The 132,213-nt window shown below is 35.7% G+C and overlaps 1 protein-coding gene across 3 annotated transcripts; it reads left to right on the top strand.

Annotated features, from left to right (window-relative positions):
* Nucleotides 1-17,087: 17,087 nt before the first annotated feature.
* On the top strand, nt 17,088-102,366 carry pbx1a (pre-B-cell leukemia homeobox 1a). 3 transcript variants are annotated; one of them, XM_051094206.1, is made up of 9 exons: nt 17,088-17,707; nt 18,924-18,997; nt 86,013-86,257; nt 87,942-88,132; nt 89,533-89,659; nt 89,823-89,982; nt 93,918-94,027; nt 96,602-96,691; nt 99,252-102,366. In XM_051094206.1, the coding sequence occupies exons 1-9, from the start codon at nt 17,520-17,522 to the stop codon at nt 99,342-99,344; spliced, it is 1,278 nt and encodes a 425-aa protein (XP_050950163.1). In that variant the 5' UTR covers nt 17,088-17,519; the 3' UTR covers nt 99,345-102,366. The 3 variants fall into 3 exon arrangements, with proteins under 3 accessions (XP_050950163.1, XP_050950170.1, XP_050950177.1); XM_051094220.1 differs by having other exon boundaries at nt 17,508-17,707; nt 89,524-89,659; nt 99,252-102,365; XM_051094213.1 differs by lacking the exon at nt 93,918-94,027 and having other exon boundaries at nt 17,090-17,707; nt 89,524-89,659; nt 99,252-102,365.
* The last annotated feature ends 29,847 nt before the right edge of the window (nt 102,367-132,213 follow it).

The following is a 132,213-nucleotide window of genomic DNA, read 5'->3' as shown; positions in this document are numbered from 1 at the left end:
TTCAATCATTCATTTATTTATTTATATGTTTGTTTGTTTCTTTGTTTGTTTAGTGAAAATAGTTATTTATTGTTTTTCAACTCTGTTACAGACAGATTAGGCAATGTGCAGAAATAACAGTAAATCTTAACAGGAAAAATCCTTCCTTGTTTTTTTTTTTTAGACACAGAGTCATTTCATTTCAACACTTGAAACAATATATTTTTTGAAATAGATTATTTGAGACAATATTTCACCAGTGCATATCTTTAAAAAGCAAACAAACAAACAAACAAACAAAAAACAATGTCTTCATTATAGATAATATCCAGTAAAATAAAAAAAGAAATAAAATAAACATTTTTAAATATTTTATTATAAACACATTATAAGAATACATCAATCATGTTTCAGATTTTAAACAATTTTATTTATTTATTTATTTTTGTGAAAATAGTTCATAAACAGAGTTGACCCTTTTAGTAACAGAATTGTAAAGAAACAGAATTGACAGAAGTGTCCATTGGACTGTCAATTCTGTTACAGCATTGTCAGCATTGTTACTTTACCTTGGTAACAGAGTTTGACGGTAAAAGAACTGACAATTTTACTTTTACAATTTTTTTCTTGCTAGCATAAATGCTAAGAGCACATGACACTAATGAAATCATGATTAAAAGACTTTTAAATAACACAGTGTGTGATCAATAATAAATTCCTTTTGACATTGTGGTAACAGTTTTGTCACATTATAAAATATCTCTTGGTGTAAAAATTTTCAATTCAAATATTTTCTCAGTGAGCATACATACTTTTCAGTGCTTCACTTTTTTCCCGTCACTTTTTCAGTGCCCTGTATCTTGCTTAGCTGTGGGAGATAATTCCACTAATATAAAGGCAAAGTGTGGTACATTAACAGAGTTGACACAAGATTTGGAGACGCACATTTTTATAAGAAAAAAAATATATATATTTTGCTAAAATAATGCTGTAGAATTATGTAAATGACTATTTATGGATTTTATAAATAAAATGAATGAAATATTAACAAAAGAAAAGTACAATAAAATATTTTTGATTACACAATGATACATGATGGAAAAAAATAGACTGACTAATTCGGGCAACAACAAAAACGTGATTTTCAGCTATTTAAGACACTTTTTACAGAAATTATTATATTGTTATGGACTGTTACATCTTGTAATTCAGAGTAACACATTATTAAATGACACCAAATGTACCTGCAATTATAGAATCACCCTCTGACTCAAAATGATCCAAAATACCGACGTATATAAAATACCAGTGTATATATTATGATGCTGGTTTTTGCCAACAGTGCTCCAGTTATTTCAACAGTACCCTGAACTGAGGTAACAGTTCGGACACAAACTGAGGACAGACGAGTCTCAGATAAGTGCATGCGTGAACCAAGCGCTTTAATGAAGATGCAAAAAAGTTTTTATTATTTCTCATGGTTTATGTAAAAGGTTGATTAAGGCTAGTTCAATAATTTTATATGCTTAAGATATGTAAAACATCACATTTCTCATCATTATTAGGTGCTTTAATAATAAAGCTGAGTATGTGTTATGTTATTGCGTTATTACATAACATTAGTGAATCCGTTTTTTTAACCAATTTATTAAACTGTCTAAAAGAATCAGATATTCCCGTTTACCTGAGGCTATGTATTATGTTATAATGTTGTAAATAATGTTTAGCTTTTGCACAGGCCGATTGTTTCACTTCATAAGACCTCAATATATAATCAGAAACCACAAGTATTCATTTTGTATTCCCAGATATGCTTTTACTTTCACTTTATGAATCACCAAGGACCATGGTTTCAGCTAAAAATCTTCTTTGCTGTTTTCCTGAAGAAATAAAGTCTTGGGTGGCTTTCAGCAGCAAAATTTGCTTTTTTGGGTGAACTATCCTTTTAAGTAGTTTGAGAGAGATACTGACTCTTACGTTATTGGCATTCTGTAAAAAAAAAAAGTTGATGTGCTTAAAAAAAAAATAAAAAAACAAAAACAATTTCGTTACAGAGAAAATGAGAGGGATGTTTTTACTACTACAATATGACCCGTACACTCTAAAGACTAAAAAAAAGAGGGAAACAGCATGAATCTTTATTCCTCTCATATTACGCTGCCCACACAATACATGATTTTAGTCAGGATTTTCTTCTCCCCGACAGTTAATGGACATCGCAAACAAAACCCCAAATCAGAGGCAGTGTGTTCTTCCCAACAATCTTCATGCTGATTGTACTGCACATTCGCCGCCTTTTTAAATGATGCTTTTTGTTTTCATCTGACGTTTCTTCAGTATTTGATGGCCCATTCATCTCTAACTTCCCCTCCCCCATTATGTCTGTTTTGCCCAGCACCTAGATGTTCTCCAGCTCTCACCTGAGGGTAAGACATTTTGTGGTCTACCTTGCATCACATAGTCCATTATAGCAAGCATCCTGTCCTCGTAAGCCTCTCTCCCCAATCTAAACCAAAAATGGTTGTGGGTGATGGCCACAGCTGCCAGACCCCATCTGGATCAAAACTCTCTTCATTCCATGTACCTGGGAACAAACAGTGAAGATCTTGTGGCTATATGACAGTTCCTTACCTTATGTTATTCCAAACCAGTATGAATAAGATTATTGGAGAATGTTTTAGGAGAAAATACTATTTCAGTCTTTATACTTTGAAAGTATTACTTGCTCTTTGTTTGTAATTATTTGACAGGAATTTCTGAGTGAAAATTGTTTCACTTAGTAAATACAACACTGGTATAGAAACAATTTTCACTCAGATATTGCTAGTAAATTTTACAATGAACTACAAGTAAATAGCACTAAACTGAATTAAACACACAATTTTATTGTATAAGATTTATTTTCTTGTAAAACGTACTGGCCCAGTTTCACAGACAGGGCTTAGACTAAAGGTCCAAAATTTCCGTCTGAAATTTTCGCACGTTAAAAATCAATCAATCATGTTTACACACTGCCTCTGAAACTTTTGTCGGTCATAAAAAAGTTCATCTTTCTGCGGATCAGATTCTACTTTCTGCATTTTGGAAGAATGATGAATGCGAAAAAAAGGAATAAAATGCATACGAAAATTTCAGACTCAGTGTGCAATGACTTTAAGTCAAGTTTAGACCATAGTTCAATTAGTACATTTAAGTAAAGTACGTAGAAAAAAAAAAACATTACTGGTGTGCATCTTGAAACAAAACAAAGGCACTGATATATTTTACGACTACTCAGTGCAGGTTTCTTGTTTAAACAGCTCAAGACTTGCATTTTAGTCTAGGACTAGGCCTAAGCCTTGTCTGTGAAATCAGGGGGATTGTGTTTTATTTACAACTTTCGTAAAACATTTTTTACAGTGTATGCCATTTTTTTCAGTGTATTTCAAAGAATGTTTTTTTTTTATGTCCATTAAATAAAAGCCAATGGGGTCAAATGGTGTATTGGACACCACTGATGTATAGTGTAGACACAAACATTCTTCATAATATCTGCTATGAGTAAATGTTAGCAGAAATGTAATTTTTGAATGAAAAATCCCTTTAATAGCTTATACTTTTGCATATTTAACATAACAACACATTAAACTGCAATAAATTAGTACATTACAATAATTAAGGGATAATGCATAATCAGCCAGTCATAACCATAAGCTCTGACAGGGCGATCAGTTAATAAAGAAGTGAACATTTAAATATTAATTTTATTATGTGAAAAGAGAGCGACTGAAAATAGCATACACTAAATGTTACAGTATGATTGACCAACAGAATCAAGTATTCCAAAGAATCGTGTAATAAAAAATGTATATGTGTATATTCACTATTGTATCTATGGCAGATGTTGGTAAAACTGTACTTGAATTTTATGGATTGCAATTGCAAATATCTAATCTTTCTCTGCATTGCCTGAACCCTCTGAGGCTCCAGTCGGCATGACATTGAATGGTGTCATGACATTTATACTTGGCCGAGGGCTTTTTTATATGGCCGTTTTTGCTATTTGATTCGGCAGTATATTGTCTTCATATTCAGCTGTACCTTTGAAAATCCTCTGAGGGTGAACACACAGAATAAGTGCCCTGCTTAAAGGCATATAATTTTATTCTCTCATGCATATTCATTTGCTAAGCCTTTGAGCATAAAGATTTGTCACATTTAGATGCAGATTCCCTTTCCATCACCAGCTATATACTCTTTGCCCTGTAGGCATGGATGTGTTTTCGCTGTTCTTTCTTTCTTTCTTTCTTTCTTTCTTTCTTTCTTTCTTTCTTTCTTTCTTTTTATTCATTCTGCTTCCTTCCCTCATTTCTCTCAGCATTTTCTCTTTTATCCTCCGCTCTTTTCAGCCCCAGCCAGTTCTATTACAGGACCCATTGTTCCTCCGAGTCTTTATTCCTCTTTTCTGAGGCTGGCCAGGTGAGGTGTCCATGTGTGTGTCGCCGGGGACCGTGTGTGTGCATCCATGCCTGGACACGTGGCTTTGTCTTGTCCTGGCAGCCCTCTGCACACACCAGATGTTCACATACATTATCCTGCTCCTTGTGGGCCACAGATTCCATGGGATGCTTTCCCTATTGTTCCAGCACCATTTACACCTATTTAACAATACGACTGCTTGGTTTCCCTCATTTTAAAGAGATTTTGTTTTCCTGTCTAAAAGGTCATTAGTTACGGCGATTAAAGCAGCTGCTCTCTGCATAAATCAATTCGGTTTGTGGAAAATCATTGAGACAGATATTAAGACTTCTGTTTGTTTTTATGCGATGTTATTATGCTATTAATTAACTGTGTTGGACACTCATTCAAAATCTGTGAAATTCCCCTTTCTATATTTTTTCACAGTATTCCATAATATGTGTCCTAATTAATGTGAAGATGATTCAAATATGTCCAAGTCACATTTCACCTCAAAATCAGAAGAAAATGTATTTTTTATGTGCAATTTTAACTATTTTCAGTGGACATTCATTTCTTATTACTGTTATACAGTATTTTTACTCATTCCAGTATTGTGAATTGACTATTTTAACAATGTCTTTACATTTGTTGGCATTGAACGTGTCAGTTTAATTCGTCAGAAGGCTCTCGGATTTCGACAAAAGTATCTTAATTTGTGCTCAGAAGATGAATGAAAGTCTTATGGGTTTATAACAACATGAGAGTGAGTAATTAATGACAATTTTTTTTTGGGTGAACTATCCCTTTAATGGTTTTAGGGTCCTTTAACAATATTTGTTTAATCTCAGTGTTTTTTTTTTTCCCTCTCCCTAGACTATTACACTGTAAAAAAATCTGTAAAATTTGTGGTAAAAAAACAGCAGCTGTGGTTGCCAGAATTGTATCGTAAAACATATGGTAGCAACGTTTTATGTTTTACAGTTTTCACTTAAATTTACAGGTAAATGCTGTAATTTCATTACCTGATATAATGTTAATGTACCAACCTATTGAAGTACTGAAATCTGTTTTGTACCTTTGTAATACACTGTAAACCACCAAAAGCAGTAGGTGATGAGAAAGTCACATGATGAACCAAAGCCCATCACAGGCAGCTTTTAAATATTAACATATATAGAAGGTGCACAGTGTCATTCACACAAATACTAAATACCATCATGGTAACACACATGAAACGAAATAATAATGCTATAAACATTAATTTAACATTAGATGTAACATACAACCCTAATGTACAAAACTGCTAAGAAGAAAGAGTTATTTCAACAAAAATAAACATCAAATTAAAAAAATAATGTAACACAGGGAATAGGGAATGTCAGGTTTTTACAGGTGTTTACTATAGCATTTTACAGTTTTTTTGAGTTAAATTCACATCATTTTTTTACAGTGTAGGAAATCCAGAAATCACACTGCAGCTGGTCCAGGCCTTGACACTTGACTCTCACTGCTGGATGTTGTGAACAACCAGAGCAGAGCTTCTTCTTCCTTCTTTTTCTCAGAGAAACACAAACACAGGCAGACTGGCATCTGATGGTAAGGTGGAATTACGGTTAGCTGTCTTCACTGTCCACCTCGGTCACTCACCGCACACTCTCACTGGGAATGGAAACATACGGCAGAGCTCCTTATGATGAGAGGGGAAATATTTTATTCAGATTTATTAATTCAAAACTGAAGCATGCCTGTCGACGGAGGGACAGTTCTTCTCAATCTGTCATCGTTGAAGTCACGCGCGCCTGACACCGCGATTCATTTGTCTTGTCGTCACTGACAGTTGGATTTTCCCACAGCACTCCCGCGAGGAGTCGCACAGGGATTTTAGAGACGGCATAAAGAAAGGGAGGGGGAATAAAAGACAACATACTGTGACAAGGAACAGCCATTTCATTAATGCAAATAAGCCTGAAAAATGCTATGAACAGCACTGAAAATCCTGCATTAGTTATGAATTTTCCATTCCTAACACTTTTTAAAAAGGAAAGAAGAAAAAGAAGTCTTGAGTGTCGTAGTCTAAAAAAATCATGTTAACCAGACATATTTAAGGATGGAAATCGTAAAGTATTGAAGAGTTTTGGTTTTGACACCTATTGACAATTCTGGTTCCTTGGCAGTTTCATTTAGGTCTGTCACTAACGAATAATTCGGTAATCAAGTAATCTGTCGATTATTCTGATGATTAATTGAGTGAATGAATAATTGAGTAATTGGATAATTATAATAAATTTGTTGTAGTAATAAAAATAGACCTAAGTGAACAATAGCCTTTGTGACTTAAAATACATATATTATAGCAGCATAATTAGTTCAAGTAAAGTATCAAAAGCAAGTATCATATTGAGTTTTATTGAACAAAACTGTTAAAATACATAATGTATTATAAACAATAGAGCTAATGTACATAATGAATAATGTACATGTACATAATATACATTAACATAGACTAAACAACATTTAATTCAAAATTCCACTTAAATCTTTAATATTTGGCCATTTTTTTGCTACAGTAACTGTATTTTCTTGCATGCATGGATGTCAAAACATATAAACTTTTATTTTGAAATTGTGATGAACAGTTAGCGTATTGAGAAAGATAATGATGTATTCTCATGTGTTTGCGGAATGCACCACTTATGGTATTTTGTTGATTACTCGACACAGCAAAATGTAATTGAGTTTTTAAAATCTAATACTTGCTGTACGTTTCAAACACACATTCAATACATGACCGTGGGGTGTTTTTATTACACTGTAAAAAACAAAAAACACAATTTGTTGAATCAGCTTAAAATAATTTGTTACCCTGCTGCCTTAAAATTTTAAGTTCAGTCAACTCAAATAAGTTTAATCAACTTGAAATGTTAAGTTGTACTAAGTAACAACTTAGATGTTTGTGTTTGTTAATCTTAAAAGCTGGTTAAGTAACCCAGCTGCCTTAAAATTATAAGTTGAATCAACTCAAATGTCTAAGTTGTCACTTAGCATAACTCAACATGTCGAGTTAAATAAACTCTTTTGGAGTTGACTGAACTTAAAATTTTAAGGCAGCCAGGTAACAAATTATTTTAAGTTGACTCAACAAATTGTTTTTTACAGTGTATGGGCACATATTGCTGCATTTTTATTATGCTGCTTGAAGTATGTATTGCGGCTGTTCAGAATTCAAATATCTGGGTACTGTCGCAAAAGGTTAATGCTCTATCGTGTTGGAAATATCCCCTACACCAAACCCAACCCTAAACCTAACTAATAGTGTTAACACATGCAAAAGTGCTATAAAAACGCATTTGTGGATGCAGCTGTGCTTCCTTAGGTGGATTTGAGATGTTTTCTCAAACCATAGTTCCACGGAGTTCGTACCGAGCAAACTTACTGAACTGAAAAACTCATGCATATGAAGCTGTATATGTGACAAAAACGTTCAAAAGTATCAGTTTTCAAATCACACAGGATGTTAAAATAGTTTTGAAGCCATAATATAATATTTTGCAAGTAATTGTGTGAAAATTAGGCTTTATTAATTAAAACTCTGTGTGTAGACATACTTTGTGTGAAAAGGAATAAAATGTCAGAGTTTTACTGCCTCTAGTGTTCATTTCAACTGGAAACTGCAGTGATTCGTACAAATAAGTATGATTTTTTTTTGTTTTACATAAATGTATGTAGAGACATGTATTTCCAATGAGCCTATGTTGCAACATAGACATGTATTTAAAAATAGTTTTGCAGCTAAACCGTAAGCGACTGCCAAACCGATGTGATGTATTCTAATTAAAACGATGAGGGTCATGTTATAATCAACAATATTTTTGCACTACAACTTTATTTCTACTTCTTTAAAATGGACGGTTTTAACATGATCAAAGTTGACTTGTACGTTTTGTGCGACTGCAACTAGGGGGCGATCAATACAGCATTTATACATAACAATCACATATGATTGTCGCATTTAGTCCCCTATGTAATGTACGAATTGGTTGAGAAGCAATCGTGTATAACCCTCTGCTTATACACCATGATAAAATTAACAATTTGAATGAGCGTCTGAAATAGTGTTTAACATTTTAGTACTAAATACACACTGTAAAAAAAAATAGTTTCAACTTAAAATAATTTGTTACCCCGCTGATTTCAACTTTTTTGTTTAGTCAACTAAAATATCCCAGTTGTCACTTAAATTAATATTAAGTAACTTAAAATACCAAGTTGACTAAAATAAAATTATATTAAGTTATTAAAATATTAATTTTCTTTTTTACAGTCAGTGCAGGTAATTCTCAACTTACATACTGTGCATTACATCTGGTCAGGCAGTCGCGTACGGTCTAGCTGCACAAGTTCAAATATTCCACTGCATCTGAAGCTTAAATTGGATCTGAAATATCCGCATATTGTCTGAACTTAATGCAGCTCCTGTATTAAAAAGGAATGACCTCTGTGCTGTAACTTGTTGTTTGTTAAGATGGAAAAACAGCTTAATTCATTTATTTTGTAGTTGGACAGCATCATTTGTTTTCTGAAGTTTAGATTTACTTAAGAGTACCGCCTCATGAGAGTTATTTGTTCAGAAATTGTTTGTTCAGACTTCAATGATTGCAATGTAGATTTAGCAGCGGTGTAGCACATTAAATATGCAGTGCTGGAAACTGCAAAAGATTACGTGTGCGCAATGACCATAAACATAAACAATCTTCATTTGTCTCTGCTATTTTATTTATCTCTTTTGATGAAAATTGAGTTTTTATTCAGGTACTCGGTTCCCAATCCTACATTTACTGTAAGCTAAGGTGGATGATGTATTGTCGGTACTAAACATGTAGGTCGCTGTTAGTCCTGTTTATTTATTTATTTATTTATTTATTTCAATTTCTCTCTCCTTCAATGTCTCTCTCATTTCCCAACCTCCCCTGGCCCAGCCCGCCCAGCCCCTGCTATTTGTAAGTTTGATTTGGAGCGCTGGGTCAGCACATAAACTCAGCCTGCTATCTGCCCACTGCTCTAAGTGGCCTTTTCGCATGGGAGGCTGGGAGGTGCTGAGTGGCCTTCCAGTAGCATCTCTTGACATTTACAGTAGTGTTCTCTCTCTCTTGCTCTCTCCCTCTCTCTCTCTCTCTCTCTCTCTCTCTCTGTTCCTCCAGGCGTCCACCCTGCAGCCGTAAATGAGAATGCTTTATGACAGGTCCCGCTCCCTTTTTCCTGTGGTCAGGAGCTGCTGCGTGGTGTGTGTCCTCACAATGGCCTAGCAAACTGACAGGTTTGTGGAGGGATGCTCTGGAGAAACACTCAGAAAGGGACATTTAGATGAGTTAAACATACCAGTAACCAACGTTTCAGCATTTTACTATGTAAAACAGCCTTTTGCATATTAAGTAGCAGGGAAACATTGTTCCCGCTTTTGATGGGTTCTGAAATCACTCGGATTTGAGTGTTTGCTGTATTTATAACATGACTGTGGAAGGTAATGACAGAAAAAACCCACTTGTTCCTCAGAGATGCGATGTTAAATAAACAGGTAGATTTCTTCTTATCCCCAAAGCTTCAGGAAAGCGCAAAATGCTGAATCAACCGCTGACCTGTAACCCATTTAAAGCTCAATGAAAGTTTAATTCCTCTAGCCCCGTCTTAAGTCTGCGAGATGGAGAGGTTTTCAGCTTTGCACTTGATGCAGACTCAAGCTGTGTCCAGGTCTCTCTATTTCACACTGCCTTTTATACATGCTTGGGGGATACGGTGCCCCAAACAACTGAATATTTCATCACAGCCTCCCCCTGAGAGATGTACTTGAAGCTTGCAGCACTGCAATGTCTTCTCAACCTGGTCCGCACTCACCGTGCAACAGTGATCAATAGACGTGTCATGAAGTGCTTTACTCAGCCTCTGTTACACTGTGGCATGACAGAGGTGATGAGAATCTAATGTCTTACTTAAGAATAATAAATGATTGATGCAGATTGAATCCCAAAGGGGTTTTAACATGAAACACAAAGCTTCTGGAAATCCTTCACAAACACTTTCATGTTTTGCGACATGCTAATTGTGATAGTTTCCTTGTCATGGCAAAATGACATTGTAACCTTCAATCTCTCCCTTTTATCATTTTGTCTGTCTTCTGGCATCGAAGATTGCCAGTGGTGAAAATGAAAAGGCAAACAAAATGACTAATATTTAATTCTCTGTGAGCTTACGGGTCAGTGACGTGGCACTAATTTTTTCATCTATTAGTTTATTAAAAAACACATTAAAGGTGCAATTCATATAAACAAAGACTTAAAACACACATCTGGTAAGCTTATTTTTAACTTTTAATTTGACTTTCTTTTAATTTTTTAGGCATAAAGTAAAAGTATGTCAGGAACAACTGTCCTGAAATCAAAATGAAGAAGAAAAACTCATTAATTATTTTAATAATGATTTGGCACTTGAAGTAAGCAAATAATTAAATTAATTACTTAATTTAACCCTAAATTCAAAGCCAAAGTAGTTATGGTTGTAAAATGTCATGTGGTGCAACTCCACACACAAAAAAATAAAAAATAAATAAAATAAAATAAAATAAGAAAAATATATACATCTGCATTTCTGTATCATGAATACTCTTATTTTTCATTGACCCAACTATACAGCCTTGCACTGGACAACCATTTACAACTATTTAAATGTTTCCATAGCGTTCGAAAAAGATGAATGTGCTTGATATAAGTGAGAGTATGCAGATCACACGTTATTAGAGAGGACAATTTAGATGAGCTGGCATAAATATGAATGAAACGAGTGAGCTAGAAAAGTGTTCAGCAGCAGCACAATGTGCTCCTCTCACCGCTGGGAATAGAGAACTGCTGATCGGTAGGGAAAAGCGAACTACTCTAAATTCAAACCACAAGAGTTCAAGCGTCTACAAGAGAATGTCAAATATCTGTAAGTGTGTTATTTGCTGCGTGAAGCTCATTGTAAATTCAGACTGGGCATCAGTTTTTTTAATGTGCGGCAATTTCTGACACTGCTAGAATGACCGGAAAATGTTCAAATATGGCAAACTCTATCAAAAGGCTAATATTCAAACCTGATGTTGCATTTTTCTTCATTAATAAGAGATGCTCATACTGTTTATGCAGCAGTTTCATTTTTGCAATGTTTCTGCTAAAATTTCTGGACAAGTATACAAGCAGCCAACTGTTTGTGAGTCAATACGTCGTGCAAAAACACTCTATTCTTTCCTGTTTCGTTCAGACGATGTTTGACATTGAGCTGTGTGGCTACGGTATGTGATGCTGTAGAGTCTGTTCTGGCTGTAGGCTATATCTGTGAAGAGGTCAGACAATCATTGAGGTCTGGTTCCACAGAGGAAGGTCACTTAGCCTATACATCTGTTCCAGCCCAGCAGTCTTCAGATACTATCACAGCAGCAGGGCCAATTCCTTTTATCATTAACTAGTTCCTCCTCTTCTTCAACTAATGAGAAATCTGATGGATCGATTTAACTTCTACCCTGGTGTAAAAAATGTCTTTTACCAAGAGTAGAGATCACATTTTGCCATCATTCACAAAGGAACATCAATTTCCAATACATTTCTCATCATGGCAATTCGTAGCTGTTTTACGTTTTGGCAAATTTCTGGCAAATTCGTAGGAATTTGTATAATGTCATTCATACGTTTTCATATGACCTGCTTATGCCCTACTGACGCTTAAGTTTAGAGGTGAACTTTCTAAAACTTCCTAAAAAAAAAACATATATTTACAAATTCATACTAAATCGCTACCTTGTAAAATAGTCATGTTTTCTTATAAATTTGTGTTGGTTGTTACTAATAACTGTTGTTACTAAAAAGATGAAACTAGTAAGTTAAATAATAAATTGAGTGTTTCTGGTATTTAGTATTTTCTTAATTAACTATTGGCAGCTAATTCATATGATTTGTACAGTGTAAATTTTTTGTATGTCTGCTTACACCCCACTGATGTTATCTTACGTTTTATACATGAATTTGTACAAATTCATATGAAAACACCACCCTGTAAAATAATGTTTTCGCAGGATATCGAGTTGGTTGTTCCCAGGGCCAATATTGAGGGGGGATGTGGGGGGATGGCATCCACCTTCTTGAAAAAAATGACAAAAAGCATCCCCTCTATAAAACCACCATCCCCCTTACCATCCCCTGTAGATTAATAATGCTGTGTATTATGTAAACCTCACTGTGAAAATTAAATATTAATATTCTCTATGTATAATAATTTGTAAACTAAATAATGGCGATTGGCCAATCCGAATGCAGTATTAACGAGATGCATGCAAGCTCACACATGTATTCGTAATTTTTTGCGGAAAAGTTTCAAGTGCATCTTGACATTTTTAAAAAAGAAGACAACATAATAAAGTATGATATTTTCTTGATTAGAGTTTAAAGACATTCCCCTGAAATAACATTTTTGTGCTGCAGGGAACAACAGGGCTAAAGGCGCCTTTGATATTATTTTTCTCTAAACCATTATATGGCGGAAAAATTGGCGTAGCACTCTCCAAAACATCCGCTTTTCAAGATACACATGCAAATTTGTCTGATCCAGCTCAAAGTCATTCTGTGGGGATCATTCTGGGATTTCCTTCAATGCTTTCAGAATCTTTACATTTTCAAATTATTTTGTTTCTGTATTTTAAAATACACTATATTGCCAAAAGTATTCGCTCACCTGCCTTGACTCGCATATGAACTGAAGTGACATCCCATTCCTAATCCATAGGGTTCAATATGACGTCGGTCCACCCTTTGCAGCTATAACAGCTTCAACTCTTCTGGGAAGGCTGTCCACAAGGTTTAGGAGTGTGTTTATGGGAATTTTTGACCATTCTTCCAGAAGCGCATTTGTGAGGTCACACACTGATGTTGGACAAGAAGGCCTGGCTCTCAGTCTCCGCTCTAATTCATCCCAAAGGTGTTCTATCGGGTTAAGGTCAGGACTCTGTGCAGGCCAGTCAAGTTCATCCACACCAGACTCTGTCATCCATGTCTTTATGGACCTTGCTTTGTGCACTGGTGCACAGTCATGTTGGAAGAGGAAGGGGCCAGCTCCCAACTGTTCCCACAAAGTTGGGAGCATGGAATTGTCCAAAATGTCTTGGTATGCTGAAGCATTCAGAGTTCCTTTCACTGGAACTAAGGGGCCAAGCCCAGCTCCTGAAATACAACCCCACACCATAACCCCCCTCCACCAAACTTTACACTTGGCACAATGCAGTCAGACAAGTACCGTTCTCCTGGCAACCACCAAACCCAGACTCGTCCATCAGATTGCCAGATGGAGAAGCGCGATTCGTCACTCCAGAGAATGCGTCTCCACTGTTCTAGAGTCCAGTGGCGGTGTGCTTTACACCACTGCATCCGACGCTTTGCATTGCACTTGGTGATGTATGGCTTGGATGCAGCTGCTCGGCCATGGAAACCCATTCCATGAAGCTCTCTGAAAACTAATCAGCTAATCTGAAGGCCACATGAAGTTTGGAGGTCTGTAGCGATTGACTCTGCAGAAAGTTGGCGACCTCTTCGCACTATGCGCCTCAGCATCCGCTGACCCCGCTCCGTCAGTTTACATGGCCTACCACTTCGTGGCTGAGTTGCTGTCATTCCCAAACGCTTCCACATTCTTATAATACAGTTGACTGTGGAATATTTAGGTGCAAGGAAATTTCACGACTGGACTTGTTGCACAGGTGGCATCCTATCACGGTTCCACACTGGAATTCACAGGGCTCCTGAGAGCGACCCATTCTTTCACAAATGTTTGTAAAAACAGGCTGCATGCCTAGGTGCTTGATTTTATACACCTGTGGCCATGGAAGTGATTGGAACACCTGATTCCGATTATTTGAATGGGTGAGCGAATACTTTTGGCAACATAGTGTATATGTTTTATATTAACATATTTTAATGACAATATATTTTTTTAACAAAATTAATTCTTTTATTTATCAAAAAAAAAAAAAAAAAGCTTAAAATAGTACAAACTTTGTTAAAGGGGTCATTGGAAGCTAAGTTCACTTTTTCATGTTGTTTGAACATTAATGTGTGTTGGCAGTGTATGTACAAATCTACCCTATAATGATAAAAATCCATGCAGTGGTTTTTAATTAATCTGTAAAATAATAATCCCTTTTTCAAATCGAGCCATTCTCAGATGCCTGTCATTGTGGCATCACACCAACAGAGGCTGCTCCCATGATAGTTGATTGACATGAGTGTCTTACCTCAGATTAGTTGTAACAGTCCAACCTCCATGTTTTGATGCCGAAGCAGGGATGTAAGTTAGACAAGAATTGAGTGATTGAGGTGTTGTGTTGCTGGATGTAATAATGAACGTAGTGGTCATCATTTACTCCTGACATCTGAGCTGCTGAAGATGCAGTGGATTACGTTTGTTTGTGAAGGGAATGCACCTCCCGATCTACATATATCCATCTATGTTCGCACAAATCATTTGTGGGCCAGCTTCACTTACAGCAGAAGTGAGTATAAGGGTTTTTTTATGAATCTTTTTGCGATCACCTTTTTAGTTTAGCGGCTAAATGCGGTTAAAGTAAACAGGCTCGTCTCTCCACAGAGAGAAGAGAAGGTTGGGGCGAGCAGAGCTCATTTAAAGCAGCCTCGACCAGAATGGGATGAATTTTGCAGAGCTGATTTTGGCAAGGTAAAAAGTGTGTTGTTTTACACTACCATTGAGAATTTTAACCAAAGTATATTATCGACTTTTCATTAAGACCCTAAAGAATGATATCGACTTGGAAAATGGGCATCCAATGACCCCTTTAAAGTGATTGTTTTGAACAAGTATTAACTTAGAAATTATATATATATATAAAAACAAACAAACAAACAACCCCCCCCCCCCAGTATTTTAACTAAAGTATTTGTATCAATACTGTTTGCCTTTTACCCCCTTGCCACCTCATACATTTATAAGATTTTTAAACAAAATAAACAACTTGTATGATTTATTTTCACACAAAGTCTGTTGCGCCATAGACGTTCAGTGTGTTTCTTTCCTGGATGAATCTGTTTTTGAACAAATCCAGTGAGCCACATATTAGTTTATTGAGGCAAAGTTGTAGTTAATAACTAGTTAATAGCGAGAATTGGTCCCCAAACTAAAGCATGACCATTTGTGTGCTGTCTTTTTATTTATTTATTTACATTTTGCACTTGTTATCTAACTTTGTTGGTAAGTTTTTTTTTCTTTCATTTATCTTTGAAATCCAAAAAAGAAAGAGAAAGAAAAAAAAAAACAAAAAACTGAGTGTAATACATAAATTTAGTACTTGAGCTCTGAATATAGTCATAATGCATTGAATGATTTCTGTATTATCCTTCAATATCTTTTTTGCTGTCTGAAATTGATGATATTGTATCCAATAAAAAGTTGCGATATTACCTATACGACCAGTATATGTCAGCAGTCGCCTCATAAGTAGGACAGGTTAAAGTGGTGTCGTTTTTCATGAGGAACATAATGGAAGGTGACACACCTCATATGTTGAACAGGGGGATGAGACATCGCATGAATAGTTGGAGTGGTGCTTCTGGAATATTTGCTCCAGTGATGGGTACTCAGGCATCAGAAACGGCCTCTTTAACACTCTCTTTATTGGTCCTTTTCCCAGCACCTGCAGCCAGAGCGTGACATTTCTGCCACATTCAGAGCTCCATGTCAATAGCCAGTGAATTTAATACCGTTAAATAGACCACATGGCTGAGCAAACTGCCTGTCTGATCATTTTTCCAAGACACACTGAGTGGTCATGGTGGAGGAGGAATGAATATATATACACCCTGCACATGCTAAACTTGTATCTAGATGTGATGCAATTTAAAAATAAATGAACATGGTTTTTAAGGGGGGCATCTTCTCTCACTACGTGTTTACATGTATTATGATCATGATTTATATGACAGAGCAATCTGCATGATACATTAATAGACCCTGTAAATATTACATGTATCAAATATGGCAGTTGTATCTGTGTTATGACATGTTTTATGAGGTTTTGACACAGACATAATCTTTCAGATGGGTAAACTGGAATTAAACAGCTCTCGTCATGTGACTGTTTACACCCGCCAAACGTACGAACGTTCACGTTTGACAGTTTGACTTGAATTTAAAATCGACAACTTTGTGTAGAATACATGGCCAGATCTGCTCGGAGCCTACAGACAAAAAATAAATACATAAATAAATAAATTTTAGTCATAAATGTCACTGGTAAAATCAAATTAAAACAGACCATTAATGAGCAAATTCATTTACACAATGAGATAACATGGAGGTCCCGTCCTGGTTGATAGTGGGAAAGAGCGGACACAGAGGCTTTACGCCAAGCACCATTATTTATTTTCATGTTCAACCCCTATCCATCACCGTGTTACCACCCTGTCCAGTCCCGGCGCTAACGCCACATCTTAAAGCTTATTACGGCGACCCACCTTCCTCGGGAATATGATTGACGTATCGTGGAAGAAGCGAGGCGGGGCCAACAGCGCGCTCTAGTCCAATCACGGCCGATGGGCGGCGCCCCATCGCTGTGTGCCAGTGTTGGTGGGCGGAGCCTCCCGTAATGTGTCAGTGTTGCCAGCAGACCTGTGCGAAACAAAAGCACTTCTCTCCCCACGTTTAACGCCTTCAAAGCACGTCTTAAAGCTGTTTCAGTCGTAAAGCTGTCAAAGGAAACAAGGAGTTACGCGGCAGAGTCGCAGATTACACAGGATTACAGCAGCCCTTAGACAAAGTTGGGCTCTGTTGTCTTGGCTTTGGTGGCAAGAGCAGGAGTGGCTTGATCCTAAAGCAGCTCTCCAGATCAGATTTCACCCAAACCAGCTGTGAGAAGGAGCTTTGCCTTTTCTCCCCTCTCTCCCTCTCTCCATGTTGTAAGCGCGCTCTTGACATCCAGAAAGAAAAAGGGGGAGTGACGGAGAGAGTTCCTGAAGGAATTTTCCTTCTCCTAGGCAAGAATTGAAAAAGTCACCAGAGTCTAGAGAACAGCGGCGAGGATGGATGATCAGCCCCGGTTGATGCACTCCTCTCACGGGGTGGGCATGGCCGGACACCCCGGCCTGGCGCAGCATATGCAGGATGGCACGGGAGGAGCGGACGGCGAGGGAAGAAAACAGGACATTGGAGACATATTACAACAAATCATGACCATAACCGACCAAAGTCTGGACGAGGCACAAGCCAGGTATATATCTAAGAATGTATGCATGCTGTCTCTGTATTATTAACTTCATAGTAGCCACTGAAACACGTCGACAGTGTTTAACAAGTCAGCTGCTTCATATTTTTACGCGCCACCCGAAGCGCACCGACTTTCTTTTCGCGTCTTCTTTCAAACTTTTATCCTGGCGTAAATTTTTATTTTGCATTACAAATATCTTACAGCCACTTCCCAGTGCTTCTGTGCACAATCTCAGCTGTCTTCTTCTTCTTCCCAGATGCATCGTTTCGATTTCCAATTGCTCTGGATCTCGCAGGTTACAAATGAGAAAGCGCATTGATTCAGTGCCATATAGACTTACTACATGTTGCGGGTGGATTCAGTCCCAGTTTATTTATTTATTGGACTGCAAGCACCCAAGAACTGTGCAAAGAAATAGACGTTACCGAGTATGCATAGTTAAACATTTTTTTTTTACCTACGTATTTTTGTATTTATCATAAAATCTATAAACTGTACAAAAAGTGGCTACAGTGTTTCTGTCGTCTACTTTTTTTGTGTATTGAAGGACCGTTGGTAAATCTGTTACTTTCCATATAAATATCAAAATATACATTGCAATAAAACACATTTACTAATAGTAATCAATAAGGCAACTAGTTAAAGACTAATTTATGTGACCGAAGTGTTGACAAAAATTAATTCACTTGACCCTATTAGCTTTAGCAACTGTCAACACAGGTGTTTCTAAAACACTTTGAAATAAATGCACACATTTTACTCTTGGAATACTATTTAAACCACTTGAAATTGACTTTAAAACACATTTAATAATTACCATGCATCTTAAAATACACTTTACTGATATTTACATTTGTGGTTTAAGATTTATTAATGACATTTTTCTTGTGCTATTTTCTGGAATATAACTAGTCGGCTTATGTGAAAATTTGATAGTAATTTCACTTTGCAGTCTACTTTAAGCTGCTATCTTTGATGCATGTGGAATATTTGGACAGTTGTTTGCTCATTTAACACATGCATCACTTCCAAAAAGTGCTGCACAATTTAGAGCCATTTGTCAGCTGTCTTCTATCAAATACCTTTTGTAAAATACTCAAAAACACATTTCCATCAGACATAGCAGACATTCCTTCTAAGCCTAATGTCTGTGTTTTGACAGTTTTGACAGGTCATGCATAGTGAGGGCTTGATATTTATTTTTTGTTTGTGTTTTTAGGAAACATGCACTGAATTGTCACAGAATGAAGCCGGCTCTATTCAACGTCCTGTGTGAAATAAAAGAAAAAACAGGTGGGTTTTCCTGTCTTACACAGAGAACAGAAAGCAAAAACTTGTAAGTGCTATCCTTTGTTTAAACCTAGTTATCACATTAAGCTGAATATTGAAATATTGATTTTTTTTTGCTACAGAGCTCTTTAATACAGTGATGTATTGCGTGCCTTGTGAGAATGTGCGTTATTAGATATTTAGATAGAGGAGAATTTGCAGTTAGAGTCAAGACTGCACCATGTCAAAGTTCTGATATTACAATAATAACACAAAAATTCATGCTATTCAAATATTGTGTGATTCATACAACATCCAGGTTCCTCAAATAGATAGCTATTATTATTATTTTGTGGGCTAGGATTATAATTTTTTTTGCAGCTGAGCTGAAGTGTGTTACTTAATACAGCATTTTACATTGTATTGTATCATTGGTTATGTTATGCTGCATTGAGCGCTACTGATGAGGTTATTTTACTTTTATAGCCTACAGTATATGAGAATGCCTTTAGTTTGAAAATAGTATTTTAGGATGTTATTTTACTCATTAAATTGCGTTTTGACTTTAAGATACTTTAAGATACTTTGCCTCCTGGTTTTGATAATGCCCATCTGAGTTTTATAAACTCGACTTATTGCGACAACATTTTTTTCCTGCGCTGTCTGGCTAAATGCAGATTCTAAATTGTTAATGGATATATTTTGAAGTTTTTGTGTGCGTAAAATGAAGCTGGTTGAGTAAGGCACTTTAAGAGCAGTTTAAGAAGTCCACCAGAAGCTCTATTCATTAGTGAAATGAACATGCTGTTTTGATTATGCGATCGTCCCTGAGTGAAGGTTTTTCCAGGCAGATTGCTACAATGAGAAACAACAACAAATGTCAAAAAAACACCTCACACACAGCCGTATCTTCCTACTAATTAGCCCCAAAGTGTAATTTACAAAGATTTCATTACATGGAAGCTGAATTTGGCTCTCTGCCACACTGTCTAAAAAGCACTGCAGTGGAGAGGTTCCCCCCTCCTCAGTGAAATTCTGACCGACTGAAGAGGGCTTTGGAGGGCCACCGTGTCAGCGATCACAGGGGCCTCATGGCACTAGGTTCGCTTTTTTCCTCCTCTTGTTTAGCAAGGTTCTCCGAGGAGGGAAAGAGTTATGCCTGGCTCTTTTGAACTGCCTGGCGTCACCCGGGGTTCACTCAAAGTTCGTTTCCAAGATGAAGAACAAAGTGACTTGGACCTCTTCCTGGCTTTTTGCTCCTGCTTCTCTTCCCACAGCTCCTGGCAACCAGGAAACTGCAGGGCTTTTGAATGGAGAGATGAGCCCGGTTAAGACTCCAAACGCGGTGTAAAAAATGTTTATGAATATTATGAAGATGGAGCTTTCTTGGTCGAATTAGAGTTGTGATGTCAACAGTGTCTGAATTAGTTGTTTGTTTCATCTGTTTTCTTTATATCTCAGAGCACAATGTGAGATGCCCCCCCACACACACCTCATGTTGAGCTTTTGTTTGTGTTTGAACGCAACCCTGGTGTTGTTTTTGTCAAGGGGGGTTCATCTCAGCTTCCTCGGTTGTGCCGCGGTTGCTTTTCTCTCTCAGGACTTCATTAGGAGCGTCGAATCATCAAAATCAATCCTGCTTGCATTTGATCAGTGTTTGTATAAAAATATTAACATTAGCTGATTTCTGTTATTTTGTTTGTTTTGTTTTGAAAAAAAAAAAAAAAACAAACTAAAAAACTGTTGGGCTTTCCAGTTGTTGAAGGAAGTGGGAGGAAGGAAATTGTCAAGTGGAATAGGAGGGCAACTATATAAATATATATATGAATATGAAATAGAAATATATTTGTTATATTTACACCATCAAACATTCAGGCACAAAGATTTGGAAACTATTTCTGTAGTTTTTTTGAGCCATGGCCTGGGAATTGAGAGAGAAAAAAGGATTTTTGATGTTTTTAAAGTGGATTCTATTGATAGTAGCCTGGTTGTGACTTAAGAAAACACTCCGAAAATAGTAAGATTCAATGTATTTAGATGTCAGTTTCTTATACTGTTGAAAATGCTGTCGGGAACATGGTTTAGCAAACACTGAAAATAAATGAACTCAAGCCCCGATGGTTGATTTGAAAGGTCCTTGTACATTAAACCCCCCCCGTGCTCTCTCCTACAGAATTAGCCGTGAGCTGTACCTCGGTTCACTTCTGTCTCTTTTTAATGTGAGGGTGTAATTTCACACTGCACAGACAGACACCACTAAAAATCCACCGCCGCCACGGAGAAAATGGCTCAAACCTCCGCCCGTGACATTTACTGCAAATGTGCTGAGTGCAGAGCACCCAAACGAGAGCAGCCACCATTTTTGTCGGGCCCTTTTTAATTTTTTTTTTTTAATAAAGAGTCAGCCTCGTTCATGGTTTTACATTGTTGCAGCCGTAGAGTCCCAGGTGGATTCCAGAAAAGCGAGGTTATTAAATCCGTAGCAGGTCTGTTTTGTTGAAATGGCGTAGCGCGCTGTGGAACAGTGGTGTCTTAGCTTTCATAACAGACTGTGGAGGTCACGGAGCCGACCGAGAGCTTGTCTCAATGAAACAGTGGCTCTGTGTTTTAAAAAATGAACTTTCTGTCCTCACAATAACCTTGATTTACAAGAACTTTGAATGTTTGGATCAACAGCGTCGTCACCTCAGGCACCTCAGCCTGCTGCTTTAAGCGCAACTCGTAATTCCTATTCAGACACGACACAGTTTCTTCGACAGGAACAATAAATTTTCACTCCGCTAATATATTTCATCTGCAGACGTGTTGAGAGAGCACGAAATGACACGGCTCCTGTAATTCTTCCTAACCTACGGCCGTCTTGCCGAGATTGACATGGCTGCGAGTTGCCCGGCGCGCACCACGTGTTGCGCGGCGGCGTGTTAGTGGCGTCGTCGTGTTGACAGCCGTGCGGGAGGACGCCGTGGTGATGAGCCCTCCTCTGGCAAGCAGCTGACAAGCGGGGCAGTACGGTGTGCCAGCAGCAGACAGAGCCGGCCTGAACTCCTGACCTTGCCGTGTATTTTTACACAGGGCCTGACCGAGCTAACACGGCACAGCCCGGTGTGCGAGTATAAACAAGTATTGCGGCTCACGGAACAGGATGTGATGCGGGGTGGGGGCTTTTGAACAAGACTAGCGGCGCAAGTGTTTCAGATTATTTAAAGCGTTCGTGTATTTGTGTGCACTGCGTGCTCTTGGAAGTGCAAGGCCACTGTGTGTGTATTTGAATTCGGTGATTGGCACATATAGATGGTCGTGTATGGAAATGTTGACATTAACTTGGATGTTTGTTGGTATCGGGTTTCAGCTCCTTTTACCCTTGGGGCTTTCATTAGGCCTGTTTCACATTGACATACATTTGTCCGATCATGAACGAAGCTTCGAAAAATAAACTTAAACTTAGCCTGAACTCGCTAACCGTAGAGGGTCGGTGACAAAAAAAAAAAAAAAAAGTAAACCAAAAAGAAAGGAAAAAATCTTTTGAAATCATGTTAGGGCTAGGCTTAGTTCATGTTGGTTTCATACAATTTCGAAAAACTTTTGTTTATTTTTTTTTTTCTTCTAAAAATGTATTGTGTAAATTATAATTACCAAGTAAAACATACAACATTTTTCAGTTACTAATATGAATTAACTGCATGTACTTACTAAGGGTTTGGCTTAGGTTAACTTTTATGTAATTATGCATTTTTAATTGTGAACACCTTAAAATAAATGGTTAATTTTCTGAAAATTTCAGTCCATGTAAATACCCAGTTTTATTGTAATAATAATAATAATAATAATAATAATAATGATAATAACAATATATATATATATATATATATATATATATATATAAATAATTATTTATGTGTATGTTTTTTTAAGATAAAAAGTTTTTACCAAATGTTGTGTATTAATAAATAAATAAATACATACATACATACATACATACATGTTTTTTATGTAAAAATTTAATATATATATTTTTGAAGCTAAATATTTTTTTTCCCAATATTGTTTATTTATTATTTATTTATCATTACATTTTTGAGGATTCAGTTTTACCATGTGACATTTTACAGCCTGAACTAACCTTGTCTTGTCATAAAAATTATCAGATATTTTAAGTAATGTATTGGCCTAGACACACAGTCATGAGGGTCTGCAGGGGTTTTATGCCCTAAAATATTAATAATTAATTTGAATTGGGAAATTAACAACATTCTCCTTGTAGTATGCATCTATTCAAGTCACTGTATCTATTAATTTGTAACACATTTTTATAATAGACAGACAAAAATGAGTGTCATGTCAGTGACCCTGATTCATTGGCGAGTATTAAATGTGGCAACTTTGTGTCAGTTATGGTGTAAAAAGTGCCAATGTAACAGAAGTAACACCAGGTAGTTTCTTACATATTGTGATGAACATCTGACTGAAACAGATTACGTACATTTGAACTGTATCATAGCCTATTAATCTATTTGGCGGGACATAAGCTAGCATACGTTCGTCCCATGTCTCATAAAGCATTAAAAATGTCAGTATCTGGGAGTAAGACAAGAAGAGCAAACATATGGATAAATTTGACAACGCAAAACAAAAAAAAAGGTCTGTTTTTTTGAGTGCAGACACTGAAGCAGCGCTTCTCAAACAGCGCATGAATTCTCTTTCACATCCCGTGGATAGAGAAATACACACGAAATGATGTTGAATTGTTTGTTTTGATGATTCACGTAAACACACTCGGTTACGTCTTAGGTGAACGTAAACAGTTGGGAGAATATCAGACATGTATCAGTACATTGTATCCATGCATTCGGTTTTAAAGGGACAGCAGCCTAATTTAGTCGCTATTGTCTGTGGCATTGATATTAATCAAGCAAAAGAAAGACAGAAAATCACTCACTGCTCTTGACTGAATCACTTTAGTAGCCCTAATACAGATTACATAAATACATATGTCTGCTTGAAAGAATGATGACTGTGGTAAACAAGTTGTTATAAAGAATGCATAATTAGCCTATAGAACTATTTGTATTTCATTGAAAAGAAGACTATGTTCCTGTTTCTTTGTGAGTTTCAAGTGGTTTCATTTAATTTTCATATAAAGGCATGTTGCGTGTTAAATCTGTGTCTATCATGATAAAACTTTAATATCAAACCTATACAGTGAGTTTGGTAATTTTAGAGAAGTGCTCAATAAATGCATTACACTGTAACTACACCTATTCAGTTTTAGCCAACTACATCTACTGTAGATTTAGTCAACTAAAATCTTATGATATTTAGTCAACTAAAACTAGACTAAAACTAAAAACAATTAGGATGACTAAAATATGACTAAAACTAAATGGCATTTTAGTCAGAAGATTGTGACTAAGCCTAAATCCAAATTTGTTGTCAAAATTAACACTGGTTTAAGCAAACTGAATGATTAGAGAAGTTTGGCATATGTCGCCAGAGAGGAATCTTCTGTTCCACCAGAAGATTTATGACATTTTGATTTAAAAAAAAGAGAAAAAGCATGGATGAATTGTTTACAATAAGATCAAAAACAGTCAAAATTTTCCAAATCAAATTATAACATTCTTGCAGACTTTAAGCAAAAGTTCACTTAAGGTGGTATTCAACAAATTATTTTTTTTGGCATGTGCATGATGCTAAAATCTAACCTGACACGTACACACACTAACAAGCATGTCCTTACTTGTATCTCATGTCAAATGAGTGATAGAACCTTATGTATCTCACACTTGTCTTGGAGTAGTGATTAATTTACCTTTAACACTAGATTCAGCTGTGAAATTCCTACAAAACAACTTTCAACTTCAAATCAATGTCTTTCTTTCTTATATTAATATAGCCATTGTGAGATGAGATGAGAAAACAGTACATGTAATGAACAAGTAAACAGAGTACGTTTTGTAAGGGTTGTATTTTGATGTATTACTCTTGTAATATTCACATATTTATTCACAGTGTTCTTTTACCTTTATTGAGCGGTAGTAGGGCTTGCAACACCACGCTTAATAAAGTTTGGGCTTCGTTCCTTAACTCATTTGTTCTCTTTGTGCGCCACGTAATTTTAGAGCTGGCGAGATATCTAACGACCGTCGTGGTGAATTGTGGAGAAATATTGTGTTTGCTACAGCTACATGAGGGGAGTCTCTCCTCCTCCTGTTTTTTTGGAACGTGATTGCTAATCATACTTAGGGCCGTTGGAACGGACATGCCTCAGTAGCAGCATAATGTTTCCTGTGTGTTTCTGTTATTACCCAGCTTCAAGTCTAAACTCACTCGCAATTAGAGCTCCTTATAAATTATGCAAATGATGACTGGCGTAATTGAGACATGTTAATCATGTTTTAAGAGCCTAATTACAGAAATGTATAACGGAGGTGGGAGTCTCTAATTAGCTCTGATAACAGGTTGCCCGTGTGAATAGTGAAGAAGTGCTTTTTGTGTGGGAGGTGTTTTCCTCCTGCGGATGGTCAATAAAGGAACCTAAACCCTCATTTTATGGAATAATTATTGACATGGCTTAAGGTTACAGTGGGACGGTTTGAAACTGTTGCATTTCGTACCTGCGTTCTTGGCTGACGACATGGAGTTAATGTTGTTTCATGTTGCTTTAGGATCAGAACCTTTATTTAAACCCACCCCTCCTGCTTTCCTGTATAAAAGGCATCACAACACATGAAATTAATCATCAGCACTCTAATTTGTAGCAAACTAAGCCTTATTCAAGCCTTATTCTTGGGATTTGCACTGACGTAGGGCTGCACGATTTGCGGGAAAAAATCGAATCGTATGATAGAAATTGTGCGTTTTTTTAAACTTCATATTTTCTGTGCTTTGTTATAGGGCTGTGCAGTCTTGTGTTTATATAGCATTTATTATTATTTTTATATTAAATAAAATACAGAACTAAACAAGAAATAATACTATTTTTAATATTTCACTGTAAAATAAAAAAAAAATTGAGCATTTAAAAATAAATTAATAATATTAAATAACTAGGGCTGTCAGTTTAATGCGTTAACTTAATTAATTAGTTATAAAAAAAATAAATAAAAAAATTGAATGCAGTTAACATGCTGGCCCCGCCCCCAGACATGTACATCATCTTATATTTCATATAGTTGACTGTTGACAAATATGATGCAGGGAAACAACTCTACAAAATAAGTTCTGCCCTAAAATTCTAAATATTAGTGCAAAAAATGCTGAGTGCTGATTTTGTCCCAATCTATCACAAGCTTAAATGTGATTTTATACAACAGTTCAGTAAATAAGCTGATATTGTTTTATATTTTTAAACACAACATTTTGCAGAGAGCATATTACCTTTCAAGCCATAGCAGAATTGTTGCACGTCTCAGAGCAACACAGCGGTGTTTAGTTTTTGAATGAGTCCGCGTTTTGAATGAATCGTGTGAATAAATGATTCAAAAGCCCATTCATAAAGAGATTCCTGAATGAACCAACCTTTAAAACGAATCGAATGAATAAATTAATGACTCCTAAAGACATTCACCGTCACCTGCTGGCAGATTTAGTTTCTTATTTAGAGTATCATTTTATAAAAATAAATAAATAAATACATAAATAAATTAATTCTGTCATCATTTACTCACACTCATGTCGTTTCAAACATTTCTTTTGTGGAACATGAAAAAAGGTATTTTGAAGACTATTTTGGTTACTAATAACTTTCATTGTATGAACGAGAAATACTGAGATGTTTCTCAAATTATCTTCTTCTATGTTCCATAGTTTACATTAGGCTGTTGCAGCCTAAATGTTTATGTGTAGTAAATTCTATGTTGATTCAAATAAAATATTTCTTTCTAAAGCTACAATTTGTAATGTCTACTTGATACTTTCTCATTTAACACAAAAATAGCTTTAAATAACCTTTTGTGGGTATTTTCACAGTCGAATTTATTTTGCGATTAATTAGATTAATAGATAGAAACACCATGTAATAAATTGGATTAAAAATTTTAATCGACTGACAGCCCTAGTAATAACATTTTTAATTTTCAACTGTAAAATTACAATCCCAATTATTTATGGCTGTCTTAATATCCTCATTTTGAAAGGTTAAACCCTCAAGCTTTTATTTAGGTGGGAAATTGCAGGGGCCCTTGTTGACTAAAGCTGGTTTCCAAGCACTTCTCATTACAAGTTTGGGAAGATGGTTGGCATATGTTGCATTCCCAACATTTTAAGAAACCTAAACCTAGGAGCAGATGCAGAGATGGAGTTTGCGTGAAGCAACATTTACTGCATTAAATCCGCTTCGAGACACTGAAAACACGAGCTGCTGAAATAAAAAGAACACAGTGCCACGCTTGACTCTGGAACCTGCAGCACATCACAATTTCAGTTTTATTTTGATTAATATGACAGCCCTACACTGTTTCTCATTTTTGCGTGAACAGTGCAAACTGTTAGTCATTGTTTGTTTTAGTGTAAGGCACAATAATCGTAATGGTCATTTAATATTTCCTTTCAAAAGATTTGAATGCATCTAAAGTGCATAAAAGCATCACAGCGCTGGCCGGTTTGGATATCTCCAGCATCAATGCCAGCCATTCTGCAAACTGAGCTTTGTTCATACTTGTCTGACAGATATCATATTCAAAGCCATTACTGCGAAAACATCTACTCACTTATTGGATTAAAAATTGCTTTAGAGAGGAAATTTGCTTGCAGATGCGACGGAGCTCTTTTTTTTCTGTCTGATATTAGTCTGTGGTGCAGTTTGTAGCCTGATGTAAAAAAGCGAATTACAGTAAAAGGCTCTGCAGATGCTATTATTGTCTCTGTGGAGTCAGACTCAGCCCCTCAGCGGTGCAGTCAATGGCCATGATCCATATAACAGCATTAGGGCTCTCTCTGCCACAAAATCCTCATCGTTACAAACACATTTCAATTCATTCATTTCCTTACGTGCCTTAAGTGTAAAAGGCGGTGCCGTTTCCAGCTACGGTTGCCATACCAACACCCCAGGAGTTCATTTAGTTTAATTCAAAGGCCGGCGATTGCCGTTCTCCCGCATCCCGCTGCTTGATTTTGACGACGGCAGCGGCAGCCGTAGCGGCGCAATACATAAAAGACCCCCCTATATTCCCCCCAGCCATCAGCTCCCCCCACTCCTTTCTCCCGCTGCTGTGAGCAGTCAAACACGGACTGGCGAGCGCCCCTTCCTGTCTCGACTTAGTAAAAATGACACAAATTAATATATGCTACTTAAACCAGACCAAGATTAATGGCTGCCTTTCGCCGCAGCTTAGGAACACTGTCAGTCGACACGCGCTCATTGGACGGAATCAACACTGATCAACATTTATTCGCTGTCGTATCCTGTGTTCAGGGAAACGTGGAGGGATTGAAGACCTGCACACACACACGCACACAGTAGCTGTGTGACCTAAAACATCCTGTAGACTCTATTCTCAGCCCAAAAATGACTTTTACACACGTTTTCATTTCATAGATAGTGTGTATTAGAGTAATAAAATGACAGCGATATCGTCTACCTTTGTTAGATTTCACCATGCAATTATAGTGTTGCCTCAGCCACGTCTTAGTATTTTACTTGAGGGAATGTCTCAACAGGAAAGTGTATTTTCATATTCATTCCATATACTTTAAGCTAATGATATGATATACAGAGTGTGCTGGGGAAGAGGCATGTTGCCTGAGTGGTTTAGCATGTAATGAATGTTTCTAATGTAGATTAATGTAATGCTATTGGCGTGGTGTGGCTGTGCTAAAGATCCCCTCCACTCTCTTTAATCAGCAGGGGGGTTAGATGTTACAGCGGGCGAGGAGATAGAGTCGAGGGGTGCGGGAGGACGTGTGTCGTTATGTGAAGGTAACGCATAGCTATGAGTCGCTCTCTTGCCGTGAAATATTCTAATTTATGCTAATGAAGCTGGCACTGCCGTGAGAAACAAAAGGGCTGGCTATGAGCCTGCGTAACCCCCTCCGTGAACACATACATGAGTGTACATATTTTCTCCCAGCGAGAGTGAAGGAGAGAAATGATGAATTAAGCCACCGTCCTCGGTGGTGTTCCTATCTGATTGGCAACACTTTAAAGCAGAAAAACATAGTTTTGGGTCTGGTTACAGATTTAAATAGAATTTTGTGGGTGAATGATGAACTATGACGAATCAACACTTTTTCATGAAAAACTTATTCATGTGGATTTTCACGAGGTGTACTTTCATAAATGACATGTCATGAAAACGTACATAATGTCTCTTTTTGGCAAACACTGATAAGTATATTATATTAATGCATTTTATTATATATTTCTAATTTAAAATGTAACAGAAATTTCATACCGTTTCATATTTTTTTGTTTTTATACATTTTTTATTCTGACTAAAAGCTGATGTAGTGTTTATATACACTTTAAGAAATTCAATAATGTTACAAAATATGTATATTTTTAATAACCGCTGTTCCTTTGAGTTTTCTGTACATCAAAGAATCCTGGAAAAAAAAGCAGAATCACAGTTTTGGGGATGTATTATGATTTATATTAAGCAGCACAATATTATCAATATTAATAATAATAATAATAAATGTTTTTTGAGCGCCAAATTACCTGATTTCTGAAGGATCATGTGCCACTGAACACTGAAAATTCCGTTTTGCCATAGATATAAATGTAATTTGAATATATTAAAATATAAATTATTTTATTTATGAAAATGTACATTATAATGAATAAAATATACTAAAAGTGTCTGTATATATTCCTGTACTTTTATGTATAGTTTTGTACATATTTTTATTCTAAAAATGATGATGAATTCAAATAAATAATTTTTGAAGATGACTTTAAGTTAAAGTTGTACAATTAAAAATGCTTATCTAGGTTCATTGGAAATACGTGCTTCTATATACATTTTTGCAAAACAAAAAAAAAATAAAATAAAATGTATGAATATGTACGAATTCTATAATTTATTTCCAGTTCAAATAAACACTAGAGGCAGTAATACTCTGACAAATTTTATACCTTTTCACACAAAGTATGATTTACAGGTACAGAGTGTTGATTAATAAAGCCTAATTTTGACCACACAATTGACCCTTCGCAAACGGCTTGATTGACAGGCAATATGTCCAGTCATAATGCAGAATCCGCTATTTTGTCCGACAAAAAACACATCAGACAGGAGAGTAAATTAATTTCAGTGGACATAAACTTGAAAAATTGTGTATTGATGTCTTTCTGCAATTGAAATAAAATACGTTCTGATGTTCATTCATGTTTTTTTCATGAAAATGTCAATATTTTAAAGCTGAGAGCTTGTTTCATACCAGAAGTAACCTGCTCTGTCATGTCTGTCAGCGTGTTGTCAGTTTACTCTTTGCTCCGCAATGTATTTTTCACTGCGTGAGAACATTATGTGTATTGTGAGAGCGGCATTGTTTGTTGGACATAGCAACAGTAATTAAGGAGGGCAGGTTTTTGCGAAGGGTCAATTACTTGCAGAATATTATGTTATGAATTCAAAGCAATTGTAACATGCTGCGCGATTTGAAAACTGATGCTTTTGAGTTTTCTAATTCAGTAGGTTTGCTCAGTAGCTCATGTGATACGACTCCAGTATAAACCCCCTGAAACAACAGTTCGGCAAAGAAGCCCAAGGAAATTAAAATAGCATAGCTGCATCAACAAATGCGTTTTTATATCACTTTTTTTATATTCATTTTTTAACACTATCGGTTATGGTTGGGTGTGGTGTAGGGTATATTTCCAAAACAATAGAGCATTAACCTTAGCGACACTCCCCGGATATCCGAGTTCTGAACAGCTGCAATACATACCTCAAGCAGGGTAATAAAAATGCAGCAATACATGCCTGTACCAACATACTAAAAACGTGCCATGGTCAAGTATTGAACAATAATGTTTTACCGTCACTCTCTGGGCATTTTGCTTTGAAACATGCAGTAAGGTATGCAATTACGGTGTTGGAGAAGTGTATATGGAGGCACGTATTTTCATGAGCCTGGGTTGTAAAAATGTCAACGTTCTAGAGCTTAAATTAAATTAAAATTTCTATTACTCTAGCATTAGCAAACAAAATGGCAAAAACAATGACTGTTTTCAAACAGATTTCCCAAACATTCCCCCATCTGTCATTGGTCAGTCAAACAGATAACCTTGCCCTAAACTCACACTAATTGTTGTTCCACTTTTTCCATATCAGGCTGGTCTAGATACTTAAAACAAAATTTTAATAGCACCAGAATGTTTACACTTTTGGAGAAATTGATCAGTGATTGGCTTACATATAGTTCTCCATACATTGGGCCTCATAAAACAGACCTTCCCGAAAACTCTCCTCCGTGTTCACAGTTTGTAAACATCAGATTTGATAGGTGAACATGTGTATGTTAATGAATTCCAATAATTCGTAAATAGGGTGCACCTGCACGCTCATTCACAATTAGCATAATCCCCACCTATGAAATACAACTACGTAAGTTACATGTCCAGGAACACAGTGGAATATTCTGGACTCCCTTTTCAGGTTTGGCTCCAGTATATTGCATAAATGCAAAAAAGACTAATAGGCCATAAGCCTAACAATACAATTAACATGTGTCCACCGAAGCATTTTTAGCCATCTTAAAAAATGCCAGGCGCTCTTCTGAAAACAGCTGAGACGCTTTGGTTGCTATGATCCATGACAGTAGCATTTTACTAGTATTTCCTTTTAAAGAATATTACTGAATATAAAAGTTAAGTTATCAGCACTATTAACTTCTCTGTTGTTGTTCAGTCATTGTACAAGTAGGATGGTTCGTCGGTGTAGTATTTTTCCCGCCCATCCTTCATTGATTGGAATGCTGGGTAAAAAGTGACAGTGATGAACGCTACGACAAAAAACAAACAAAAAGACAGGGCAAACAAACTTTTGAAATGTTATTATGGTTTTGCATAAATTCAGAGTCATCAGTTTGCCAAAAGAACACAGAATGTTTTATGTGTATTTACATTTAGGGAGCAGGTGTACGTATCTTTCATACCAACTAACATTTTAAAAATGCTAATATTTTCATGAATTCAAAAGTTTATGTCTGAACAGCTTTATGAACGATTTACACAGAAAAATCATTTTGCTCGTGTTTCATGAATGAAAGTTGTGGTAGGAGAAAGTGTTTTAACACACTTCAGTTGACGGCACAGCAGATGCGACCGAATGTAGGCCCGGCTGCGGAGGAGCAGAGCATACAGGGGGAGCACGAGGAGGTGGATTTGGATCACTTCCCAACATGGTGGCCAGTGAGCGCGTAGGTAGCTTTTAGCACAGCGGGGTGAGGAGCGGGAGCTTTAGCAGGGGTCAGCGCTCACCACGGCCGCCTGGCAACACCACACACACACACCGAGGAACCGTGACACACTCTGCCCTGAACACTCAGGCAGGCTTAATCGAGGGGAAACAAAGAGCCCCTCATGTGGCAAGGAATTCAAGGTCTTGCAATAGCTCAGTGGGCTTCCCCTCGAAAATGCGCTAGATGAAGAATGAAATGATTCGCAGGCAATACGGTGCGCTTGTGAATTGCAACACAGTCACCTTCTGTAATTATGTGGGTGGTAATTATTTCCTGTACGCTAAACACAAAATATTCAATAGCGGCTGACCTTGAGGACTCGGTCTCGCATCTTTCGGCTAATTGCGTGTTTGCTATTATAGTTCGTTTCTAAACTGAGAACTGTTTGTACAGTGTAGACCCGCTGTCCCTGAACACACACACACACGCACACACTCCCGATTGCCTCTGTTTGCCAGCTCGCCTTTGGCAGTGTTAGTTATGGACAGTTAACTCCTGGAATCCTATTAATGACTGTCATTTTCCTTTTTTGCCTTTTGCATAATCAGCATTGTGCTCTGCTGTCCTACATAACCGCTTTTAGCAGCTCTTGTCTAGGTCTTCCGTTGCTGAGAGCACAGACGGAAACATGGGTGGCAGGTGTGTGTGTGTGTATGTATGTGTGTGTGTGTGTGTGTGTGCATTTGGGAGTAGGGGAGGAAGAAGGCTGTTCTAGTGATATATTGCATTTCAAGCCTCCTGCCAGAAAAAGGAACAGTGAGATGTCAAGGCATGTGCAGTAGAGTTTACCTCGACCTGAAGCCAAACCTCCACCATTGAATCCTTATCGACTGGAGAACTCTCATCGGAGGCTTGTGTCGTCAGGCCAGCTGGTGACATTGTGTACTCTTCCCTCCTGACTGTGTTTTTTAAAGGATGAGGTTCTGAGTGCCATTATGAAAGACTTGATGGCCTTACTTTATTTATATCTGCTTTAAGTAGGAACTCACTCTGATGTGATTGTCTTTTCCTAGAATGTACATCCAATTTAAAGTAGGGCGGCTTGATTTGGACAAAAAGATAATATTATGATAAGCATATAACATCTCACTTCTCTTATATTATATTATTTTTTTTAGAATAGTAGTATACAAAAGCAATATATTTCTTCCTATATTGCAATATATTTTTACCTCATAATGTGAAATGATAAACAAGCGATACACATATGGTAAACATCTCTCACTGCAAGAGCATTATTATATTATATTATATTATATTATATTATATTATATTAATTTATATTATATTATATTAATTTATATCATATATTATATTATATCAGTTTTATGGTAGAAAATACATTTTTATAATTAATATAATATAATATAATATAATACAAAAGCAGTTTTACAAAATTAATATAATTCTTTTCATAAATATATGGTAAACATCTCACACTGTAACAGTATTATTATAATATATTATAATATATTATATTATATTATATTATATTATGTATATCATGTTATTTTATATTATATTATATTCAGTTTTATGTTAGAAAAGCTGTTTTGAAAAAAATAATGTAATTCTGTTTATAAACATATGGTAAACATCTCATACTGAAACAGTATTATAATATAATATAATATAATATAATATAACATAATATAATATTCAGTTTTACATTAGAAAAGCAGTTTTACAAAATGAATAAAATGATATTATTAATATTATTAATATTATTATATTATATTATATTATATTATATTATATTATATTATATTATATTATTATTCAGTTTATGTTAGAAAAGCTGTTTTGAAAAAAAAATATAATTCTGTTTAGAAACATGGAAAAACATCTCATACTGAAACAGTATTATAATATAATATAATATAATATAATATAATATAATATAATATAATATAATATTCAGTTTTACATTAGAAAAACAGTTTTACAAAATGAATAAAATTATATAATTAATATTAATATTATTATATTATATTATATTATATTATATTATTTATTATAATATATTTTATTATATTATATTATATTATATTATATTATTCAGTTTTATGTTAGAAAAGCTGTTTTGAAAAAAAATATATAATTATGTTTATAAACATGGTAAACATCTCATACTGAAACAGTATATAATATATATAATATAATATAATATAATATAATGTAATATAATATAATATAATATAATATAATATAATATTCAGTTTTACATTAGAAAAGCAGTATTACAAAATGAGTAAAATGATATTATTAGTATTATATTATATTATATTATATAATATTATATTATATAGTATTATATTATGTTAAATTATAAAAAAGGTTTTTGCTGTTTACTTATGAGCCGTATTGCAAATTTTTATTTATTTATTTTTATTATATTTATTTATTTAGTACAGAAAAAAAATACATCTATGCATATAAAACAAGATATTACTAAATTAACAATAAATTAATAATAATAAATGCAATAGGTGCAACTGATTCAACAGGAAGACTTTCTTTTGTATCGTTTTAGTATGCTCTGACACCGTGAGCTATTGTGTTCAAGCAGATAACATGTTCGAATTTGGCTCACAACATTACCTGATCCTGTGCTCCCTCTTTCTTATAGTAATTTTTTGTCTTGTTCTGTGCTTTCCTCTCTGGGCAAAAATAAAAAAAAAGGACCTTGCTTTTAGCTTTAAACCCAGAGCTGAAGCAGCTGTCTGGTGTCTCCTGTTGCTGCTGTCCACTGTTTTTCTAGGTAATATCCCCTGACAGCATCGTAAACAGGTGCCTCCTTATATCTGCATACACTTTGCTTTCATTTGATTTCCTATTACCACACCTCATAGTGCGCGTCTTTCGGAAATCCTCCCCGATAAGGCGCTATTGATGAATTGATATCGGTGGAGGCAGCAGGGAGATAAAGCTGCACAGGTTAAGAGCTTTGTGGATAGTTTAACCTTGATATAACAGTTGTTTCAGCGAGGTTGATTTTCTCTCATCCATCTTCATCCATCAGGGCCTCACTGAAGTATGCAAATGAGCACAGCGGATAGGCGCGTGCTGCCGTTAAATGGGCCGTTTCAAATGTGCGGTGTACCGCGCTGACAGGGTGATACTCCTTACTGTCCAAATTTAGTGTGTCTTCACAGATAAACCGCCCCCCCCCCACACACACACACTAGCCCCCCATTACTCTCAGCAGAATGCTAGAAGCATGTTGACTTATAAAATATTAATAACGTCCTATTCCCCGTGCCTGCCACGTTCTTCATATTCAAATGTGTCAGCATAAAGTGCGAGAGAAGACGCACGCATTTTCACGTGTCCGGCGGGTGTAAAATCTGAGCGGATGTTCTGACAATAATAACAAGAACATTTCCAACAAATACTATTATTCCCATGCCAAATTAAGTCATTTATTTATGTTAGTGGGTTGTAAGGAATGTGAGTATTATTAGCTGTTTGTAAAATATGGATGTATAAGTTAATTAGGGAGTCAGGAGATGTTATAATTATAATGCTTAATGTCCCAGAATACCACGATCACAAGAAAGACACTAATGCAGAAAATAAAGTGTGAAAACAATACGATTTTATTGCGTATCTGACATTAATCTGACACCTCTTGCTTCTTTGTTTACTTGCAGTTTGCTAAAGGGAGTAATGAAAAACAAATTAAATCGGTTATCTGTGAAACAATCTGCACATAGCGAATAGTTTTACTAGAAGTAAACGCAGAGATTTTTTCAAGTCAGGGTTCAGGGTTTGTTATTTCTAAGCTTGTTTTTTTTCTATTTTGCTCATATCCGTTACTGCAAGTTTTTATAGGGCACTTTTATATTATGCTAATTGAGTGTAGCTTCTCAATCATTTCTTATGCTTCTTACGATTCTCATGATGATCCCGAGGCCGGTATGTTGACATTTTTACTGTCGTGGCTCTTGAATTTGATCCTAAAAAAGCATCTGCCTTGTTCCTTTGTAATTGCCGTGCAGTCAGAAAGTGGGAGTAGATTTCTACTCTTTGTAATTTTGGCTTCCTCTGGGATGTCACCAAAATATCTTTTTGTAGGAGCTTATAGTTTATAGCAGCTATTACGATCCATTGTGCGATTTCAATAAGCAAGCGTTCAAAACAATGAATCTTAAGAGCTGTTAGCTTCTCCGCTTCATGAGCTGTCAACCGTCCGCTCGTGGTATTGCCCAAAGAGGACTGAAATAAACCGATGGGGCGGATCTTAGTCATGACTGATGGATCTCTGTGCCAATCAGGGTTGGGTGTGGAGGGAATCAATGTAACAAGCCTGGGAAACCTGCCATGTAGACCTAACCACAACTGGCCTCCACTAAAAAAGCCCATTAACATTAATGAAGGATGGTTTTTAAAGCTACTTCAGCAATCAAGCCCGACAGGATTTATGAAATGAATGGCCTGCCATTAAGAATCATGATTATCATTAGCCAGGTCCACACGATAGATTGGTGAGGGATCATTCAAAGACTATGAATGCCAGCCCTTTTCTACCAATACACTGATAGATGCTTCTCATCAACGGGAATATTCTAAGTGAAGTTAAAGTTAAACTTTGTTTCCTGTGTTCAAGTCCTACTGGAAAGATCCTACTTTTGGAATTTGGAAGTTTTAGTTGTTACGCGATATATGCTGAAGTGATTTGTCCAAATAAAACAGGCTTGCTGGATTGTTTTAGCGCTAATGCAATGAAAGGATGAACATTTGGTGTGTAATTATTGCTTTATATGTATATTCTATCATTCTCAAAGCACAGTGACTGATGGGAAGTGTCTTGATGGTTATAAACCAGCTATATTTGTAGTATTTTCTGGCACGTTTTATGACGAAAACGTACCTCTGGGAACTTTTTCGCAAGAAGCTAAATGCGTACTAATAAGTACATATTAGAAGTGTAATGTTACCTTATACCTTATACCTTGGTTTTAACGTCATGGTTCGGTATGATTTCGGTATGCAGTTTATTTTTTAAATAAACAGTGGTTTACTGAGCAAGTTCTTTCTTTAAATACATTTAGTTATAATTAACATTTTCTTAGTAATAAAAATCTACTTCAGCTTATGCTTTAAACTATAGGGATCCTTTTTACATTATATGGTTACAATTAACTACTTAATTTTAAATATAATAATCAACACTTAACGTTGGAAAAAAATATATGCACGCGTAAATTGCAGTTTTAAAATTAACTTAAAAATTCTATTTGTTAAAATATATTTACACAGTGGCTGTCATAGCATGTTTCATAACAGATTAATTTAAACATTTAAACATTAATTAAAACTAACAGGTAAAGTTGTACAATATAATGAGTATTTAGTGTAATATTTCCCAAAATGCTCTGCTCTAAACTTAATTTCTCTAGTAAACTAACAAGCTGTGGACACTGATGACTTGCCTGAGGTAAATGAAATGCTACGTGACGTTTTATTTTCATGCTGTTGTGTTGACGTCTTTCCGCGGTTGAAACACTGACTGAGCGATTACATGAGGCATAAATTGTTAATTAATTTTTATTCGCTTTACTACTAGTAGTACAGAGGAAGAAATGATCACGTTCACTCGCGCTCATTTGAACAGGCTCAATTTACACTGCACAAGTTTGTGGCGCGTTAACGGCTCTAACGCGGCCACCGGAGCTGAGCGCATCCACCCTAGTCAATGCTTGTGTTTATACCAGCACGTTTCTGAACTATCCCAGAAGCATCTTCTCTGTGGCATTTATCCATAGGTCTGTCATGCCACATCAAAGACTGTCAAAACGCCATTTATTATTTGAATTTCCTGGGGGGAAAAAATGCTGTACTTGCGGTACATGCGTACCGAACCGAAAGGTACGAATACGTGTACCGTTACACCCCTAGTACATATCACTGCAGTTTCCAACAGAAATGAACACTAGAGGCAGTAAAACAGGGAGCATTTGCAATCATTCTCGTACACAGTTATGATCACAGCTCCATATGTTTCGCTTCCCGGCCAAATTGACTCCCGCCAGATTACTACCCCCCTAGTATTGGTAGGTTTAGGGTTAGGTGTGGGGGAACGGTTGGGATTACACAATCATGTAGCGATAATAATTTGGCAGGGGGTCCAAAATGGGCACAACATCAGATGTAACAAGCTCGGCGAAAAACTGGTACATTATTTTAAAACGTCACCGTGCATTAGAGTTATAGCGGCACTCAACGGACATTTGAAGTCAGAACTGCAGTGACACAAATAAAACAAGTGTCTCATAAAATTTACCATATGTACGCTCATTTGTTCCCGGGGACAAAACAAAGCAACAAACACTCTTTCAGCGTCACTCAGTGGACATTTCACATTCATCAAATTTGTCATGAAAAGTGCATGACGCTACGTATTTCGCATCTTGCAAAAAAGTCCCCACAGGTGCGTTTTCGTCATGAGATCGGGTTGATTCTTATTAATCAATGTTTTAATTCAAAATGTAAAAATGCTACAATAAAAACCTGTGAATTTGTTAATTTTAAGTTATCGCCTGCTATTACCGCATATTGTGAAAAGTGATTTAACATTGCATTATATGTAAATGTCTAATTTAGGATTTTTCAAGTGGAAACTATGAATTACCGTATAATTTATAAAGAAAAGCAATAAAATCACATTCCAAGGATTTTTATTAAATAATTTTGTTTCTTATTTTTCTCATCAAAAATTTATATTACAGTGTTGTGTGCTATGTTATGTTTTTTAGTCAGTTATTTTAGTGTCATGATGGTGTTTTGTCTTTGCGTATGTGACTATATATCTTATACTGTATGTGTATTGATCTGTTTTATAGACAGACCACTTATAGTGAATTGTAAACTCATGATGTGACTTTTTATTTTACCACCTGTTTTATTACAGTAGTTAAGAGTACATTTTAGGTGAAAGCAGATTTTGATGCAGAAGTTGATTGGCGCATTAATATAATATATCCTTTAACAAAATATACAGTTATAGAGTAAGTTCTAAAACATAAGTGAAGCCAGTATGTCTTTTTTAATATGCAAAATTGTAAATATTGTTTCATTTTTGGTAACCACAACTGCCAGTTTTGTACCATAAATATAACACAATACGTTTAAATGGTTGCAGACTACTATGTGCATCAACTTACCAATTGCTTTAATTGACACTAAACTTAATGTTAAATTTGGGGCTTAAACAAAATTCCCCCAGTGGTAATTACTGCTTTACTTATAAGCATTTAATCATTGTATAAATAATAAATGAATGTGGAATGATAAGTTAAGAGCATAATACCCTTTGATTGAGACAGGAAGGATGCATGATTTCACATCCTGAACAGGACGTTTATGAGCATCATAATATGTCATGGACAGCCCCGACAGCATTCTATAAATCAGTCTTGCAAGTGTCATGATCATTTTTCCTTTGCCTTATGCTAGCGCTTCCTCTGCACGTTATGTCTGTTTTAGCAATTAACCTCTTAATCCACTGGTATCAGATGACTGTTTGGTGGGCAGAGGTTATGCTTGTGAACTGAAGTGCTGTTTTATGTTTCTGTGGGTCAGCTAACATTCTGCTACTTAGTTCAGTTACCAGGAAGCTGTATGCTATCACATATAAGCATTAGCAGAGCTTCTTAGCTGTCATGACTTTTGGTTCAAAAGAGAAACCCGCCAACCATCCCTTCTCTCTCTGTCATTTTCTCTTTTTCAGTCAAACCTTTCATTTTCTTTTTCTACATGTTACTCTTTTTGCCGTGTTTCTCATTCCCCCAATCCTCAGAAGTCATTACAGTGCTGTGGAGTTGTGTAATGGAGCCCGCGGTTATCAAGTTAATGAATTCTGCCCAGTCGCCTCCATTTATTGTGCCCCCTCTCAAATGCAAGTTACATTGTGTGTATGTATGTCGAATTTGACTGCATATTTGCGCAATATAAACCATGCAAGGAACCACCCTGTCCCTGTCCCTTTTTTATGGGAAATGTCATCTGTGGATTTTCTTTGGGGCAAAAACATAGGTTTTAACATCAGTTGATATTCCATATGGATTTGTATTGCATTTATCTGACACTATGTATAGCAGGGCTGGGTGATATATGAATAATGAATATTCATGTTATATTCACAGTGACTAAAAATAAACAACATTGTGAATATTGCGACAGTTTTAATGTACTTTTTACATGCTTGCTAAGTTTCCTGAAGACTTTGTTATTAGATTAAATTTTCTGTTCTTCCATTGTGCTTTGTTTTGGAAGCACCTGTGTCTTAAACTAAAGAAACAAAAGCATTAGAATTGATAAGTTCTAATAATTTACATAAATCAGTTCAAACTGTCAGTTTCACTGAATAAATAAAAAAAAAAAACGTTTTTTTTATTATTATTTATTTATTTTTTGTTCCCAGAATTGTCTGTGACATTTTTTAAACAGTATAAATATTTTAGAATATTTTAGTAAATGTATTTTAAGTCATTGTTTTATTGGTGCATTTAAATCGAATTTGCATGTTCATGTAGTTATATAGTAATATACTGTATATAGTAACTAATTACATGTAATCAGGTTTACATAATGAGATTCCAAAAATTAAGTCCTTGTAATTAGATTAAATTACATTTTAAAATGCTCGTTAATCATACTATAGTTACTTTTTTTCATTAATTAATTGCATGGTTACATATTATCCGCACAAAAACAAAAAATTATGTATAATTTATTGATTCTCTCTAATTCCTTTTTTTTTTTCAAAACACTTTTAAATGTCCCTTTCTAACATATACACTCAGAAAGTCTTCTAGTTTTGTGGACATTCACACAAAGACCAGTCAGGTTGCTACACAGCATTTGACCTCTGGGTTTACAGAAATCATTTCAGATTTAGCTAGTGTTTCAACACTGTATCAACTACTGATGAATACATGAATTTTTATATTTGAATTTTCACTCAGTAGGTTTTAACCATGCTAACTATTTCTTTGAAATGTTTTTGTCTTTCAAACACATTAAATGCACAAATTCACATTATTTCATATTTACAGTGTAGTGTAGTTTACTTGAAGTTCCCCCTGGGACTTTAAGGTTGCAAGTTGATAATTAATGTTCACGGTTCTCTTACATTGGTCACATGACATGCAGGTAAACAAATAAATTTTTTTTTTATAATTTTGATTGATTGTTATTTTAAAATGATTTATTTTAATTTTACATTTTTATGATTTAATTAATTTTTAACTTTTCATTAACCCTTGTGCATCAATAATAATAAAAAAAAGTTACACATAGGTCCATAGTGGACAAAAATGTCCATGTCAAAAAAACTCATAAAAAATTTGAAGCTTGGGAGCACAGACTTCAGTTAGGTCTCATTTTAAAGAAGACATTTGAAGTAGAATTTCTCATTTGAAGTAGAAAAAGTTTATGAAAATGCTTTTATATAAAGCATATTTTATATTTTATATTATATATATATATATATATATATATGAAACATGTTGATCTCTAAACCTGCTAGAAAATCAAAGCCATACATCTAAACAAGCTGTGTTCCAAATTTGAGGTTGATATCTAAAAAAATTAGCTTTCAGTAAGATTTTGTCTGCATATCTGTGCCAAGATGTATGTAGCTGGCAATAACACGGGTGAAATGATCACAAAAAACAAGACTGAAAAGGACAAAAATGTCCAAAAGGCTGCACAAGGGTTAAACTCACAAACCCCCTGCAGTTCCTTCACGAATCCTAGTTTGGGAAACCTTGGTGTAATGTCATGTTTAATGCACTTCATGTTGTTAATAACAACAAATATATTTTCGTTCTCTTTATATTTTTATATCAATATGGTATGATTATGGTTAGATTATCCTATGTGTGACCCTGATCCACAAAACCAGTCTTTTTTTTTTTTTTTTTTTTTTTAAGATTTCATCATTATATAATGAATAAATAAGCTTTCCATTTATTTATGGTTTGTTAGGATAGGACAACATTTGGCCAAAATACAGCTATTTGAAAATCTGGAATCTGAGGGTGCAAAAAAATCCAAATATTGAGAAAATTGCCTTTAAAGTTGTTGAAATGAAGTTCTTAGCAATGCATATTACTAATAAAAAATTAAGTTTTGATATATTTATGGTAGGAAATTTGCTAGGAATCTTCATGGAACATGATCTTTACTTAATATCCTAATGATTTTTGGCATAAAAGAAAAATCGATCATTTTGACCCATACGATGTATTGTTGGCTATTGCTACAACTATATCCATGCTACTTATGACTGGTTATGTGGTCACATATGACCCTGTGATAAATGTGATAAATGAGTTAGGTCAAAAGTAATCAAGGAGTAATCTAAAAGTAGTCTGATTATAATTCCTAAAATGTGTAATGTAACAGATTTTTTTTGTCATGTAGTTTGGAATCAGTAATGGACTGCAATTTGTAATTGACCTGCCCAGCTCTGTATAGGTATTTACACATTGCAGTCTGTTACTGATTCCAAACTACATGACAAAAATTGTAGTTAGTAATGTAGTCCATTACATATTTATTTCACATTAATCTCACATATTGTCAAAAGGCTGAAACATTTTGAAATATGATTCTTTTAGCTATAATGTCAAACCCTAATATGTAGCTATATTTTGTTAGTGAGGTGGCAGCCATATTGCCAGTCTCCTGCTTCAGTTGGCGTCCAGCACGCTGTTGCTCGCTCTCCCTCTCTCTCCCTCTCTCTCCCTCTCTCTCCCTCTCTCCTCTTTTTCTCTGCTGTGTAGGTTGGGGTTTTCTTTGGCAGACTTGGACCACAGCTCGTTAGACTAAAAGAATGCACTACTTTAATTAATGATATGTAAATATCTTTCAGTGGGCTGCATTTGCATATTAAGAGAGATTTGCGGAATCTGTGGAGTAATATATTTTAATTAGGGATTAATTAAAAATAATGGGAATTTCATTTTGCCTGGCAGGTTGGTTTGTGCTCTAGTATGCGTCTGGCACATTTGCCTGACTGAATACCGGCCTCCCACCTCCAATCAGCTTCCTTTCTCTCTCTTCTGCTCTTTAAGGTCCTTTTCTGTCTGTCTATTTTTCTGTTTTTTCTTCTCGCAAATCTTTTTCTTCCCATTCTCTCCGTTTCTTCGTATCTATCTCATCCAGACACTCTTCCAGATCTCATGTAAGGTTGCAAAACGAACTCTCACCCCCTTCAGAATGAGACAAAAGACAATTATAATATGATAATGGTTTAACTGGTTAGCAGTATGACTCACCTTCCATCCCTGCATCCATTTATTCCCCCTTTCTGTACTCTCCCTCTCTCTGTCTGTCTCTCTCTCGCTCCGTATTTTTCTCCTGAAGGATAGGGAATGACTCTCAGACACGGAACACTAGTTGTGTTGGCAATTATGTTAATGGGCTGCCATTAGGCTGTGGTGCTGTATGAGCGATTGGGGAGCCGAGCTGGCATGGTGGGAGAAAATGATCACAGCCTCCGGGCCTCCTTGATACAGCTCCAGCACCTTCATTTGCATAGCGTAACCCCTCCCACTGGCAAACGCATCACCCCGTTTCCACGACGCGGGGGAGGAATTTGCACGGGCCAGGTGACGCTCCGCTACATGGTTTCGACGCGCACGCGACAGTCGTCGGACATGATGTCTGCTCCTGTAGCCAGATGGGAGCGTAACCCGAAGCAGAGGCCTACTGAGGGAGTTTTATAGGAGTGGTGGAGTAGTTCATAACATTTCTGAAACATCATCATAACGTTGGCTTGGCGGCATAATGAGGACATAATGAGGTCTGTTATTACCAGAGGCCTGCTGAAAATCCCTCCACGCTCATTGTTCCCATTCGTGACTGAACCGTGGGCTGGAGACGGTGATAGTGAGGTGCATACGTGGCACAAATGGGCGTACTCACACTATATATATGGGCCATTCTACACATTTTGGTGCAAACTGCTGCCCCATAACCAAAAAAAACATTTAAAAAGCATTTATGTATTCAAATCGTAGATGTTTACTAAGATCTTTTTATTATCTGTTGAAACCCACAATAATATTTAAAATATCAGTAAGCTTAATATATATATAAAATCATTGTTTAGTGGGTACTTGCAGTTGGGAGGTGGCTTTCCCGAACCCTAACCCCTAAATTTCAACTTATGAAAATGATATTGAAATCATTTTTGCATTTTATTCCATTGCTGTTTTTAAAAATATATTTTTGATTTGTTAAAAAAAGTGAAGTTAAAGAAATATTTTATGTTTTCTTTGTAAATTATGAAACTTTATTTTTAAAAAAATGTGTCCCGCATTTTCACGTCACTACCGAAAGTCTGTTGGCTGAGACTGATTTTAACTACGCCCCTACATTTGTGATCAGGAAATATTTATGTGTCACACTTTCTCATAGCTACATGTTGAGTAGATAGGCCCCATCATTTTGAGGTACATGTGTTCAAAAGTATGAAAAATCGGTGTGTAACTTATGTCACTACCATACACCATTTTTCTATAATTAAACATACTTTTTTGAAAGTCATTCCATAACATTTAGTTTTTATATGTGTACAGCTGCTTAAAACTGTGCTAGCTAACCATGTGCTGATTAGCATCTTTGAGCTAGGTTTAAAAGTATCTAAAATTGTCACTACTGAAACAGTCACAACCGCAACATTTGAAGTTTCGATAGTGACATCTTTGTTTTTTTGGGTGTTATCCGATAAAATGCTCACTACCGTAACAGTCACGACTGAAACATGTCATCATTGTTTCAGTAGTGACAAAAAGGGAAAACATAATCCTTTATTTGGGGGAAAAAACTAAATTTTAGTAAAGGTATGCAAATCTTTAGTATTTTAGTATGTTGTAGTAGTGTTTTAGTATGTGGGTTAAAGTTCTGTAATGAGATGTGGTCACTACCAAAACATTCTCTACTGAAACATGGGATGTTTTGTCAAAAATAAGGTATACTGAATTATCAACTAAGATGTTATAATAGTGTCTGGTTCCATGTATATTCAGTCTAAATTCAGTATAATCAACTTTTTGCCTTCTACAAAGAAAATTTGGATTTAAAATACAACAAAATGCATAAATAACACTTGAAATACTGTTAAAATTGTAATTGTTACTGATTTACCTCTAAAAACTTTTTTAATAAAATAGAAAAAAATATTTATAATTACAAAGATGTAAGCAAAATCTTAATAGGTCAGTATAACCCTTCTTCTTAAATTATATATTACTGTGTTTCGTTAGTGACAAATTTGGGGAGAGGACAATATTCCAAAACTTTATGAAAACACAATATAAGAATTAACTGTACAATTACTAGAAATCTGTATGTTGGATATTATACAGTTTGCATAAATACAAATTTGTGGAAAAAGACATTTTTTGAAGATATTTCCAACTCTAAACCAATTCTGTAGAATGGCCTGTATTTGCACGTGTATGTGAATTTGAGTACAAAATAATAAAACCAGGTACATTTACTTGACTAATTTAATTGTGGAAAATCTTAATTTGTTGTTTCTTATTTTAAGTAAAAAGATAAGAAAATATTTTTCTTTACAAATCGTCACCTTAGAATTATAAAGTTCTATCTGACCTTTTTGTCAAAATTGAGTTATTCACATAGTCTTATTCTGTGACATCTTATTTACATAATGTGATGTTTCTTTTGTAAGCTGTGTACATTTTGGGCCTCTTTTAAGAAAACAAAAATGGTTCTATCTACAGAAGTCTATGGAACACAAAAACTTTGAAGCTCAATATCTCGAAAGCGCTCAGAATGCAGATAGGACCTTATAATTCTAAAGTGACGAAATGTATTTTCCTTACCTTATTGATTATTAATAAATCAAGTTATTCTTAATCAATAGCATTAATATTTGCTGAGGATAGCTGTGAAATGAAGATAATTCAAGGACATTAGTTTGATGTGGCAGATGAAAGCATTGGATAGACATGACAAAAAGTGGCTTGAGCAATCAATATATGGTTTGTTTAATTTCCATATCATTGAACACAAGCCTGTCACTGATCTGCTGTCCACAGAAATCCATTCAGTCTGTATGGAGACTTAAGGCTGAGTCTCACTGTTCAAATGACAGTACTTTCTGAAGTTCACTGTTGGATACTTCGTTGTTACTTGGCTGGAAAACATTTCACCATACCACAACAAACACCAAAAGATGAACATACTATCCCAAAATATCTCAACAGCTACTAAAGTTTTGTGTTTGTTGGGGCAGTGTGAACTATACCCATTGTTTACTGGTTAAATGTAGGTTTATGTTCATATTCAGATGAATGACTTTAGCCATTACAAACTTCAAGCATTTTGATACAAGAAACATTTCTATAATTTACTAACCCTTCAGGTCTGTATATCTTTTTGATATCGGACCACATTGACTTCCATTGTATAGACAAAAAACACAGAGACTATTTTTCCATAGTTCCACAGGTCTGGAATTTTTTTCTGTCCTAAAAGGACAGTCCCAATTTCTACTAATAATTAGCATATTCGTTTTTTGCTGTGATATCAGAATTGCCATCGAGAATAATGTGATTTCACTAGTACTGGTATCGTGACATCCCTCACTCTTTCTGCCTTTCTCTACGGTGGAGACCATCAGTGCTGACTGCTCGTTTGGTCTTTCTCTGTCTGATCTCACCGCTGCAGATAAGAGCACCCTACCCCCACACCGGTTCACTTCATCAGCAGTGTGTGTGTGTGTGTGTGTGTGTGTGTGTGTGTGTGTGTCACTGTCGCAGGCAGCCTGACTCTTTCTCCATCTCCTCAATACTCAACATTAAGCAGTATTGTCTGCTCCTGCTGTGAGAAAGTCTCTATGCCAAATCACATACCTTTTATTTTCACCACTACACTTTTTTTTAAATTGACTAGTCAGTAGGTTGTCTGAATGAAGCCCTGTATGGTTATGTAGGTTTAGGTTTATGTCCAGTAGAAACCATCAGACATGTTTGTTAAAGGAGAAGACCACTTCCAAAACAAAGATTCACATATAATGTACTCACCCCCTTGTCATCCAAGATGTTCATGTCTTTCTTTCTTCAGTCGTAAAGAAATTATGTTTTTTGAGGAAAACATTTCAGAATTTTTCTCCATATAATGGACTGATATGGCGCCCCGATTTTGAACTTCCAAAATGCAGTTTAAATGCGGCTTCAAACGATCCCAAATGCGGTTGTAAACAATCCCAGCTGAGAAAGAAAGGTCTTATCTAGCGAAATGATCGGTTATTTTCATAAAAATAATACAGTTTATATACTTTTTAATGTCAAATGCTCATATTGTCTTACTCTGTCTTGACTGTTTTTTTCCAGTTCATGACAGTTAGGGTATGTTGAAAAACTCCTCGCATCTTCTCCCTCGACTTCAAAATAACCCTATATCGCTGTTTTACCTTTTTGTTAAGGGAGTTTGATCTTCTTTGCATGTTCACTTTGCGAAGACTGTGTTGGTACTTCTGCAGCAATGTAGGATGATTTTTAGATGATTTTTGAAGTTTTTCGACATACCCTAACTGTCTTGAGCTAGAATACACAGAGTTCAGGGAGAGCGAGACAAGACGAGCGTTTGAGACTTAAAAGTATTTAAATTGTATTTTTTATAATGAAAATAATCGATCATTTCGCTAGATAAATGTTTTTTTTTTTGTCAGAAATTAATATTTTTTAGCTAGAATGCATTAAATTGATAAAAAATGTCATTTATAATGTTAACAATAGATTTTTGTTTCAAACAGATACTGTTTTTTTGAACTTTCTATAGAACCTTGAAAAATAAGGTATTATAGTTTCCACAAAAATATTAAGCGCCACAACAGTTTTTAACATTTATAATAATAAGAAATGTTTCTTGAGCACTAAATCAGCATGTTTTGATTTCTGAAGGATCATGCAACACTGAAAACTGGAGTAATGATGCTGAAAATTCAGTTTTGCCATTGTACAAACAAATTACATTTTAAAATGCATTATATTAGAATAGAAAACAGTAATTTTAAATTGTAATAATATTTTGCAATATTACTGTTTTCACTGTATTTTTAAATAAATAAATCCTTTTGTTTTTACTTCAAGTAGTATTTTTTTTTATATCCAATGGATAAAATAAAATAATTTTTTTCTATCTTACATTCTATACATTGTAGTGTTGTGATGGCTATATTTACTTGAAACATGCATATTTTAGTTATATTATTCTTTTTACTAGTACACACTTATTCATTTAATCAACTATATGGAAATAATAATCAGTTTATCTGCAATAAGTAGTTCAGTATTGGGATCAGATTACATTAAACTTCTCTTAGACAAGTTCCTGTACAAGTCCACATCTTGTTGCTAGCAGGCTAACATTACTCAAAAGTTTAATTGAAATGAAATTACTTCCAGTCACTTTCTAGCAACTGTAAGTGAAAATTGCAGTTTTTGAACACCACTTTACTGTTATTATGAAAAAAAAAAAAAAAAAAGAAACAAAGACACATTGCGTCTCCAGATTCATTGCCTTTAAGCACAGTTAAAAAAGCACTAGTTGATCCCCGTAATTGACAAGCCGGTTGTTTACTAGTCGACCGTTCTGACCATCCCACTTATTTTCGGAGGTGATTCCAAATTTTTTCTTTCATAGCATTTCTTTCAGTGAACAGTCATCCAGTGGAGTCTTATCTCTTTGACTGCATGTGAGCAGCCCTTCTCTCGCTCTCACTCTTCTTTGTGTATGTATAAGGTAGAGTCAGAGTGCTGATATTATTGATCCCGGCCTTCAGAATTCATTACACCACTGCGCCACATCTTTATTTATGCTCCTGCTCGGCACTCTCCTCTCCTCTTTCTCTCCTTTCACATTATTCTTTTATTATTTTTTTACCGCCGCCTTATCTGCTGTATTTGGGCCTGGATGAGACCTGCCATCTTTAGGCAGTGCCGGCGGATTTGATTGGAGAGATATCGCAGGCCTGTGGGGGGGATATTAAACACCCCACCCCCACCAGACCACAAGACTTCTCCATCCGACCCCCCTAATTATTCCAGAGATCAGAGACTGCGGCTGCGGAATGGCCCGGCACGGTCTGGTTAGGTTGTGATACCGGGGACGTGACCGTTATGCTGATGGAGGCAGCGGATCAATAATTTAGGCCTTGGCCTTAATGGTAGCGTTAAAAGCTCATACGTCTGGAAGCCCGCAGGCTAGGCTGCTTAAAGGTGCAGCGCAGAACGAATGGACTTTGACGTAAAACCCTTCATAAGGACGAACGCGAGACACTTTCCTTTCAAATGTGTTTTTGAATGGCTTGTTTGAGCCGCGCTCTCTCGGAAGTGCGCCGCGCTATTGCTATATTCAAATCCAGCCGCACATTATCGTATATGTCAGCATTGTGCTGCTCAACGCGCTCCTACCGAAGAGTCTTTAACACGTTTACGCGAGCTTTGTTTTGCCGCTAATCCTTTTTAAGACCCGATCCACCTCTTGGTCTTATTGATTCGCACAAAGCCGTCCTCGTATCCACACATCCCGGAAGAACAAAGAGGCCTGGCGAACGAATGCGCTTAATCGGTCTTGCTCTCTTGTTTCTTTCTCTCTCTCTGTCCGTCTTGTCTGTCTTTCTGCCCTGTCTTTCTCTCCTTCTCAGCCTTAAGGCGATACACACCACACACTCAGGATTTGGACATCCATTGATTTGATTCAGGGACATTAACGTCAAGGCCCTGTGCATCTTGCCAAATCCAAGAGCCAAGCCAAGCTTTCTATTCCCCAATGGCTGGATTCAAGCACCTCATCTACTCATCCAGCCCTCCCTCCTTCCCTCTGTCGTTCGTTCTCATCCTCTTTCTCGCTCTCTTTCTCTCTCTCTCTCTCTCCTTTCTCTCGCTCGATCTCCCCCCTTCCCTTCGGGGGTGGATATATTAGATATAACCAATTCAATTTTATGCAGCCAGGACAGACTCCCCGAGGACATAAATACACACATTTTTTAATACACTCCACACCAGGAAAGGCCCATCCGCCACAGCCGCGGGCTGCACTGGGTCCCCTCGCACTCAATTATTAATGTAACGACTCTGCGACTTAATTAAATAATAAAGACAGTGTGGCCCTGCAAAGGAATGGAACAAGGATGGCTCATGTATAATGGAGCGCCGGCACCCGCAGATACGGCCCTGTGAAAGAATAAAGAGAAGGGGGTAAACAAATAAAAGCTTGCGGGATGACCTGAAGTCTGGTACTGGCGGGTTGTTAGCCACCGAAGAGCTGAATGATTTATTAAATAAATACACGCTCAAGGTATAAATGGATATTAGCTTCGGTTTAAACTAACTTGGGTCTGGACGATATGCCGAGTGCTGGCGGGGCCGTATTAGATCGGGTGAGAGATATGAATGTGTTATGGTGGTGAAATTGTTTTACGCATTAATATGTGGTGGGAGTGCTGAAATACGATTACTGAATGGCTCCAAACAGATTTGAGTTTAAGAATAGGGATGTGTGCAACTAGTCAGTGGGTTGGCTCAACTAGTTGAATTGTGTAATTGGGCTGGGTTCAAGTTCACCTGACCCCAATGTTTATTAAAAACGGTCAACTGAAATCAACACTCTTACTCAGCAAGGACACATTCAGTTGATCAAAAGTCAAAGTTAAGACATAAGAATAATATATTAATAAATGGTTAAAGAAATGTTTATTGAGCACCAAATCAGCATGTGTGACCATGGACCACAAAACCAGTCTTAAGTAGCACAGATATATTTGTAGCAATAGCCAAATATACATTTGATTTCTCTTTTATGCCGAAAATTATTCGGATATTAAGTAAAGATCATGTTCCGTGAATATATTTTGTAAATTTCCTACCATAAATATATCAACACTTAATTTTTGATTAGTAATATGCATTGCTAAGAACCTCATTTGCACAACCCTCAGATTCCATATTTTCAAATAGTTGTATCTCGGCCAGATATTGTCATATCCTAACAAACCATACATTAATGGAAAGCATTTTTTTTAATTGACCCTTAAGACTGGTTTTGTGGTCCAGGGTCACATATTAGAATGATTTCAAAAGAATCATGTCACTCTGAGGACTGGCGTAATGGTTCACAGGACTAAATTGCAGTTTAAAATGTATTAAAATAGTTATTAAAAAAATAGATTAAGTAGTCGTTTTCACTAGTTGACTGAATATTTTTCAAATAATTTTTTTTTAAACATGCATGTGTAAAGATGACTGTAGGCTAGTTATTGGATTTCTCATTAAGAATATGAATCACATCCTCAATGGAGTGTAGCCCTCATAATTGTGAGTTGACCGGTCTTTGATTTGACAGCTGGAGTGCAGGTTATGACCTTGGGTCAGGAGTCAGCAAATAACCCCCTAGACTGAAGTGGAGAACCAGCACTCCAGGCAAATTCATCTCTTTACGGTGAAATCACACATTTCTGCCCATTATGGATGAGTGCCACCTCAAAAGCACAGCACAGGAAGCACTCGAGAGCTGACATGATCGAATGTGACGTTATCTTTTACTTCTGTTTCATTAAATTCGGCTGAGATTGCTATCCTTGAAGATTAGCTCTCAAATGAGAAATCCCTTTGGCCTTGGGGCTGGAAAAAAAAACAGTTCGAACTCACCGTCTGAGCCCTGGAGCTCCGTTACTGTTGCTCGTGCCTGGTTTATCGTGTAATTAATTATTCAAATTCGTTCTTAAACAGAAGTCACATTTGGAGAGGCTTATTCAAAAGCAGACGCCTTTTTAGCTAATGGCAGGCAAGCCCTACCATTAGCTTGAAAAATAGGGCCATTGTTGCTGTTGACTTGGTGGTGTGCTGGGGATGAATAATGGTGACAAACTGAAGTGTTTCAAATGGGCGAATTTAAATGAATGGCTCCTAAGAGCAGGAGCAGTTGACAATATGTCTATGTTAATACTCCTGTGGAGCAAAACAAATCTTTGGGTTTGGATGTGAAACACAGGAAGCTCGTGTACAGCCGGAATGATTGAATCTAGCTGAGGTAAATCTTCCCAGGTTGTCGATGTTAAAATGTGAGGAGAAAAACAAAAACATGCAGCGGCGTGTCACCTGGTTGGAATACGCAAATCTACCGATTATTTAAAAGGCTTAAGGTTGAACAACTTTTTTCTTTTCCAAAGAAAAATCCAATTGTTGATGTTTTGAAAGGATATCAAAGTCCTCAGGATTGTTTTATGAATGGAAACCTTTGTGTAAACGTAACAATGGCTAAAGCAACTGTTTTCATCTCCTCAGTGAGCGTTTATTGATTTATTCAACCTTTCAACATGTATTTAGCCAGTTACTCGCTTTGCACTTTTCGAATCCTTCCTGCGTCGCTCGCTCGAGAACCTGCTTGACTTTAGGTGCCAAATCTTGCCGAAACAAACCGAGTGACAAATTAATTACCCCATTTCATTTTGCCAGCATGCTGTAATCATTCATACAGGAAATGGAAAAGTCTATGAGGGCTAAAATTGCCCTCCCTTTCTTTTCTTTCTTCCCTCTCTGAAATGGACTGTGGCTGGCCGAGGGGGTTATTTATTTTCCTCAGTCTGCGCTCAGCTATCCTGGAGTTGGCAGAGTGATTTTGTAGAATTGAAACATTATAGACTGTTACTGTCAGAGTGTTAAATGTGATATATAGACCTGGGGGGTGTTGGAAGAGGTGTGTGTGTGTGCGTGGGGTGGTTGTTGGGTTGTGTAACGGTCTGGAGCAAGGTGCTCATGGGAGAGCGAGGCCATCCAGCATATGAGCTGGCACGGCAATGTGGCGAGAGGTAATGGTTTAAAGCAGCCTGCTGGAACAGAACGTTTGAGCGCGCGCGTGGAGAAGAGCCGGCGTTAACCCCTCAATGCCGTTCCCTTTTCACGTGTGGCTGAAGATGCGCAGGCACCAGGAGTGTTTGTGTGCCAGCCAGCCAGAGCAGAAGCACATCGGCAGGCGGGCGGGCGAGCGTCCTGACAGCAGCCGCTGATCTAATGAGGGCCTAGGATGCTCCGAGATGTCTGCCCAGACTAGCACTCCGACTCAGCCGCGCAAACGCTTGAAATGCTGACATTTACGCAAACAGAGGGCTGCATGTGGTCGCGCTTCGTCACCCGCTTAAGAAATGATGTTTTAAAAAAGTGCATTGACATTTGCTAGATTATACACTAGGCTGAAAGTCTACATATTAGAAGAGGTGAGCAGATGGTGGATTTTAGTCCCTCATTTTCAGTATTAGTCAAAAGTTTAGACATAATTCTTTATTATTACTAGTGGTGTCAAAATTAGCGAGTTAGCACAGGCGATTAATTTTTTCATTTTAGCGCGTAAAAAAATATTTAACGCAATTAACGCAGGGGCGCGGCTAGGTTTGGCAACCCCACCCACAACCACTAAAGAATTGCATTTATTTATACGCAGAACATAATAACGAACACATCAAACGGGAGACTTTTCAGCTCCGATGTCACCTCGGCACCAGGTGAGTCAAAGGAGTGCGGAAAAGGTACCGGTGACGAGTAGCTTCAGTAGAACATCAGTGAACTGCAGTCTGATGAGATGTTATCTGGTCATAGGTCAGTAAAATCAAATCTTCCTGTCCTGTCAGCCATGCTCATATCGCGTGCTCTTCAAATGCACGCACAAATATGTCGGCGCACACTATAGCCTATTAAATATGTATCATATTCAAACCCAAATGAAACTATGAGTATGTAGTTAGTCGTAGTTATGTTAAGTCATGAAGTTACAAAAAAGGCGACTAAAGCTGCCTTAAAACTGTGCATGTAAGTGTTTATTATTTAAGAGTCACATTTAAAGCAGTGTCGGAGTTCAGCAGCGGCAGCTTTTAAAGTAACATCAGCCAAAATATCCTAATAACCAGCTGCTGTCATGTCTGTTAATCAAAGAACAAAACGTAAAAAAAAAAAGAGGAAATCAATAACTTCTGTAATTTTAAGCTTTATCTTTTATTTAATTTAGATTTTAGTGTTTCATAATTTTATTACATTTGGCTATATTTTCTTGCTGAAGGGCACAGGTATATGTGAATATGACAGTTGTTATAATGGGTTTATGTGAAGATTGTTAACTTAAATTACAAGTCTAATAAATGTTAAATTGAAAGCTCTCAATTATACCGTAATGTTGAATGGCTATAGTCAATGGTTAAATATTAAGAAAAAATTCATAGAGACATCAGTTGGTATCATACTTGCCTTCAGTCATAAAAAAAAAAAAATGGCATTAAACAAATATCAAACATACTTACATTATGTTGTTTCTACACTAATTTGAATTTAATTGTAATGTTTAGTTAGATTAATCCTGATTAATCATAATTAATTTTGGAAAAAATGTGCGATTAATTCTTTTTTTTTAATCTACTGACACCACTAATTATTACTAATTTTCACATGTTAGAATAGTAGAAAGTCATCAAGACTATAAACAATTTTGTGACCAAAATTAAAAATGAGCTGGGTACATAAGTTCTGAGCGCTAATTTACACACCGACATGGTTGACAGCTGTTAACGCACAATCACTGTTTTAGATTGACTAACTGTAATACTGTATAAGATTCGAACTGAATGCATAAATCTAGGCTAAGCGTTGCTGGTTTCAGAGCAAATATGTAAAATTCATGTAAATTTCATTCACTGATGCACTTCACTCGGCAGCACTAAAACTGGCAATGCATATACTGATTTTAGGTTTGAAAATGTTGAAAATTAATAAAAAAAAAAAAAAAAAGAAAATGTAAATGTTATCACCTATTTTTAAGTGTACTATAAACATTTTTGTATTTTTATTTAATACTATTTTTTTTTTAAATAATAGTATTATGTTTATTAATTTACTAAAAAAGGAACAAAATAAAGTACAATACTATTATTTATTTTAGTTTTTTATAGTTATATTTAATGGGTTACACTATATGCAGTGTGAGCACCAAACCAAATCTATATGCTCACATGAAAACCAGAATAAAAAACTTATGTGCACCCCTGACTATGAAATAACTCAAATGGAGTATAAGAAATGTAGTCTCCACAAACATATTACATATTTAATAATGTATATAACTATATATCTTCTTTCTTGCACCAAAAACTTTCCGAAAAAGTTTTTTATTTTTATTATTTATTTGTTAGCTTTCTCAGAAGTTTCTGCTTCTCACTGTTGCCTTTTAGCATGTTTACTGGATTTAGTAAGCTAATATTCTTAGAAATATTATATTTATTTATATATAAATACATTTACTTTGATTGTCAAGTCTCCTATCAGGAAATCGAGAGTAAACATGATGTTACTGTAGTTCTAGACTAAAAATGAACATCTCACTCACAAAAACAGATTCAGTATTCCTCCAAATGAATAAAAACAGTGAAATGCAAACTCAGAATATGATACAAACCTGCAATAATTAAATATGTTAAATAATACAAATATCCTTTAGGTATTTAATCCCGTGTTATTAACCAGTGTCTTTGCTGCTGACCTTCGATGATCCAATTGAACAGTATGAATAAGCAAAAATTACTTCGTTTTTTTTTTTTTTTTAATTGCTGAAGAGTGATCTTCTCCTGCATGAATGAACTTTTCTTTCAGCCTAAAGTGAGTTCTTTTCACCTTTAGTGTGAAAGGGCTTTTACGTTTGCCAAAATTAGACTTTTTATATTAAAAACAAAGAAGCAAGCCCCGCCCAGATTTAAAAAGTAACGCAATTCTTTCCATAAAAAAGTAACTAAGTAATGTAATTAGTTACTTTTTAAAGGAAGTAACGCAAAATTGTAATGCATTACTTTTAAAAGAAAGTTTCCCCAACACTGGTCATTACTCCAGTCTTCAGTGTCACATGATCCTCCATAAATCATTTTAATATGCTGATTTGATGCTCAGGTAACATTTCTTATTATCAGTAATGAAAGTAGCTGTGCTGCTTATCTTTTTTCAGTATTCTTTGATAAATTCATAGTTCATGAGAATAGCATTTATTTGAAATAGAAGTCGTTTAAAACATTTCAAATGTCTTTACTGATCACTGATACACTTTTAATCAGTTTAATCCACCCTTATTGAATTAACGGAAAGAAAAAAAAAACAAACAAACAAACAAAAAAACCTTCAAACAGTAGTGTACCTGTACGTGGGTACAATTTATATTTGTCTGCAAATTTAATAAAAAAGTTACCTAAACCTAAGGTTTGACAGTCATTAGAAGCATGAACTGATGCGTCCAGACTTTAGACTGTTAGTGTTTATCTGAGTGGAACTGGTTTTCCCCTGTCATGCTTTATGATAGTGTTGTATAATATCCTGACATAATTTTGTTTACATTGTACCCATGTGTATCGTAATTTCAATGTGGTCTTTTCCTCCTCTGTAAGCACTATTGACAGAGCTAATATATAAATGGATCTACATTAATTTCACATTCATTTCTGAATGAATTCAGTTTTGTGAGTCTTTCCACAATACGGATAGAAGATTGACGTGGCAAAAAAGAGCCTGTTGGATGATGTGCTAATATTAATAAAACGTACCAATTATTCCCCCGTTGACAACCTGCAAAACCATTTTTTTATGGCCGATTGAAACATATAAAACTTTATTGCATTCAAGGAAAAGGACTCTGCCATTTTTGCATAGCTTTCCGAGCCCCGAGCTTTTATGTGATGTCGGTTATTGCCCCTCTGTGACATTTTAAACTTTATTGAACAAGACTTTTAAATCTGTGGGCAGTATATAAAAATTTGGGAATTTATTGCTTTCTCCCGTGGATGAGTTTCCCAGGCACGGGGCGTACCGGGGGCGTCAGCAGCGCTGCACTTCTGTCAGGCGAGAGCCTCGCTAAACCTGACGGTCAGGTAATTCATTCATAAATTTGCGTTCTAAACACTGGGATTTCACGGTGGATCAGACATAATGCTGTTTATTTTCATCGATTCGCCGTGCTCTTGATGTCATGTAGCATTTTACTACCGTGATAATGTTTCCATGGCTACCAAGGCCATTACCGCTCAATCTGGCTGTCCTCCGTAATAGCTTAGAAAGCTATTATAAACCGTAGGCCAAACTCACTCGAAACAATCTATACCGTTTCAGGAAGACTTAATGTCACCTCCGTTTCCGGATTTGCAAGAGCATAGCTTGCTTTTTTCAATTAGCGCTGTATTATTTAAAAAGGTGTTATATCTCACATGAAGTGTCCCGTCACGTGTACGCGTTTGTGTAGTCCTCTTTTATGTTTCCGAACTGAATTAACTGCCGCCCAATGAATATTAATCACGTCGCTGCTTAAAATGAAGTAAGGAGTGTCTCAGATAACATAGCTATTGAATATTGGAGCTGTGCACACAGATGAAAGCCTTGGGACCAGATTGAACGCTGAACAAAGATCAATTAAGCTGAATAAATGTGATAGAAGTTAAACAAGGAAAATGAATAATGACCTTCAGAGACGACACAAAAACCCTCATCTTTAAACATGGTGTATGTACATCTCAGACACAAGGAGGCAGGGACGCTGGGAAATATATACTCCCTAGTCTCCTGAAAGATGTTCAAACGCTGTTTTCATTGCAATTAAAATGAGGTGTCCATCAGGGCCTATCTGTCTTTGTGTGGCCCCATATGTTTGGGTGCTGATACAGTGCGGATTACTCTGTTTGGGAGGCCGATAACAGGCTGTTTATAACCTTGGCACAGAGCAGAGGCTAATCTGGCTAGAGCACATTTCCCCTCAACCCCTCTGATAAAGGCTAGCTGGCTCTGACACAGGAGATGGAGAGAGAAAGAAGCACACACCTGCAGGAAAAAAGAAAGCTATATCTGTTTTGACTTTTTCCCTGATTTATTCTTTTGTTCATTTTTTCGTTCATTCAAATACTAATTCGAAATGTGTACCTTTAGAATGGACTGAAACAGAATATAAAGTGACTTTTTTATATTTTAGAATGACATCTCTTGTTTCATTTTGCCTGTCGTTATTCTGCACCTGTTTGTCAGCGTCTGCGATATATATCGACTGAAACTCAGCCTGAATTGGTTTTGTTTTTAACAGATATTAAATGACATTTTAAAATGGTGCAACAAAAGAGAACATAAAAACGACTGTATTACTAACTGCTACCTTTGCCATGTACAGTGGATTCAACATGTAATTTAAATCTTTAATAATATTATTCAATATTTAATATTATTAAATAAAGTAATAATAACATCAGCAGAAATAATAATAAAATAATAATAACATCAACAGAAATAATAATATTTTATATAATACAAGTATTACTATAAAAAAACAGAGTTCTGGTTTTTGATTATGATTAGCTGAGCCACATAAGCCGTTGTAAAATACTTCATAAACATACAACTACGACCTCATGACATCGTGTCCTAACTACTCACGATGCGACAAGATTCCAGCGACAAGTAATTTGGGTGTCCACACCGGATGTGACGCGACAAAGTGACAATCAATCAGATATCAAAGCCAATCAGAAGCACCCGTGGGCGGGCTCTCACTGGAAGTGCATTGCACTCACAAAGAAATGGATAAGTTTATAATCTAATTCATAAATGTTAAACCTTTTTAACATTATTAAATGTACATACTGAGTGACTGATATACTTGTTTCATTTATTTTCAAGATCTGAGGTAAACTATCTATTGTTGCTTTCAGTATGGCTATAAAGGTCACGCAAAATGATATTCAAACTCACATTAGACAGTTTAACTTAGAATAAAGCACATTATCAGTACCTGAGATTATTGAATGTTGTTGTTCCAGCCGCAACTTCATGGGAAACAAAAACCGTTTCTAATTAGGACAAAAACTCTGATTAACATGGAATACCTTTTATCGCATTTCGCGGCGTCGCGGCGCGTGTAGTTAGGACACGGTGTTACACCAGTATTACCACTGCATCTGTGTTTCTGCATCTGTGTTGCTTGGAAGCTATTTTGCTAAAATTTTGATGAAGAACTGGATAGCTTGGCAGAAAAGTTATTATTTGTTATCAATAATTTATTTTGTTGCTGTGTGTTTATTTTACCTTTCCAAGCATATAGCTATGTAACTGTTCTAAAATGACTGTAAACCATGGATTGTGTCTTTATTATTATATTTTGAATTAGAATTAAAACACACACACACAATTTCATTTTGTCTTTAATTTTTTATGCATTTTCATAATTTTTTTTAACTAAATAATTGTGCTGAAAATATAGTGTGTATTGGAAAATGGTTGTTTCAATTTAAATGCAAAGCATTGGCCTCAGAGTTTTGGCCACCATAGTATATCATTTTTCATTTGCTGTCAGACCTTGGTTTTCATTCATTTGTAGTTACAGTACGCGGTCACATAAGCAGATCCAAAATACTTCTCCTGTGCTTATTTTTACTACACGTCCACTGTTTAGAGAAGGTCAAAGCCCAACCTTGGTAGAAGCCCATGTGAGTTTAACATAGACGGACTCAAATTAAGAAGCGCAGGTTCACAGAGCTGAGTGTGTGAGAGAGATGGAGCTCATAAAGCCCCTGAGCCAAAGCACAGTCATGCTTTGTAACCACCGCCCCCACACAGCAATGTCCCGGAGAGCCCCAGAGTCAACACTGAGACTCTGAGCGAAGGCCTGTCTGCCCATCTCTCTCTTTCTCTCTCTTCTTCACCAGCAGGGAGAAATTACAGCCAGTCCCAGCCACTGAGGCAAGTATCTGAGTCTCTGGAGGCAACTCCCAACTAGGTCAGACTCATAATGTAATCCCACCATCTCTACCCTTAACCAGCTGTACGTGAGGATGGAGAAGATGAAGCGAAACCTCCCACTCCCCCAGCATATTTCAGCTTCTCGCCTGCAGCGCTCTTACAAAAATCCTATTTCTATATTTCCAAGTGTCGGAATCGGCATTCATTATCATGCTAATGTCGGCGCTGGCCCAGATCATACCAAGTGCCACTGTGGCACGCTTAAATCATTTTGTCAAGTTCGCTGTTTGCCACGTGCCAGAGATGGCTCAGGTTTCGCATACATTAAAGGTGTATTCAGTATTTTTTATCATCAAAAAAGTTTTATGACAAAAAAATTATAATTTAAATGTTTAAAACTGAGTACATTTCCATAAGACATTTCCATTGCAATAGAAACATCTATCCTTTAATATCTTGTGCAGTTATTGGGGAGATATACAGTACTTTTCTACATACAGTATACAATTGCTTAGAATAGTATACAGGTTTTTGTAAAGATTATACAACTATAAAGGAGTGAAATAAAATAGAAATAAAAAGTATGTTTTTTTAAGCATTTGTAAATCAAAACTGAAAATTTTTTATTTATCTTTTACATTTTTCTCAGTTGTTTAAGATGGTTTATATACCTTGTTGAAAATACCAGCATATGCTGGTTGGGTATGTTTTGAAGCATGGCTGCTGGTTTGAGCTGGTTTAAGCTGGTCATGTGCTGGTCAAGAGCTGGTTTAATAGAGAAGTTTACTTCCAGAACAAAAATGTACAGATAATTTACTCACCCCCTCGTCATCCAAGATGTTCAAGTCTTTCTTTCTTTAGTCTATAAGAAATTATGTTTCTTGAGGAAAACATTTTAGGAATTATCTCCATACATTGGACTTCAATGGTGCCCCCAAGTTTGAACTTCCAAAATGCAGTTTAAATGCAGCTTCAAATGGCTCTAAACGATCCCAGCCGAGGAAGAAGTGTATTATCTAGTGAAACGATCTGTCATTTTTAAAACATTTTTTTTTTTTTTTTTTTGTAAAGGGCGTTTGATCTTCTTTGCATGTTCACTTTGTAAACACTGGGTCGGCACATTCTGAAAATGACCGATGGTTTTGCTAGATAAGACCCTGTTTTCTTGGCTGGGATCGTTTAGAGCCATTTGAAGATGCATTTATACTGCATTTTGGAAGTTCAAACTTGGGGGCACCATTGAAGGGGCTCATGACCAACTAAGGACCAGCTTGTTTTTTTTTCAACAGGGTAGTCATTTGTTGTTGTTTTTTTTATAATAAAAATACTATAAAATATTTACAAATATAATAAATAATAGTATAAAAATAATTAGTAAACAACTACATAAAAAAAAAAATCTAATGATAATAATACAAAAAAAATTCTAGTAAAAGCAGATTTATTTTACATAGAGTTGGTCGGTTCATTGTGGCTGTCATTTTTATATCACATGACTAACTAAATACTTTATCTCAGTAACCTGTATTTTACTGCACACGTTCACTCTTAAATAAATCAATCATACTGTGCTATAGGATTCATAGCAAAAAAAAAATAAAATCAAATAAGTCAAATTATAGTGAAAACTCTTGTTTTTGCATGATGCTACATCCACACCACTAGGTGTCAGTATGAATCCTGTCAGTAAAACATAAACAAAAGACGACTATGTACCTAGCTTTCACAACAAGCCAATGTGCAGGTGCAATCTTTTCAGAGCTACACGTCCAAAGGGCAGTTCGTCACGTAGCGCTTCGAAACCAGGCCCTCGCCAGATACAGGCCTGTTCTTCACGCAAACAGCCTGATGAAAGTTGATGAGTAAACAACATGTGTTTCCATTTACTGTACCTGCCTGCAGCCAGAGGGGGGAAAGCCCAAAGTCGACTGTGAAAACACTCCCCGCAGGTGTGAAAATAAAAGCCAGGGCTAAAAATACAGTCAGCAGCTGGGAGTTATTTGGAATGGGCTGTGTGCGGAGGAGAGCGCGGCAGTCCAGCTGGGGAGGCAGGTGTGGATGGGCTGACCGACAGAAAGCTGCCTATTTAGTCACACTGCAATCCCTCAAAGCAGATGCCGCACAAACACGCCTAGCGTTTGCTCAATTTCCTTTTGTGTTGACTCATGCATAGCTTATTTGCGGTGGGCATTTTGGTGAGGGATGGGTTGGGGAAAAAGCTTCCGAGCCAGCCGGGTGAGGAAGGAGAATGACAAATGGAGAGAGCGAAAGAGAGGGAGAGAGAGAGAGAGAGAATGAGGATGCTTTATACGATCTTAACGCAATCGACCGGCCCCTGAGCCGAGCCTCCGATTCCCCTTGACAGTTATGCACTTCACTGGTTTTCCCGTCGAGGCGTTTTCAGACGAAACAGGATTCTCTCTCCTTTTTGTTTTGTGTTTGTATAACATGTGAAGCGCCCTGTATTGTAGCTCTGTCATCACCTATCCATTTAGCTGTAGCATCAGACCGCAGTGCCTTTTTCGGGTCAAGCGCGGCCGCTGCCTTCCGAGAGTTGCCTCTCATTTTTCATACATATCGCCTCAAGGACAGAAGGAGATGTAAAAATGACCCCCCGCTACTTTCTCTAATGAGTTCATATACAAATGACCTCCCTCTCTCTACTTTTGTCTCTTGATTGACAACGGGGGTTCCCTTTGACCCACATGTGCATCTGTTATGCGACCCATATAAGCCAGTAAGATTGAGTGATTGAAGCGTTGTGAACCTCAGGGCGAGTCGGTTTTTGTCCGGCCCGGCTTTTCCGCGAAGCCCGGTCGCCTTTGAGCTCATTTGCATGTTCAGCCACAGTCGTTTCTTAACTCACGGAGTCTGCAGGAGTCCCCGTCTCACTGGGGAGTCAAGTGAGTAACGCTGTTAGCACTAATTAGCAAGATTAGCTGCGCCGCTAATCTCCAACCCAAAACAATCAGAACAGAAAATCCCATGTTGTGACAATTATCTTTGAATATGTGAAAAATTGGATCACGTTTTTTCTTTTTTTTTTTTTTTTAGATTTCATTCTGTTTTCTCCTCAATGATATGACATTTGGGAAATCTAGGAATGCTGTCTGCTTCTGAGAAAAGATTGGTTTTACTAAAGTAGTTTTGGGTGTGGCAACTGACATAATTTAAGATCATTTTAAAATAAATTATTCTATGCGTTGCCTATTAGTCTAGTCAAGCAATACGGTCAACTAATAAATGGCAAGTTCTGTAATGAAACTCTGAATGGTGCAGACTGAGGGGTCGTTAAAGCAAATGGATGATATTCACAGTGTAAAACTATTTGGCACAAGCTGATTAGTTCATCCAATGGGCTTGCTGCTTTTCATTTAAATGCCTGGTTAGCATTAACTAGAGCATTTCGCAGCACGCTTTCCTCTAAACCCCTCCACCTTCCCCAGCTCCACCTGTATCTGTAGATCTGCTACGGATATACTATTTGTGCAGCAGCAATAATCACAGCACTGTATCTGCGTATGTACTGGCAGTAGCAAGTTCCTGTACTTGCTTTGGAGCGGCAATAATCTACAACAATAGCAATAACCAACAGCAGCAGCAATTCTGCAGCATAGCAGATCTATTCCACCAAGACCAAATACATTAAAATTGTCATATCCATTACCATGCTAAAATCTTCCGTGATTTGTCATGGTAGAATGAGTTTTAAAGAAGCCTTGTGTTTTGGGGTTCACCTGACCCAGATCGGAAAGGTTTCTTGAGGATTTCCTAATGTGAAAGTAAAAAATAAATAAATAACTCTTTAATTTACTCTTATGTAATTCCCACTCATTATGACTTTCTTTCTTTCTTTAAAATACCAAAAAAGACATTGTTGATTTATTTTCCATAATAGGGCTGGGTGATATGGCGAAAAAATTATCATGATAATTTTTTTTTCATATCAGTCTATATTCGTTATGGTCAGAACATGACAAACACGTCATGTTTTTTTTAATTCTTCACACTTCCAGTCATTTTTCCTTCTTAGGAATGTTTTAATGAGTAATACTGTTTCAAATCAAGAAACAGGTTTGTGTTACCTGATAATATTAATAATAACATAACATTTTTTTGTCTTTTAGAAATACATATTTGATAGTAGCTTGAGTTAGGATGCAGATGCAGATTTATGTTCATTATCAAAATCAGTAATATCTGTAAAATTGTAGCAACCTTATTTTTTTTTCTGACTGTTTTGAGTTAACTTTTATTTTTTTAATTAACCGTTGCTCTTCCATAGTATCATCCATAGCTCATTATAATCACAGTTAAAACCACAAATACAGCACCTCAGTATCATGGTAAAAATGTAATATGGTTCCTAGGTATTTGTATGAAAAACAGTAGTCCATTTAGTATTAATGCAAATACTGTAATTATATTCCATTACTCCTCCTTCAATACGTCTACATTAATATAATCAAATTTGACACACATATATACCCACATTTCTGACACAATACCAGAAATGTGTGTTACTACAGTAAATCTATGGTAAATGATGGCAATATGTAGATTAAAAAGCCTTCTGACTGTATCACTGCGCACAGTATATCTCTTGTTTGTCAGCACTTTCGTCTGGCTATAAACCGAGTCATTTGTGTTCATCACTGAATTCAAGCGCTTAACACTGGCACTCTTTAGTGACCGAGATTTATCATTATCAACTTACTGAATGCACCTGCTCTAGTAAGTTCGTGCTGTGCCGTTGTTTAAACTTTGATCCGAGCGGATAAACGGTCCAAGTGGCGCGCTTTGACTAGCGCTCTTTTGTTCCACCTTTGCCGCATAAACATTATATTGAACATTTATTGAACTCTTTTATCGAGGAAATTCATATCATGATAATTCTCGTTGTCGATTTATCGCCCAGCCCTAGTCCATACTATGAAAGTCAATGAGGTCCAATATTGTATGAGGTCCGTGTACTTTTACGTCCATTCATTTTTTAAGCCAGAAATGAAATACGGAAAATGTGGTTTCTTCTTTAATGGTTCGAACACAAGCAGACACAAACTAATTTTTATTATAAAAAATGTATTTCATTAAAAATCTTAAAAATGATATAAAGCTTGTTTTTAATGTATGTAAATTATACATTTATTTTCTAGCTTTTTTAGCATTTCTATACAGATGCTATACGTGCTCTCTAGCACTACTGACATGGCTACCATTAACCTGTTGCTTTATGAAAACCTTTGGCTTATTTTTATGATTTTGATAACTTTTCACACTTAAAAACGTATGGAATATTTTATCATTACGCTACATATTTATTTGCAACTGTATCTAGGGCTGGTTCTACGGGAATGCTAGAGGAAACGAAAAAGAAAATGAAAGCAAGAGAACGACAATTGAAGTTGTAGAAATAGGGATACTGGCGAAACATATTTTGAAAAACGCTCCAGTGTGTATTTGTGTTTGAACTCTGGAGAGCTTCAAAGGTTTCTAAGATGTTTTTGTAGCAGTGATCAATGTAGCCAATCACCAACATTTTCTGTTGATTTTCTGAATGCAGTGGCCAAGCATTTTAAGTTAGAATCCACTCCATGCCACAGAGTGTAACGTGATGCAAATAAGAGATTCATTGTGCAGTGTAGAGCTTCATTGAGGATAACAGAACTTTGTGAGATATTGATAAACTGAAATGAATGACAACTTTTTAACTGTTATTAAGGGAGTGCTCTTTGCACTCTTTCTTGGATAATCCACTCAGAATTTGAATAAGTTTTGTTTTTCATTATGCTAAAGCCCAAAGTATACTTTGTTTTTGTACACGTATGCTAGTGTATGCGTACAGTCGTACATGTAGCCTTTCAAAGTATAACAAATATTTTTGAACTGTTCTAAACCAAAGCTGAGCTGTCTCATACCTTCTCGCTCACAAGCGCTTGTCATTGTGAGCATCTGTTATTGTTGCAGGCTCCGCTATTTTGTTGTTCCATCTCTTTAGTTTCGTTTTCTACTGTGAAACAACAGCTCAGGATAGTGTTGCCACCTTGTGGAACAACTGAATACTGCAAAATAACTTCAATGCATGTACAAAGTACAGACGGTTACAAAAATTGGGTGGTACGCGTATAGTACACCCTTACTATTCTGATGACAGGATTCACGTCAAGCGCACTGTACGCTATCCCTCACGTACGTGTAAACAGTGAAGTATACTTTGGGTTTTAGAGGTGACAGCTTACGTGCTGCAAATTTCTTAGGAGTGACATCTGCATATAAACGCGGGATTCATATGCGGATGTCACTATCAATGTACAGGGCAAAAATATGTCAGAATAGATGTACATTAAGGCTACAGAGCACCCTCACTAATTTCAGAAGCACCCTCAATAAATTGATTCTGGAACCGGGCCTGCCTGTATCTAGAGGGAAATTGCAATTTTATATATTTCTATATTACATTTCTATATTTACCCCATATATTGTGTATTCAACATAGCATTTAAAAATACAACAACCTTTCTTGTTTCATCTTTTTCATCATGTTTAAAAAATGGAAAAAAAAAAAAAAAAAATTCAAAAGTAAACGAACCGTATGGACACCAACATTTTTCAAAATATCTTCTGTTCTGCAGACAAAAGAAAGTCAGGAAGTCTTACAGGTTTAGAATGACATGAAGATTTATTTTATTATTATTATTTTTTTTTTTTTTTTTCACAATTTTTATTTTATTTTATTTTATTTTTTTTTGGAAAAGTATAGATAATCTTAGCAGCCTTACTAACGGTTGGTGGTTATGTTCCTAGATTGATACAAAATTTAGAAATTGGGGTTTTCACTTCAAAGTTGCATACAGTGAAAATTAAAATGGCTTCTCAGTTGTACAGTGGAACAGAATTTGCTTTACCTTTACCCAACTGGAATGTTGTGAGAGGGAGGGGAATCTAAAGATAACAAGGGCACAAATAATAGTGTGTACAGAGTCATAATAGAACTACTTTTAAGTAAGCCTCTGTTTTTGCATTCACCTGACCCAGATCTGAGATGTTTCTTGAGGATTTCTTAATGTGAAGGTTAAAAAATAATTAAAAAAAAAAAAAATGTAATTTACTTTTTATGTCATTCCAAATCTGGTTGACTTTCTTTTCTCTATGCAATACCAAATTAGATATTTTGAAACATGTCTCAGTGTTGTTGATTTATTGTCATAATATGAAAGTCAATGAGGTCTAATATTGTATGGGGTCTGTGTACTTTTGCGTCCGTTCATTTTTATTTATTTTTTTAACCCAGAAATTGTATACAGAAATTTAGTTTTTTCTTTAATGATCCAAACACTGATGAGTAGAACAAGCAAACACAAACAAATTTTCATTATTCAAAAACTGTATTTCATTAAATATCTTAAAAATCGTTTAAAGCTTGTTTTTTTAATGTATATAAATGCTAAATTTATTTTCTAGCTTTTTTAGCATCTCTATACAGACGATAGAAATGCCCTCTCATGCTTTTCACTGCATGCTGACTTTAAAACGGAAACTCCAATTTCAAAATTGTAAATCAGTCTAGGATCAATCACTTTTCCAAAAATAAGCATATTTCAAAAATAAGAATAGTGCATTGTAATAACAGAATCTTATATTTTTTTTCAGTGTGACATGCTGCTTATTTGGAATAGTGAAAATTATGACTGGCAGTAACTGAAACAAACAGTCCCATCACCCATCACTGAGCACAGACCTCTATTCTCCAGGGCCTGCTGCTTACCACACACAAAACACTGGTCTCTAGTGGCCTGGTGTCTTGTGGATGGGGGTTGTTATGAAGTTTGATGTCTCATGTAGTTTTACTCTTGCTTACTGAACAAGGCAGCCTCAGCAAAGCCAACACACCACAGCTTGCAAATGGAAAATTCCAGCGAGAGACAGACGCATCACAATAACAAAATGTGTGAGGGGATATAAAGTGCGTGGCCAAATATTCTTTCGTTTGCAAGGTAACTTGACATTTTCTTCCACAGATTCCAGATGAGACCTGTTACTACTTTTTAAGTAGTTAGATTCAAAAACACTAACACGCCTGCTTCCACACGACATTTATAGTGTACCGGGAAACTGTGTTAACCAAGAAAAATAGCTTATAGGCTATAGTCCAATTAGAGATGGTGCTTGTGTCAGTGTTGGCAGGCCCTCTCATTTTTCTTGTTTACATAAGACGTGTCAAGTCCGGTACACAGTGTGAGATCTCCTCTCCAGCTCGCACTTGCAGTGAGATCACGTTAGCAATGTGTTATTGAAGTAACAGCTTTACGCGTACAACCGTGCCTTGAACCTGCCCTCCGTCACAGCTCTGTACCTTGGGGTCATTTAAGATCCAGTTTCTTCGCCAGAATCGGGTCCAAGCGTGTGCGCTAATAGACTTTTCTCGCCTTCTACCAGTGCTCTAATTTACACCTCAACTGCGGGCCAATCCTGCAGAGACATGCAGAACGTTTGTTTCAAATACGATGGGCTCGCAGAATACAAGAATTCAACATTCTCTTGATAATTAAAAGATGAGTTCATCCAAAACGTATTTACTTTATTTAATCACCCTCATGTCATTTCAAAACTGTGTTTTAATGTGCAAGAAGATAAAAAAGAAAAATCTTTTCCAAAGCAACAAACTTAATTCCTGTCAAAAATGAAGAAGTCGACAATAGGGATGTCACAATACTCAATATAATATCGAACCGTTCGGTACGAGATCCACGGTTCGATACGCGTTCGTGAATTGCGTTTTCGGTTTTGCATTTAAATAATTTCCTTGTTTTATTTCTCTCGAAATTTGCTGTGTGTGTGCCCGTCATTTCACATGCTGAGATGAGGAAAGTGAAAGTGAAAGTGACAACGTTTTGTCAGCTATGGTGACCCATATGTTGGTCCTCTGCATAACCCATCCTCTTAACCCATCACGAGTGCACACACACAGCAGTAAGAATTGAACACACACTCACACACACACACACTGTGAACACACACCCAGAGCAGTGGGCAGCCATTGCTCCACCGCCCAGGGAGCGCTGTTTATTCACAATCCCCATCTTTAATTCCTGCTGGTCTGGGAATCGAACCAGCAACCTTTTGGGTTACGCGCCCGACTCTCTAACCATTAGGCCCCACAAATGCCTCCCCGTTAATATTTAAAAAGCAACACACACAGAGCATCTTCCCTTCTAATGAAATGCAATGATAAGCCTTTCTGAACTTGGTGTCCAACAAAAGAGAACATTATAACTTATTTTTACTTCTCAGCATCAGTCGAGTGTTTGAAATAACTTCCTTTTGTGATCTGATGTGGCTTCTTATCTTAGAATAAGGCAGACAGTATATTCTATACTGTATGTCAATTAGCAATGGCTTACAGATATACTTAATGATTATGAAAATACCCAAGATGGCTTGAAGAACACAGATAAACCATACATTATTGCAGACGAGTGTTTATTATCCTTACATTTCATCATTCAAAACGTTTAATGTCATATCTTGTTTTTATTCAGTTACAGCAGCAGCAATGCCTTCCGTATTAGAAATTTCCTAGCTGGAACGTCATCGGTGTTATCTCTTTGACACATATGTGGATTTTCTGTACGAGGGCACCCTCTGACGTCCAGTATGAATGAAACCCATCCTATTTTGTGTAAAAAATGGAAAAATAATGCCTCTCTCAAAAGAAATATTAAGCAGACATATAATAATCCATGCTTTTCCCAATTTACAGATGTTTACAGGAGTATTTTGTTGTTAATTAGATGCAAAAAAACAAAAAAACAAACACTGATGTGGAAGGCTATCAAAACCGAACCGAAAATTGACCGGTGGACTAACTGTATTGTAGCATCCCTAGTCAACAACATTGATAAAAATAAAGACATATTTTTTTGAACATCAAATCAGCATATTAGAATGATTTCTGAAAGATCATGTGGCACTGAAGACTGGAGTAATGGCTGTTGAAAATTCAGGAATATATATATGTGTATGTATATATATATATATATATATTTTTTTTTTTTTTTTAATTAATAAAATATCATCAGTCATTTAGAGCAATACATATTTCAAATAATTAAGCCTTAAGAGGCTTTAAAAAATGTACAGACCAAACTTTTGAACAGTAATGTGTTTGATTCATTAAAAATGGTAAAAATGGTTCCCAGCCCTAGTCTCAAATCTATCACATGGCTTCAGAAGACTCTGAATATAGCTCACAAGTCATAAGAACTCTTTTATGCTTCTTTTATGTGCTTCACTGACACATCAGAAACAGTGAATTCTGGGGAGTTGTGATTGAATGTGGAACATTGGTATGATTTGAATGTTGAATGTTGGTGCAGTATTGACGCATGGCATGTTTGTGAATATGTTCTGCAGATAAGTGCTTATCTGCCGGATGTTGTGCCAGAGTTGGAGCTGTTTGATAGGGATGCGATGGAAGCTGTGTAGGGTTTTTGCGGTTTAGTGGGCGGCTGGGAAGGCACATGGATGCATAGGCTGCCTGCGGGTGTGGCAAATAGCCTAATCCCACTTTAATCTGCTCACACTCTGTGTAAATAACTGATTAGAGAATGACACACACACACGTGTCGAGCATCCACAGCCCACAGCACTTTCATTTCTCTGCTGGAGTGTTTAGTACATTGGTGCATCACTTAAGCACTATTGGGATGAGATTAGCTTTCTCAACGATGTTTGAGTTAATTATTAACGTAGGATGTCTATTTTTCCATGTACTGATTTGACAGGATTGAGATCTATGAAGTTTTTGTTAAAATGGGAGTATGTGTTTTTTGGCTGTGGGTGTTACAAAAGGTCATGTGCTCTGGATACATCCATTACAAAACCCACTGAATTAAACAAGACTTATATGGGACAATGACGAATTAGAGTGTTTAAAAATTTAGTGTAAACACATGTACCAAAATCTTAGACATGTAGTCATTGTATTCATGTTGGTTTAAATGGGTTTGAGAAAGAAAAGTTCAAATTTAATGACTGTCTTGTGGTGCAACCATCAAGTAAACAACAGTATTATTGTAGTATTATTTATACACTATTGTAGTATTTTGATTGAGCTTTTATTTTACATTTTCAGTTTTCCTTTTAATTTCAGTTTTAGTTTTGTTGAGCTGTTGTCATTTTTATTTAATGTTTCTATTTAGCTTTAATTTTCTTTCATTTCAGTTTTAATTTGAGTCATTTTAGCACTTCAACTTCAGCTTATTCTATTTCAGGTAGTTGTCAATATATCTTTTTAATTTATGTTATTTTTAGTTAACACTTGTTAAAAATAGTAATAATGTTTTCTTACATTTACATACACTTTCTAAATCATTAATTTTTTTTTCGATTTTTTTTTTACAAAAATATTACTATTTTTAAAAGGGATTTTTGTGCAAACATCATGAATTATTATTTCATGACTATTAAGTATTTTGGGTCGCACCACATGACATTTTCCTCACCTAAAGTCAAATTATCTTAAATTTTAATAGATTTTTTAAACTTGACACATAGTCACGAGGGTCTGCAGGGGTATATAACACTTTTAATTTTGCTTGAGCTTTTATTTTATATGTTCAGTTTATCTTTTTTATTTCCGTTTTAGCAGTTTTGTTGAGCTTTTGTCATTTTTATTTATTTTTAATCAATGTTTCTGTTTAGCTTTAATTTACTTTTTCAGTTTTAATTTGAGTAATTTTAGCACTTCAACTTCAGATTATTTTATTTCAGAGGGTTTCCAGTATATCTTCTCTTTTTTTTTTTTTTTCTTTTTTAATATTACATACACTTTCTAAATAATTATTTTTCAGATTTTTCAGACTATTAAGTATTTTGGGTTGCACCAAATGACCTTTTCCTCAACTAAAATCGAATTATCTGAATTTTAACAGATTTATTGACCTTGACATATAGTCAAGAGGGTCAAGAGGGTCGCAGGGGTTGTCTCTATGAGATAATTTCTTGTTTTATGTTTTTTGTTCTGCATACTTCTGCATCAAGAAAATTAGCTTTAGTTTCAGTATTCAACAAAGGTCAAAATAAATGAGAAGAACTGTTCTGAAATAATTATGCACCACAGTCACTGACTGGATGGGACTGGATTTTCCAAAGGATGCCCGAGTAGAAAATCAGTAAGTAAATTGCTCCATAATTTTGGTTGTGAAAAGAAAACAACAGCTATGTTGATTTAGACTGGATTAAAACCACAAAGTACGTCTGTGAAACACAAATTTATCTGAGCTCCTCAGGGAAAACTACTCCCATCTGAATAGGGCTATATTTGATAAAACACTCTCATGTTTGCATTTATCCATAGAGGGATTGAAATGACTCGGGATCGCACAAAGATGGATTTATCTGATGACGACGGCTGCTATCTCTGAGAACCCGGTGTCATATGTGAGATGCAGACATCCATGTTCCAGAGGAGCCAGACACCACAGGCAATTGTCTGTGTGTCTGCGAGTGGCCATATGTTGCACGTCCTTGTGTCGTAGCTTAAGGGAGATGCTCCCCTAGAGATGAGAGGTTATTGTAGTTTGAAATGAATCCCTCATTCCTCCCCCCTTTACCATCATGCTCCATCCCCCTCAGCTTCACTCACTCAGTCATTCTCATGGGATCGAGAGCAAAAAACACAGAAGTCTTGATCAAACAGGTAGCCGCCACCAAATGCTGTCAGATGGCTTTGGTTTTGCCCCCGGTCCTCTAAAAAAAAGTAAAAAAAAAAGAGGAAAGCAGACCGCTTCAGCTGCCGAGCCCCTTTCATCTGCCTCCAGATGTGGTTTAATTTACTGCGACTTGGCTAATTATGGTAATTAAGGATTAATTACTGTTAATTACTTTCGCATAAACTCATCACCAGTCAAAGAGCGAAGCCTTATGAAATGTGCCACGCGTGCAAACACACCACAGGGACCTCGGCGAGCATGCGGGGGGTCCCTTTACATGCCATTGCTTGTATAGAGACCCTCTTTAGGGCCACAACAGAGCAAGGTTACTGCTCTCACACGATCACCTCTGCTCCCAACCCCACCTGCACAGATGAACATCAAAGTACGATCACACTCAGTCCTGCTACTTTATTGTAGGAGTTCAAGAGTTATTTGATGACATTCACTCATTAGACACATCACCGAAGCTGCTTTTTGGGAATATTATTGTAGATGTACCCAAACACTGTACTCTGTCAATATTTGGTCATATGTTTATGTCAGTATTTATTCATGTTTTAAGAAACCTGTATGACTTTCTTCCTTCCATGAGACATTTTGAAGAATGTTCAACCTTCTCTTTTCCATGCAATGAAAGTGAACGGTGACCACAGTTATCATAAAAGATTTTCAAGGCAGTTTTCAGAATAAAATTTTAGTCTGGTACTCTTAGGACTGAACAATATATCATAATAAAATCAATATCGCAATATATCTTTGTGTGATTATCAAATCTCAAAGGCTGCAATTTAATTAAAAAAATATGTGCACTGTGGGTTTCCATGAGAAGTGCAGCGGAGTGTTCATTTGCATATATTTATTTGCTGTCAAACCACCACAATAAAAGCTTGATGGCTTAATGTTTGAAAATGAAATTAAGAGATAAAATTGTACTGTAAAAGTCTTTGAATACTAAATGATAAAGATGATTTCCATTTTATGAAATAAAAAGTTATTTCTACAAGTATTTATTTTTATTTTAAATGTCACAGTGACTTTTTTGGGGAAGCTAGCTTGTTTTATTTAGGTGGCCAATTCTGTGCTTCTAAATTTTGACTGAATTTAAAATATGGTGGTGCGACCGGTCATGTGGTGCAACCAAATATCATGTGGTGCAACCACTGCAGAATATATGTGCATAGTATATATATGCCCCAGATTGGCGGTTTTTGTGCTTTTATGTTCAATTGATGGTTTATATAAAAAAAAAAAACTTTATTTAGTGTCATTTGGAAAATATATTGTGTGTAATATATATATATATACACACAGTATATTTTCTTTTCTTTTCTTCTGTTTTTCTGTCCAGGTACATTATTTTCTGTGCAGGTGATTTCAAAATAGAGCCATTAAAGTCATCTGTGAATTTTTTTTTTTTGTTTTGTTTTCCTCTCACAATATCTGTTATGTATTTAGTGTTATATATTTTCTGTGTTTTATATAGTATAACCCAGAAAAACAAAATATTGCAATGTCAGTTCTTTCTAATATTATCCAATCCTAGTTCCTTTTATAAAGCCATCAGGTTCTGAAAACTAGTTTTATAATGTTTTTTTTTTTTGGAAAGTATTAAAAGTAGTATTCGTTTTGGAGCTTCACAGCCGCTTGTCCCCATCCACTTTCATTATAAGGTAAAGAACAGCATAACCATTCTGTAAAACATCTGCTTTTGTGTTCTAAAGAAAAAAAAAGTCATACTGGTTTAGAACAACATACAGTAAGACTGAGTAAATGACTTTCATTTTTGGGGTGAACAATCCCTACAAAGCTATCTTTGCTGCTTTGTGTGTGTCAGCCTTCAAGTATAACTCCGCCGGTATTTATTCGAGGAGAAAGATGACTTGATTTCCTTGGCGGTTGATTGTTACAGAGAAATTCCTCTCTAACATGCAATCCTCATAAAGGAAGCAATATACAGAGAGCTGGCGGATTCCCTAAGGAGCAGATATTAAGTCATACGCACCTCTCTCCCTTTAGTAAACAGGCACCACACGCATGCAAGGGATGACAGAGAGGAAACCATTCCGCTCCGGCTCGATTAGATTAGCAAAATTCACTGGGAAAGGAAGAGGGGGGAGAGAGACAAGCGTGCATAATTAATTCTGACTTTGATCACTGTCGCTGTCTTTCAAAGGGATCATTTCCCATCTCCAGCTCTTTAAGAGACAGACATTATAGAGCAACTCTGGAAACTCGATACGTATCCGTTAGAAGCCAATGCAAAGTGCCAAAGTGAAGTTTTATTGACAAACAGCCAAAAGCTGTGTGGACTTTTAGTGTTTTTTTTTTTTTTTTTGTAAGTTCAGATTTACATGATAAACACTGTGAACTAAATGAGCCCTTCTCATGTATTCTTGTCCTTGTGATCTGTCCTGGCAACATACCCAAGCGAAAGATATCTAATTTAGCCCAACGGCTATAAAAACTCGGCTAGCTTAATGCGCCAAGCTGAAGTCTGATTAGATCTAGTGAGGTACGTTTCCGAGGCACCTTAAAAGACAGGACTTTGATAGCCCGAGGACACTTTGCGTCGCCTGTTTTGAATAACAAATTCTTTTAATGAAGGTCTTTAAGTAGAAGTGCGTAGCTCTAAATTGTCTTGTGGTGTGCACCAGACTGCCTGGTGGAGGCTTGCTAATGCTAATCACAGTTATTAGCTATAGCTTGGGGGCCAGTGGTGTCCCAGCTCTCCGCTCTCCTTCCAGCCCATCTCGCTGACCACCGTTCATGGGGAGGGGGAAAGGGGGCAAGAGACGGAACAACAGGACCCACCAAAGCTGCGTAATATAACGCCTGTCATCTCGACTCCCACCAGCTGTCATCACAGCAATGTACTCCAGTTCATTTTTTTAATTGACACCGTACTTTACCATTCCATTTCAGTTCCTTTCCCCTCCTCCTCTGCATCTTCAGCATTCATTTTGTCACCCATGATTCCTTGAGCCTTTCTTTCATTATTTTTGAGAATCCCCCTAGAATACAGCAGTTTTTGAGTTTTCCCAAATAAAATCTAAATTACTCACCTTGTTGTTCCAAATCATGCACACTGTTATTTTTCAGTTGAATTATAGTTATTTATATTTATTTATATTTAGTTGAATTAATAACATATATGTATGGGTCAATGACATGACACTACATTTTCTGTCCGATTTATTTTTTTAGTTAAAAATTGGTTTAAATGCATTAAAAAGATGCCACGTATATACGTATATAAAGTACCTCTCCTATGTATGGACACACTTTAACTTTTCAAAAAAGATTAGTCATTTGTAGTTTTTCTGTTATACAGTCAGTGTCAGAATATCATGTGGTGCGACTGTCTGGCCATAAGTGTTGTTTTGGAAATGTCTTTGAAATGACCCTACATTTATTCTGACTAATTTTTTGCACTATTTGGCATGATTTCCAAAGTGTTTTGTAATCCTGTATAAAACTGCAAAGCATTTGTATTTATATTTCCATCATAATATACAAACAAACTTTGTTCGATGATTTACATTTTATGAAATGAAAGTTATTTCTACAAGTATTTATTTTTATTATAAATTTCATAGTGACTTTTTGTGGGAATGTAGCTTGTTTTGCTTAGGTGGCCACTTCTGTGCTTGAAAATTTTGACTGAATTTAAAATATCATGTGGTGCGACCAAATATCATGTGGTGTGACCACTGCATAGTGTTTTCCATTATAGATATATGTCCCAGATTGGCAGTTTTTGTGCTTTTATATTCAGTTGATGGTTTATAAAATACTATATTTTAGTATCATTTGGAACATATATATGAAGTCAGTAAAAAAATATGCATCAAATTTAGAAGTAAACGCATTTATAATGTTAAGGATTTCTATTTAAAATATGAGAAGATGCCAGTATTGTTGTTGTTGTTGTTGTTTAAATTCAAATGTAATGTCCCAGTCACATTGTCTTGTTTAAATAAACATTACGCACACTATCAGAAAAAGAAGGAAAATGAAAAGAAAAAACAAAGTTTTTTATATTTTTACTATTACCAGTGTAATCAATATTCTATTTATTAAGGCCAAGTATGAATCTCATCAAGTGTTTTGAGCATTTTGTATTTATTCCAAACAATATACAATATAACAATACATTTTATTTTCTATTTCTATTCTACTTCTATTCAGATCATCAGTCATTAAAGCTTGGTACATACTGGTCACAGACACAGAGATTTACTGAATCTCACTAAAAACTCCCATAGATCATGTTTTCATGTAATTTTAAGTTTTATTTTGAAACAAAGTGGCAAGTTATTTGCTTACTTTTTTAAATTTAGTCTTCCCATTAAAAACATTATATTGTTCATTCAGACTGATTCGCGAATGCGTAACGCACAACCGCAAGAGGCGGGATTTATCGCATTAACCAATCACAGCTGAACATAAGTCATATCCAATCATATCACGATGGACGCATTGCATCCTCTCACGTGACTTTCCCCCATTCATTCTCAATTACCCCCCCACCAAACTCACCACACGCTTTAGGGGTCTGTTAAAACTCAGTGGGTTACTGCTGGACCACCGCTGTAACTTCATCTGCTGTGTCGCTGTTAGACAGTGTTTCTTTTTTTTTAATGTTATTTTTTGTAATACTGGCATTGTTTTATGTTTGTACTATGATTTTTTTTTTTGTACTATTCTTTTCTCATCCAATAATTTGAGGAGACATTGCCTCCCTTGCCTCCTCGAAGGAAACGCCCCTGACACAAACACACACACATACACACATAAAGACACATTATATTCTAATCAATTCATCAAAGAATAAAAAAAAAATCATCTAACTTGACACTCAACTTGCTTAAGATTATGTCATTATTACTCTAAACCAAAACATGAGTAAATGTTTCATACAGGACCAGCAAGACATGTTTTATTTGTGTAGTGGGATGAAATTTTCAGCATGTGGCAGTAACACAATGCGATAGATCAGCAAAACATATTCAGAGTCCCTACAGCACAGACAAAGACTGAAGAACACAGAGCTGTGCTGAATGACTGTGGATGTTATTATTATGCTGCCTGTACCATAGATAGTCTCTCTCTCCCTCGCTCTCTGTCTCTCTCACTGTATTCAGGCTGTGTAATGAATGACGGCAATGTTACATTAGCATGTCGCTGTCCCTCTTTTGGTCTCATGGACGAGTTGGTGACAGGCCCACCATGACACAGACAAGAGAACGAAATTCAGAAACAGAAAAAAAAGCTGAATAGATGGCTCCAGAGATTTACAAAGCTTTGATGCTCAGCCTAATACACTATTACAATTATACATCACCATTTTTTTTTTTATTTGTGTCACTGGACCACAAAATCAGTCATAAGGGTCAATTTTTTTGAAATTGAGATTTATACGGCATCTGAAAAAATATGAATACATAAGCTTTCCATTGATGTATGGTGTGTTAGGATAGGACAATATTTGGCCGGGATACAACTATTTGAAAATCTGGAATCTGAGGGTGAAAAAAAATCAAAACATTGAGAAAGTCACCTGTAAAGTTGTTCAAATAAAGTTTTTAGCAATGCATGTTACTAATCAAAGATTAAGTTGTATTTGATGTATTTATGGTAGGAAATGTACAAAATATCTTAATGGAACATGATCTTTACTTAATATCTTAATGATTTTGAAAAATCCATAATTTATACCCGTGCCGCTTACGGTTTTGTGGTCCTGGGTCACATTTACCAAAATACCAAAGCAACAGTAAATTGTGAGATGTAGCATATGTTTAATTTAGTATTGGAAAAAAAAAAAAAAAAAAAAAACATACAAAATGCACGGTAACATAATTCTTTCAAGTTAGCCACTGTCAATTTAAATAAAAAATGAAATTACAATTATAAAAATAAAATCTAAAAAAATATATATTTCTATATACATTTATTTGTGTGCACTTTTAGATTTTTATATTTTTTTTCTTGTTGTTGTTGTATTATTAATAAACAAAATAAAATAAAATAAAATAAAATATTATTTATGAATTTATTTAAAAAGAAAAAATAGCCTTACAATTATTATCGGCTATCGCTTTTAGCCAAAAATATCTGTATCAGTGCATCCCTGATAGTAATTTAGGTATTTAGGCAAAAATTATGGCTACATTGTTTATTTTTTATAAGGATACCTCATAACCTTTGCCTGAATTTGAATGTAGATTGTCTTTTAAGTGCATGAAAAATCAACCTGATCTTTTTTTTAGAAGGTTTACCTCTATCGTTTTAACTTTTTATTCTCTCCAGGCATGTGTGAAGCACCAGTAAAGTGTGTGATGTAGTGAGGAGCATTAGATGCTTGTTGGCTGACGGCATGCTTGGAGATCTCAAGTCTCAGGTTACCGTATTGACTGCATCTGGAGAGGCTCCAGGGCCCAGCGCTGGCTGCCAGTGCCAGTCCAGGAAGGCAAACTTTCATCATCCTTGTCAGGGCCATCACAAGCGCCTTGTTTGACCATACATCTTCCTAATTGTGACAGAATACTTCAACATCATTAATTAAACATGCTTTCATTTAAGACGCTCACAGGGAGTTGAGGCCAGGAAGGGGGCTGGGCAGTATCACCGTATGAAAATACAGCAGCGCTGGGGCGGCTTGTTTGCAGTTTCTGTTTTTCCTTTCTTTTTTTGTTTTGACTGGCTGGCTTTGTGGTCGTGTCTCTCTGTCTAGATTTTATGGGATCGTGGTTGTGCAGTGTAAACGCCGAATGACAAAATGAAGTGGTTTCTAAGAGGCTTTCACAGTAAGACCGTAGCATCGGAAGGTTCGTCTGTCATCCGAATATTACAGTGTATCTTGTGTGTGTGTGTACATTCGTTCCGGTGCTATTAACACAATGTAATGTCATTGATAGGGCCTCCTCCATTCACAGATTAATTATAGATGAGTACAGAGAGAGGTGGGATTTGTCTCCTGTCACTGTTCAATTAAAACATGCCAGAGAGGGACGATTGCTTCATCTCTGGCTTTATATAGTCACGTTAACCACCACATCACAGTAATTCTTGTTTAGAAACGAATAAACTGTCTCACTGACTTGACCTTAGATTTTCTAGTAGAAGGAAGTAAATGACTTCGTAAAATAATGAATTCACACTAGCGTTCAGAAGTTTGGGGTCAGAAAGTTTTTTTTTTTTTTTTTTTTTTTTTTTTTTTTTTTTTAAAGATATTTAGCAAAGAGAGAAAAATGAGATTTTAAACATGCAGATTGCTTAATTTTTTGAATAATTTGAATAATTTGCATTTTACCTCAACCTTGTTGCTTTTAGCAAATACAAAATGTACATAAAATTACAACTACAAAAAAAAAAAAAAAAAAAAAAAATACTGTATATTTGCGGCCAGACAAACATGAGTTTAATGCCAAAAAGTTTATTTTAGAGGATATTGTAAGTGGATTTTATTTAAAAACAGTGTAATATATATAGTGCAATTCATTGTAAAATACAGAATGTGAATTGAAATTAAACTTACATTTGGAAAACTGGGGTTAGTAAGGATGTGTTGAAGAAGATCAGAAGTGATAGTAAAGACATTTTTAAAATAAATAAATAATAAATAAATAAATGCTGTTCTTTTGAACTTTCTATGCATCAAAGAATTGATTGATAATATTAAGAAATGTTTCTCGAGCACCAAATCAGCACATTAAAATGTTTTCTGAAGGACCATATGGCACTGAAGTAATGAATGCTGAAAATTCACATAATAAATAAATTACATTTAAAAAGTAATAGAGAACAAAATAAATAGACTAGACATTTTAAATTGTAAAAATATTTCACAACATTACTATTTTTACAACTCCAGACTTTTGAGCAACTGTATACTGTATGTCTTTTTTATTTATTTATTTATTTATTTATTGTTGTAGTTGTTTATTTATTTATTTTATTTTATTTTATTTTATTTTATTATTTATTTATTTATTTTTTGCAATTACCATTTCATAAACGCAATCACGGCTCTGCTGTATATTAATATTTAGTTATGAAGGAGTATACAATACAGTATATTATTGAGATTTTCCAAGGTATTGTGAATAATTGTTTAAAAAAGCGGAATAATTCCAGATTTTCATACTTTGTTCTGTCATTGTTATGATATAACAGCCTCAGTGAACTTTGGACACGGAGATAAAGTCAATCAATTTTAATTGTCATCTGTTCAGTGACATTTATTCTCTTATATAATTGAAAATTAAGGTGAAATTTCACCAAAAACTGTATGCGAAGATAAAATGCGTGCAGTATCTAGCATATTAGATATTTTTGACTTTGCAGGCTGTTTTGGACACGTAATTAACAAAAGATTAATAAATAAATATGTTAAAAAGGGAAATTAAGGGACAGACCTCAAAAAATAAGAGCTGCCTTTGCTTATTTCTGGTCAATTTAGGCTAACAGCAGCCTTTGGTTAATATTACAACATACCTTATTGCTTATTTAATACATTTTTTTTAAATGTTAGCTCCACTTTTAGCAATGCTGAACACTGCAAAAAAATGTTCACACATTCTACTCCAAGGAGGTTTCGCAGAGAACTAAAGAGCCACGAGTCTGCTGTGTGCCATATGTCTGTCTTTCTGATAGAAAATCAGGCCAAATCCTCCTGTCTCAACAGTAATCCATTCCACTCTTTGACTCCCAACTTAATTCCCTGAAGTTGATACCAGCCTTGGTTTAGACACTGAAAAGATAAACCTCCCTGACTAAACCTAGCTCCAAGCCCCTGACTGCGTTAGCGCCTCATTTCGCCTAAACTAAAGACTTTTTTTATTGCTCCAAAGGAGGATTACAAGACTCTGCAACCTTGTGATCGGGCATACATTTTAAAAAGATTACAATTTAACAAACATGAGGAAGATGTGAGTTTTCGGAGGATTATCACAGGGAATTCCAGACCCGCTTGGCCTTGTTGTAGAAGTGAGGAGAGCGAAATTAGGTCTTGCTATCAGGTGCGTGGGTTCTAGATTGGCAAATCAGCTGTGAAAAGGGAAACGCTCAGGAAGGCGACTGCTGGGAGGGTGAAATTAAGACTTGTCTGAGCAGAAGTCACATCTGAAAAGTAAAAAGGTCCATTAGAGATTTCTAAAAACTGCTGCAGTTCATGATGCTAAATAGCAGACTAAAAAAAGGAAGAGAGAGAAAACCACATGTTCTACCCCTCACCTTTAATTTTCTTCTTGACATTAAATTTCATCTTGCTTATGCTCATGTAAATTTTGTCATCAAAAAATAAACTGATTATTGAGCTAAAATGATCTTATTTTGTCACAAAAGTAAAGTGATTTTCTTAATATTTTTATTTAAGTTTGTTTATTATTATTATTATATATTATTTTTTTTATATACTTTATCGAATCTTGTAAATGAGAGGAAAAATTCAGTTTATATATGTAATTGTTACTATTGTGAATTGTCTTTTTTTTTAATTTGTAATTGTTGTTTTTTTTTTTTTTTTTTTTTAGTTCATTAAACTACAAAGTAAGAGGCTTAAGATTATAAGATTAAGATGAACTATATTAGCAAATGTTTAGCTGTTTTCTTCCCCAACAATCTGATGGATGATAGATGTTACATTTAAATGTTACTATTCTAGGAAAATGTTACTGTAGCAGTGAAAACACATTGTTTTAAGGGGGTCATCTTACCCCATGTTCTCCTATAGACACGGATAGAAAGAAGAAACCAAGGAAAACAGAAAGAGAGAATGATCTGCTCCTCATAAAACTGTTAATGTTTGTCTGCGGGTGGTTGAGTTCAGCTCAGTTCACATGAGCCACACATTGGGCACGGACCACTCACACACACACACATACACAGGGCCGGCAGCATTACAGCCTAATCGATTGCCATGCCATTACTGAATCAAAATAAATAAAGTGCATTGCATCGGTTTGGGGTAATTAAGCAACAGCAAAGTGAATTGTATGATTATCCGCATTCATTGTATTTATTTAATATATTTCATGCATTTAATTGTGCACTGGAGGATATGGTTGGAATGAATAAATCATTATTTGCCTCATTAGATTTCCTCTCCAGATGAACATTGCGCACTTCTGGGCCCGGGTTTCTTTAGTCGATGCCGTACACCAGTCACGTTCCACTGTTGCTGTCTCTTTCTATTATAAAGGCATAAAAGACTCGCTCCTTCTCTCTGGTGTTGTGCTATTGATATACACTTGTGTTTTTTATTCGCTGTGAAATAGTTGGGTGGGCAGACAGTTGAGACGAGCCTGAAATTGGACAGTCAGGGTATTTATTTATTTATTTTTTTTTTTTTGAAAAAACAGCAAGATCGGTTGAATACGGTTTGAAGTTATCGTCAAAGAGTTGAAGCGAGGAGTTCAGGATGACGGCGGTATGAAAATAATCACTTTGCGCCAAAGGATGCGCTAAAGAAGCAGGACGTTCGCTGTACTGCTAGGAGTCTCTTGAGAAATCTGACCTCGCCGGTGTCGCTCAACCCATGTGCTGAACTCTTGACCTCTGGAGCCCTCTGACAGGCCCTGACATTTGCAGTGGGAGTGGGCTGATTGGAATAGGCTGGGTTGATTGGGTTCGGGGTTGTGGAAACAGATTGCAGCATGCTGGTTGCCTCACCCTCTACTGTCATCTTCAGAATGATGTCACAGGAATGTTTACATTGCCTCTACTGCAGTAGACATTGGTTGTTGTTTTTTAGTGTTATGTATGTAATAAGCTATATGTGTTACATTTATATAAGTGGCTTATAACTGGTTTTGGTCTGTTCTGATTGGGTCGCAGAACACAGAAGAAAAAACAGTGCTTAAAGCAAATAAAAAATCTAACTAATCTTATATTTCAATATAGTTGGGATAGCGGAATAAAAAGACTTGTCAAATGTTAAAAGATAGGGGAAAATCTTCCTATATCTTTTGTTTGGAAATGTATAGGCTGTATTTACACAAATTTACCCGTCTCTTAGTACAGTAATTGATCACTTGATAGTAATTTTGTTTTGTTCTACCAAGGGGCATTTATTTGATCAAAAATACAGTGGAATATTAAAAAATATTATTGCAATTTCAAATAATTTTCAAAAGAACAGCATTTATTTAGAATTTAAATCTTTAGTAACATTGTAAATGTCTTTACTGTCACTTTTGATCAGTTTAATGTATTGTGTATATACTTTTATTTTAATGTATTTTATTTTATTACAATATGCAATATTGATATGTTTAGCCAACACCTGACATCCACTGCACTTGTTATTGAAACAGATCTTTGCTTTATAGAGTGAGTATTGGTTTTATTTGCATTTCCCCTTTTTTATTCTGTTATCACTGTGGGTCTTCTACAGAAATGTACGGCTGATATTTTGTCAAATACTTCATAAATCCGGATTTGTGTGTTCTTTGTTACTGCTAGAATGGCTGCTGCAGGTGCTGTCTGCCATCATTCTGTTTTCACTGAACAGAACAGATGGAGAGACATCTAGTGGCACACAAAGAAACAACAGTTTATAATGTTCTAATGGCATTGCACAAACAGGCAAAACTTCTTTGAGAGTCCTTATGTAATCTTCTATTCCTTCATAATTTAGTAATAACCAACTCTGCACATAATCTTAAACATCCTTCACACTTTGCACACTTTGTTTCCTGCTAATTAGATAATACATTCCGCTACCAGTAAGAATACTCTTAGCTCTGGTACTCTTAGCTCTGTTTAACACAATTTACTAAAGCAATTTTACCATATTTTACATTTAAATCAGGTGAACAGGGTCTTCAGAATAATTTGAAAAGTACATGCATATCAGAGTAGCACTCTTAAAAATAAAGGTGCTTTAAAAGGTTCTTCACAGCGGTGTCATAGAAGAACCATTTTTGTTTCCACAAAGAACCATTCAGTCAATGGTTCTTTAAAGAACCATCTCTTTCTTACCTCTTTATAGTCTGAAGAACCTTCTTTCACCGCAAAGAACCTTTTGTGAAACAGGTTCTTCAGATGTTAAAGATTCCTTATGGAAGCATTTAGACAAATCGTTAGAGCACCTTTATTTTTAAGAGTGTAGAGCTAAACTTTGCAGTAAGGTAGATGTTCAGGCAGGACTGAGCTCCTCTGTAACACAGCCAATATAAACAGTGATACATGCACAGTCCTAAAATCAAGTAGCCGAGTTTCATGGTATATTAACTTAATCTATATATTAAGTTGGAAAAAAGAAAAAGTTTTTCAGATGAAAATAAATCAGTGGACAGACAAGTGAAAAAAAAAATCTTAGTAATGATTTAGTTTACTGTTTTAAATAAAAATTTGATTCTTTTACTCTTCAGTGGGTAAATATCATAAGATCAAGAACCAAAAGTGAGCAGATACAATAATTTATTCTAAATTATTGTGCAAATCAATGAAATGATGGTTTTATTATCTCATAGCCTGCCAAGATCAGTATATAGTTCCACATTTTTATCACAAAGAAGATAGCAATTAAAATGAAGGCCATATATTACTCCTCAAGCTCTGTAATGTCTCATAAGGAGACAATGTGATGTTATTATGTTGATTTTATTACAGACATTTACTTTAACTTGACTGTTATGGAGGTCACTCAGATGATAAATTATATATATGTTTTGTTTTGTTTTTTCCTCATTTTTAAGACATTGCAATTCTTAGCTTAACTAAAATTAGAAATGTTATTCTATGTAGTTAATCAGAAATGACCACTAAATGTCTACTACATGGCCATAGACAGCATAATATGTGACCCTGGACCACAAAACCAGTCAGAAAGGGTCATTGTATATGTATATGGGATGGGACAAGTATTTGGCTGAGACAACTATTTGAAAATCTGGAATCTGGGGGTGCAAAAAAAAATGTTGAAAAAAAAAGAAATTTAAAGACATTTAAAGTTGTCCAGATGAAGATCTAATTTTGACCAACACAATGTACTTATGATTGGTTTTATGGTCCAGGGTCACATATGTCTGAAAACTTTCAGAATTTTTAGTGGCTTTGATAACTAAAGGCTGTTTTAGCAGTTGAACCTACAAAATTACTCAAGTGTTTATTCTCTCTTTCTTTTTTTTACAGTACTCAGTATTCGTGGAGCTCAGGAGGAGGAGCCACCAGATGCTCAACTCATGCGATTGGACAACATGCTGCTAGCCGAGGGTGTGTCTGGACCTGAGAAAGGAGGCGGGTCGGCTGCAGCAGCGGCTGCAGCTGCCGCGGCAGGCGGCGGCGGGTCCGATAACTCGGCCGAACACTCAGACTACCGGGCCAAGCTGTCCCAGATACGTCAGATCTACCATACAGAATTGGAGAAGTATGAGCAGGTGAGAGAACAGAGTCAGGACTTTATAAAAGACTCCTACAGTGCCTTGCGAAAGTATTCATACCCCATAGGTTGTTTTTTTTTTTTTTTTTTTTACGTTTTGTTATGTTGCTGCCACATTTTAAATTACTTTTTTCCACACCAATCTATACTCCATACACCATAACGACAAAGCAAAAAAAAACTTCATACTCTTATCTGGGACAGTTAAAAATTTCGATTAAGAGCTTTCAGATCACTTGTAGATGTTACTACACTTCGAGTGAAGTTAACCTGTGGCAAATTCAACTGAATGGGTATGATTTGGAAAGGTACACACATCTTAATAAAAGGTCTAACAGCTGAAAATTCATATCAGAGCAAAAACCAGGCCCTGAGGTCAAATTAACTGCCTGTAGAGCTCAGAAACAAGCTTGCGTCAAGGCTGGGGATCTAGGGAACAGTTCCGAAAAAAATCTGCTGTATTGAAGGTTCACAGAAACATGTAGTCTCTGTTACCCTTAATGAAAGAAGTTTGAAATGACCAGAATTCTTTTTAGAGCTGGCCTCCTGGCCAAACTGAGCAGTTGATGCAGAAGGGCTTTGGTTAGACTGGTGACCAAGACCCCGATAGTCACTCAAGTTGAGCTCCATGATCATATGTGAAGACAGGAGAAACCTACAGAAGGACAGACATCACTGCAATACTCCACCCATCTGTTCTTTATGGTGGTGTGGCCAGACTCAATCCTCTCCTCACTGAAGACACATGAAAACAGACTTGGAATTTGCAAGAAAAAAAGCATCTAATGAACTCTCAGACAGTGAGAAACAAGATTTTCTGGTCTGATAAACCTCAATTCCAAACATCACGTTTGAAGGAAACCAGGCACTGCTCATGACCTGCACAGTACCATCCCAAAAGTAAAGTATGGAGGTAGCAGCCTCATGCTGTGGGGCTGTTTTTCAGCCGCAGGGACTAAGGGACTCGTCAGAGTAGAAGGAAAGCTCAAAGCAGCAGATATCCTTAAAATCTGGGCCAGAGCTTTCAGACTGGGCAGAAGGTTCACCTTTCAACAGGACAATGACCCTAAGCTCACAGCAAGAGTGGCTTATAGACAATTCTGTAAATATCCTTGAGTGGCCCAGCCACAGCCTGGGCTTGAACCCAATCAAATATTTCTGAGAAACCTGAAAATGTGTGTCTACCCCCATCCAACCTGACAGAGCTTGAGGGGTGAAGAGGTGAGGAGAAGATGGCAGATAATTGCCAAATGCTGATGTGCAAAACTTGCCGCATCATACCCAAAAATAAACTTGAGGCTGTTGAGGTGCTTTAACTAAGTACTGAGGTGTAATGTCCTTTTTTTTATTGATTTATTTTTTTACTTTAAATTAATTAACGAAGTTGTAACAATTCTGTTTTTGCTTTGTCATTATGGTGTATGTAGTGTAGATTGATGTGAAAAAAGGTCATTTAAAACAGTTTAACATAAGGCTGCAACATAACAAACGTGGAGAAAATGAAGGGGTATGAATACTTTCACAAGGCACTGTAGATCTGTAAACTCAAATGTTTTGAAACTAAATATTGTAGGTCTTAGCACACCAAAAAAGTCCTCAGGATAGGATATTTGAGCAGCTCCTGTAGTTATGTTTTCATGCACAGAGACTGATTTGTGCGCTGCCCCTCTGTGTATGTTCAGGCGTGTAATGAGTTCACCACCCATGTGATGAACCTGCTGAGGGAGCAGTCTCGCACTCGGCCCATCTCCCCCAAAGAGATCGAACGCATGGTGAGCATCATCCATCGCAAGTTCAGCTCCATCCAGATGCAGCTCAAACAGAGCACCTGCGAGGCAGTCATGATCCTGCGCTCCCGCTTCCTAGATGCCAGGTCTGTATAAGTGTGCATATAATACTACATCTAATAAGTGTGTATCTAATTATACAGCAAACATGAAGTAAAATACAAATTGGTAACGTCAGACCATCAGTTGCAACAAAAATGTATGTTTTTTTTTTTAGTTCAGATATATACACTACTGTTCAAAAGTTTGGGGTCTGTAAGTTTTTTTGTTTTTGAAAGAAATCTTTTATATGTAAACAAAGAGTTCATTTATATAAAAAAAACAAAAAACTTCTATAGTAACTAAACTTCTAAAGTAACTTCTATCTTAATATATTAAAAATTTAATTTATTCCTATGATGGCAAAGCTTCAGCCACTCTTCGGTGTCATATGATCCTTTAGAAATCATTCTGATATGCTGATTTGGTGCTCAAGAAACAATATTAGTTGTACTGAGAACATTTGTGCTGCTTAATATATATATATTTGTTACCTTTTTTCGGTTAAATGGAATTTATTTGAAATGGAAATATAAATGTATTTACTGTCACTTGATCAATTTAATGTGTCCTTGCTGAAAATTATTTAATTTCAAGGAAAAAATGAATACATGTCCCAAGTTTGTTGTGCAACACTTTATTTGCCAAAACTAAAACTGCAATGTTGTGTTGTAAAAGAATTGTTATATTATCAGTTGTTTCAAATACACTGATTTAACAGATTTCATAGGGCCCAAAATTACTTTGTTTACTTGTAAACTAACAAATTATATTTTCATTCATTCTCAAGGTCTGATAAGCATGTGGAATGCATTTCCTTCCCCATGAATGGTTTGAACTTAATATTGTGAGAAATACTAATATGAAATGATATTGGAAAAAAGTTATAATATTTCATATTGCCTAAATTGATTCAGACAGATTTCAGCATAGAAATGCTTCTAAGCTAACAGCACAGTCTTATAATAGGCATAAATATATTTAGCAAACAGCAATATTACTTTAGGATTGAATGAACTATAAATATATTTATATTAAATAACAATTCTCTTGATTCTAACCTTGGTTTTGGATTTTGAAACAAAAAAAGATTTGAATGGTAGTGTATATATATATATATATATATATATATATTTTTTTTTTTTTTTGAAACCCAGCAACGTTTTTAAGAAATGTTTTGATTTATAAAAAAGTGTGCTTGTGCCACTTAGTTTGATATTTCATGGAACTGAATTATATTCATACATTTTTAAGTGTGAATGAAATGTCCAAACACTATTTGGAGCCACTGTATTTACACAGCAGGTTCAAATGTGAAGGACTTTCTAAACACTGTAGCTTCTGAATCAAGCTGGCTTTGCTTTTTCCCTTTCTCACTCTCTCTTTCTCATTCTCGCTTTCTCTCTTTCTTTCTTTCTGTTCTGTAATTTTCCATTAGACGAAAAAGAAGAAACTTCAATAAGCAAGCCACAGAGATCCTGAATGAATACTTCTACTCCCACCTCAGCAACCCGTACCCCAGCGAGGAGGCCAAGGAGGAGCTGGCAAAGAAATGCTCCATTACAGTCTCACAGGTAAAACACACTAACCTTCACGCCATACAGTGACGCAGAATACATCCTGTAGGAATGCTTAGAAATTTGTGGTACAAAAAAACTAAAGAGCTCTCAAGTAATGTTGATGTTGCAATTAAATTTATGTTCTTTCTGATGTATTCATTAATTCTTGTCTTCTCAGGTATCCAACTGGTTTGGAAACAAGAGGATCAGATACAAGAAAAATATCGGAAAATTCCAAGAAGAAGCCAACATGTACGCCGCCAGAACCGCCGCGAACGCAACCAGCGTCTCCACCCACGGCAGCCAAGCCAACTCGCCTTCCACACCAAATTCAGCCGGTGAGTATTGCAATAAATCAGTGCACAAACAACAGATGTTTGTTTTTCATCTGGCTTCAGTAAGTTTTAGAATATAGCCCTGCTAGTGGTGCAGAAACAGCAAATTTAGTGTCATCAGCTGCCAAATAAGCACTTCACCTTGGTAATGTTTTGAATATTCGACAATTGCCTAACTTTAATGTCCTCCCTTTACTGTAGCATTCCCATAATACCTCTCTTATGACACCCAAATTCGCCTCTTCTTTGTCTACATCAGGAGCTTGGTCTGCAGCATAGCTTATATTATAAGACTTTTGCTTTCCACTACCAATAATTAACCTTTTACTCACCAGTACTCTGCTTTTCCTTAATATTGCTAGTTTGGCTTAACAGTTGTTTGGCTAAAATGATTTTTTTGCTTTATCTGGTGTGAACGCACCTAAGCTATTAGCCAGCTTGCTCGCTGTTGTCTGGTTGACCTCCTAGATGTCATTATGACGAGATGGTCAAGCCTTTTGTCATATAGCCTTGAAGTGATTAGAGGTCCATGTACATTTGATTAGTGCCCTGCGGCTTTTAAAGCGGAAATTAAGTTAAGCCCTGCTCTCTCTTAAACATCTAGAGTTCTCCTCCATTAAAAGACAAATAGCATTCTTTGATTCCTTCTGTGACTCAATTAGCACATCCTGAATGACTTGGCTGTGGCAGTGTAACTGTACTGTCCATCTTAGATGTCACTGTTGAATTAATGAAAGTCTGTTGTGGTTCTTCTTCAACAGTGGTTGTTTTTGAAACCCTTTAATAGCAGTTGTGTTTTTTAAGTGCTAAGAGGTCACATTAGGTGAAAGTCTGTGGGCCAGATAGGTTCATTGTCAATAGTGTAGCAATGTACAAAGCACAGCTCACACAGAAGTCACTTACAAAGCAGCTTTTTGTGGGACCGTTCCGATGTGAAGTCTTTTTTGCCCTCACACAAAATTCAAGAACGCATGGATTCCTATTGAAATTAATGGATTTTACCCACAAAAAGTTGCTGAACAGTAGTAAATGCTACTGCATCTTAAGATTTAATATGTATGTTTGTGGCATTTTGGTACATTATAAAGGCAGCTTAAACCTGCCTTAGGCACTTAACTAGCCATCCAGCTTGCCAAGATGGTCAGGCAGGCCTGTTTTGATGGTTTTAGAGGGTTTTGGGCACTGGCCAACCAGCTAAAGACCAGCATGTCCAGACTGAAAAAAAAAACAGCTTTGAAGAGTAAACAACCTTAGGCAGGTCAGCGAGGCTGTTCCAAAACCTATTGAACTGCCTTGCTGTGTACTTACTATATACACAGCCTCCTAATTAAAAAAAGGAACCTGAAAAGGGACTGGTTTATAAAGTTCTCTAGCAATAAAAAAAAGTGTAGTGTTTCTCATCTGAAGTGTACTAGACGCTAGAATGGACAATGGATTTAGGTCTTGGTGGTAAATCAATACTAATATTTGAAATAAAATAAATCCATAATATTGATAAAAAAGCTTTTCAGCAATTTCTGATATTTAGAGATGTAACAGTATTATTATATTGTGGTATCACAATAGCAAAACTGTCTCGATATTATTGTGGTCACATGACGATATAAAACAATAGGTCTTCTGGGCAAAAAGTGTAGTTTTTAAAATATACTTAAACTTCTTATTCTAAAAAAAAGTCTTTAAAGTTGTGTTTTGGGCCATTATGCTTTGACACAGTATTTGTGAAACGAACTAAAACCAAAAGCACAATATAGCTTAATACCTTCATCAAGTCTGTTTTCACTGTGCATTTCAAAGTAAAGTGCCCACTTCGTTCAGGCGATTGCCTCATGATCCGGTGTTTTCCATGCCTCAGTACGGCTCAATTCATAGTGAATGGGGTGAATTCGTTTACTGCATGTGCTGTTTGTTTAGTAGTTTAGTGCATGTTTGGGAATGCAACGACCACCAGTTGTGTTTTATTTTTGCAGCAGATGATTACAGCATTTCACTAGATTTGAGTAGTGAGACGCATTTTCGTAAGCCTATTTTCACTGAATCTGGAGTTTTCTGTCAAAATAAAAGCTCTACTGCCGTTTCAGTCAAAATAAAAGTTTAAAAGTGCTAGCGGTTTAAATAGGTACGTTAGTGCAGTCCAAATTCAAAATATCTCTTTCAAGTGTAGAAATTAGGAAATAACTATTGTAATTTCCCTACTGTAGTGTAAATACCTATGAAATATTCATTTTCATTATTTTACTGTGCACTTGTTTACAATATATGGCTGTTACTGTCATAGGAATAACAGTAATACAAGTATAATAATAGACAGTATACCACAAATAAAAAAAGGGTTGAGTCCCCTTTAAAATCCAGGTATAAGTCAATTCACTCACTTTTTCTAAAATAAGTTTTCTTAGGTAAGAACATGGGTTGGAGCTCTTAATTTTGAAATCTCAAAGTGCATTAGATAGAATAATTTATCTTTAAAATGTATAAAAAAATCCAAGTCTTCATTTGTCCTTTTTTTTTTAAATATCGCAATAAATATCGTATCATGGACATCATATCGAGATGTTATTGTGAGATTTTGATATTGTTACATCCCTATTTAGCCTACATCTAGATGTTCAGGTGTGTGTCGAAACTCAATGTAGCAAAATATAAGTTTGTTTTAACTTGAAGAAATAATGACAGTAATATATTACTATTCTACAGTAGAATGTACTTCTCAAAGTACATGCTACTACTACTACTGCAACAAAATTGCAGCCAGTGAAAATTTTCGGCCGAAAATTTTCGGCATTTTCAGTTTTCTGCTGAAAGAGAAAAACGGACGAAATCATGAGCCGAAAATCTGCATCATCTAACATGCGTACTTTGACTTCACATAATTTGGATAATTTGCCAAAAAAAGTTATATCTGATTATGTTGCATAGAACTGAATATAAATAATATATTAATATTTAATGTTAATAATACTAATTGATTTCTGTCCAATTTTATTGTGTTATTTTCAATAAAAGTGTGGTTACTTTTGGTGGCTTGTGTTTTTTAAATTCAGTATCATTAAAATTATTGAGATAAATTTAAAAAATCTTACAAAAGTACTTTATATTGTTTAATAAAATAATAAATAATTATTACAAAGCATTTTTGGTTTTGGTTTTCAGCCAAGTGCATCCAGAATTTTCGGTTTCAGTTTCTGCCCAGAATTTTCATTTTGTGCATCCCTAATAATAATAATAATAATAATCATCATCATCATCATCATCATCATCTTAAAAAAAAAAAAAATGCAACCAATATATTTTTCACCCATGTTTTATTTTACAGTATACAAAAAGTTTGTTGTGCAGCACAAAAATAAAACTTCAATGTTTTGTTGTGAATGAATTGTTATATTTTCAGCTGATTCAAATACGTTTAAACATTTAACTTTTGAACAGATTTCATAGGGCCCTGAATTAAAAAAGTTGACTTGCAAATTAAATTTCATTCATTCTCAAGGACTGATAAACATGTGGAATTCATTTTCGTGGTCTGAAATTAATATTGTGATAATTAGTGATATTAAATGATATTGAAAAGAAAAAGTGATAATATTTCATATCACCTAGTCCTAAATTGGTTCCAGTAGATTTTGAAATAAGCTAACAGCTAAGCTAACCGCTTGGTCCTATAATAGACATAAATATACCTAGCAAACAGAAATATTAGGTACTTTTGGACTTAATGAACTATAAATATATTTAGATTAAACAATGTTTCTCTTGAGTCATTCTAACCTTGGCTTTAGAATTTGGAACCAAGCTTGTGTGGTCAACACATAACCCTCACTACAGTAACAGCTCTGCACTACTAACTCTCCTTACTTCAGTCTTACTGTTGCATGACTGTTTCTTGTCTTTATCTATCCCTGTCTTTCTCTGTCTCTCTCGGCCTCTCTTCCTCTTAGGTTCTGCTGGCTCTTTTAACATGAACTCCGGGGACTTGTTCATGAGCGTACAGTCTCTGAATGGGGACTCATACCAGGGGGCCCAAGTGGGGGCCAACGTTCAGTCACAGGTAGGGAGTACCGCTAAGAGAGAGGGCAGATAACTGGAACTAATTTCATTCGCTTTAACCTAATCACACATTGTGCTGTCATAATGGCCGTCTTGATTATCCCGTTTGCAAAATCACGTCTCGGTAGTTGCACAGTGGGCCTGGATCCATTAGTACTACAATTCTTTTGTTGTATTTATTGAATTACTAAGAAAGGATTCTTAGAATTGTGCTGCTGCCTTTTTATGGGGTACTTTTGTTAACTGAGCTTTGATTTTTGCTGAACCCCCTTTGCAAGCAAGCACATGCTATTTTGTAAAAAGCTGAATATTTAGTTCTTTTCCCATATTTTCATAGGAACTTTTTGTGTTAGTATTGAATGGCATGTCTATGTCATAACTGATCAAATAGGCATCATCTTGTTATATATCCTTGTCACAACAAAGTTCATCTCTCAGCGCCAGCCTGCTCATCATAGTGTCCAGAGCGTGTACATTTCTGTTCAGCCGCGGCTGACATGGTGGGCCTCCTGACCTTGAGGACGGACTGGGGTTACAGTTTGCCTCCAGCAGTTGTACACTGCTCCGTGGCCATTGTCAACTTCCAAATGAATAGACCATCAAAGACAGTCTTGGAAACAATACAGCTCTTGTCAGCGGGTTTGCGTATCTGTCATGCTGTCACATCCGCCACCGTGGTTGCCTGACCTTGCCCGGCACACTAGCATCCAAACACAGGGTGCTTTGGTTTGTCCCCTTTTGACGTTCGACATGTTTTCCTCCCATAATGAAGCAACTTCTCCAAAGGCTTGGGGTGCTTCATGAATATTCAGTGCTGGAATCCCAGAGGAAATCTTCTGAAATGAGTTCATGTGTTGCAAGAATTACATGAGAGGGATTTTACATGAGGTTTTTTTTGTGTGTGTGTGTGTGTGTGTGTGTGTGTGTGTGTTTTGATAGTCCTAGTAAAATTAATAAAATACATAAAATATATTATAAAATATATATAATGTAATACGAATTTAAGAATTGTTCAGTGTGTGTGTGTGTGTGTATAAATACATACAATTATTTAGCATGTTTTGATAGTGCAGAGTAAAATGTACTTATTGCAATTAATTATAAAATTTATTGTAATAATCATAATTATGTTTTATTATAAATTATTGTATTATAATTTGTATTGTCTGTGGTTTTAATTCTCTAAAATTCACCCATTGTAAACAGATTTATTTTTTCATATCAAGTCTCAAAAGATACCTGAAATATTTTAAATGTGATTAAAATGTGAATAGACATTTTATCTGAAAACATGTATTTTAGACATTTTTTTAGATAATTATCTAAAAAAAAAAAAAAATCACAGATTTTTAATGTAAATGTCAATTAAAATCTGAAAAGATCTTTTTTTTTAAGTATTATTTAAATATCTGTGTAATATAGATAGTATTGGGTTAGTATGTTTTGATATAATGTTTTTATATAAACTTTATACTATGTATATAATTATATTTATTTATTCTAATTTATTATTAAAGAATATATAGTAATTATAATTATGCTTTATTATAAATATTTTTATTATAATTTGTGGTTTGATTTTTTTAATCACATTTAATTTTCTAATTTAACCTTTGCATTGCATTGTAAAGATATATATATATATATATATATATATATATATATATATATATTTTTTTTTTTTTTTCATATCAGTTCAGAAACAAATTGTGTCCTTTGTTTAATGTCTGCTTACGATGCTACAAATAAATCTTTGAGGTCATTAGAATAAAATATTTATGAATTAAAAACAATCTCAAAAGACGTATTCTCTAAAAACAAAAAAAAAACAAAAAACAAATCACATACATTTTCAGTGTAAATAATTCTGAATTAACATCTGAATAGACATTTTATGTGAAAATGTATTTTATTCACATATATTTTTAAATGTAAATTTCTGAATTAAAATCTATTAAAACTTTTTTTGTTAATTAAATTAAAGATTTTGAATATAAATATGTCTGAATTAAAATCTGAGAAGAAAATAAAAGTATTATTGAAATATTTCCTATGATAAAATAATAAAATAAAAAAAGTCAACTGTCCCAGATAAGGGTATGAATACTTATGCAATGTACTTTTTTCAGGTTTTTTATTATTAATAAATTTATGAAATTTGACATTTCTATTTTTGCGTTGTCATTATGGTGTATGGAGTGTAGATTGATACATATATATGTAATCATATTTATTTATTGTAATGTATTATAATGTTTTGTAATAATTATAATTGTGCTTTATTATTTTAGTTATTTTATTATAATTTATATTTATTTTTATCACATTAAATTCTCTAAATTCACCCCTATAAATACATTGTAAACAGATTTATTTTTTCATATCAATTCAGGAACAAATTGTGTCTTTTGTTTGATATCTGCAGCACAAACGTTTCATTCAACATTTGATGACCTTTTTGGTTGCCAATATCCTTTTGATATCTGAGTGACCTTTTCTCAGCACAAACGTCTTTGTTTTGTATCGGTATTGTCTGACCGTGTCTTTTGTTTGTGTTGTGTTCTTCTGTCTGCAGGTGGATACTCTTCGCCATGTTATCAGTCAGACAGGCGGATACAGTGAAAGCCTCGCTGCCAGTCAGATATACAGTCCACAGGGCATCAATGTAAGTCCAAACTTAGCCTTCAGTCTTTGTCTTTTGCTCTTATACCTGATTCTCAAGACCAGCCTGATATTTAAACTGTTGTAATATATTTTAAAATACAAAGCTGAATTTTCAGCAACCATTGCTCCAGTCTTCAGTGTCACAACCATATATATATGGTTCTTCTCACCTCTGTTCTGTCGGTGTATTGATTAGCAGTGCCAGCGGCAATATGCACACTAGCAACAGTCACCAAGGCGACCGTAAATGTGACCGCAGATCAGTGTCAGCGTTACCATGGCTCCTTCAGCCACATAAACACCAACAACATCAAAGAAGCCCAGACGCAGGTGTATTCTGGCCATCAAACTCATTCAGAGCCTTCGACGGTGTCCTCCGCCGCCATTAAAAGAATTGTGTTAACCAGAGGAGACGAGCAGCTCCAACCATCAGTTTTGTACTGGGGGAGGAGTGTTTAAGAGAGAGGGAGAGGGAGAACGGGAACACAAACGGCAGAGGCCAGCATGTAAAATCCACAGCGACAAGCCGTGTCGCCAGCAGAGGAAATTGATCAGACAGTCTCAAGGGAGGGCTGAGTAGAGATTTGGGACAGCAATCCAAGTGCATTGGTCATATCACACATCTGCCACCTTAACAGCCCTGACAGGGAGCCAGCAAAGTGTGAGGAGGGAAAAAAAAGGAAAAAAGACAAACACACTAACACGGTCTCTCTAAATAGCCGCTCTGAAGCAGAGCCGAATGTGTTCTGTGGAAGTGACCCAGTGCTTCTGTGCCACCTATGGCTGATGGAGAGCATGTTTTTGTCAGGATGGCTTACAATGACACAAATAAATTTTTGAGGTCATTAGAATAAAATATTTGTGAATAAACTAAATTCTAAAAAGTCATGTTATGTATATATATATATATATTATGCAAGCCAAAACTTTCATTTTGGATGTGATTAATCGTGATTAATCATTTGACAGCACTAATATAAACAAATAAATAAATGAATAATATATCCTAAATGTAAATATATCAAAATTAAATAAAATACAAATATATTTTAGCTGATTTATTTTTCAGTATTACATTTCAAAATTGAAATCTAAATAGTTATTTTTTTCTGAATTTAGTTATTCACATACATTTTTAAATGTAGATTTTTGAATTAAAATCTAAAATCTATATTTAATCTTGAATTAAATATTCCAAATATGCTGTATATATACTGTATATATATATATATATATATATATATATATATATGATTATTCACAATTAATTTTTGTTTACATGATATATGTTTACTCTGTATATTTATGTATATATAAATAAACACCATATTTGTATTCACATTTATATATTAATATTCACATAACATATATATATATATATATATATATATAAAAACAGCATATGTTTTTAAATATATATACATGCATGTATTTTATATATAAATTTATATTTATATTTATAATTTATATATAAATTATAAATATACACAGTACACACACACATATTATGCAAGTAAAAACTTTCATTTTGGATGTGATTAATCGTGATTAATCATTTGACAGCACTAATATAAATACATATATATCATTATCATTATCATATCATTATTTGATTAGTTTTAGTGACATATTCTTGCAGTCAATAATAAATAAAACTCACAAATCTCAACTGATTTGTGAAATCAACCGAGTTTGATTTCAACTGATTTCATGTTCGTATCAATAATTAAACTGACAATATTTTATACTTGAACACCTGTAACCGTAGATAAAAAATAGAAATAAGCAGCAGCCTGAACATTTGCATCATAACGCTGTGATAATGTAGCCAGAGAAAGTGTCTCAATCTTCCAACAAATTCACTGTCTTAAATAACATGATGTTTTTCCTTCTCCACCCAGATAAGTTATTCGCCTTTTTTTCAGTTGTGGATAATGACGGCCTGAGACATAAAGCATTTATGTGGGGGAGCTTTCCTCTCGCCCATGCGCTGTAATTACGCCTTTGAAATAGACATGGGGTGTCACCAAAGCTGAAGATTTGAAAAGTTTTTTTCTCTCCTCGCTCTGCTCTTTCTTTTTTGATTACAGACTGCTTCTATCTAAAATAACAGGCTGGGAAAATAAGAGGCTGCCAAAGCCCATTTCTAGTCCTTTTTCTGATGGCATGGAAATTGCTATTAATGCCCCAAATGCTCTTTAGGCAACCTGTCTCCCGGACATGAAATGGCCTCCATTTTAGGTGCCCATTATACTTTCATTCCTTTAGCCAATGTGATAATTTGCAATAATTGATTCCTCCATCATCTGTCTTTTGAAAATCATGTTCTGGAAATGACTCGCTATGACTCGTAATATGCAGCATAATGTCGTTCCTTTTTACCGCCTCACTTTGTGACTCACTTCTCGCAAAAGCGTGTTTATAGTGAGGGAATTCGTCATAGTCGCTCTCGTTTAGATTTCACGACGGGGTTTGTAGCCGGTCATCTGCGTCTTTGCATGCGGATGAGTGTGGAAATGTGCACTTTATAATTTTGTCTTTCTTTCTTTTCCTCACAAAAGGCGAACGGCGGCTGGCAAGACGCCCCGACACCCTCCTCAGTGACCTCACCCACGGAAGGACCCGGGAGCGTCCATTCTGACACCTCCAACTGATCGGCACCATCCATCCTCACGGCGCGTGGGATCTTCAGACTTCTCGCGCTAAAGACCCAGCCATCCACCCCCCCTCAGATTTGGATTAACGTCCTACGTGGTCAAACACAATCATGCCATTCTACCGTGGAACATTTGGGATACTTTACAAGATTTTAGAAAACAATTATGAATTTAAAAATTAAAAAAAAAATGTGTTTGTACAGTTTTTGACAGTGTATTTTAGGTGGCACAGGGCAACAACAAACCTGTGACTGTTTCAGTCTTATGAGGCAATTGTTAATGATGGAACAACCAGTTGTTGTGTTTCAATTTAAATGCTTCATTCTACCTCTCAGCAAAAAGAAAAAAAAAAACAAAACACATGAAAGAACAGTCTTTGTTTTCTAAAAAAAAAAAAAAAAAAATGTTACCACTTGATATAGTGCTTGAGAGGAAGCTCTCCTTATCGGTACGGTCAATTATTATTGCCTCTTTTGTTCGTTCATAGTGATATATTGACTATTTGTTTTTGTTTGTTCATTGATTTTCCTTTATCATTTTTCAAAAGACCCTCCAATATCAATTTCAAGTATTTCCTTTGACAATTTTTGCCCGATAATACAGATTTTTCTTATACATCTTTGTATAAAACATGAAATAGGATGTGTGGAGGTCACTCATACCATTTCAAAGCTGATTATCATATTTTCCCCATAAAAGCCATCAAAAGCTGTCCATTAGATAAAGGAACATGCTTACGTTTATCGTAGAGAGCAGTCCAAACAACTCTGTTGTCGCAGATTTCATTTGGAGTCATTTCCTCACTCTGTTTGTTTTTGAGGACACTGTCTGCGAGTCGATGAAAATATAACTGATTCCGGAAATGGCGGAAGCATCAAGTCATTACGGCCTATAATGACATTTCCTCCCCGCTTTCACTTCAGATTGCTTTCGAACGCTCCTTATTCCCTCGCTCCCTTAAGTGAAGGAATTTGACATAAAGAGCAATATATTTGTTTGCTTTATACAGACAGATGCCCTTTACTACCCCAAATCATTTAAAACAAGCACTAATGTTCTTTATTGTTTTGAATTAATTGAATTAGTTTAGTATATTTCCCTGTCTTAAATTTTTATTCTATGTCATCTTATGTTTGCTAGCTAAATCCTTGAGGGTTTCATCAAAATGCCATGCGAACCTGACATCTTGTTTTCCCTGTAATTTCAAGTATGAGAGCCAACTGTGAGTGTACAGTTTTAGAAACAAGCAATGTGCTTTTAACATTACAGCCGAGTGCTGCTGGTAACCAAAATACTTTGTGTAAACGCTGTAAAAGAATATGAAATATCATGCTCATAGCTGTTCGAACATAATGAGCTTTTTTTTTTCAGTTTTCAGAAATTCAGATGCGCAACTCACAAGCGTGTCTTTGCCAGATTGCTCACGTCTCATTCCTGTTGGCCGATTTGTATTGCCGATGCCACTGTTTCCATTGTGAAATCATGATGGAAACAGCTCTTCTGCCTAATTGAAAAAAATTATCTTGAAAAATCCAATAGTTAACTAATTTTTGTTGAAAATATATCCCTGTCTGTCAGGGCTCCGGGTAATGAAGTTTGTTTTGCAGTACATTGAATCAGAATCCATTTAAATGGGGAAGTCATTAAGTTAATAAGATTTGGACATTTCGACGGTCACTCTTAGCTGTGTTTATGCAGGTAAAGCGCCATACACACGCGTAATCTTTATGGACCCTTTGCCCTGAATCCAGAAATCCAGTTCAGCGGTTTCTGAGTTTCAAACACTGACTTGAGATGAAGCCAATCATTTTTGCCCTTATGTATATGTATCGCTAAAATGACCTCAGTGTCTAATATCATATTATCCCCTGTTAATTTGTGCTCTCTAACACGTGTTCTCTACCAAAAACATCTTTTTGAACAATTGCCAAAAAGGAAGACGCTCCACCTCTTTAATGGATTTTGGGGGGGAAATGTTTGGGATTGTTCATCGCTATTCACTGTCAAAACCAAAAATGTAAAAACTGAAAGTAGCTTATGTATGTATAAGAAACAGAAATATGTGATGGATATTTCATTGCCTTTGCCTTCAATAATGGCTTTGAATTTGTTGGGGTTTTTTTTGTTTGTTTTGTTTTCTTTAATATGTTTCTTGTTTTTTTTTTTTGTTTTTTTGCTTTTGTTTTAGCTCTCATTATCAAGACATTCTGAAACACCACCATTTTTTTTGTAATAGTTTGAAGATAATCATGCAAATCCATATGAAAATACAAACATCATCTGTTATTTGAATGACATATGTTTATGACACAAAAACACACTCTAGTTTGCTGATGGTTGCCATTGTGAAAATGTATATATATTTTGTGAAATAGACTTGACCGCACCTGCTATAAATGCATTATTAGACTTCACGATTATGTACCATATGAAGCATTGAAGTCCAGACTATTGTGTTTGGGTTTCCCCCACAATTCCCACAAACTTTGTCTCAAAATTGACATGATTATCATCAATAAATGTTGTATTGCTCACTGAACAGTATTGATACACATCAGTATGTATTTTGTGAGATTCTCTGTTTTGTTATTATTTTTTATAAAGGTTTTACAGGGTTTAATGCTTTTCTTGTTCTTCAGTTCATGTTTAGGGACCATTTTAGTAATACAATGAAGGAAATAGGATACAGGTACCTATAAAGGGCACATTTGGGATTAGTCAACTCATTCCATAATTTAGACTTTGCACACTTTTGGTCCAATATTACGTTATTTCTTAGCCTGAGATTTCAACGTCAGCCCTTAACAAATTATCCCATTTTACTTTGTTGCATGTGTTTTGCTTACAATAAAATACTGCAGTGTTTTGAGTAAATCCTGATGTATTTTTTACACAATTTTACTTGGAATGTACAATACCATTCAAATGTTTGGGAGATGGAAAAGTGAAAAAAGAGTGATTTTTAAAGTTTTTGAACATCTTATATGCTAACAAAGGCTGCATTTATGTGCTCAAAAATACAGTAAAACAGTAATATTGTGAAATATTAATATAATTTACAGTTTGTCTGTTTATACTTGGGTCTAGGAGATGGAAATGGAGCCAGAGTGAGTGAGTTTCAAATGCAGTCTAATAAAAATGTTGATAATTTGTAAATTATTATTTAACAATTATTTATCTGCTTATGTGTCTTTGCAGCAGTTTTTTTTTTTTTTTTTCTTTTTTTTTTTTTTTTTGGTAATAATATGATTTGTTGTGCGGAAGAATAAATGATCATTTTAGTATTCAAAATAATCACATTGGAAAAAAAAACAAAACCAAAAAAAACCCCATCAAAATTCTAGTTATAAAACATAAAACCGTGGATAACATTTTAGTACAGGGACCAATTCTTACTATTAACTAGTTGCTTATTAGCATGCCTATTATTAATATATTGGCTGTTTATTAGTAATTATAAAGCACATATTCTGCATGACCATATTCTACATCCCTGATTTACCCAGTAACTAAACTTAACAGCTACCTTACTAGCTAATTAATAAGCAGAAAATTAGGAGTTTATTGAGGCAAAAGTCAAAGTTAATGGTTTGTTAATAGCAAGAATTAAAATAAAGTGTGACCAAATAAGCAGTATCACACTCGTAGACCTGAGATATGGCTGTATATCGGCACGGCTGTGATTTGGCCATAGGTAATCACAGCGTGCCGATATACAGCCATATCTCATGTCTACGAGTGTGATATTGCGTTTATAAAACATTCGATGGCACGAGTGTGTTATTAATAATATTTAATAAACAACAACAACAACAGCAGCAGCCATCATAAAAGTTGCTAGGCAATTCAGTCAAAAGTACAAAGGAAACGCTCTGATTTACACCATTGAATTTACATAAACATGAGATTTTGCCAGAACTATCTTCTCTGGAACAAACAATAGATTAATGAGACCAAATAATACCGTTAGATTTACTTATAATGAATTATATCTCATGTGTAACCACTACAGAGACATCAAAGCCAGTGGTTAATTTCAGAACATCTGGCCGTGGTGAGGCGCTGCCGGGCGGGTTCATGAGCGCAGAATGGCCGCTGATGATCTGGAGCTCACATGTCCGACAACGCTGATGCAAATTTTCAAATAGACGTTATCTTTATTAACAAACTGCATATGTGAACTATAAAAAAGTCCATTCTTTCCTGAAAACCTCTTAGAACTACATTCAGTGACACAAAAACAAGTAATATTTATAAAATTATGCTAGATTAGGCTGTGTGCCATGGCATGTCCTGATTTTGCTGAGTTAGATGTGTTCCTGGAACAACATTTTAATCCAAAATTTAATCTTGACCACATCCCTACACCTAAACCTAACCTTACCCATGAGTAATCCCTAAAATCAGAGGAAATGATAGATGAATGACACATGTACAAGCACCAAACACTGACTGTAAGCCTAAACTTCACAAAAAGTATAAACTGTTTTTTCAAATCTGATTGGTTGATCACAATGTTGTTCCAGGGTCAACAAAGATGTTGATCGAGGAACATGTTGTACTTGGTAAAATCAGGTTATGTGTGCGCCATGACACTCGCTGTAAAAGTATTACCGCAAGCGTATTGATATGATTGCAAACTATGAATCAGCTGTTGGAGTTCTGATATCACTGTAATATTGCACTTTTATCAGGCAATCAGATTCAAGGACCAGAAAGAACTGATATACTGTATATATAGTAAAGATATTTTTAGGTTACAAGATTTCTCCTCTAAACAAATGCTGTTCATTCAGTGTTTTTATTAATTAAAGAATACTGAAAAAAAAGGTAATATTTTTTGTGGTTTCCACAGAAATATTACAGAGTACAAAGCAATAAAAATGCTTTTTGAGCACCAAATCAGCATTTTAAAATGGTTTCTGAATGATCATGTAAAGCTGAAGACTGGAGTACTGCTGAAAAAATCAGCTTTGCCATCACAGGAATTTATTTCATTTTAAAATATATTAAAATAGAAGAATATGAATTTTCTTTTTATAATCGAAGGCTGAATTTTACAGTAATATTAGTTACACAGACCTTCCCGAATGTCATCGTGTTCCTGCTCTCTGAGTTCTGTCATTCCCTCATGCTGATAGTGAAAGTGGGCCAAGGTCAGACCTAGACTTCACAGGTCTGTCAGGGTCTCATGCCTCTGGATTCAGAACAGCTTTAAGCTACTCAGCCTCAGGGGTGCTGGCAGTTTGTTTTATATATACATATTCTGGCAGTTATTTCTCACTGCCTTCAATGAGGGGGGCTGAGGGGTGTGAGGGGGACGAGGGATTTAACATGTCTCCCACCTCCACAGGCCCATACTGACCCAGTCTCCCACCTCCAAACCGCAAACAACCCCGCACGTCTTTCACCCTAAACATCCCGAATCACGCTCATACACATCTTCCACTTGTCAACACGTGAGAGAGAGATGTGAACGCTAACAGAAATGAAATGTGAAATTGTCCTTTGTAATGTCAGGTCTTATTTTGCTTCCACAGGGGATAATATTGTTGCTGAAAAACAGCAGTAGAATCTCTAGATCTTCAGATAGAGGATGTTTACACTGATTATTTTGACATTATACGTAATAGAACACAATGAAATATGCAACAAAACATCCCTGAATTATATAACATTTTTTGGTATGAAATGTTAGTAATATATAATAATAATGCAGTGTATAGTAATACAGTTGTATTCAGCAGTTCTATTAAAAAAATCAATAATAATAATTTATCGTTAATTTCTCTGAAATAATAATAATAATAAAAAAGTTATTCAAAATAGTTCTGAAAGGATTGGCACACACTATAACATACATACACACACACATCTATATTATTTCCTAATACAAACACGATCCTTATTACTAGAAAGTCATAGAAAAGGCCTGTGACTGAAATAAATAGTGTTGACTCATGTGGCCATTGATATTACAAGCTATTTTGTTTTCCTGCATCCATATACCAGGAGAACAGATTCGGTGGCATTGACAGTGAATCCAGCACTGTGTATTGGGAAATTAAAAAGGGCAATAGGAACATCTGCGGCCAGTTCCGTTTAATTCTCTTTATCTGTTTGGCGCTGTAGGAGCCTCCCTGGTCGCCTCTGTGTCATTTGGCATTCCATCTCACGACTGATCTTCTCAGGTTTGAAAGGACAGGACAAATCCCAGAGATAGGCCGTCTGGTCCAGACGTACAGCCTCTGCATATCAGCCACTCACAGGAGGGATGAGAAATCCCCTTCCTGACACTCGCAAAGGCTTTCTTTGTGAAACCTGCTGAATTATCTGAGCTCTGCACACATAAGCTTTGGTGCCAGTCAAATATCGAACAGCTTCCAGCCAACTTTAAATTATACTGAGCCCATGTCTTTCCTCCTAAAAAATCTGGGGAGACGGCAATGTAGGACCAGTTGAATGCCTGCTTATTTTTACTTTTGAATTGTATTTGAGATCACAAAAAGTTGTATTAAAATTCCTAGAAAGATGTATGTTAAAATTTAAGTTCATTTTTAACCATTTTAATTGGGAAAGTTAAAGATTGATGCAATTAAATATTTACATTTCAGTATAAACACAGCAATAGAAACATTGGCTCAAGCATTTTGATAACAAATGGGGAAGTGTTTGGGAAACATGTCAGAAAAACAATAATTGTTCCTGCAATTTCATTTGTTGACGCTAATGGCACAATAGAGTGCTGCAGCATTAATGTATTTATGCAGGCCAAGCTGAAGGCCTAAATATGATCGCCAGAAATAAAAAGCTAAATGTAGGCTTTAAATAAACTAAACACTCACATGACATCAAAGTCACCAAGGATTAGTTCACTTTCAAAATAAAAAGATCCCGATAATTTACTCACTCACATGTCATCCAAGATGTTCATGTCTTTCTATTAAATTAAGGATTTTTCTCCATATAGTGGATTTCAATGGGGATCAGCGGGTTGAAGGTCCAAATTGCAGTTTCAGTGCAGCTTCAAAAGGCTCTCCATGATCCCAGCCGAGAAATAAGAGTCTTATTTAGCAAATGATCTGACAATCAATGACTTCACGCATTACGTAATCATGTTGGAAAGGTCACGTGTGGTTAGTTCTTCATCTGTGTTCTCCGGTTCAAAAAGGTAGGGTAGGGTGAAAAACTCTGGGTCGGTATTTCCTCCTATGTTACATGTGATCTTTTAAATGTGACTACATAATGCGTGAAGTTGAGCTAGTGTAAGACGAGCATTTATGGTTAAAATGACCAGTGTTGGGACTAACGCATTACGAAAGTAACGATATTACAGTAACGTAGTAATATAACGCATTACTAATAAAATTTGGGTGATATTATTACTCGTTACAATCTCGTTAACGTAAGTTACAACACAATATTTTTAACTCAAAATTAAGTAGTGTCTTTACCAAGACCACAAAGCAGCAAAAAATCCAAGTCCCTTGGATTACGTTCGGAGCTGATCGACCCTCGCCTGTCTTTCCCTAATATTCCCATTTGCTGATGTTCGACCCTGCCTGCTGTTTTGACTGTCTGTGTTCAATAAAGCTTTGCGTATGGATCCACCTGCCTCATGTCTCCCATGCTTCGTTACAGATGGATTCTACATTTGTGAAATGGACACACTCCTTTTATTTTTAGTTCGTCAGAGAAAAGGACAAATAGTGCAGTCTATATGCAACACCGAACTCAACATAAGAAATAGAAAGAATTAAGGACGAGCGCAGATAAGCAACATAAATTAGCCTAGGTTTAACTAAAAAAACAATATGTTTTATTAACCCTTGTGTGTCAAAAAAAAAAAAAAGTTACACACAGATCCTTAGTAGACAAAAATGAAAAATGTCATAAAAATGTGAAGCTTAGGAGCACAGAGTTAAGTTTGGTCTCATTTTAGATAAGACCCATGGCAGATTTTTGTTGAAGTAGAAACGGTTTTAAAAGTAAAACAAACAAACAAACAAAAAAAAGTTTATGAAAATGATTTATGAACAAACTTTTATATAAAATATATATTTTATGAAATATGTTAAACTCTAAACCTGCTAGAAAATCAAAGCCATAAATCTAAACAAGTTTTGTTCCAAATTTGAGGTTGATATCTCAAAAAATGAGCTTTCAAGAAGATTTTGTTTGGGCGCAGTACCAGAGTACCAGAGTACCAGAGTTTTTGTTTTCTCTCAAATATTACAAGCACACACAATTTTTATGACAAACATACAAACCACACCAACACAATTATAGCTGCATAATTTATCCAGTTGGCTCTATAATATGCAGAAGCAGAACATCTGACATCTGAAAAAAAATGGCACCATCTGGTAAAAATTGTTTAAAAAATTAATTTTGAAGCCTTGCCAACAGAATGAAAGTCTATTAACAAAAATGTGATAATTTTACAGTTAAATAGCAGTTTTAATGGGTTTCATTTTTGTCCTTAAGGTCCTGAGAGGAACTATATATTTTTTTTTACCTAGTGCAAAATAGATTTATTAAAGGGAATGGGGGTGAAATAGTAAAATTCCAATAAAAATACACACCTGTGCCAAAGTTTATGGAGCTGGCAATAACACAGGCAAAGTGAAAAAAAAAAAAAAAAAACTGAAAAGGACAAAAATGTCCAAAAGTTCACACAATGGTTAAATATTAGTCTATATAAAAGGAATGAATACGCAAAATGTCAAAAAGCACATCCTAAAATAAAAGTAAACATGCTGCAGTTTCAAATGATCTGAATGACCAAAAATGACAGAGCATTTTATGTTTCGGAAAGTGCGTTAAATACAATGCCTGGTTTACATAATAAATAATAGTTCAGCATTCAAATGGAAAATGGAAACATGTGGATTTGTGCCGAATAAGAGAGGTAGGCTGTGTGAGAACAACACTGTTTGCTTGCATTTTTGCTTTACATTAATTTGTTTTGGCTTAATTGTTTAGTTCCCTGTTTTGTTCTGAAAACTGTTTAAAATAGCTAGCCTATTTATTGTTTTGACATTAAGCAGCAATAAACTACATTTTAGCATTTTAGAAAGTCTAGTCATACCTCTGTGGATATTTTGGTGAAAGTAACTCAAAAGAAACTCAAAATAGTCTAACATGTTACAATTCAGAGACAGTAATATTATAATGTAACTAATTACTTTCAAAAGACAGTAACATGTAATATATAATTTTGGAAGTATATACTGGTCAACTCTGAAAAAGACATATTGTTTTACTAGACAAGACCCTTATTTCTTGGCTGGGATCATGTAGAGCCCTTCGTAGAGTCCACTGTATGGAAAAAAAAAACTGGAATGTTTTCCTCAAAAAATAATTTAATTTCTTTTCGACTGAAGAAAGAAAGAAATGAACATCTTGGATGAGATGGGGGTGAGTAAATTATCAGGAAATGTTTATTCAGAAGGGCTTTTAAAAATCAAAAGTCCATTCAAAAAAACACAGTGACTTGGATGATGGAATCAGAAATGCTAAAATGGTAACAAGTTTCCAGGTTATAGATATAGACCATTCGTTTGATGTGCTTGACATTGCCTCTTAAAAGGAGAGGGGGTTGGAGTCAAATCACAGTTAAAGTGTTTCTTACTTGTTAGATTATAGTCACTCAAATGTCAATTTCCCATGAATTTTCCCATGAAATTTGCTTTCCACATGCTTGAGGTCACACTACACAAGCAGTAGCTCAGTGTGGGGTGGTGGGTGCCTGGATGACCGGCGTTAAATTAGCCATCTCAGCGCACTGCTGTCGCATGAGCGGGGTCATGCAGCGTGGCAGCAGCCATGACTCCCGCTGATCTCATTACAGTGGCAGGGCTGAGACCTCGCTGGCCAGGCCCGGTAATGATCACACCCTGTCAGGCCTGATCAACATCTCACCCTCACTCTCCCATCAGTGGGGTCACGAGCACACAGTGCACACATACACAATAACATGCTCACACTTTCCACTCTCACCAGTCACAAAAACCACATTATTCACTATACTTCTTATTGTGCTAGACATGTTTTACTGTGAAACCCAATTTCATTCTGTATATATGAGCATTATATTAATTTTACATTAACTCAATAGTTCATTACATTACATTTATTAAAATATTAGTTAAATCCAATATATATTTACACTACCATTCAAAAGTTGGTTCAGTATGATTTATTTATTTATTTATTTATTTTTTAAATTAATGCTTTTATTCAACATGGACACATTAAATAATATAAAGTGACAGTAAAGACATCTATATTGTAACTAAATAATTATGTTCAAATACTGTTCTTTTGTAATTTCACATCTGTTTTCATCAATGATAATAATTTTGATTTTTTTTTGTTAAAATTATTAAATAATTTATTTATTTTTGAAACACCAAATCAGCATATTATAATGATTTGTAAAAAATGTAAATATATTTTACAGTATTACTGTTTTACTTCTTTTTCTAATAAATGCAGCCTCATATATTATACCAAATTCTAAATAATTTGTGATGCTGTTTGTACTATAATAACTGCATTTAAACTGATTCTGTGAGATGTTTTGATTAATGTAATTGGCAAACCAGAAAGAAAAACCTAAAGATTCTCCAGGAACCTGCTGCTAATGGAACATTCATCTGGGTGAATGTTGTGCAGAACTTTTAGCCGGAGGCAACATTGTATATGAGTTAATCACAGGCCACAAAGACTAATCATCCATAGAAATTTGGGCAGATTAATTGTTGGGAGCTCTGCATATTGCTGGATTATCACTCCTGCAGATGGACCCCAGATGGGTGATGGGATGGGGTGTGGCAGGCAGGAGGAACACAGTCTCATACAGTCATTTCCTGTAGGAATCATCTGAGGTGGACAAGGGTTGACACCTGACCCTCATATCATCTGCTGCCCTTTTCATACAGACACAAAGAATGATTATGAGAGCATCTCCTTCACAGCAACAGAACCTGACCTAAACATGTGTGCTCACACTTTAATGATGACACTATTGATATAAAGATAGAAAGTCTCATCATTTAGTTTTATGAGAATACTTTCAAGTGGACATTTTCAAATCGACTCACCCTCATGTTGTTCCAGACTCATTTGATTTTTCTTCTGTATTTAGCAAATTGTTCAAGCTGTATGTATGTATAAATTAAAAAAAGAAATGAATGAATAGTAGTAGTCCATTTGAAATGCATATCATATTTCCAATTTTAGAAAGTCATAATGAAGTCATATTGAAGTCATAATCAGGGTTATTATCAATAAAACCATAAAAATATTTTTTATTACTTGACATTAAACGAGAAGCTCACTTTCAGAATAAACATTTACAGAAAATTTACTCACCCCCTTGCCATCTAAGATGTTAATGCCCTTCTTTCTTCAGTCGTAAAGAAATTTGAAAAAAAAAACATTTCAGGATTTCTCTCCATATAGTGGACTTCTATGGTGCCCCCGAGTTTGAACTTCCAAAATGCAGTTTAAATGCAGCTTCAAAGGGCTCTAAACGATCCCAGCCAAGGACGAAGGGTCTTATCTAGCGAAACAATTGGTTATTTTCTAAAATAAATAAATAAATAAATAAATAAATAAATAAATATGTAATAAATCTTGTTTAGTGTGTTCTGTGTGAACTCTGTTTATTCCGGTTCAAGACAGTTAGGGTATGTTGAAAAACTCAAATCTCAATTTCTCCTCCAACTTTAAAATCGACCCAGTGTTTACAAAGTGAACACGCAAAGAAGATCAAACACCCTTTACAAAAAAAAAGGTAAAACAGCAATGTAGGATAAAGTTTGAAGTTGGAGAAGAAAATGAGATGGGAGTTTTTTGACCTACCCTAACTGTCATGAACCGGAATACACAGAGTTCACGCAGAGCTAGACAAGACGAGCATTTGAGGTATTTATTATATATATATATATATATAAATGTAACTTATTTTATTTCAGCTAGCTGCCAAGACAACATTTCTCATTTTAATTTCTCATTTACTTAACTAAAAAAGTACTAAAATAAATAAATAAATAAATAAAAATGACTAAAATGATCGACAATTGCAACTTAACTAAAAACTACTTAACTACTAAAAGTAACTAAAATTAAAATTTTAATTGAAAACATCCAAATATCAAAACTAAAATCTAACTAAATGCATTAACAAAAAGTATAATATCAGTCATATTAAAATAGCCCTGCAGACAAACAAAAATCAGTTAACAGCCATGGTCGCCATTCACTTGTACGAAAAACAGCAGCCTGGATTGCTATAAATATCTATCATACAATAAAGAAAGTCGAACAACATGAGGGAGTAAATGCATTTTTTTTTAAATGCATCCCTTTAACTACAACACGGCCTTCTGTTTTCATTGTTCAGTTTAAGAATATAATTAAGCATTAATGAGGCATTTCTGTCCAGTCTATTATTTTGGCAAACATGTAATATTTTGCGGTAACCATGCTAACGCACTTAAAATAACGCTGGACATACTGAGAGGTTCTGATGAAGATAAAGGGTAAATGAGATCTTAATTGTATTACGGCATTATATGCTGACAGTTATATAGATACATAATCTCAGGGAAGGTCCACAAGACCTTGAGCGCAATTCTGCATCCATCCCGACAGATCTATAGCATTTCTCCCGTGATTCTGTCAGACGGCAACGTGTGTGTGCGAATGTGGCGAATGTTTTATATGTAGGTCAGTCAGCGGTGCATATCGCTGGCTCTGGTCATTGTTCTACATCCATATAAGACAGGCAGTGGAGTGGACAGGCCACATTTTTTTGAAGGCCCTATCCCCCCGCATGTGGATCCTGTTTCCTGCTGCTAATGACTTTGACATTATTGGGCCGGACAGTGGCGTGTCTGGCCACATTACTCTCAGCACTATTGCATATTCATAATCGACTAAATATAGTCAGCCAAAGCGAAGACTAGCGGGCAAAAAAGCTAGGGATGGACACTGCGGTTGGCCACTGAACAATGGCGAAATGGCACCGGACCCCTGACTGGCCGCGGGCTGATGGGTAACGGGCCAACTCTCAACATGCAGGGAAATCACAAGGATTCAACTTGAGGAGCTCTTTTCTTAGAGTCCCTCAGGGCTCAATGAGTGAACTGAAAAGACACAAAAATGGCCTCACAGATTTTACATGTTTATATACATTAAATGACAGTGACAGGGTAGTTGTTCAGTAACACTGGATGTGCTTTCATTTGAAAATATTGTATAAACTTTTGTACCATTCTGTTGTATATTTTTATATGCATGTCTGCAAGCTATCATTTTTTCTTCATTTTGACAGCAGTTTGGCATCAGTTTGACATACTTGTGTTCCCAAACTTAATTATAATTTAGCAGACTTTAAATATACTGGTTTAGTATACTAAAAGTACAACTGCAAGGTGTTTTTATTAAGTACATAATGTGTAAATGTATTTGTAGAATACTTAGCATGAAATAAATGTTAGTGCATTTTAGTGCATTTATTTTTCACTAGGGTTGTTATATTTCTTTTAATCATTATGATTGCTCCAAAAATAGTTAATAGTCAACAGCTAAATAAGAGGTGCACTCAGTCTGTTATATTGCTTGAGCTGCTTCTTTTGTTTAGATTTCCTTTATGTTTATGATTTATTAGCACCTTGGTCACTGTATGAATGTGATAAATAGATAGATTTAATTGTTCCCTGTTGAAAAAAAAAAGAAAAAAAAAAAAACCCAGTATATTCTGGTTAGGTATGTTTTGAATATGTTGCATATGTTGTTTTTCAACAGGGACAGTGCACATGTGCCATCGAAAAAAGTGGAAAGTTCAACAAAATTGCTGAATGCCTTGTAAATATATGCTTTAAAATTACTAGTGTTTTCAAGTAATTGTTTTGTGTCATTTACACTTTTATTGTTCACGCTGTATTTGTAGTAGGGGTCATATTTAATCTATACTACAAAAAGGCTATACTACAATTTAGAGGTTTTATTCAGCTGTTAGGTACAACTCATTTGTTCCATATTGTCAAAATTGTCCATCTTTTTTTCTTTTTTTTCTATAATGTTGTGTGTGTGTGTGTGTGTGTGTGTTCTGGTATATATGGTTTATGAGGACATAAATGTGTATAATTACTTGGGTCCTACAATGTAAACATGGTTATTAGAATACTTTGTCTCTGTAAACCAAAAGGCTTAAAAAATATACTTATGGTGTTTTATGAAATTCAAAAATTGCCAGTAGTTCCCACTGAGGGGTAGGTTTATGTGTAGGGTTGCAGTACGGTGATAGAAAATGCAGTTTGAAATCTTATAAAAACAGACCAAATCTTATCAAGGCACCATGGTGTGAAAATTTTTGTAGCAGATTATATTAGCCTGTACAAGTTTCACGACTCATTTCCCCCATCTGCAATCAACACATGATGTTTAAATGAGGTATATTAGGGCACAGAGTTAAACACCAAGTTAAAAGAAAGTGATAAAATAAACACTGTATTTTGTACTCATACAGAAGGAGACTACTGATAGCCCATCCAGGCAAATGAGGATGAGTGTCAAGCAGGTCAGTACAAAACATTTTATGGTAAATTATACATGCATATCCACACATGCACTTAGTTTTTTGTTTGCTTGTTTGTTTGTTTAAGTTCATGCCCTTTCCCATTTATGCATAGTTGTTGTTTTTTTTTTGTTTCTTTGTGTAAGGCTGACCCCCTTTAAGTTTAACATATTTATGACTAGTACCATATTAAGGTTTATGCATTTTATACTTCAGCCACAAGAGGGAGACATTGACCCATGATATTTGGATGTTTCAGAACAGCTGTGGAAAATTGGCACAGATTTAATCTGATTTTATTGTACATGAGACAAACAGCACAGTATGACTCTGCCAAATCTTGCTTTTAAGGCACTTATAATGTTCTTGATCCTAAGAGAGACAAGAACTAATGTAATTCACATTACAAACAAAAGGGTGGTTGTCCAGATGACCCTGGATTACAAAGGTTTATGTTCTCTTACAATCCCTAAATGATAAAAGCTCCACATGACATTAATCATTGTATAATGCTGTAATATAGAGCACAGGGAACTAATATTGCAGACTTTTTATCCTGCTGAAGGAATGATATGTTGGAGAGGATATGCAGGTTAAGAGATGAGAGGATACCACTTGTGTGACATGCTGATGGATTCTTAGTCATCCCCTTTCAACTACGCTGTCACACAAGCGAAATTACAGCCCTCCTCCCATTACAAGCCATTTCCTTCAAAGAGGCAGCCTGGGGTGACCCCAAATCAACGTCTGGCGATTGGCGCTTTTCTGTTCCAGCTTTTGAGTGCATTCTATCACACTCATGAAAATAACACTCTTGAACACAATAACATCACCAACAGTGGGGTCATCGGTCAACAAATGGTAAAATGCAATGTCTGATATCGCTCATCATCATCTTAGCGTGCTTCACAAAAAGTGAAATATTCTTTAAAAAAGCCTATCTATCTATCTATCTATCTATCTATCTATCTATCTATCTATCTATCTATCTATCTATCTATCTATCTATCTATCTATCTATCTATCTATCTGTCTGTTTTTCCCTGCATTCCCTCTTGCATTCAACATTTTGAATGTCAACAGTGTCTGTAGATAGATAGATAGATAGATAGATGTGCCAAAAAGCATAGCAAACATGTTTATTCAATATTTTGCCCAACCCTTGTGGCTACTTATTACATTGAGTCAGATGCTAATGAACAGATGACAAGCTCATTGCCAGCAGCAGCTTACGAATGGTTCTTCCAGGTCCAAACCAACTTGAGTCCCACAGTCTTGTTTCCTGAAGCCAGCAGGCTGAACGTTTCCAAAAGAATACGACATGAGGCAAAACTCACTGGTGTTCTCTCTTATCCTCTGCCAACACCTCCGTGGGGACAGCCATCAAAGATGATCTTCCAAGGACAAGACTTCAGTGTAAGATTTGCCATGTCCCTCTCCATCTATCTGTTCCCCTCTCTTTTCTGTTCCTTGGTACCCTCCCTGTCTTGGAGTTCTTGCTGCCTTCCCCCCTCTGTGTCTTTTTTATTTCCTCTCTGTGCTTCAGGTAGGGTGGTCGGATGTATTGAGATGAAAGGCTGGCAGGAGGGATGGGATGTTGGGGTGGGGGGTGGGGGGGGTGTATAAAACTCAGAAGCAGCAGTGGAGGGTGAAAAACGAGTCAGTGGTGCTTCTGCGTTGAATTAGGATGTCTCTATTATGTGCTTCCACCCAAGAGATGCTTAATGAGGTACCCAGCAGGATTATGGGTGGTAGCAGAAATAGGCCTGATTGATTTCTCTACGTTGCATAATGCAGGGCTGTTTTAATACAGGACTGTGCAGTATCAAACACAACCACCAGATGGTAGTCTTGGGCTTCAGGACTTTTTGAAGTTTAGGACCCTGCTTTCCATGGTATATTTGTACATGATACATTTGTAGATAAATAAGCAGTGTTTAATAGGAAATGTAGTAGGTTACAGATTAAAAGTTACCCTATATGAAATGTGATAAGTAGTGTAACTATTTCAGTTACTTAGTGTAATGTAACCGATTTGATTACTATTAGATTCTAAATTTCTCATTATTCATTTTCAAATATTTAAAACAGGCAGGGTTAACCTTACAGTAGTACTCAACTCTGATTACTGTCAGACTTTCAAACTACTTTACTTGAATTAAGATGATAAAAATTTAATTTTAAAGCACAGAGGTAAAATACTGATTTAAGATCATAACTGTCAAACCCATGGACTGTTTTGTTGTTTTGATTCCCCATGTGCTCTGTGTGACCCTTTGATTATGTAATTTGGTTCAGATGTGTCTCTTTAATTATTCTCATTTGTCAACATATTTAATCAGTTTCAGTCCTGTGTTCCCTCGTCCAGTCTACTATGTTCCTATATGTGTGTTTCTTGCCTGCCTGCTTGCTTGTTTGCATTGATCTTCATCTTCTTCATGCATTCATTCACCGTAGCGTGAGAGAAGACCGGACCAAGACAAAAAGTAAAGCGTAGCGTTTCCCCACGCTTTGTTTTTGTTTTTTGAAAGTGTTTCGTTTGTTTTTTTCATTATGGATATCGCCACATGTTTCACCGCACTAGCCTGCAAAGACCTTCCCCTCCTGGAGTATACTGTGGAGTTCACCCAGCTCACCGTTCTAGCGGTGCTTGACTACGCTACAATGAACTCCCTGTTCTGGATCAGGGCAAATTACCATCGCCCCGTCAACCACCCAAGACACCACAGTAGTGAGCTGGAGGGAGGCCATTATCAGCTGTCTGGAGAGTGTCCAGCCCGATCTAGAACACACACAACCGACCATCACCCTGCTGCGCAGAGCTAAAGCCTGAGCCCTTTGCTGATGGAGAGCCAGAGCCCACCACGACCAACGAGCCATCGCATCACCCAAGGATCGGTCTGGAGCCAGAGCCCGTGACATCAGACCAAGTACAAGAGTCGGCTACAGTGTTCGCCACGAGGGGCATGGACAGAGACAGAATGTGGAGGGAAGATTAACCCACTGCACCATGGCTGAGGGTGTGTGGAGCTCTGTGGACTTGGATAAATTTGATAACAAAATCGTTCTTTGTCGGTGGTGGTCCCGGGGTTGGGAGTGGCCTTATGGTGTGTGTGGGCAGCACACATCGTTCCTAAGCCCCCTGAGTATCCTGAACTCCCACCCGGCCTCCCTCTCCCATCACCTCTGTACCAGTCCTCCCCATCGCTACCGATGTTTCCTGGCAGCCCCTCTGCTCACCCTCAGCCCACCATTTGTGCGGTGGGATTGCCACTGGTCTGCCAGTCTCCATCGGCGTTGTGGCTGGAGGATTCCCTGTCTCCTAGCTTCCTCCTGTCCACCGTGGCTTCAGTCCACCAGCTCCGCCGGGCTCCCTCGTCCCTCTGGCTCCACCTTGGTCAATCACTGACTATCCGCCACCTCAGGACTCCACTCCTCTGGCTGCACCTTGTCCCTCTGTTCCTCCAGCTCCACCTTGGTCCTCTGTCACTCTGCTCCACCATGGTCTTCTGGATCCCTGTCTCCTCATCGGTCGCCAGAGCCATTTGCTCCGCCTTGGCCCTCCAGATCCTCGCTGTTACCCTGTCTTGTCGGCTCTCTGTCTCCGCTGTAGGCTCCTCCACCACCTGCTCTGTTTCCATCAGTCAGTCCCCTGGAGTCGTCAGCCCTACCTCCAAACTGGCTCCTTCCTCCGACGGCTCCAACGTGGGTCGCCATCGTAGCTGCGCCTGGGTCCTGTCTTCTCCCTGGCTCCTCCCTCCGTCTGATCCACTCAGGCTCCTCCTGTTTCCTCCTTGGCTCCTCCCCCCCATCATCTCCACTCTAGACTCTGTTCTTCGTCCTCCTCCCGGGTATCCGTCCTCCGCCTGAACCTTCACCTGTATTGTCTGCCTGCCCTCCTGCCAGCCCTTTGCCGTCCCCTGTCACCATCCCATATCCACTTCGTTTGTCCTCCTCCTTAGTCCCCCTCCATCCCAGTCAGTCAGTCTTTAAAAAAGGCCTTTTTTTCCTCAGTAACTGTAACAGATTACAGTTACATTTATTTTGTAATTAAATAATGTAGCTCAGTTACATGTAATTAGATACTCATCAACACTGTAAATAGCTGCAGATAATATATATATATATATATATATATGTATATATATAAATGGAAAATGACTATAGCCTACATTGTCTAAAACTAAACCAAAAAAATGTAACTGCAACTTTTTGGATACAATTTGGATTTTTTCCATTTCAGTTTAGAGTTTATATCTCATAATTGTTTTTCCTCAGAATTCTGACTGACTGAATGAATAAATAAATAAATAAATGAATAAATAAATGAACGAATGAATGAATGAATAAATAAATAAATAAATGAATAAATAAATGAATAACTTATAAACTTATCCGATGTATTGAATGTAAACACAGAATTGTGGAAATGAATGTCTGAAATGTGGAATATAAACTAAAAATGGTGAGGGGAATGAAGTAAAACATTTGAAATAGTCACATTACTTGTTTTGTTTTTTTTGTTTTTTTTTTTTATTAGCATTATTCTGTGGTGCAAACAGACTTCCATAGCAACTCTGGTCAGTCAGGTAAAAAGTATTCAAAGTTTTTCGATATGAATTTTTTTGAACTTGAGATGGATGGGTCCATGAATGTCAGGGGACATTATAAGCGGATTATACTGTTTAGATTTTAGTGCTCTTAGGTGTTACTCTGTATGCAGTAGTTTGTCCTGAGTGGACTTTCTCCGCAGGATTGATTCCATTAAAAAAGCTGGGCTGGAGGAACATGACATCAGGTAACACTTCGCTTGCCCTGAAAGTGCACTTAAATGCAGTAGCTTTTGGAAATAGCTGTTAGTGAGACCTGTTTGGTATTCACTGCTTTTATACAGATAAAATATCAAAATTACAAACTAGTCTGAAAGCAACACCAAACGACAGTGAGCCCTGCCAAAGGTATTCTGAATGTTCTTTAATGCATTGTAGATTTTTCTTCTTCTGTGAGCTGAAGTCAAAAACATTGGGTAGGGCGACATTTAGTTGACCTTTTGCTTTCAAAACTTTATTCTGGTGCATGTAGATGTGCAAAGATGATTCATCGTGAGTTCACTCTTTCAACTAGCCTTCCCCTTGAGCCTACAATGTCTCAAGGCATAAATGTACTGCTACTATTACACCATTATCTGCACAGATACTGTATGATTGTGGGACTTGAGGACACTCTGCTGTAGAGGCTCATGAGGTTATTCATGATTCTGTTTGTGACAACATAACATTTTCTTGATTGTATAACAGTAGACGTTTAAACTGATAAAGACACTAGTCAAGGGACTCTTCGGGTCTAAACAAGGTATGTGTAAACCATGTCATCTTAAATCCACCCTACAAAACATCTTTCTTTCAGTTTTGACTGCAGCTTTTCAGCTGTTTTCTTCACATTGCCTTGCCCTCAAATGTTCATTCAAAGCTTGTTTTATACATGTTTACCTTGAAAAATTGATGCAACGCCTTGAAAAAGTTTGTCCCAATACAAGTCTTTCTATCTTTGACTCCATAGGCCCTGCTTGCACTTGGAGTAACACATGTCTAGACTGCGTCTCAGGTGACCGCTTGTGATTACATTTCAAAGCTAAGGTCTCTGATTTCATATTTTTATGCTATCATTCAAAAGTTTGAGGGTGCATTTTTTTTAAAGAAGTTTCTTACTGTATGCTCACCAAGGCTGCATTTCTTTTGGTTAATATAATATAGGGTTTTCAATTGTATTTCACTCTAGATTACAAAATGCATGATTTGTAACACAGGAATTTGTAACATATTTTGTTAGATTACACAAGTTTTGTAACAATCTAAACACTTATGTAACGCGCAGGGTCCTCTAGAGAAAAAAATGACATAAACCAAACATATGGCTTGGTTTTCCTCTACATATTATTTTTAAGAACATATATTTTCCACAATATGGAAAATATTTGAAGGAAAAAGGTGCAGGCAGTCAAAAGAAAGAAAGAAAGAAAAGAAAAGAAAAGAAAAGAAAAGAAAAGAAAAGAAAAGAAAAGAAAAGAAAAGAAAAGAAAAGAAAAAAGAAAAGAAAATAGAAATTACTGATGCTTAAAAATGCATTTTTTTTCATTTTTAAATTTTTAAATATTAAATTTTTATAATTTTTAATACAAAATTTTAATACAAAATTTGTAAATACTATACAGAATATAGGTTTGTGTGTGTAGGTGTGTGTGTGTGTGTGTGTATGTATATGTATATATATATATATATATATATATATATATATATATATGTGTATATATATATATATATATATATAGTAACGAGTCGACTGCCTCCCCTACTTATCAGCATCTCCTGTCCCTTAATCGCCGGAGTCCGCCCCTTCAGTTTCACCCACCCTTCACTTTCGAACACTGCCCCTCTTTCACGGAACCCCCAGCACGACGAGGACACCAGATCCCCTGTTTATTTTTGGACACTTTTGTTTATATTATGTTTAATAAAAGCCTCTCCGAGGTCTGACGTCACGCCCACTGTGTCTGTCGTATATATATATATATATATATATATATATATATATATATATATATATTTTTTTTTTTTTCAGGATTCTTTACTGAAAAGAAAGTTCAAAAGACAAAAAGAAAGAAAAAAACTGTAACATTATATTTGTTTAATTTTACTGGCTTTTGTAACAACTTTTCCATTCAGCTGTGGCTGGGCTCAAAATACAGCAGTTGTTACACATTATTCATAAGAAAATCTGATAGGAAAGAAAGGTTGTGCTTAAAATGTTCTGATAACTCTATATAAAGATAGAAAAACAGAGGAATATTGATCGGAATGATTTACAAAAGTGACGTTCCTCTTTCATGCGGGCAAGGGTAACGCTGACATGTGGCACCGTTTATTCAACCATGCTTGCAATTTAGATGTCATCAGGAAAGATTGTCTTGCATTATAGCGTGGAAAAAAAATGCTGGTGACTTAAGAAATGGAGTCAGCAAAAGGACAGACCGCATCCATCAATTTGCTATTTAAAGGGAGGGAGGAGTTGGACTGCACTTTCACACTGCGAAACTCTTCCCAATGTGACTTGTGTGGCGGGGCAGAGGCGGTGGTTAATTAATCAGCCTGTGAGCAGTGCGCCAGTGTAAACACTCCTGATAACAGAAGTGTGAGCGATGAGGTCGGGGGGAGATAAACAGAGTGCGATGGGGCCCTTTGGCAAGAGCACTTCATTAAGCTGTTTTAGGCCAGTCTTGCTCTGCCTGCTCCTAATGCCTGAGTTATCAGTAAATTTGCCGTGGCTATGATCTTACTCAATATTCACATGAGAAGTAATTAAGCAGGCGAGACCAAAATAAGCAGTGACATTTGCATATTTATGCTCAGAGTTAATTTGGGGGAGGAGTCAGTGGCTGATGTTGTTGTTCATGCAGCCAGGACTTCTTTGAAAGAGCTGTTTGATAGAGAAAGGGTTGTTTATGGAGAACCTGGTCAAATTATTTTTTCTTAATTCAGTTTGTAAATTGAAACATTTAATTTCAGCGGTTATGAAATTGGTGGCTCAGTGAACTGCTAATAATTTTACCAAAATTCAGTAAAATTCTGACCTGAATAAGATATTTCACATAAAAGATGTTTACATACAGTCCACAAGAAAAAATAATAGCTGAATTTATAAAAATGACCCGGTTGAAAAGTTTACTTCCCCTTGATTCTTACAGTATTATGAATCAAGAGGATGTATTTTGGTAATTTTTTTTTAATGATTCTGAAAGGGGGATGTAAACTTTTGACTTCAACTGTAAACTTTGCCTTAGATATTTCTCTGAACATTTTTTGGGAGATATGTAAAGATAAATACTATATGTGCATACAGCTATAAAATGAATGCAGATTGCATACAGTAGCTCAAATAACTCAGCTTGGAAGAATTTGATGAAGAAAAAGAAAAAAAAAAAAAACAGACCTTTGATTGCAAAATTTAAAAAATCCAGGTGAAGCCGTTAATGAGATATCTTCTGGAACTCTAGAGGAGACACATACAGTGTCCAAAATCAAGGTGCCAACTGGCTTTTGTGGTAAATAAAATTGGAGTGTCTATTTACACTAACTCTGCCCACCACTGTGTGATTGGGGTAGTCAACACAATAAAAGAAGCATGTCAAACATCAACTGTAGTGCTGTAGATGGTAAAGCGCATGTCATGGTCTTTTTGACCCAATTGACTCGACTTCGAATACGCCTTTTGTTGAACTTTTTTTTCATATTACATCGGAAAGGCATTTATTTTCAATAAAAATTAAGAAAATAATTGAAAAGTTGAAAATAAAGCATTGGATAGGGTTAGGGTGTGTGTAGGGAGGGCTTTATTGTCACAATAATATGGCATAATAATTTGAATTAAAGTAATCATTTACACTCAATACGCTATTATTGCATACCGTTTTATAATTTACTACAACTGAAGTGCAGAAAATTGCCAGTATTTGCAATAAATAGTTCAAATAGCAGAAAATCCATTGCTATTTGCACTTGTTGTAAAGAGCATCCATTGCTATTTTCACTTAGTGTAAATAGCCTCTCTCGTTTTTGTACACATAGCCGGTGCCAAATAAAATAGTTACTGGCCAACTGATGTGTATCTTTAAAGAAATGCAAAATAATACATTGTTTGAATCTAAAAATTGTCTGATAAGAGAAATGTTTGCAATTTTTGCAGAACATTGGGATAGTTTACCCAGAAATGAAAATTACCCAATGAATTACTCACCTGCCAACTACATAATGGCAGTGAAAGGAGGTCAAAATTTTAAAGCTAAATAAAATACATCTGGGGAGTTAATACAAGCCTTCTGAAGTTGATTGAAGCGTTTGTAAGAAAAATATCTGTATTTAGAACTTTACCGTATTTACAAACACTAGCTTCCACTAACTGTTGTACGTGCAGGAGAGAGTGGCGTTCCAGCGGATGATGTAGGAGTAGTGTAAACTCCAGTTAGAATATGGTAGTCTTGCAAGAACCAAGTTTTGTTTACAGCAAAGGAAAACCAGTCTCTTCTTGGCTTTGATTAAAATCCTCTGACATTTTTCTTTACAAATATTCGTTTTGTGTCAGTAAATGATTTGAGTGAACTATCCCTTTAAGCAAAAAACGCTCCATTTAATACCACTGCTGACTAGCAGAAACAGTTGAGATATAAAATAGATCTCTGCATCATTTTATCTAGTAATCCACCTACAGTTTCTCAAAGTTTCAAAGTAAAGGGAAGTGAAACTGCCCTACATAGTGATATAAATACCATGGCCCATGGTGGACCCATTATCCCAGTATTCCTAAAAGCTTGGCAGCCCATTATTACACCACTCTCATCTGTCCACCACATTAATAGCAGGCTGGTTTTAAGGGACCAAAGACCTCAGAGGCTAACAACCAAGTCCAGTTATCAGTGATGGTCTAAACACAGCATCTCTGTCCTTATGCCTGTGAGTTTGAGCAACCCAAAAGCAGGGCTGAGGGACAAGGCCAAGCCATGTGGTTCTCCAGTGAGCAGGCCCTACTGCTCCTGGTGGTCTGTCTGGCCTGCGCTCTGCACTGCCTGCTCCTTCCTGACAGATGGCAGGACTAACCAAGCATGATGCCCCACTGGTGGCACACTGTGTATTTATAGAGTCAGACCAGGGGATGGAATTTCTTTTGAAGTGCTCATTGATATTGATGGTGGCGAGAGCTACAAAGAATATGAAGATATGTAGGATAAAATGAAGGACAGCAGGGTTTGACCCACTCTACATGCAAGATGGAGCCAATTGACCTCATTTTATTATGTGAATATGCCAATGCTCTGTACACTCAGATGCATCTCAGACCAGGAGGCAGCAGTGGTCTAGTCAACATTTCTTGAAGTAAAAATGAGTGGTGGCATATCTGTCCAGTAAATGACTGCATATTGAAATCTGAAATCATACTGCATCATTCATTTATTCATTCATTCATACTTGTTCACACACCCTCATGTTGTTACAAGCCTGTATGACTCTGTGGAACACCAAAGAATATGTTGTAAAAAATGTTCTGTAATACAATAAAGTTGGAATTACATGAAGGTGAGTAAATGATGACAACAGTTAAAAAAAAAAAAGTTTCTATTTTTAGTGAAAAGCTTATATTGACCTATACATGCCATAACAAATCTCTAAACAGCTCAGCACAGGCCTCCATGGGCATCAGCTGTAGTACCATCATCAGCCTACAAATTCAAGCATTTACTTCCTGCTGGCAGACTGAATGGCTGTTGGTTTGTTTTATTGAGGGCATGAAGGTTATGTTGCTTGAAGCTGTTTGTGTACAGTGGATTGCCTGCTCACAGGGTGCCGTGCTGAAATGAGAACACATATGGTTGCTGTAAATCCTTAATTATTTATTAATGTCTATTTGGTTTTGGCTGTCCCTGGAGATAGGTTTTTCCAAATCTTCATCAGGATGTTTATCTTCATGTAGGCTATAAGGTCATTATTAACATATAACGAGAAAATAAGGTTGTATTTCTCCTCAATCACACACATTTCCACAGAGATTTATTTATGCAGTTTAAAAACAAACATACACTTTAGAAAATATGCTGTATATGTTAAGCATGGCTTGTTGCATTCACATTTCCATCATGTTGTTATGTTCTGTACCTCTGGGATCCTGATAGTAAACATTGCCGGTTCCTAAGCATGAGGTGGAATCAGGATTAGTCACTGTATTGTAATTACAGTGCAGAACATTAGAGGTATACGATTTTATGCAAATGTTCAAAATTTTATCACGTTCAGAAAAAAGTGAATAAAGGCCAGTTTGAAACATATTGCATGCATGGTTGCATTGAAAATGTTTGTGAAACACAAGTTAGATCACATGGTGCAAAATAAGCACTTGGGAATAGAATAGTGCAAGCTTAAAGGAGAACTCCACTTCCAGAACAACAATTTACAAATAATTTACTCACCCCCTTGTCATCCAAGATGTTCATGTCTTTCTGTCTTCAGTCGTGAAGAAATTATGGTTTTTGAGGAAAGCATTTCAGGATTTTTCTCCATATAATGGACTTCATTGGCACCCCGATTTTGAAATTCCAAAATGTAGTTTAAATGCAGCTTCAAAGGGCTCTAAAGGATCCTTTAAAGAAAATAAAAATTTGTATACTTTTTAAGCACAAAAGCTCATGAAGCACTAGCTGTGGGATGCGCGTTCACGATGCTACGTACTATTGAATCACGTCAAAATGTCACGTGGAACTACAGACCCAGTGTTTACAAAGCGAACGTGCAAAGACTAAGAGTTTTTCACCATACTCTACCTTTTTGAGCCGGAGTACACAGACGATGAACTTAGACATGATTCGTAGCGTCATGGACGCGCATCTCAGGGCCTGTGCTACACAAGCTTTTGTGCTTAAAAAGTATACAAATTTTTATTTTTCAAAAAATAATGACCCATTGTTTCGCTAGATAAGACCCTTCTTCCTCGGCTGGGATCATTTAGAGCCCTTTGAAGCTACATTTAAACTAAATTTTTGAAATTCAAAACTGGGGCACCAATGAAGTCCATTAAATGGAGAAAAGTCCTGAAATGCTTTCCTCAAAAAAACATAATTTCTTTAGGACTGAAGATTGTTAATTGACTGTAAATTGTTGTTCTGGAAGTGGAGTTCTCCTTTAAGGAGGTAACTATAGCAACAGTGCAAGTACTTTCACACTTTCTGTGGATAAAAAGGATAAAGGATAAAAATGCTACAAAACTAATTTTTATCAAAACACAAATACTGTCAATATGTATGAATAATAATAATAAAAAAAATATGTACATATGTACGTACATACGTACAAAATACATGTACATATATTTCAAATCATAAAAGCTTTAGTGTTTTAATGGTATTTAGGATGGCAAACTCTGCCAGGTAGACAATTAGGGTTAAGCAAGACAAGCAGATTGCACTTTTTTTTTTTTTTTTAATAAACATTATCCTAATTCAATAAATCACAAACCTGTACACACTAACTCAAACACTAAACAGATTTCAAAGGAAACATACAGCTCATGCTTATCTATTCCCCATTAATGTCTTTTTTCCATAGTCTTTTTATAATTATTAATTATTTTATTATTTTATTATTTTTAATATTATTGTTTATTCTTATGACCAGGTTCACTTGTAGAGCCCATTACAGATATGTGACCCTGGACCACAAAACCAGTCATAAGTAGCACAGATATATTTGTAGAAATAGCCATTGTATGGGTCAAAATTATCGATTTTTTTATTAGGATATTAAGATTAAGATCATGTTCCATGAAGATATTTTGTAAATTTCCTACCATAAATATAATAGAACTTAATGTTTTATTAGTAATATGCATTGCTAAGAACTTCATCTGGACAGCTTTAAAGGTGATTTACTCACCACTAAGATCCAATAAAATTGTATGTAATTTAAGATTTCAACTTCAAATATACTGGCATTTGTAACCATGTATACGTAACCTTTCTTTTTGCAGCCAAATATTGTATATACCAATTATCTCTGTGATAATATCTTCATGACAGTTCATTATTATGTGCATGTTAAGTATTCAGAGCCTATAAGCACATTGCACCTGTCTAGTTAGTTTAAATCCCAGCTGCCTCCCTGTCAGACAAGCGGTTTTGTTTTTTGTTGTAAAGACAGAGCTTGTGTAGAGATTGCCCCGCTGTCACATGTTGCTCCTCCATAATGCATCGGTCAATCTGGTTTTATCAGCAAAGAAAACACATGTTAAATCCCTAGTTGATTCAGAGGACTTTTATTAGCTGTATATTATGATTGGAATAATATGTTTGTTTTTCGCCCACTAAATTTTTCATAGATGGAACAATGTGTGATATATTTTTATCCCTCATGCATTTTTCAGTACTCTTCAGGGTGTTGGCTGAAAATCCACAAGTTGTTTCCGTTACTACTCTAGTGCTTCACCATCTAGAGCTTTTTAATAGATCTCAATCTCTATTTCTGTCAGCCGTCCCTCAGAAAACCAACACAATCATGAAACATCAGGTCCAGTGTGAGGGATTTTTTGGCCAGTTGGCTGAACTCTCACTTCCCATATCAGGCCAGTGCTGAGCTCCTGCTAAAAATTTCACATTTATTGATTTTGTACATCCATTTTTTTTTTTTTGGTTACATATTGTTCAATGTTGCTGCAAATCCAGCTAAGATAATTTTTTTAGGTGACCCTTTGTCTAACAAAAACATGTGAATGCATCAGTAAAAATATGTGGAAAACTACAAAGCAATCAGCAGTGTTTTGCATTGTATGTCACAGATTTCCACCATCTAAAATTCAAATTATGGCGACACAAGTAGAAATCTGCACTACTGTCCTGAGGCAAAGAAGAAGAAGAAAAAAAATATATCTTTTTTTTTTTTTTTGAGCACTGATCATAGACAAATATCACAAACAGCTCATTCTGGTAGTAGTTTAGGCCAGTAATTTAGATTTGCACAGAGTTTTAAACAAAAGTTTTAAACAAAAGACAAAAGTCTTGTCAATCTCAATGCATATAAACATACAACATATAAAAGCAATGTCAGTGATTCTTCTTACATGCCTCCACCACACCAATCCCACCTTTTGTTTTTAATGTCTGTACTGCTGCATATTTACTGACCTTCATAAATTAAGCAGTTGGGCTGTATTAGTTGAATTAACTTCAACTGCCATTAGCACAAGTTCAGTCAACTGGCTTAAAACTCTTTAAAACTGACCCTGGGCACCGGGCCATCCTTATTGTTGAGCCCTGAAATATTCATCCATCCTTTGTGAGTTTGGATTATCAAAGAGTAACAGTATGAGACAAACTCTTTGAAGTGTGTCCTTTAAAGAGGAAGGTTGAGAGAGTGTACATGAGTAATGAAACTAGGGTCAGAGGTCAGCTGCCTGTGGAGTAAATGCCAGCTGCACAACTGGTCTGCTCTAAAACACCTTATAACAATGGAGGAAAGATAAACTAATGCTTTTGTATTGAAAGCATTGCTTCTACAACAGTTTCATCATGCTCAGGGTTATTATAGTTAGCTAAAATGTTAACTGAAGTCAAATAAAAGTCAACTTATTTTAGCTATTTGTCAATGCATCATTTCTCATATAGCTTTAAATAAAATGCAAACTTTATAAACCTTATTCTTCAGCGTGAGCGTAAGCCATGGACGGGACTCCCAGTTCATTAACCGCTACAGAGAAATAACAAGAAGAATAACAACATGCAGTTACCGGTAAAACTGTTTGCACTAAAAACCAGATAATGCATTAAAATTGTATGCCAATTTGCATTATCAAGCAGCAAAAAGAGATGTTTTGTCAACATGATCTCATGATAATTTGCATGTATTTTACATGAAATGTGGTTCTACATAACTTACATTTGTACAAACACTAAAATGTACAATACTGACCTATTTACAGCATCTAAACGTAAAATATTGACGTAATTTTCAGCATTTTAACGTACAATACTGACGTATTGATGACACCTAAAGTGTAAATTATTTACGTATGAACAACTGACTTACAAATGAATCCTTATGAATATTAAAATTGTGGCATAAATTTTTATTATTGTCTTTAATTGTCATCTATTATTTATATATCTATTATATAGTATGTCTTATTTTCATAATATGAGATGATAACAATTTGTGCTGTTCTGTGTGATTTCTGCTGTCACTTGCTTCAAAGTGACGCACTCGTTACAAATTCAAATGTTGCAGATTCAAGAAACTTTACGAAAGGTTTTTTGGCAGGATAATCGAACACTCATTGATTCTCGCCTGCTTCGTCACAGATTGCGACATGCTGTGTTTCTGGGGAGGTGTGTTTGAATGAGAAATGCGTGCCTTCACGGAGTGGATTGGGATAAAAACCTAGATAATTTCAGCGATTAACAACTTAAATTCTGCTCTGCACTTTATACAAAACTATTGTATTCCACCAGAGATGACTGCGGCTGCACTGTCATTTGGATTATGTTTGGTAAAATTTCTGCAATAAATAAATCATTTTGATTGCACTTATCTGTCTGTCATGTTTTTTCTTTATACTGTACAAAAATAGTTATGGTTAGGTTTAGAGGTAGAAGTGGGATTACTGACTACAAGAAATGTATTTTTAATGTTATATTATTACTAAAATAGGTTTGGGTTTAGATTAAGGGGTCTAAAAAAACTAAATCGCTCATCGATAAAATGATAAACATTCATTCATACAAATATCTCAATGATATAAAAGATTCATCAATATTTTATGTTTTTTAGCTGAAATTACATACCAGGGCTATCAATCGATTAATCGCGAATAATCGCATACAAAATAAAAGTTTTAGTTTGCCGAATATATGTGTGTGTGCTGTGTAATTATTATGTATATAAATACAAACACATTCATGTATCTATTTAAGAAATATTTACAACTATATGCATTATATTAATATTATTATATTATAATTGTTATATAATTTATATTATATATAAATAAAAATATGTTGTACATAAATAACATATTTCTCTTAAATATATACATAATAATTACACAATTGTTTGACAGCCCTATTACGTACCCATTTTAACGTTTTAAGTGTTAAAATATGTCCAAATTGTATGTTTCAGCATTAATAAAAATGTACAAAAATGTACAAAAATTTATGTTTTGTACTTCTAAACGTTACATACTAATATCTACGTATAAACAATGAGACCAGGCTGGTTTTGTCCAGCTTAGCTGGAAAAGGATTCGACCTGAAAGCCAGACCCATAAAATGTACAAATGGCCGTGCCCGCTCTTACTGAAAAAATATAGTGGACAGAGATATTTAAACCAAAAATTAATAATAAAGGTTAAAAACACAACAAAATTAATACACAGGTAAAAGCAGAGAAGATAAAAGTAAAATTTTATTCCAACTAACAAAAACTATAATAGTATATCCGTGATTTAAAACAACAATGATCATGAACTTGCGATTGAAAATATCTTACTATTTTTCTACAGCATGCTTGTGGAATGAAAGCCATTAGATACTGACACACTTCAAAACAATTGTATCTGAGTAGCAGGGATTGTATGACACATTTTTGCTGTTGATAAACAAGTGAAGCCATTTTATGGCCAATAAAACCAATGAGTAATAATCTCATAATACTCCATTGGTTTTCAGCAGACCAGCTGAGACTAGCTATTTTGGCTGTGGTGCTTTTAAATAAAATGTAATAAGGTGTTAGGGTGACATAGGTCAGAGCTAATAAGCTACTGTATGAACATGCTGCGTGGCTGCCCTTTTCAGCCTAGTAGGGAATGATCCTAATGACTTCTGTTCTGCTTTGATTGACAGTGTCACTGGACAAGCAAAATGAAAGACCACTTTTTAAAAACGAAGTAAAGTTTTTCTCGCTTTATGGCCTCACTTTTTAATATATAGCTCTGGGGTTCTCAGGGCTTTACATACAGGAAACTAAGAGAAAGGAGAGCCCTAATTAGAGAACTATTCAAGCAAATGCAAGTAAAACTCCTGTTCTTATTACTGCCAAAGCAGGAAATTGAGTCTTCAACAAGCAGTTTTGCAGTCCCTCATTTTCTCAACTCATGGCCTCCTGTATTTCTTACGGAAGCAGCTATTGATGCCACTTTGTGTACAGTATAGGCATATTAGGGCACCGTTTTTGCTGTTGTGGGATGTGCAGCGAGGCAGGAAATTGAAAAGGGGAGTGACGGCAGATCTAGCACGTCACCGCTAATAAGCCTTGTTTGTGAAGACAGGAGAGTGCACACATCAATTTCACGCTTAAGATTTAGATAGCTACTGTTACCTGGACCTGTTTAACACTTTCCAAATGCTTAACGCATGTTTGAAGCTCAAGGGTGTTGAAAGGAACCATGAAAAAAGACAAACTGAATGCACTGCTGCTTACTGAAGTCAAGTAATCATGCTTTGAAAATAACATACATATGAAGTATGTATAGCACTTTTCATTATACAGTACATACTGTTTCCAAGGGAGCAAACCATAGACTGTGGCATGGACAATAATGCCATAACATCTTTAGGTGAAAAAGATGTTTATGTTCTGAGGATAGTGATTCATTTATAGTGTGTGAAATTCATCCTAAAAGGACTGGCAGATGCAGGCGGTGGACAGTGAAGCATCCTTCACTGTCTGGCTGGTAAACGCTGTAGTTGGCAGTAGAAGTTGCTCAGGAATGCCTCGGTATGTGAAATGTGCAATGGATGAACGATTAGCTGTTTACGAGCGTTTGTTTTCTAAACTGTTAATTGTTAACAGTTATGTAAAGTATTATTTATGACACATACACAAACAAATATAACGGAAGGCAAATGCATATAAATGATAGAGTGCTAATGCTAGTTGAGATAGAAATAGTGCAGTAATGCAATGAATATTTTAATACTTATTAATACTTATATTACTACTAATACTTACTGATTACATTAATGTCTTTAATATATAACTTTACAAAATGGTTATATTAAATAATAATATAAAACTTATATGAAATAAAAGCATATAAATGGCTAAAACTTAAACTAATTATTTTATTTTATTTTATTTTACCTTAAATTACCAGAGATTTTGACCTTATACTATACATAGCATTACATTGTCTTTGCTATTGTAAACATATATATATATATAAATATAAAGTACAAAAAAATTACAAAAGCAGATAAATGACTACAACTGAAAACAAACAAACAAACAAAAAACAATAAATTAAAATGAAAATATGCAAAAAAATTCTATATTTGAAATTAAACATACTGTATTACTATATAAATGTATAAAATATACAGTTTTACAAAATGGTTATATAACATTTTGATTTGATTTGATTTTACCTTATACTATAGCACTTATATGCTAGGTTTTTATGTTTTTTTTTTCTCTTTTAGTGGTTTCAGTGTTTTGATTTTAAACTAAAACCTAAAAAATATTTTTTGTTTAGTGAAATAAAGTTGAAGAAATGTACATACTAGATGACAAAAGATGATAAAAAGTGCGACTAACTGAAATAAACTTAAAAATAACAAAAAGCATATAAACGACTTAAGCTAAATTTAAAATGAAAATCTGAAGAAAATAATAATAATAATAATGAAACAAAATATTAATCCATAGCATATTGATAAAATGCTATATATATATATATATATATATATAT

This window comes from Labeo rohita, chromosome 2 (genome assembly GCF_022985175.1).
Source record: "Labeo rohita strain BAU-BD-2019 chromosome 2, IGBB_LRoh.1.0, whole genome shotgun sequence".
Classification (NCBI taxonomy): domain Eukaryota; kingdom Metazoa; phylum Chordata; class Actinopteri; order Cypriniformes; family Cyprinidae; genus Labeo; species Labeo rohita.
This window is presented reverse-complemented; position numbering and strand designations above follow the sequence as displayed.

Coding starts and splice junctions, on each gene's coding strand:
- pbx1a (XM_051094220.1), top strand. CDS start 17,520: ATGGATGATCAGCCCCGGTTGATGCACTCCTCTCACGGGGTGGGCATG. Junction 18,998..86,012: donor TGAAATAAAAGAAAAAACAG/GTGGGTTTTCCT, acceptor TTTTTTTTACAG/TACTCAGTATTCGTGGAGCT. Junction 86,258..87,941: donor AATTGGAGAAGTATGAGCAG/GTGAGAGAACAG, acceptor GTGTATGTTCAG/GCGTGTAATGAGTTCACCAC.